Raw genomic sequence first — 144,179 nt, forward strand, 5'->3', positions numbered from 1 at the left:
TTTAGTTAACATAGCATGTTCCTGAACAGAGAGATCCCTCTTTGTATTGTACGAAGGGTCTAACAGGGGTCATACAGTGGTGTTTAGTACCCATCGGAAGAGTATTTAAATAGCAATATTCCGGTGTTGGTTTGGAGCGGATTAATCGCTCGTGCGAATAGTTATGGACATAAGAAGTTTATGTCCATTTACTATTATTTGTTCTTATTTAGTCATGCGGCGGGAAACTCAGTATCCCACCCACCTGAACAGTTGGAAGCAGTCACAGCCCACCTGTATGAATCAACCTATGACCTTTTGTTATAATGCGAAGCCGAATTCCTGTGTCCAATGAACAATGAGATTGTAGGGACCATTGAATTGTATTGTGTGGGGGGCATAAATAGGCAGGCCGACCATATCCAGTTCACTCTCTTCAACGGTTCTCATTGCTGATAATCGGGAGCTGGATATCGAGGCGCATGCGATCGTTTCCCCTTGTGCGTAAGTGTTTCTCCGCAACTATATTGATCTTCTTGTTATTGTGGGCCAATTTCTCTCTCTCTCTCTCTCTCTCTCTCTCTCTCTCTCTCCTCCTCTTTTTCTCTTATTTTCCCTTAGATAGTAATTGTATTATATTTCCTGTGTAGTTATCTGGTTAGGCAGTCTATGTTATATTGTAGTGTATGATTTGTATTTGTATTAATTCCTTTGCAAGTTTATCATTCAAAATATATACATATTAGGCGTTGGACCCTAAGCCCAGGTATCTGTGTATTTCTTATAGTGTCTAGTATTCTCAGAGCGTCGGTGATGCTCAAACAGCTTTTAAGTTAATAAGGTTACACTAGGTTGCATCTACACCCTATCTCTACACAAAGGTTTTACAGCATATTACATTGTTTATGGTTTAGATACAAAGGTTTAACATTGTGAGCGTCAGCGCCGCTGGTGATCTCCTCGTGGTCCCGAGCGTCCGCTACGCTATAGCGAATCATTAAGTTAGTCAACAGCCAATAGCGTGCCTGCCCGTGATCTCTTGGCCGTGAGCGAACGTGACGCTTGAGCGTCTCGACTACGGCTAAGCGATTGTTACGCAGCGAGCGTACCCTTACGGTACTTCATACGTAGATAGCGTACAGTGTTCTTAGACCTCATAAAGGGTATTATATAAGATAAATATTTAGCTTTATCAATTGCGGGCTCATCCTGTCCTTCACACATCTGCACTAGGTAATTTCAGCAGACATTATCCAGCAGCAAAGGGCGGGAGATCATATTCCTCGCAGTGCTGTTTGGATAAGCGTCTGCTTCTCTTAGTAAAGGGTGCTGAAGGAATCCGGGACCGGAGGTAAGAACAAAACGATAGTCTCATTTAAAACTGTTTATTTTTCTATCTTGCGTACACACGCACGCACATATATATCTGCATTTCTTTTTCATTTGTGTATTTTCGTATATCACTCTTCTGTTTGCCAGTTTTATAATTGATAAACGTGCTGAGAGAGATTTGCCGCTATTTTAATAGTTTAAGAGAAAAAAGGTAATATAGTTAAAGTATAGACAAACACACAGCTGTGCCTGAGAGACAAGGTGAAGTCAGTGTGGTGCGTGGTAGATGATAAAGGATCATCTACATTGATAAACGTATAAATTGTGTTACGGTGGATCTTTGCTTTGCGTACACGTGTCTCTAACAAAGGACTGAGATTTGTGTACGCAATCCAAGGGCCGACGCACGCAGCGTATATTACGCAACGGAGCGTACGGGTACGCCCACGTAACTCAAATCACAAGCGCTAAAAAAAAATTTCAACGCGATAAATAGCGCAACGCGGTAAATAACGCAAGGCGATAAATCGCGCAAATCTATTTTAACATTCAAATTTTAAATTAATAGATCCTTCTCCTAATTTGTAACACATCTGGTCTAAAGAAAATTTCTGCGCAGAAATAGAAATAGAAACAAAAGTGTATATGTGGTGAGTGAGTGTTTGTTTTTACAATTTTTGAGGTTGAACCACAAGAAAAGTCGAGTTCTCGTGAGGTACATGCGTGTAAGTGACGTACATGGTGGCTAGGGAGGCATCCCTGGTTAAAACATACAATTTGAGCATTAGAGTGTAGCAGACCAGGAGGTCATACTGTAACAGACCAGGAGGTCATAGCAGACCAGCAGGTTCAGGTACAGCAGACAAGGAAGTCCGCTATACAGTCCACAGGCACAACACCAAGAAAGGGTTGGTGCAACACCCATATAGGCCATACAAGCTCTGGCTGAAGGAATTCGCAGCCGCAATTTTCGATTCCACTGGTCGCTCCGTACATAAGATTAGTTGCTTATGTGCTGAACGATTGTACCGCACGTAATTGTGTGCATTAGTAAACCTGACCGGTACTATTTGTGTACGAAGGTCATAAACGCTATTTGTACATTCTAACGTGATTTGTGTAATTTTTTTTATTTTAAGGGAGGTTCGCTGCTCACTCAGGAACTATCCAACAACCAATAGTTACTGGAAAGAGTAAGTGTTCTTCGGATCACCCTCACAGGTTCCAGTAAATAGAGGTTCAGGTCGCAGGGGCCCTAGGTCGAGTACGCCAGCACCATATCGGTGTGATCAGGTCGTATTGGTCGGCGTGGGCGAGTGAGTGGGGTACTCGGTAAACCGCCACCGTCAGCCTATTTTGAACATTTTGGTTTGCGTAAGGGTTGGTTGAATAAAGCAACACCTTCGAACTATGGGGGCCACTTGTTCAGGTAGGGGGCGATCAACCTCGGTTCGGGTTGATTCAGTGAACCGACCAGTCGGGTCGGCAAGATACGTAATGTGTGAGAAATACGGAAGTCACACAGAAGCTTTATGTGATGAATGGGAGAGAATGACGGTACATGACGGGGAGAAATTCCCAAGAGTAGGTAGCTTCAGCACAGAAGTGTTAACGAATTTAAGGAGAAGGATATGTCTCATTAAATCAGCCAAGAGACGAATCAAACATTATGATTATTTACAGTTGTGGCAACAGGAGGGTGACATACAGAGAGGATTGGCTCAGGCGGCGGGATCTGGCTCGATCAGAAAACTGATAGCCACGGCCCCACCACCACCATATATATCAGGAGAGAAATTGGTTGCGGAGAATGACGCATTAAGGTGTAACAAACAAACACTTAGCAACTGTGTAAATGTTAAAGATAATGTTAACCAATTAACCAATGCAAGTATTAACCCGTGCAAGTTGTACCCTGTTTTGAACTTTTCCCAGGAGTGTGATCAAGAGGACGAATCGGCAACAATTTCAGCGCTCTCTCTAGCAGCCACCATAGCAGAGACCACTGTAGGCACAGCTCAACCCCCGAGATTAGTAACGAAAGCCCCTAGCGGAGGGATAGGTGAGGTCGTATCAACGGGTAAGTACGGCACCATACACTATGCTGAAACTATTTCACCACAGCCTGTAGAATCTACACAGGATGAGGTTGTTAGAGTTAATCCTGTTAAGGTAATAGTAGTTCCAAATGGGAAAACAGACACGTCAGGAGTCACTCCTGTTAGGAACATTGCCATGTACAGCCCATTTTCCCGAATGGAATTAAGGACCATAGTGTCTGAATTCCCTGACCCTAGAAAAGACTTAGTTGCCAGCCAAAAATGCATCAGAGACCTAGGTAACACTGTAGAGCCCAACAATAAAGACTGGCAGATATTGCTGAGAGCATGTTTACCCTCCAATGTTGACGCAGCTCAATTTTTAGCTGACTGTGGATTAGATCAGGATGTACCTCTTACAGATGTGTACAACAAAGACAATGTAAAAAGAATAAGCTTACAGTTAAAAGAGTATTTCCCAGCCGTAGTTAAATGGAACAAAATATTCTCCATTAAACAGAAGGAGTCAGAAACAGCTGCAGAGTATTTTCACAGAGCATTATCAGAAATGGCAAAATACACAGGCATAGAGGACATTAAAACAAACATAAACCATCGAGAAGTAGCAGTATCGGTACTGATGGATGGTTTAAAAGAGTCATTGAAGACTAGGGTACAGACCACACAACCATGTTGGCGAGGTCTGTCTGTGGCTACTTTGAGAGAGGCTGCTATTGATCACGATAGGAACATCACCAGACACAGGGAACAACAAGGTGATAAGTTAATGGCAGTAAGTATACAGGCCCTGACCACAAGGCAGCCTTTGTTTATATCACCAAACCCTGTGGGTAAGTCAAATGTGGTTACTTGTTATTCTTGTCATAAACAGGGACACATGGCACGAGACTGTAGAGCGAAAAATTCGCAAAGATCATACCAACCCCCTAGACAACGACACGACACACGACATTGGGAGCAGGGTCCGCAGAAACGGAGTTATGAGCCACATGCAGGGGAAACAAAAAGATACCCCCCAAACAGAGACTGGCAAGATTCTGGTAGCTCCCAATTAACTCCATCACAAGTAGTTGCTGCCAGCGGGATTCAGGGAGGTCACCATACCCAATAGGGGTGTGGCCATACCTGTAATCTGCAGCCAGTAAAATTGATTGCAAGCCTTGAAAGCGAACCAGAAATTGCAATCAATGTAGCTGGTAAATCATTAAACTTTCTTGTAGACACAGGGGCAGCCAAATCAGTGATAAATTCGACAATGGGCATGAGAACCACTGGTAAGACAATTCCAGCCATAGGGGTAACGGGAGTAGTCCAGCACTACCCTGTTAGCAAACCAGCCGAGATTACAGTAGGGCCTTTACATACCAAGCATTCCTTTTTGCTGGCTGCATCGGCACCGACTAATCTCCTGGGAAGAGACTTACTGTGTAAAATGGGGTGCGTCATTTATTGTACTCCTGAAGGTGTATTCTTGGACATACCTGAGAATCACGCTCAGGAAGTGCGAGACATGTTAGACTCCCCGTCAAAATTAATGTCACATACCAATATGACAAATAGGACTCCCTCCCAAGTAGAAGAAATGACATCTCAGATACCAGAGTCACTTTGGACTAAAGATGGACAGGACACTGGATTAATGGCAAACGTAGCTCCGGTAGTTGTACAAGTAAAAGATGGTAGGATAGCTCCAAAAATCCCACAGTACCCTCTGAAGCCAGAGGTGGAGTTAGGAGTGTATCCCGTAATAGAGCGCTTGCTACAACAGGGCATTCTGGTAAGAACGTCCAGCACTGCCAATAGTCCCATCTTCCCTGTTAAAAAAAGTGGGGGGAGGGGTTACCGGCTAGTGCAGGATCTAAGGGGGATTAACAAAATAGTTGAGAGTCAGTTCCCCGTAGTGCCAAATCCAGCTGTCATCCTAATGCAAATCCCTCCCACTGCGAAATTTTTCACTGTTATTGACCTCTGCTCCGCTTTCTTTTCGGTACCTCTGCACCCTGACAGTCAATATTTGTTTGCATTTACATACAGAGGAGTCCAATACACATGGACTCGATTACCACAAGGATTCATAGATAGCCCAAGTATATTTTCTCAGGCTTTGCATGATTGTTTACAGTCTTTCCAACCAGTGAGTGGATCAGTATTAATACAGTACGTCGATGATCTACTACTGTGTTCTGATTCATTGGAAGCATCCCTGAAGGATACGAAACAGCTCCTGTTTCATCTTTCAGACACAGGACACAAGGTTTCCAAAGACAAGTTGCAATTATGCCAAACTAAGGTAAAATATTTGGGACACTGTTTAACACAAGGACTGAGACACCTGACCGCTGATAGAATTCAAGCAATTAGAGACATGACTCTGCCACAAACCCAGCAACAGATCAGAACATTTTTAGGAATGTGTGGGTATTGCCGTAACTGGATCCCAGGGTTTTCCATCCTAGCGTTACCCTTGCAGGAGATGGTCTCCTCAAACAAACCTGATCGGATTTCGCATACAGACAAGTCTGAGACAGCATTTGAGAGACTTAAACAGTGCCTAACGCAGGCACCAGCATTAGGTATGCCTGACTATGGGAAACCCTTTGAACTATACGGAACAGAAAGTGCTGGTTGCGCGGCAGGCGTACTAACCCAAAAGCACGGTGATGCCAGCAGGCCGGTAGCATATTACAGCGCTCAGCTAGATACGGTAGCGCGATCCCTCCCCACATGCTTGCGAAGCGTTGCTGCGATAGCATTGCTAGTAACAAAAAGCGAAGACGTCGTGCTAGGTCACAACCTCACAATTCATACACCACATGCAGTGTCAGCCTTGTTGAATTCTGCCCAAACCAGACACGTCTCATCAGCGCGGTTTACAAGATGGGAATTGGCACTAATGGCCCCCGTAAACATCACCATAAGGAGATGCAGTGCATTAAATCCTGCAACATATCTCCCAGGTGTGCCTGGACAGGCACAAAGGGTGGAGGATGAGAGTGGTGGGGAAGGAGAATTTAACACAAAGGAAGACACTCATGATTGTATGGAATATTTGACCCAAAATTTTACCGCAAGGCCTGACATCAGTGACAACCCACTGGAAGACGTAGAACTTACGTTCTACACGGACGGTAGTTGTCATAGACAGTCAGACTCGGGAGACTTGTGTACTGGATACGCAGTCGTAGATGACCAAGGCACCATAGAAGCGGAACCGCTAGGCCCACCTCACTCAGCCCAGGTTGCTGAACTGGTCGCCCTAACCAGAGCATGTGAATTGGCTAAGGGCAAATCAGCCAATATCTACACCGACTCTAGATACGCATTCGGGGTAGTCCATGATTTCGGAGCCCTATGGCGCCTCAGAAATTTCATGACGGCAGCTGGTACACCGGTAGCGCATGCAGCTCATATAAAAAGGCTTCTAACAGCGATACAGGAACCCGACAGAGTGGCTGTTATCAAATGTAAAGCACACACATATAGCCAAGACCCAGTATCACTTGGTAACAGCCGAGCAGACGAAGCTGCTAAATTAGCAGCTGCTACCCCCAGACAGACAGACACCACACAATTGATGGTATTTAATACCATCAACACACAGAAGTTGTGTGAGATGCAAAATTTGTGTTCCACACAGGAAAAGGCAGTCTGGAAGGCAAAGGGATATGGTCAGGAGTCCTCAGGACTCTGGACGGATGGACACGGTAAACCAGTGGCCCCCAAAGCATACCTTCCATGCTTAGCTGAGGCAGCTCACGGGCTGACTCATCTGGGCAAGGAAGGGATGTGCAAGTTGGTAAGAGCATATTGGTGTGCCCCAGGATTTTCTTCTCATGCGAGTAAAAGGGCAATGTCATGCCTTACCTGTCTGAGAAAGAACATCGGAAAGGCAATACCTACAGAACCATTTCATATCCCACCTGCCGGCGGCCCTTTCCAGGTAATACAGATTGACTTTATTCAATTACCCCCTTGTCGAAATTTGAAATATGTACTTGTTTGTATAGATGTTTTCTCAAATTGGGTCGAAGCATTTCCGGCGGCCACAAATACCGCTATGTTTACTGCTAAGAAAATTGTGCAGGAATTTGTATGTAGATATGGTATCCCTAGAATTATCGAAAGTGATAGGGGTACCCATTTTACAGGTGATGTCTTTCAAGGAATGTGTAAATTGATGGGAATTGATAGCAAGCTGCACACTCCATACCGTCCACAGGCGAGTGCGAAAGTGGAAAGAGTGAACAGCACTATTAAAAATAAACTGAGTAAAGTGATGGCAGAGACAGGATTGACAAGGCCAGAAGCTTTACCCATTGTACTGTACAGCATCAGAACCACTCCCAGGTCCCCTCTTAATCTGTCTCCCTTTGAAATCTTGTTTGGTCGACAACCGCATGTCATGATTAACCCTCAGGATGATTTGAAGTGTAACAATGAAGTGACTGTAAAATACTTGATTAACATGAGTAAACAGTTAAGGAATCAAAATGATAATCTGAAGTTAGTGATTCCTGATTTACCAGATAGTAATTGTCATGACATTGAACCTGGGGATTATGTAATGATACGGAATTTTCTACGCTCAGGTTGCCTTATTGACAGATGGGAAGGACCATACCAGGTCTTATTGACTAGCACTACAGCATTGAAGGTTGCTGAGAGAGAGACTTGGGTTCATTCGTCCCACTGTAAAAAGGTTGCTGATCCAGAGAGGTCCTGTGATAAGGAACAGACGGTAGAGGTTGTATCACTGGAGTGTCTGTTCCAGGAGGATTGAGGCGGCACCTGAGCATTGAAAATCACAAGACCAAAAGCAGTTGTCGATCCCCTGTTCCCTTTTATTGTTTTTCTCCAACTTCCCATCCCCTCTCCCTCAAATTATTTTTTTTTTCCCCTTCTCATTCTTCTCCGTTTCCTCCTACAAGATGGACTTGCCTCCAAGAGACTGTGATCCGGATTTTCCTGTTGACCATGATGTTGACCAGAGCAGTCTGTTCCGGCGAGAGTACCATGGAGGTCGAGAGAGGTTCTGGAATGGGTTCTGATGACAGAGATGGAGGCGTAGTTTTCCAAGAACAACATAATCAACAAGCAAAGGCGAGTATCAGAAAACGATCCGATAGCATTGACCATAGAAGGAATTGTGAAGGATTGTTAGCTGAAGAAAACTGTATATGTCGGCTCTGTAACAATGTCATTGAGGATGGGTGCATAAAGAAATGCCAATCCAGTTTTAATATCCATATGGACCGGCATCCATTGAGTGACTATCACTCCTTAGTGGGTAGTGTGTTAAATAAAACAGATTGTTGGGTATGCTCTCAAGTACCTCAAGGTCATAGCAAATCAGGGCTAGTACCATTTCCTTTAACGTTAGGGGAGGTACTTGAGTTAAGTGGTGGGAGACCGGTGGACAGGAGGTTTAATATCTCCAGCCCTCCTAGTTTGAAGCTCCACCAATACCATGTGGATAGGTCCCTATTATGTTTTAACATCTCCAATCCCCGAAAGCCGGGAAATTGGGAAGTGTCATGGAGTAATCAAACCATGACCTTTTCACATAGAGCAGATAGAATGCCTACAGATACAGAGCTTATACGCCACATAGCCAGTAGAGGAAAATCTTTCCGGTATAGGTATACCTTAGGAAATAGGATTACGAGAGTTGGAGAGGTATCACCAGGATACTGTGCACATATCGTACAACCTGATACGTGTACTAAGCAGATGGAAGAATTAGGGTTAGGAGATTTCACATGGAAGGTGTGTAATATGGTTATGTCCTACTCCGTCCCATATGTTCTCCCCGATGATGCATATTTCATATGCGGGAGAAAGGCGTATAAGTGGCTTGCCCCAAACTCTGAAGGATTGTGTTATATTGGAAAAGTACTGCCTGAAGTAATGACTGTATCACATGACAAAATGAAAGACATACACCGTGTTGCCCAAACTCCTTATACTCACACCCATTACGAGCACGTAGTTAAACGGCACCTGATAGAAAGAACAGAGCATCCGGCCTCTGACATGATCCATGAATCCACCGGGATTCAGTTTCTAATCGCGTTAGACATCACTCGCACCGCCAGAGGAGTGTTGAATTATAAATACATATCTGCGCTCGCCAATTTGTTAGATAATATCACTGAAATGTATGATGACACGTTTAGGTATACTGGAAGAGAACTTCAGGCTTATAAAACAGAACTGGTACAGCATAGAATGGTTCTTAATTACCTCACAGCAGTGACAGGCGGATATTGTGTCACACTGGCAACACAATACGGCGTGAAATGTTGCACATATATTACGAATAGCACCGAGGACCCGGTCGAGGTCATAGACCAAAAGATGGACGATATTCTCCAACTGAAGTGGGAATTTCGCAGGAGACACAATCTCACTCTTGCTGCTGTAGGTAATGAGCTGACTGGTTGGGTGTCATGGTTGAACCCGCGAAATTGGTTCTCTGGTTTAGGAGACTGGGCTCAAGGAGTCATAATGGATGTTGGGAAGTTTCTCCTATGTATCTTAGGTGTTATCATAACGATCGGTTTGATATTTAGATGCGGTCAGGCTATAATGAGGTGCAATCGTCGTACTAGGGTAATGAGTTTAAGGAGTGAGGAAACTGTAATTCCAATGGACTTGATTTATGACCCAAATGTAGAAACAATGATGTGATGAAAATGCGATTTCTACGGTCCGTTTCTTTCACCTGTTTTTCCGTTTCCTCCAAGGTAAAAAGACCCACTTGGACGAGGAATTTGATGAGCCGATATACAGACAACAGAGGGATTAAAGAAGAAGTTTTGACAACCTGATACACAGATTTTTGATGAACTATGCCATGGATCCCCAGTTTCCCTAGAAATTTTAAAATTACGCTAGCCCAACACTTTTGTAAATCTATGGACATTGACAGCTTTTGCTCGCACCTTATGGGCAAAAGCACAAAGAAGACTGCATTCAACAGACACCAAACAAGACCTCAATCGACGAATGTACATTTACCTGACATAGAATACCACCGCATTTACCGTAATTATGTCTTTTCTTCATTTCTACAACCCTCAGGTAATGACACACATAGTCGATAGGGAATACAGGCACAGATATCAGCAATCACATATCTCCCCCATTCATGTATCATCAACTAAAATGTGCTCCCCCATTTTGTTACAACCAAAGCCGAACAGAGCTCGGTAAAGTTTGACAGCCCATCCACAGACCCGTACCACGGGATAAGAAGAAATTCAAATGTATACTTCGCAATACCTCGAAGCTTGAGTTAAAACACGTACGGCACGATGATACATGACCCCCAAGCACAGATTCATACACACATGCTTCTGCTATCTCACTAGGTCATACCCTTTTCCTACCTTCTCCTCTCCTCCCCTACCCAACCATGTAAATGTATTAACCCCTGACATATATTTTTCTCTTTTGAAATGTTTTAGAAGGTGGCAGTTATTATTGACTGCCAAAGGACTGTCAAAGTCAGAAAAATATCTCTGTGCACACTACCATATTTGCACCTCACACAGGTCCGTGCTGCGCATGCGTGCGCTCTCCCGTACGTGCGCATACTCACAGTCGCGGGCACCCGCAGGCGCACGGTATGCGTATTTACGGTAGAGTTTATGTGATCGTAGCGTGCGACTCAATCATTACATATTTTCACTATATAATGTATTTTGTAGATCATGGTCCCTTTGATAGATTCTGAAAGTTTAGTTAACATAGCATGTTCCTGAACAGAGAGATCCCTCTTTGTATTGTACGAAGGGTCTAACAGGGGTCATACAGTGGTGTTTAGTACCCATCGGAAGAGTATTTAAATAGCAATATTCCGGTGTTGGTTTGGAGCGGATTAATCGCTCGTGCGAATAGTTATGGACATAAGAAGTTTATGTCCATTTACTATTATTTGTTCTTATTTAGTCATGCAGCGGGAAACTCAGTATCCCACCCACCTGAACAGTTGGAAGCAGTCACAGCCCACCTGTATGAATCAACCTATGACCTTTTGTTATAATGCGAAGCCGAATTCCTGTGTCCAATGAACAATGAGATTGTAGGGACCATTGAATTGTATTGTGTGTGGGGCATAAATAGGCAGGCCAACCATATCCAGTTCACTCTCTTCAACGGTTCTCATTGCTGATAATCGGGAGCTGGATATCGAGGTGCATGCGATCGTTTCCCCTTGTGCGTAAGTGTTTCTCCGCAACTATATTGATCTTCTTGTTATTGTGGGCCAATTTCTCTCTCTCTCTCTCTCTCTCTCTCTCTCTCTCTCTCTCTCTCTCTCTCTCCTCCTCTTTTTCTCTTATTTTCCCTTAGATAGTAATTGTATTATATTTCCTGTGTAGTTATCTGGTTAGGCAGTCTATGTTATATTGTAGTGTATGATTTGTATTTGTATTAATTCCTTTGCAAGTTTATCATTCAAAATATATACATATTAGGCGTTGGACCCTAAGCCCAGGTATCTGTGTATTTCTTATAGTGTCTAGTATTCTCAGAGCGTCGGTGATGCTCAAACAGCTTTTAAGTTAATAAGGTTACACTAGGTTGCATCTACACCCTATCTCTACACAAAGGTTTTACAGCATATTACATTGTTTATGGTTTGGATACAAAGGTTTAACATTGTGAGCGTCAGCGCCGCTGGTGATCTCCTCGTGGTCCCGAGCGTCCGCTACGCTATAGCGAATCATTAAGTTAGTCAACAGCCAATAGCGTGCCTGCCCGTGATCTCTTGGCCGTGAGCGAACGTGACGCTTGAGCGTCTCGACTACGGCTAAGCGATTGTTACGCAGCGAGCGTACCCTTACGGTACTTCATACGTAGATAGCGTACAGTGTTCTTAGACCTCATAAAGGGTATTATATAAGATAAATATTTAGCTTTATCACCCCCTCCCCCCTCCATGGTGTGTGTGGTCAGTGCTGCAACTCGAGGCAGCAGCAGCCGCCGCCACTCAGAATTATAAACATGGCAACCGCTATCACAAAGATTTCAGCTTAAAGTATGCTAACTGGACTAAAGCTAGGCTGACCATACCATCCCTTTAAACAAGGATGCTCATGAATTACACAGGTTCTGTGGCTGATTTAAACCAGGTGAAATGCAGGCTTGGAGTCAGCCAGCCACAGAACCTGCGTAATTCATGAGTGTCCCGATTTAAAGGGACAGTATGGTAAGCCTATTTAAAGTTCACCTGCCCACTGGCTTTTGAAGGGGTTGCAAGCCTAAATGTATTGATCAATATATGAACCAAAACACCATTGTTTATTATGGTGAGTGCAGAGCCTCTTGGATTTTTATTTAAACAATAAATGTTTATATGTTTTAAACCCACCCCTCATCATGATGTTATGTGTGGTCAGCGCTGCAGCCCAGAGGCAGCAGCTGCCACTCCTCAGAATTATAAACATGGCAACTGCTATCATATCAGAAATCAGAATAAAGTTTTGGGTATGCTAAGTGGCTTTTAATGGTGAGCAAGGGATTGCAAACTTAAATGTATTGATCAATATATCAACCAAAACCCCATTGTTTATTATGGTGAGTGCAGAGCCTCTTGGATTTTATTTAAACAATGTAGTCACATACCATATTGCATCCCAGATCTAAAAATGGGGAGTGCAGTGGATCAATGCCTCTTGTTTATTTGATTAATTTTTTAAAATTATTCTTTTGTGATCACAAACTGTGCAAGTTAATGTAATCTAACTTGTGTCAGCTGTTTTCCTAGGTGTTTTAGAACAAGTACTGTATGCTTGGAGACTGTCTCAGCTTTTAAAAGCCAGTGGCTAGGTGAGCTTAAACCAGGTAGCATACCTTAAGCTTAATTCTGATGTGATAGCCACCGCCATGTCTATAATTCTGAGTGATAGAGCAGGTCTTGCAGAATAATGTTGTCCCTTGACGATGGCTGCAAGCTTAAATGTACTGATCAATGTATGTATATATATATATAATAGTGATGTGCACCGGAAATTTTTCGGGTTTTGTGTTTTGGTTTTGGCAAAACCTCCCTGAAAATTTTTTGTCGGATTCGGGTGTGTTTTGGATTCGGATGTTTTTGTTTTCAAAAAACCCTCAAAAACAGCTTAAATCATAGAATTTGGGGGTCATTTTGATCCCATAGTATTATTAACCTCAATAACCATAATTTCCACTCATTTCCAGTCTATTCTGAACACCTCACACCTCACAATATTATTTTTAGTCCTAAAATTTGCACCGAGGTCGCTGGATGACTAAGCTAAGCGACCCAAGTGGCCGGAACAAACACCTGGCCCATCTAGGAGTGGCACTGCAGTGTCAGACAGGATGGCACTTAAAAAAATAGTCCCCAAATAGCATATGATGCAAAGAAAAAAAGAGGTGCACCAAGGTCGCTGGATGGCTAAGTTAAGCGACCCAAGTGGCCGACACAAACACCTGGCCCATCTAGGAGTGGCACTGCAGTGTCAGACAGGATGGCACTTAAAAAAATAGTCCCCAAACAGCACATGATGCAAAGAAAAAAAGAGGTGCACCGAGGTCGCTGGATGACTAAGCTAAGCGACCCAAGTGGCCGGCACAAACACCTGGCCCATCTAGGAGTGGCACTGAAGTGTCAGACAGGATGGCACTTCAAAAAATAGTCCACAAACAGCACATGATGCAAAGAAAAAAAGAGGTGCACCAAGGTCGCTGCATGGCTAAGCTAAGCGACCCAAGTGGCCGACACAAACACCTGGCCCATCTAGGGGTGGCACTGCAGTGTCAGACAGGATGGCACTTAAAAAGTAGTCCCCAAACAGCACATGATGCAAAGAAAAAAAGAGGTGCACCGAGGTCGTTGGATGACTAAGCTAAGCGACCCAAGTGGCCGGCACAAACACCTGGCCCATCTAGGAGTGGCACTCCAGTGTCAGACAGGATGGCACTTAAAAAACAATTGGCCCCAAACATCACATGATGCAAAGATAAATTAAAGAAAAAAGAGGAGCAAGATCGAATTGTCCTTGGGCCCTCCCACCCACCCTTATGTTGTATAAACAGGACATGCACAATTTAACAAACCCATCATTTCAGCGACAGGGTCTGCCACACGACTGTGACTGAAATGACTGGTTGGTTTGGGCCCCCACCAAAAAAGAAGCAATCAATCTCTCCTTGCACAAACTGGCTCTACAGAGGCAAGATGTCCACCTCCTCCTCATCATCCGATTGCTCACCCCTTTCACTGTGTACATCCCCCTCCTCACAGATTATTAATTCGTCCCCACTGGAATCCACCATCTCAGGTCCCTGTGTACTTTCTGGAGGCAATTGCTGGTGAATGTCTCCACGGAGGAATTGATTATAATTCATTTTGATGAACATCATCTTCTCCACATTTTCTGGTAGTAACCTCGTACGCCGATTGCTGACAAGGTGAGCGGCTGCACTAAACACTCTTTCGGAGTACACACTGGAGGGGGGGCAACTTAGGTAAAATAAAGCCAGTTTGTGCAAGGGCCTCCAAATTGCCTTTTTTTCCTGCCAGTATACGTACGGACTGTCTGACGTGCCTACTTGGATGCGGTCACTCATATAATCCTCCACCATTCTTTCAATGGTGACAGAATCATATGCAGTGACAGTAGACGACATTGCACAAAATGGAAAGCTGCTCAATCAGATTGTAATGTCACTCAGGTGCTAAAAGGGAGGGGTAATTCTGTGTGGGAAAAACAATATGTTCCCTAATGCACACCGAGTGAAAAATATTACTACATAATAGTCAGATAATACAGAGATCTTAGTTGCGTATATCTGCAGATATAGGGTTAAGCCCCCAGGCCAATCGACAAGGCTTCTCCGTCACTGGGGGTCCCTAATACTAGGTATGGGTCCGGGGTGCAGGGCCCCATGATGTCGGCACAGGCCGGCCACCCCAGGTCAGCACACAGGTGAGAATTAATAAGGGTTAATAAGAAGCACAGAAGTGCTATGTAAGTGGTGTGATTAAAATAATATATACAAAGTGATAGGGAAAATCATAAGTGTTAATAAAGTGTTAGGGTGTGCCGACCTGAAGCAGCCCAGCCACACCGACACAGGGGCCACCGCACCCCACACCCACCCCATAAATGATTACAAATATGTCTGGGTTAAATTCCCAGTGTAAGACCACATGGTAATGGCTCCTACAGCATCTGAGAGCCAGCTTACCTGGAGATACCCCTGGCTTCCCCTATGGCACTCTGGAGTCAGCAATCCTAGAACATATTGTTTTTCCTACACAGTAGACGACATGTCAGTAATCGTTGGCAGGTTCTTCAGTCCGGACCAGATGTCAGCACTCGCTCCAGACTGCCCTGCATCACCGCCAGCGGGTGAGCTCGGAATTCTTAGCCCTTTCCTCGCAGCCACAGTTGCGGGAGAATGTGAAGGAGGAGCTGTTGACGGGTCACGTTCCGCTTGACTTGTCAAGTGTCTCACCAGCAGGGCTTTGCACCTCTGCAGACTTGTGTCTGCCGGAAAAAGAGATACAACGTAGGCTTTAAACCTAGGATCGAGCACGGTGGCCAAAATGTAGTGCTCTGATTTCAACAGATTGACCACCCGTGAATCCTGGTTAAGCGAATTAAGGGCTCCATCCACAAGTACCACATGCCTAGTGGGATCGCTCCATTTTAGCTCCTCCTTCAATCTCTCCAGCTGCTTCTGCAAAAGCCTGATGAGGGGAATGACCCGACTCAGGCTGGCAGTGTCTGAACTGACTTCACGTGTGGCAAGTTCAAAGGGTTGCAGAACCTTGCACAACGTTGAAATCATTCTCCACTGCACTTGAGTCAGGGCCATTCCCCCTCCTTTGCCTATATTGTAGGCAGATGTATAGGCTTGAATGGCCTTTTGCTGCTCCTCCATCCTCTGAAGCATATAGAGGGTTGAATTCCACCTCGTTACCACCTCTTGCTTCAGATGATGGCGGGACAGGTTCAGGAGTGTTTGCTGGTGCTCCAGTCTTCGGCACGCAGTGGCTGAATGCCGAAAGTGGCCCGCAATTCTTTGGGCCACCGACAGCATCTCTTGCACACCCCTGTCGTTTTTTTTTTAATTCTGCACCACCAAATTCAATGTATGTGCAAAACATGGTACGTGCTGTAATTTGCCCACATGTAATGCACGCACAATATTGGTGGTGTTGTCCGATGTCACAAATCCCCAGGAGAGTCCAATTGGGGTAAGTCATTCTGCAATGATGTTCCTCAGTTTCCGTAAGAGGTTGTCAGCTGTGTGCCTCTTATGGAAAGCAGTGATACAAAGCGTAGCCTGCCTAGGAACGAGTTGGCGTTTGCGAGATGCTGCTACTGGTGCCGCAGCTGCTGTTCTTGCTGCGGGAGGCAATACATCTACCAAGTGGGCTGTCACAGTCATATAGTCCTGAGTCTGCCCTGCTCCACTTGTCCACATGTCCGTGGTTAAGTGGACATTGGGTACAACTGCATTTTTAGGACACTGGTGACTCTTTTTCTGAGGTCTGTATACATTCTCGGTATCGCCTGCCTAGAGAAATGGAACCTAGATGGTATTTGGTACCGGGGACACAGTACCTCAATCAATTCTCTAATTCCCTGTGAACTAACGGTGGATACCGGACACACGTTTAACACCACCGCAGCTGCCAAGACCTGAGTTATCGCAAAGGACTGTTGGACAGTCAATTGCTTACTGGAAGTAGTACAAGTGGTCTTCCGACTTCCCTCTGGGATGACGATCGACTCCCAGCTGCAACAACAGCAGCGTCAGCAGCAGTAGGCATTACACTCAAGGATCCATCGGAGGAATCCCAGGCAGGAGAGGACTCGTCTGACTTGCCAGTGACATGGCCTGCAGGACTATTGGCGTTCCTGTCTAAGGAGGAAATTGACACTGAGGGAGTTGGTAGTGTGGTTCGCAGGAGCTTGGTTACAAGAGGAAGGGATTTAGTTGTCAGTGGACTGCTTCCGCTGTCACCCAAAGTTTTTGAATTTGTCAATGTCTTCTGATGAATGCGCTCCAGGTGACGTTTAAGGGAGGATGTTACTAGGTGGTTAACGTCCTTACCCCTACTTATTACAGCTTGACAAAGGCAACACACGGCTTGACACCTGTTGTCCGCATTTCTGTTAAAATAATTCCACACCGAAGAGGTGATTTTTTTTGTAATTTGACCAGGCATGTCAATGGCCATATTCGTCCCACGGACAACAGGTGTCTCCCTGGGTGCCTGACTTAAACAAACCACCTCACCATCAGAATCCTCCTTGTCAATTTCCTCCTCAGCGCCAGCAACACCCATATCCTCATCCTGGTGTACTTCAACAGTGACATCTTCAATTTGACTATCAGGAACTGAACTGCGGGTGCTTCTTCCAGCACTTGCTGGGGGCGTGCAAATGGTGGAAGGCGCCACCTCTTCCCATCCAGTGTTGGGAAGGTCAGGCATCGCAACCGACACAATTGGACTCTCCTTAGGGATTTGTGATTTAGAAGAACGTACAGTTCTTTGCTGAGCTTTTGCCAGCTTAAGTCTTTTCATTTTTCTAGCTGAACCACTAGCCATGAACATAGGCCAGGGCCTCAGCCGTTCCTTGCCACTCCGTGTCGTAAATGGCATATTGGCAAGTTTACGCTTTTCATCAGATGCTTTTAATTTTGATTTTTGGGTCATTTTAATGAACTTTTGTTTTTTTTGGATTTTACATGCTCTCTACTATGACATTGGGCATTGGCCTTGGCAGACGATGTTGATGGCATTTCATTGACTTGGCCATGACTAGTGGCAGCAGCTTCAGCACGAGGTGGAAGTGGATCTTGATCTTTCCCTATTTTACCCTCCACTTTTTGTTCTCCATTTTTTAATGTGTGGAATTATATGCCAGTAATATATCAATAGCAATGGCCTACTGTACCGTACTGCTATATATATACTGGTGGTCAGCAAAATTCTGCACTGTCCTCCTACTATATACTGCGCACAACTACAATGCAACACAGGTATGGATGGATAGTAGACTTGACGACACAGAGGTAGAGCAATGGACTACTGTACCTTACTGCTATATATATACTGGTGGTCAGCAAAATTCTGCACTGTCCTCCTACTATATACTGCGCACAACTACAATGCAGCACAGATATGGATTGTATACTTGACGACACTGAGGTAGAGCAATGGACTACTGTACCGTACTGCTATATATATACTGGTGGTCAGCAAAATTCTGCACTGTCCTCCTACTATATACTGCGCACAACTACAATGCAGCACAGGTATGGATTGATAGTATACTTGACGACACAGAGGTAGAGCAATGGCCTACTGTACCGTACTGCTATATATATACTGGTGGTCAGCAAATTCTGAACTGTCCTACTATATACTGTGCACAACTACAATGCAGCACATGTATGGATGGATAGTATACTTGACGACACAGAGGTAGAGCAATGGACTACTGTACCGTACTGCTATATATATACTGGTGGTCAGCAAAATTCTGCACTGTCCTACTACTATATACTGCGCACAACTACAATGCAGCACAGGTATGGATGGATAGTATACTTGACGACACAGAGGAAGAGCAATGGCCTACTGTACCGTACTGCTATATATATACTGGTGGTCAGCAAAATTCTGCACTGTCCTCCTACTATATACTGCGCACAACTCCAATGCAGCACAGGTATGGATGGATAGTATACTTGACAACACAGAGGTAGAACAATGGCCTACTGTATCGTACTGCTATATATATATATATATATACTGGTGGTCAGCAAAATTCTACACTGTCCTCCTACTATATACTGCGCACAACTACAATGCAGCACAGGTGTGGATGGATAGTATACTTGACGACACAGAGGTAGAGCAATGGCCTATTGTACCGTACTGCTATATATATACTGGTGGTCAGCAAAATGCTGCACTGTCCTCCTACTATATACTACGTGCAACTACAATGCAGCACAGGTATGGATGGATAGTATACTTGACGACACAGAGGTAAAGCAATGGCCTATTGTACTGTACTGCTATATATATACTGGTGGTCAGCAAAATTCTGCACTGTCCTCCTACAATAGACTGCGCACAACTACAATGCAGCACAGGTATGGATGGATAGTATACTTGACGACACAGAGGTAGAGCAATGGCCTACTGTACCGTACTGCTATATATATATACTGGTGGTCAGCAAAATTCTGCACTTTCCTGCCACTATATACTGCGCACAACTACAATGCAGCACAGATATGGATTGTATACTTGACGACACAGAGGTAGAGCAATGGCCTACTGTACCGTACTGCTATATATGTACTGGTGGTCAGCAAAATTCTGCACTTTCCTCCTACTTTATACTGCGCACTACTACAATGCAGGACAGGTATGGATGGATAGTATACTTGACGACACAAAGGTAGAGCAATGGCCTACTGTACCGTACTGCTATATATATACTGGTGGTCAGCAAAATTCTGCAATGTCCTCCTACTATATACTGCGTACAACTACAATGCAGCACAGGTATGGATGGATAGTATACTTGACGACACAGAGGTAGAGCAATGGCCTACTGTGCCGTACTGCTATATATATACTGGTGGTCAGCAAAATTCTGCACTGTCCTCCTACTATATACTGCGCACGACTACAATGCAGCACAGGTATGGATTGATAGTATACTTGACGACACAGAGGTAGAGCAATGGCCTACTGTACCGTACTGCTATATATATACTGGTGGTCAGCAAATTCTGAACTGTCCTACTATATACTGTGCACAACTACAATGCAGCACATGTATGGATGGATAGTATACTTGACGACACAGAGGTAGAGCAATGGACTACTGTACCGTACTGCTATATATATACTGGTGGTCAGCAAAATTCTGCACTGTCCTACTACTATATACTGCGCACAACTACAATGCAGCACAGGTATGGATGGATAGTATACTTGACGACACAGAGGAAGAGCAATGGCCTACTGTACCGTACTGCTATATATATACTGGTGGTCAGCAAAATTCTGCACTGTCCTCCTACTATATACTGCGCACAACTCCAATGCAGCACAGGTATGGATGGATAGTATACTTGACAACACAGAGGTAGAACAATGGCCTACTGTATCGTACTGCTATATATATATATATATATACTGGTGGTCAGCAAAATTCTACACTGTCCTCCTACTATATACTGCGCACAACTACAATGCAGCACAGGTGTGGATGGATAGTATACTTGACGACACAGAGGTAGAGCAATGGCCTATTGTACCGTACTGCTATATATATACTGGTGGTCAGCAAAATGCTGCACTGTCCTCCTACTATATACTACGTGCAACTACAATGCAGCACAGGTATGGATGGATAGTATACTTGACGACACAGAGGTAAAGCAATGGCCTATTGTACTGTACTGCTATATATATACTGGTGGTCAGCAAAATTCTGCACTGTCCTCCTACAATAGACTGCGCACAACTACAATGCAGCACAGGTATGGATGGATAGTATACTTGACGACACAGAGGTAGAGCAATGGCCTACTGTACCGTACTGCTATATATATATACTGGTGGTCAGCAAAATTCTGCACTTTCCTGCCACTATATACTGCGCACAACTACAATGCAGCACAGATATGGATTGTATACTTGACGACACAGAGGTAGAGCAATGGCCTACTGTACCGTACTGCTATATATGTACTGGTGGTCAGCAAAATTCTGCACTTTCCTCCTACTTTATACTGCGCACTACTACAATGCAGGACAGGTATGGATGGATAGTATACTTGACGACACAAAGGTAGAGCAATGGCCTACTGTACCGTACTGCTATATATATACTGGTGGTCAGCAAAATTCTGCAATGTCCTCCTACTATATACTGCGTACAACTACAATGCAGCACAGGTATGGATGGATAGTATACTTGACGACACAGAGGTAGAGCAATGGCCTACTGTGCCGTACTGCTATATATATACTGGTGGTCAGCAAAATTCTGCACTGTCCTCCTACTATATACTGCGCACGACTACAATGCAGCACAGGTATGGATGGATAGTATACTTGACGACACAGAGGTAGAGCATTGGACTACTGTACCGTACTGCTATATATATACTGGTGGTCAGCAAAATTCTGCACTGTCCTCCTACTATATACTGCGCACAACTACAATGCAGCACAGGTATGGATGGATAGTATACTTGACGACACAGAGGTAGAGCAATGGCCTACTGTAACGTACTGCTATATATATATACTGGTGGTCAGCAAAATTCTGCACTGTCCTCCTACTATATACTGCGCACAACTACAATGCAGCACAGGTATGGATGGATAGTATACTTGACGACACAGAGGTAGAGCAATGGCCTACTGTACCTTACTGCTATAGATATATATATACTGATGGTCAGCAAAATTCTGCACTGTCCTCCTACTATTTACTGCGCACAACTACAATGCAGCACAGATATGGATTGTATACTTGACGACACAGAGGTAGAGCAATGGCCTACTGTACCGTAATGCTATATATATACTGGTGGTCAGCAAAATTCTGCACTTTCCTCCTACTATATACTGAGCACTACTACAATGCAGCACACGTATGGATGGATAGTATACTTGACGACACAGCGGTAGAGCAATGGCCTACTGTACCATTCTGCTATATATATACTGGTGGTCAGCAAAATTCTGCACTGTCCTCCTACTATATACTGCTCACAACTACAATGCAGCACAGATATGGATTGTATATTTGATGACACAGAGGTAGAGCAATGGACTACTGTACCGTACTGCTATATATATACTGGTGGTCAGCAAAATTCTACACTGTCCTCCTACTATATACTACAATGCAGCACAGATATGGAGCGTTTTCAGGCAGAGAATGTAGATATTTGCAGCACACTGAGCACAGATATTTGACGCACACTGATCACAGATATTTGCAGCACACTGAGCACAGATATTTGCAGCACACTGAACACAGAAACTGAGAGAACGCAGCCACGTCCTCTCGCTATCATCTCCAATGCACGAGTGAAAATGGCGGCGACGCGCGGCTCTTTATATGCAATACGAATCTCGCGAGAATACGACAGTGGGATGATGACGTTCGGGCGCGCTCAGGTTAACCGAGCAAGGCGGGAAGATCCGAGGCTGCCTCGGAACCATGTAAAATAGGTGAAGTTCGGGGGGGTTCGGATCTCAACGAACCGAACCCGCTCATCTCTAATACACACACAAACACACACACACACACACACACACACACACACACACACACACACACACCCATACATGCATTTGTATATATATATATATATAAATCCCCAATCTCCTCCAACCCGAGCATCAAAACCTTTGCTTTGTACGCCTAGTTGAGCATGACATTGCTTTATTTAAACCCAGTAAGCATTATGATAATCTGTCTAAAGCCGAAATGGAGGCTCTTGGTACACTTAATCAGGACAACTCTATTGTCATCAGACCTGCTGACAAGAGTGGTGCAATAGTCGTGCAAGATTGGGCTGACTACAATAGCGGGATCCTAGGACAACTGGCTGATGATATGACATACACTAGTCAAAACACCAATCCCATTCCAATTCCCAACTTCAAAAGTCTGGTCAACTACGTGTTGAACAGTGGCCTAAAAACTGGGCTAATAGACAAGAACACATTTGAATATTTGTCTGTTGCACACCCGGTGTGCCCTATCATATATACCTTACCCAAAATTCACAAAACCCTCTCTCACCCACCTGGGTGACCCATCATTTCAGCCAGAAACTCACTATTGCAACCACTGGCAGTCTATGTTGACACTGTTGTACAACCCATAGTGCACCAGAGCGGTAGCTACATACCGGACACTTCTAATTTTTTACAGAAACTCTCCAATCTTAACCATTCTTTGGACAATATACTGCTTGCCACTATTAACTTTGGCTCTCTATACACTGTCATCCCACATGAACAGGGTTTCCAAGTCTAGAGACTGCATTGAACAAACATCCCCCTGCTGGACTGTCTATTGGATTCGTATCGGAACTAGCTGAACTTGTCTTAAAATGCAACCATTTTTCATATCAGGACACCTATTATATACAAAGATCTGGTACGTCCATGGGGTCGAATTTGGTACTCTCCTATGCCAATATTTACATGACCGTGTATGAGCAGACACACATCCTTCCCACCTACGGCACACAGATCGTGTTCTACAAGCAGCTCATCAATGATGTCTTCCTATTGTGGAAAGGCACCATTGACTCATTCAATCTGATGGTTTATGAATTTAATGCATTGGAACAACCAATCAAATTCACAGACCAAATCAATGAGTGACAGATCAACTTCCTTGATATTGCACTTACGCTTGAGGACAACACCAACTGTACCAAGCTCTTTAGGAAACCCACCGACAGAAATACTCTGCTATTATCAAGCAGCCAGCACCCACCAGCACTCAAGAGTAACCTTCCCATATCACAATTCTTGATGGTTATGTGCAGCAACTCCAACAGTGACACGATGGAGGCCCAACTGCAGGACATGGTAGTGAGATTTAATGACTGCGGATACACCATGAAAACAATACAGCAATGCCTTAAGAAAGCACAAACAAAATTCCATCGTTGCAGCAGACACCACTGCTGTGACGGAATCAGCATGAATGGTATTTACCACCACCTATGACAACCAGTCAAACAACCTGTGCAGCACCCTGCATATGCATTGGCCAATCATTTCAACAGACCAACACCTCAAGATGAAGCACCACCGTCCACCTATGATGGCCTATCATAAGGCACCAAACCTAAAACAACATCTATTAAGACCCACCATCACACCCACTAAAACTTCAACCTGGTTATATGAAAGAAGACCTGGATGTTTCAAGAACACCAGCTGTACCACCTGTAGGAGTCTCCTCACTGGTACAATATTCTCACATCCCCACTCCGGATGACAAGTAAGGATCCAATACAAACTTCACTGCATGATGGATCACGTCATATATATTCTCACCTGCCCTTGTGGCCTGTACTATGTGGGGATGACCACCAGGAGATTTAGAGACAGGATGGCAAACCATTGCACCACAATTCACCAAGCCATTGAGAACGGTACAGCTGAACAACCGGTATCCCACCACTTTTTTGAAAATTGCCACTAAGTGTACAATTTACGTTGCAAGTTGATAGACTGGGTCCCTCCTCCTGCACGCGGTGGTGATTGAGCACTATTGCTGAGAAAGAGAGAAAGCTACTGGATTCATCGGTTGGACACAATTGCACCATGGGGAATTAATGAAAATAATCCTTTATCCGCTTTCCTCAGATGACAATATTTACCAGGACACTATATGGGACCATACCGCACCCAGCTCAAACAAAACTGTTTTTTACTTTTTTTAATCAGTTTTTCCTTTTATCTTCATATTTTCTATTTTTATTTTATTAATTTTTCTGCATTTTTTTATTAATTTTTTCTAATGTATTTTTCTAATTTTCATCTTTATTTTATTTTTATTTTAAATTTTTTATATATAATACATTTTTTATTTATTTATTATGTGTACATGTAGGAAGTGAGCATGACACAACCATTTTTACTATGTGTCTCTCGTTCCTCAAACTTACATCCATACACGAACATTCAATCATCTTTCTACATATCTCCCCCCTTTTCCCCCGTGATTTGACCTCTTCTCCATAACCATTTTCTATTATTCTCCACACCATCCGCATCTCCATATGTGAATATACTGTACGGTGATTATACTCACCTTGAATTCTACCGTCTGCGGGGATCCATCTGCGGGGATCCTCATACACAGATTTGGTTTCTCTGTCCACCTATAATCACGTCCTTACTATGTCTTTTGGTCTCACTTTCTTGCATGATGGATCAGTCGGATTACCATACTGATATACATCTGAGTCTCCAGTTAACTGTCTGTCCATACTGGGGATATGCACCCATATACTTGAGACTTTTTGACTTTTCTTGTCTTTATAGTACATGACTTTCTCCATTTCCTTCACTTATACCGACTTAATATGAGCCCAGCACCTCTTGTATCTCCTATTGGCCGCCGAGTAGCAGTAGATTTCTGCCTATCCATAATGCATATACACAGTTTACACACACATAATTTTTCATATGGACTCATACATTTTTTCAGCTGTTTTTTCATATTTTTAATTGTATTTTTATATTTTTTTCAAATGTTTAATGTTATGTTATGTTTCTTTCATATCTCATTTGTTTACAGTTGGGACAGATCATGCGCTCTAAGCGTGCTGTACTTGTGATTTTTTTTCCAGCACTTATCTTTTTCCTTCCCCTCTGTTCTCCCTCTTGCTTTCTCCTTTTACTTATTGATCTCAGTAAATTTACTCTTCACACATGGTGTAGTCAAGCCGCACTCTGGCTGCTATGTCTAATATTCTCTGTGCTAACATATCCTCATGCTATGTCAGCACCTTATTTTGTTCTTATGGAAGCAGTTTATGCACTATTTACATCTGTTAAAGACGGGGTGGGGGGGAAGGGGGGCAGAGCCTCCAATGTAGGAGAAACTTCAGGTGTGCCCACGTCGCCATGGCATCGTTTGAGTCATGCTCGTGCCGAGTATCACAGCATTCATATCCTCCCTGCTAGCCGCCTCCTATGTTTACATTTCAACAGCAGCACATGGAGACACAGCCCCATGTGGCTGCAGTCAGCGTCAGCTCTGTCTATCCGCCCGCGACTCACTTCCGGTATCGTTACAGCTGAATGGAACGCATGTCCGAGAGGAGCGGCTTAGCACCCAATTCCTTTATTGACACTGGTATAATTAAGGGGCCTGGGAGGCAGGACACATTAAACTTTGTTTCCACAGCTTGCCTTTTTACTTTTGCTTTGTCTTTGATGTCCCAGTAACCACATTGTTCACCTTGAGAAAGGTCCCGGATGGGGACCGAAACGTTGGTAGTAGCTTACTGAACTGGTATGTGAAAAATTGCCTTTTTTGTTTTAATAAATATTTTTTTTTGCATGGTTTAACAAGACTGTGGGTGCTATCATTCCCACCTAGTGGGGTACTCTGTACTATATTTATATACATATATATATTAGTGATGAGCGGGTTCGGTACCTCGGAATCCGAACCCGCCCGAACTTCACCTTTTTTTTACACGGGTCCGAGCGACTCGGATCCTCCCGCCTTGCTCGGTTAACCCGAGCGCGCCCGAACGTCATCATCCCGCTGTCGGATTCTCGCGAGACTCGGATTCTATATAAGGAGCCGCGCGTCGCCGCCATTTTTCACACGTGCATTGAGATTGATAGGGAGAGGACATGGCTGGCGTCCTCTCCGTTGTATTAGAAAAAAAAAAAAACTAAGTGACTTAGTTTTAATTGTGGGAGGATTGGGGACGGGGAGCAGCTGTTAGGGAGTACAGTGCAGGGTTTTGAGTTTAATCCGTTGTTTCTCTGCCTGAAAAAAAACGCTCCACCATATCTGTGCTCACTCAGTGTGCTGCACTGCTGCATGATATATCTGTGCTGAGTGCACTGCTCACACTGCCTAATTGTGGGGACTGGGGAGCAGTTATAGCAGGAGTACAGTGCACAGTTTTGCTGACAGTGACCACCAGTCCAGTATACGTTTGTCTGCCTGAAAAACACTGTGGTGGTTTTTTTTTCTTTCTTCATGCTAGTTTGTTAATAGCAGTCTGCTGACAGTGTCCACCAGGTCCGACCGTTATACAGTATATTATATATATAATTAAGCACTAAGCAGCAGTACGGTAGGCCACGGCTGTACCTACCTCTGTGTCGTCAGTGCACTTGTCGTCCATAAGTATAAGTAATACTATACTATCCATCCATCTACATTGTATACCTGTGGTGGTTTTTTTTTCTTTCTTCATACTAGTTTAGCAGTCTGCTGACACTGTCCACCAGGTCCGTTATACAGTACATTATATTTATATATAAGCACTAAGCAGCAGTACGGTAGGCCACGGCTGTACCTACCTCTGTGTCGTCAGTGCACTCGTCGTCCATAAGTATAAGTAATACTATACTATCCATCCATCTACATTGTATACCTGTGGTGTTTTTTTTTTCTTTCTTCATACTAGTTTGTTTAGCAGTCTGCTGACACTGTCCACCAGGTCCGTTATACAGTATATCATATATATAAGCACTAAGCAGCAGTACGGTAGGCCATGGCTGTACCTACCTCTGTGTCGTCAGTGCACTCGTCGTCCATAAGTATAAGTAATACTATACTATCCATCCATCTACATTGTATACCTGTGGTGTTTTTTTTTTTTTCTTCATACTAGTTTGTTTAGCAGTCTGCTGACACTGTCCACCAGGTCCGTTATACAGTATATTATATTTATATATAAGCACTAAGCAGCAGTATGGTAGGCCACGGCTGTACCTACCTCTGTGTCGTCAGTGCACTCGTCGTCCATGAGTATAAGTAATACTATACTATCCATCCATCTACATTGTATACCTGTGGTGGCTTTTAGTTGTGCGCAAAATATGGAGAACAAAAATGTGGAGGTTAAAAAAATAGGGAAAGATCAAGATCCACTTCCACCTCGTGCTGAAGCTGCTGCCACTAGTCATGGCCGAGACGATGAAATGCCATCAACGTCGTCTGCCAAGGCCGATGCCCAATGTCATAGTACAGAGCATGTAAAATCCAAAACACAAAAGATCAGTAAAAAATGACCCAAAAATCAAAATTAAAAGCGTCTGAGGAGAAGCGTAAACTTGCCAATATGCCATTTACGACACGGAGTGGCAAGGAACGGCTGAGGCCCTGGCCTATGTTCATGGCTAGAGGTTCAGCTTCACATGAGGATGGAAGCACTCATCCTCTCGCTAGAAAAAAGAAAAGACTTGCGGCAAAAGCACAGCAAAGAACTGTGCATTCTTCGAAATCCCAAATCCCAAAGGAGAGTCCAATTGTGTCGGTTGCGATGCCTGACCTTCCCAACACTGGACGGGAAGAGCTTGCGCCTTCCACCATTTGCACGCCCCCTGCAAGTGTTGAAAGGAGCACCCGCAGTCCAGTTCCTGATAGTCAAATTGAAGATGTCAGTGTTGAAGTACACCAGGATGAGGATATGGGTGTTGCTGGCGCTGGGGAGGAAATTGACAAGGAGGATTCTGATGGTGAGGTGGTTTGTTTAAGTCAGGCACCCGGGGAGACACCTGTTGTCCGTGGGAGGAATATGGCCATTGACATGCCTGGTGAAAATACCAAAAAAATCAGCTCTTCAGTGTGGAAGTATTTCAACAGAAATGCGGACAACAGGTGTCAAGCCGTGTGTTGCCTTTGTCAAGCTGTAATAAGTAGGGGTAAGGACGTTAACCACCTCGGAACATCCTCCCTTATACGTCACCTGCAGCGCATTCATAATAAGTCAGTGACAAGTTCAAAAACTTTGGGCGACAGCGGAAGCAGTCCACTGACCAGTAAATCCCTTCCTCTTGTAACCAAGCTCGCGCAAACCACACCACCAACTCCCTCAGTGTCAATTTCCTCCTTACCCAGGAAAGCCAATAGTACTGTAGGCCATGTCACTGGCAAGTCTGACGAGTCCTCTCCTGCCTGGGATTCCTCTGATGCATCCTTGAGTGTAACGCCTACTGCTGCTGGCGCTGCTGTTGTTGCTGCTGGGAGTCGATCGTCATCCCATAGGGGAAGTCGGAAGACCACTTGTACTACTTCCAGTAAGCAATTGACTGTCCAACAGTCCTTTGCGAGGAAGATGAAATATCACAGCAGTCATCCTGTTGCAAAGCGGATAACTGAGGCCTTGACAACTATGTTGGTGTTAGACGTGCGTCCGGTATCCGCCGTTAGTTCACAGGGAACTAGACAATTTCATGAGGTAGTGTGCACCCGTTACCAAATACCATCTAGGTTCCACTTCTCTAGGCAGGCGATACCGAGAATGTACACGAACGTCAGAAAAAGACTCCACAGTGTCCTAAAAAATGCAGTTGTACCCAATGTCCACTTAACCACGGACATGTGGACAAGTGGAGCAGGGCAGACTCAGGACTACATGACTGTGACAGCCCACTGGGTAGATGTATTGCCTCCCGCTGCAAGAACAGCAGCGGCGGCACCAGTAGCAGCATCTCGCAAACGCCAACTCGTTCCTAGGCAGGCTACGCTTTGTATCACCGCTTTCCAGAATACGCACACAGCTGAAAACCTCTTACGGCAACTGAGGAAGATCATCGCAGAATGGCTTACCCCAATTGGACTCTCCTGGGGATTTGTGGCATCGGACAACGCCAGCAATATTGTGCGCGCATTACATCTGGGCAAATTCCAGCACGTCCCATGTTTTGCACATACCTTGAATTTGGTGGTGCAGAATTATTTAAAAAATGACAGGGGCGTGCAAGAGATGCTGTCGGTGGCCAGAAGAATTGTGGGCCACTTTCGGCGTGCAGGCACCGCGTACAGAAGACTGGAGCACCACCAAAAAAACCTGAACCTGCCCTGCCATCATCTGAAGCAAGAGGTGGTAACGAGGTGGAATTCAACCCTCTATATGCTTCAGAGGATGGAGGAGCAGCAAAAGGCCATTCAAGCCTATACATCTGGCCACGATATAGGCAAAGGAGGTAGAATGCACCTGTCTCAAGCGCAGTGGAGAATGATTTCAACGTTGTGCAAGGTTCTGCTGCCCTTTGAACTTGCCACACGTGAAGTCAGTTCAGACACTGCCAGCCTGAGTCAGGTCATTCCCCTCATCAGGCTTTTGCAGAAGAAGCTGGAGGCATTGAAGGAGGAGCTAAAACAGAGCGATTCCGCTAGGCATGTGGGACTTGTGGATGGAGCCCTTCATTCGCTTAACCAGGATTCACGTGTGGTCAACCTGTTGAAATCAGAGCACTACATTTTGGCCACCGTGCTCGATCCTAGATTTAAAACCTACGTTGGATCTCTCTTTCCGGCAGACACAAGTCTGCAGGGGTTCAAAGAACTGCTGGTGAGAAAATTGTCAAGTCAAGCGGAACGCGACCTGTCAACATCTCCTCCTTCACATTCTCCCGCAACTAGGGGTGCGAGGAAAAGGCTACGAATTCCGAGCCCACCCGCTGGCAGTGATGCAGGGCAGTCTGGAGCGACTGCTGATGCTGACATCTGGTCCGGACTGAAGGACCTGCCAACGATTACTGACATGTCATCTACTGTCACTGCATATGATTCTCTCACCATTGAAAGAATGGTGGAGGATTATATGAGTGACCGCATCCAAGTAGGCACGTCAGACAGTCCGTACGTATACTGGCAGGGAAAAGAGGCAATTTGGAGGTCCTTGCACAAACTGGCTTTATTCTACCTAAGTTGCCCTCCCTCCAGTGTGTACTCCGAAAGAGTGTTTAGTGCCGCCGCTCACCTTGTCAGCAATCGGCGTACGAGGCTACACCCAGAAAATGTGGAGAAGATGATGTTCATTAAAATGAATTATAATCAATTACTCCATGGAGACATTCACCAGCAGCAATTGCCTCCAGAAAGTACACAGGGATCTGAGATGGTGGATTCCAGTGGGAACGAATTAATAATCTGTGAGGAGGGGGATGTACACAGTGAAAGGGGTGATGAATCGGACGATGATGATGAGGTGGACATCTTGCCTCTGTAGAGCCAGTTTGTGCAAGGAGAGATTGATTGCTTCTTTTTTGGTGGGGGCCCAAACCAACCAGTCATTTCAGTCACAGTCGTGTGGCAGACCCTGACGCTGAAATGATGGGTTGGTTAAAGTGTGCATGTCCTGTTTATACAACATAAGGGTGGGTGGGAGGGCCCAAGGACAATTCCATCTTGCACCTCTTTTTTCTTTCATTTTTCTTTGCGTCATGTGCTGTTTGGGGAGTATTTTTTAGAAGGGCCATCCTGCCTGACACTGCAGTGCCACTCCTAGATGGGCCAGGTGTTTGTGTCGGCCACTTGGGTCGCTTATCTTAGTCACACAGCTACCTCATTGCGCCTCTCTTTTTTCTTCTTTGTGTCATGTGCTGTTTGGGGAGTAGTTTTTGGAAGGGCCATCCTGCCTGACACTGCAGTGCCACTCCTAGATGGGCCAGGTGTTTGTGTCGGCCACTTGGGTCGCTTATCTTACTCACACAGCTACCTCATTGCGCCTCTCTTTTTTCTTCTTTGTGTCATGTGCTGTTTGGGGAGTAGTTTTTGGAAGGGCCATCCTGCCTGACACTGCAGTGCCACTCCTATATGGGCCAGGTGTTTGTGTCGGCCACTTGGGTCGCTTATCTTACTCACACAGCTACCTCATTGCGCCTCTTTTTTTTCTTCTTTGCGTCATGTGCTGTTTGGGGAGTATTTTTTGGAAGGGCCATCCTGCCTGACACTGCAGTGCCACTCCTAGATGGGCCAGGTGTTTGTGTCGGCCACTTGGGTCGCTTATCTTACTCACACAGCTACCTTATTGCGCCTCTTTTTTTTCTTCTTTGCGTCATGTGCTGTTTGGGGAGTATTTTTTGGAAGGGCCATCCTGCCTGACACTGCAGTGCCACTCCTAGATGGGCCAGGTGTTTGTGTCGGCCACTTGTGTCGCTTAGCTTAGCCATCCAGCGACCTCGGTGCAAATTTTAGGACTAAAAATAATATTGTGAGGTGTGATGTGTTCAGAATAGACTGAAAATGAGTGGAAATTATGGTTAATGAGGTTAATAATACTATGGGATCAAAATGACCCCCAAATTCTATGATTTAAGCTGTTTTTTAGGGTTTTTTGTAAAAAACACCCGAATCCAAAACACACCCGAATCCGACAAAAAAAAATTCGGTGAGGTTTTGCCAAAACGCGTTCGAACCCAAAACACGGCCACGGAACCGAACCCAAAACCAAAACACAAAACCCGAAAAATTTCAGGTGCACATCCCTAATATATATATATATATATATATATATATATATATATACAGTGCATCCAGAAAGTATTCACAGTGCTTCACTTTTTCCATATTTTGCTATGTTACAGCCTTATTCCAAAATGGAATAAATTAATTTTTTCACTCCAAATTCTACACACAATGGGGGTTATTCCGAGTTGTTCGCTAGCTGCTTTCATCCACTGCGCAGCGATCAGGCAAAAAAAAAAGCACTTCTGCACATGCGTACGCGGCGCAATGCGCACGCGCGTCGTACTATTACAACAAATGATGTAGTTTCACACAAGGTCCAGCGAAGCTTTTCAGTCGCACTGCTGGCCGCAGAGTTATTGACAGGATGAGGGCTTTTCTGAGTGTCAACTGACCGTTTTCAGGAAGTGTTCGAAAAAACGCAGGCGTGCCAGGAAAAATGCAGGCGTGGCTGGGCGAATGCAGGACATGTTCGTGACGTCAAAACAGGAACTGAACAGTCTGAAGTGATCGCAAGCTCTGAGTAGGTCTGAAGCTACTCTGAAACTGCACAAAATTATTTTATAGCCGCTCTGCAATCCTTTCATTCGCACTTCTGCTTAGCTAAAATACACTCCCAGTGGGAGGCGGCATAACGTTTGCATGGCTGCTAAAAACTGCTAGCGAGCGAACAACTCGGAATGACCACCTATACCCCATAATGACAACATGAAAGAAGTAAAAATATAAAACTAATACATCACATGTAAATAAGTATTCACAGCTTGACAGTGCATGTCTGAGCACAAACTAAGCATGAAGTCAAAGGAATTGTTTGTAGACCTGTACAGAAAAATATCTGCTGCTTTGAAGTTCCCAATGAGCACAGTGGCCTCCATCATCCGTAAATGAAAGAAGTTCGGAACCACCAGGACTCTTCCTGGAGCTGACCAACCGTCTAAACTGAGAGATCGGGGGAGAAGGGCCCTAGTCAGGGAGCTGACCAAGAACCCGATGGTCACTCTGTCAGAGCTACAGCATTCCTCTGTGGAGAGAGGAGAACCTATCAGAAGGACAACCATCTCTGCAGCAACCCACCAATCAGGCCTGTATGGTAGATCGGTCAGATGGAAGCCACTCCTTAGTAAAAAGCACATGGCAGCCTGCCTGGAGTTTGCCAAAATGCACCTGAAGGACTCTCAGACCATGAGAAACAAAATTCTCTGGTCTTATGAGACAAAGATTGAACTCTTTGGCGTGAATGCCAGGAGTTATGTTTGGAGGAAACCAGGCACTGCTCATCACCAGGCTAATAGCATCCCAACAGTGAAGCATGGTGGTGGCCGCATCATGCTTTGGGGATGTTTTTCAGCGGCAGGAACTGGGAGACTAGTCAGGATAGAGAGAAAGATGAATGCAGCAATGTACAGAGACATCCTGGATGAAAACCTGCTTCAGAGCGCTCTTGACCTCAGACTGGGGTGACAGTTCATCTTTCAGCAGGACTACGACCCTAAGCACACAGCCAAGATATCAAAGGAGTAGCTTCAGGATAACTCTGTGAATGTCCTTGAGTGGCCCAGCCAGAGCTTGAATCCGATTGAACATCTCTGGAGAGATCTGGCTGTGCACCAATTCTTCCCATCCAACCTGATGGAGCTTGAGAGGTGCTGCAAAGAGGAATGGGCAAAACCGCCCAAAGATAGGTGTGCCAAACTTGTGGCATCATATTCAAAAGGACTTGAGGCTGTAATTGCTGCCAAAGGTGCATCAACAAAGTATTAAACAAAGGCTGTGAATACTTATGTACATGTGATTTCTAAGTTTTTTATTTTTAATAAATTAGCAAAAATCTCATAAACCCTTTTTCATGCTGTCATTATGGTGTATTGTGTGTAAATTTTGAGGGAATCCGGATGCACTGTATATATATATATATATATATATATATACATATATATATATATATACATATATATATCACCACCAAATGAATCAGAGGGCGCTTAGTAGCTTTCTAGAAGACCAGCATTCCATACAGAAAGTCAATATCTCTCAAAAGATATTTTAATAAAAATGTGCTCAGTTTAACACAGATAGACCAGCAAACCCTTTTTCACATAGATATAATCTTGAACATAATTTTATGTCAGAAGATAGTAAAAGTGGGGTATTGCTCTTCACAACCCTGACGCGTTTCATCCTAAAAGGACTTCTTCAGAGGGGTGATCTGTAAAGCAACTTTGGGCGAACATCTAACAGTCACTAATTTAAGTGTTTACACTCCTGTGTAGTGATGTGTCTGTCGCCTGGACACGAATGGGACGCGCGTGCGTTGTAGACAAACGCGCCCCAGTCAAAGTGAATGGGAGCTTCTCTGTGTGCTTGGCGGTGTGCATGGGCGCGTGGCTCCATCTATCTCTCTCTCTCTATATATATATATATATGTATATATGGTACACACTCACACACACACTCCTATGTTGTCCGTTTACTGAGTCTGCAAGCAATTCTAGCCTACTAACTTATACTTGAATAAGCAAATTAACATGTTCTATTTTCATTTATTTCTGTAGGTTTAAAGAACTTGAAGTTAAAGGGCTTGTGGAAATAAGTGCAGCAAACATTGCTTATTGCTTTAATATTTATATAAAACGTTGATGTGCATAAAACAAATATCCCTCAAATGGCATATAGCTCCCTGGGACATCTTTTACCTCTAGCCATCCAGGGGTTAAGGCAGAAAGACGGGATTCTAGAAAGATAAGAATTAAAGTCGGAAAAACAGAATGTCTGAGTATGATGGAACCTGTGATCTAAAATCAATAAGCCATTTTATGTGGTGTTATTGCTGGCAGTGATCTGTCTGCAGTTTTGCTGCCTGATGGTTTGGAAATATAACATAACAGATAAGCAGGAGTGAAGGACAGGGCTGTGGATTTAGTACCCTTATCAAACCAAGGCCCTCATTCCGAGTTGATCGGTCGCAAGGCAAATTTAGCAGAGTTACACACGCTAAGCCGCCGCCTACTGGGAGTGAATCTTAGCTTCTTAAAATTGCGACCGATGTATTCGCAATATTGCGATTACTAACTACTTAGCAGTTTCAGAGTAGCTCCAGACTTACTCTGCCTGTGCGATCAGTTCAGTGCTTGTCGTTCCTGGTTGACGTCACAAACACACCCAGCGTTCGCCCAGGCACTCCCACCGTTTCTCCGGCCACTCCTGCGTTTTTTCCGGAAACGGTAGCGTTTTCAGCCACACGCCCCTGAAACGCCGTGTTTCCGCCCAGTAACACCCATTTCCTGTCAATCACATTACGATCGCCGGAGCGAAGAAAAAGCCGTGAGTAAAAATACTTTCTTCATAGAAAAGTTACTTGGCGCAGTCGCAGTGCGAACTTTGCGCATGCGTACTAAGCGGATTTTCACTGCGATGCGATGAAAAAGAACGAGCGAACAACTCGGAATGAGGGCCCAAGAGCAATGTGGCAAAGAGGGAACTGGCCGAGGGTATGATATGTGACCTCTGCCCTGCTAATTCATTTTGCAGTTAGCAAATGAAATGACTGTGGCTCTGATTACATTTCAGAACATGCCTCCAAGGGTTGTTATTTGGTAAGATAGCCTATTAAAAAGCATTTATAATAAACTTGCATTAATAAACATTGAAAAAGAGCAGCGCTATGTAAATCAGAATGTATGGCCCCACTGTTGAGTGTCACACTAGTAATTATACATAAAAGATTATCCAAAATACAACCAAACGTGAGGAACAAATGAAAAGTATTCTCATACAAGTAAACAAATAATAGATAATAATAAAGTTACATTATACAGAGGCTGATAGACTCCTTTGCAGATCACCATTTTTACATTGGCTTGGCCTTTGTGCACCAATACTGTGAATATTGCAGAACACTGTCTTATCCTAAATATAGTACCCCCTGACAGAAACATATCCAGCATGGCAATGTATCACAGTTAGGCCTCATTTGTGTCTTGAGTAAGTCTTGAGAGTGACAGTGTCATCAGGACTGACTACATTATGGCACCACTGTACACTTGATTATTTGTGTTAAATTGATATTTATGCGCATAACAATGCACTTTTTCATATAAATTGCACCTGAAAGTGCACAATTGGTTTCTGAATTATATTGATAGATCTATGGGACTTTTATGGAAATACTCATGAAAATGGCTAGCTCTTGGAGCTCATTAAATATCTCAAGTGGGTACATTCTGAAGCACTACTGCACATCAAGCCTGATTCAGAGAAGCAAATCCGAGTTTTATGCAGTTGAGCGATTATCAGCTGTGTGTGCGTCTAAGGTGCACTGTGTATGTGCCGCCATGGTTTGTAATGTTGGTCGCAGGAAGGATTTATTCACAGACTAATTGACAGTCAGGAACCATTTGGGGGCAGTAACAGGTAGTGGCAGTAAAGACAGGCTCGTCTTGGTCAATTTCGGGGAATGTCTCGATCCGGACGCAGCTGCAGTGGCTCCAGCATCGTACTTCTCAGATGTTTGATAATCCACTGATCTGCGCCTGACGCTGATTCATTGTAAATAGCCGCTGGGTTTTGCAAAGCTGCCAGTGGGTGTCTCAATACAAATATAGGCAGCTGCGGTATTTGCAAACTTTTGCATGGTCGCTGCACAAACATTTGCAGCTGCGGCAGCCTTAGAGTACCTTTCTGAATCAGGCTCATAGTAATCAATTAGCCGATCTAATTTTTTAACCAATTTCTCTTATCATAAGATGTAAAGGTCTCCACCTCCTGCATCAGCTGCAGTTCTGACGCACATAAAGGATGGAATGAATCTATTGCATCACTGTGCTTACTTTTACTCTTTCTGACCCTGTGGAGAAAAATGATGATGCAGTCATTGCAGTCGCCTTCAAATAACAGAGACATTTCATAGAAGGTGCAAATCAGCAAATGGCAATATTCGCAGATCATCATATTTCATAGCATTTGTTAAGCCTGGTAAGCACCCAGTCAGCAAGGTGCAGTTTATTCCTTTACTCAGTAATAGCCAGACACACTTCAGGAACAGCACGGGTGGACTGTGGGGGTAATTCAGATCTGATCGTAGATTTAGCACATCTAAAAAAAACATAGAAACATAGAATTTGACAGCAAATAAGAACCACTTAGCCCATCTAGTCTGCCCCTTTTTTTACCCGCCGCGTCCCGGGTCACAGCAGCTGCGTGTGACGTCACACCCCCGCAATGGTCCAGACACGCCTGCGTTGTCCGTACCGTGCCCCGCCAACGGCATTCTAACACCATTGGCACTCCCCCTCCTGCCCTGCGACTGCCACAGACTGACAATCAGGCAGAGACAATCGTGGCACAGAGATCCAGTCTTATTTACCCCCTCTAACCTATAAGCTCCACATATTACCCTTAAGTTTGTTTCACACTATAAGATCTATCGTCCTATATATCGTCATAGCGGTTTGGAATATGTACACCCAATCCCTTGCTTTCACCCGTCGTCCCATCTGATGTGCTCATAGGTGGGGGAGGCTCACCCCCCATCCCCCCAAAAAAACATTTGAGAGGCGCCATTCAATGTACTGTGTCGCGGGGCACCAGTCAATACAGGGACAGACGTGACACACAGGTTTTATTATTTGATAAAGTTAGGAAAGCAGCTCGTTTTGTGCTGCATAATGGTCTCTGTAGTGCTAGAGCGAAGCTCAGTGCATGTAGCAATAAGCTTCTAAGCCTATGCCAAACTTAAACTCCCGGCATCATGCAGATGACCATCCGCCTCTCTCCTGACGCTGGTTGGATAACTTGTCTGTACAGAGACGCGCTATTGGCTGTATGTGTTCCTGGATCTGTATGGTAGCGTTGTGTCAGTGCTGAGTCTGTGAGTGAGGAGACTGGGAGAGAGCAGTGATATCCGCATACAGAGGCCAAATCAACAGAAGCAAAGACCCCACAGGCTTACTGATCTCTGTCATCAGGTAGGTGGTGTTGCAGGTGACTCCAGCGACATTCAGCAATTTAGGGGTGCCAAAATGAAATTATATCTCGGCCCCCAAAAATAAAAAGTTCAGATGCCTCTAAAAGTGCTACACATCCCATGAGCTGATGGAATGCACATCATGTAGGGTGTACGCACAACTGCACATACTGTATGGCTAACACAATGAATTGATCACAGTCCTCAGACATGATACCTGTACAGATGGAGCCGCGCTCATCTGAGGCGGTTCCATCATAGGCGTGCACTCCCGCGTGACTAGGCGATCCGTCCACCTAGTCACGCCAGGAGTGCACAGAGACGCTCCCATTCTAGTGAATGGGGTGCGTCTCCGTCCGGGAACGCGCGCACGCCAGGATGGAGACGCTCTCCCACTCTAATGAATGGGGTGCCTCTCCATCGCTGGCGCACAGGCACAGACGGAGCCATGACTAGCGTGGCTCCATCAGTATATTATGTCATTCAGAAGATTGCATAGTGTGTACGCTCTATAATGTGTGATAAGAGATTTAGTGAAATCGAAACAACTGTCGCATGATTTGTTACATCATATTGGGGCAAATGTAATAGATTGAGAGTTTCAGAAAGTGAGAGATTTGGTAAGGTTTTTCAGTTTTTTTTTTAAAGTGGCAATCATTTACATTGCAAAACCAGGCTGATCTTGCTGTGTAAATGATTGTCACTTTAAAAAAACTGCAAAACCTTACCAAATCTCTAACTTTCTGAAACTCTCACTCTATTACATTTGGCCCATAGTGTATACCCAGCTTTAATCTCAGTAATGTTAAAACAATATATTTAGCCAAAGCAGAGCCAGTTCAAGGGTGGTATTCAGTTTGCCGGCTGTTGGGATCCCTGCGCACAGTATACCGGTGCCGGAATCCCGACACCCGGCATACCAACAACTTTTCTCCCTGTTGGGGGTGCACGACCCCCCCGGAGGGAGTATAAATAGCGTGGTGCGCATAGCGTGCCACCGTGCCCGCAGCGTGGCGAGCGCAGCGAGCCCACAAGAGGCTCATTTGCGCTTGTCCAGCTGTCGGTATGCTGGCAGTCGGGATCCCGGCGCCGGTATGCTGATTGCTGGGAGCCCGGCCACTGGCATACCATACTACATCCCTCCAACAGCATATGTTACAGCAGTTCAGGTTCATATCAGCTCATAGTAGCACAGGAACACATCAACATATCAGTTTAGCAGCACAGGATCCTGGCTGACAACTAATTGAGGCAACACCTGGACTGGATCCTTCAGTCCTGCTGCTGTTCTGCTAAACATGGAATATCTGAATATTCCGTGTCCGGACATCGCCAGCTTGCGGGAGGGAACCAGAGCCGGGAAACCACCAGTGAACCGCGGTCAGCGGCTCACGGAAGGTAGGGAAAGTAGGGACAGTTATATTTGGACTCAAATGGAAAGAAGAATCTCCATCTAAACCGGACATAAAAACGGAACCCTCAGCACTCTGAAATATACAACATACCTCCAAGTACCTCACTAAAGACATTTTAAATAACATAATTTTTATTACAGGTATGAGCGGTCAACATTAATAACAAGCGCTTCATTTCAAAACATAAAATTGAGGTGCTGTATCCACGGACGATTCTGCACCTCAAATTTAAATATCTGCAAAGCGAAAAACCAGTGGGTAACACGAGTATTCACTTCCTAGTTCATGTGCATGCACTGTAAAGGGGCATGGTCTGTAACCAATAAGAACTCCTGCCCTAACAAATAATATTTTAACAAGTCTACTGCCTACTTGATTGCCAAGCCCTCTTGCTCTACAGTTAATGTTCATGTTGAACCCTATAATTAACAGGGTACCACTGCTTCTAAAACTTCATAATGGCCTCGTCATTGAGTATATAATTTACTATTCAACCAATACCTTGTCTCCCTGTTTAAAAGACCGGCTGAACACGGTCACGTCATAATTAAGTTTTTGCCACTATTGGGCCCTATGCATGAGCTTGATTAGGAGTGGCGCAATTTGCCTTAACCGGCCATACAATTGGGACACAAACTGAACGATGTTAGTGTAGACAGAGTGTTCTGGTCTATCTGGTGCAGTGACATCAGTCCACACACTTTGTGACTTAAATAGTAATGTAAGTTTATTTAGTGAACACAGGTGATTCAGATGTAACACTGTTAATGGTAATCAGGAGCCCATATATCACACAAGGTAATACCATTAGGTAGCGGTACTAATCAGTAGATGGCTGTGGTGATGAAGCCTGGAGGACTGCACAGCCGTGCAGTCTGACTCCCACTGTAGAGAAGATGATTCATGCACTGGAACACTGCGAGTCTCTGTAGCTGAGATCTGCTCCCGGTCTCAGCTCTGCACACTTGCACACCAGGACTCTGTCTCTCAGTCTCTGTGTGTCACACTCTCCTCACTCTTCCAATGAATTGGAGGAACAGTTACTTACATCATATAACTCCGCCTCTGAGTGACTCCTGGCACTAGAAGTCTGACACTAGGGGATGCACGCATAGACTGATGCATAGAAGGAGGCAGGTACAGAGCACATCATATCCTAACAGTTAGGTTCTTGGCATGGCTGTTGTTCTCACCCTTCTCTCAACAGATCCAAAATCTCTCTAGGTTGCCTCCCATAGAGGAGTTCAAAAGGACTAAACCCCATAGAGGACTGGGGCACCTCTTGTACTGAGAACATTAAATAACGTAGGAGTAAGTCCCAATCCCGCTTTTTCTCAGACACCGCTCCTTTTATCATCTGTTTAAGGGTCTGGTTAAAGCATTCTACCAGGCCATCCATTTGTGGGCGGTAAACTGAGGTAGTTTTCCAATCCACCTTTAACAGTCAGCACAAATTTTTCATTAGATTAGAGACAAAAGGGGTACCTTGGTCCGTTAAGACTTCTTTCGGTATTCCTAGGCAGGTGTACAGTGTCAATAATTTCCGGGCAATGGTGCTAGATTTCATATTCCGTAGTAGCAATACTTCCAGGTATCTGGTGGTATAATCCACTACTACTAGTATGTATTAATGAGGGGAAGCAGGGTTGCTCTAAACCCTGTTTGGGGTCCTGTCTTCTGACACACTGGACATTTATGACAATATCTTTTTACTGCAACATGAATGCCAGACCAAAAGAATCTTAACTGTAGGGCTAATTCAGACCTGATCGGTGCTGTGCGCTTTCACAAAGCGGGCGTTCAGGTCTGAACTGCGCATGCGCAGGTGCCACAGTTCACCGGTGCATGCCAAAGATGCAATCGGCATCTCAGCCCAGCGATTGACTCTGTCCGATTGACAGGCAGAGGCATTCGCAGGGGGTGAGGGGGCAGGCCAGCGGCGTTGGGCAGCCATTTTGGGGGCGCTGTCCGGGCAACACAGGCATGCCTGAACCATGTGGGGGGTGGGCCGCTATGGCTGTGTGACATCACACGCAGTTGCTGTAACCCGGATGCGATGGGTAGCTCCCTGCCAGCGCGCAGGAGCTGCGCTGGTAGGGAGCTACTCTTCAGGTGCAAAAGGATCACCGCCGTGCGATGCTTTTGTACCTGTCAGAGGGGGGCAGAGCCAGACATGTGGGGTAGACTAGCCCTGTGCTGGGCATCCACCCGCATGTCTGTGAAAGTGTTCGTAGATGTGCGAAATTTAGCACATCTACGATCAAGTCTGAATTACCCCCTGTGTGCGCTGGAGAGTCTTCTCCCTCAAATGGCCACCCCAGCGATGCATGTGTGCTGCCCCCAATATCAACTGCTCATGTTTTCAGGGAACTAATAACTAGTATACCCTTATACCCTGCAAAGAGGTTACATGGTACAACAAATCATTTTTCAAAATAAAGTGTGGTACACCTTCAAGTGGCAAAGAAACACTTTACCATTAACTTCTACCACATTTTCAAAGGCATTAACCAGATTTCTATCATCCTGTTGGTTTAAGCCAAAGTCCCTTAAAGACACTTGCTCACCAACTGGGGACAAATGGGCATCAGTCTCTGTCTCCTCCAGTAGTTCACTGACTAAGGAAGCTTTCACGATCGCTAAATTCTGCTCACCCATGGTTCTGGGCACCTGGGATGCCTCAGCTGCTGATTATTTGTTGCTATCATACCACAAAACCACCTCCTGCAGCAACGGGAAATTATGGCCCAGAATCAGCGGATAAGGTGGTCTGGATGTCACTGTGGCTACCAGTTTCAATAGCTGCCCTTTTATTATTAGTAATAGATGCACAAATGTGCACACCTTGACATCCCCATGGATACACAATACTTTGACAAGGGGAAAAACCTGGTCAGTCCCTGGAGGTATCCGGTAAGCAGTGACAATGGTGAGGGCACTGCCAGCATCAACTAATGCCCAGACCTCCCATCTATCCAACTCCAAGTCTGGTTAGCTTGGCCAGCTGAACACTTGGAGGCTCAGACAGGTTCAACCACTAATTATGGAACTCCCAGGCTTTACTGTGGCCCGTCAGCCCAACACTGCTGAGTATGGCCTCCTTTACATGAGGGGATGAGCTAGCTTCTGCTACCATCAGGTCAGTATAAGCTCACTGTTATTCCCCAGTAAGACAGGAAAGCCCATTCCTCCTCTGGCCACTTTAAACATGTGGCAGTAAGTTCAAAAGTACACAAAAAAGTCTCAATATCACCTCAGGCTGTAAGTTTTTGCAAAACCTAATGGCCCTGCCCACCTTTCCTTAATTGCTTCAACTCTTCATGCAGTAGCTGGATCTTTGTTTAATGCCCCTGTATCAGATCTTGCTGCCTCTGAATTTGAACTTACTGCTTGGCAGCCAGATTTTGTTGGCCAGCAGCCAGATTTTGTTGACTAGCAACCAAACTATGTAGGCCAGCAACCTGTAGCCAATTGAGCAAACATCTTTAAAACTTCCTCCATTTTATTCTATTGCTTATACACAAATTTTGCAGGCCTAATTAGCTGACCTGGGTAAGCCAGTTTCACAGCACACTATCCCAGCTGAATATCCTCTTTACACTGCATATCATTCCCCGGGCTCAAAGCCCTTTACGCAGGAATTAGCAACTGCTGTATAGAGTGCACACTCACCAAACTGCCAGACTCTGCTTTCTCTTGGGTCCTTTGCTATGTAGTTGCATCCAATAAGGGTCCTTGTTCGGGTGCCAAATGTGACAAGAAATCACATATATGGGATAAAAGTTCAACACTCTTTATTACTAGCACAGATAGGTTACAGCTTCAAACATCAGGTCAGAATATTAGGCATCTCTCCTAAAGTATACATTACAGAAATACAGGTTTATATCAGCTCATAGCAGCACAGGATCACATCAGCATAGCAGCTCAGGATCATATCACAGGAACAGTGGCCCTGACACCGGATCAGTATGAGATCACAGAATATGGTATCCCGGCGAGCAATACCGACACTGGGATACCGGAGATTAAAAGACCAAAAGGGGGGAGTTAAGGGTGTTCTACCCTCTCCCCTTTCCCCTAACCCTCCCTACCCGCAGCCTAACCCTAACCTCCCCCCTTTGTGCCTAAACCTAACCACCCCCCGGAGGTGTTTAAACCTAACCTCCATCCCTGCTGCCTAAACCTAACCCTCCCACTCTGTAGCCTAACCCTAACCCTAACCCCCCCACCCCACTGCCTAACCCTCTCGGAACAGAGCCTAACCCTAACCCCCCCCCCCCCATGCAGCCTAAACCTAAGCTCCTCCCCTCACGGCTTACCTCGGTAGCGGCGCGGTGCCTCCTCATTTAGGATCCCGTCTGCCGGAATTCCGTTGCCAGGATGTTGCTCCCTTTCTGAATGCTGGTGTCAGCATTCAGCCTAGTATCAGGATCCCGGCGTCGGTGTTCGGACTGCTAGATTCCCAACAGCCGGGATCCTGCTTCCCCTGACCCCCCTTCCTTCTGGGTGGTAATCACCATCAGAAGCCCCATTCTGTGCTCTGAAGACATTCTTAGAGGCTGATAACAGCAGGAGTTTAATTCATTAGCCTAAAATATCAGCAGGAATTTAAAACAAGTGTTAATGCAATAAAAAGCAAAGCTTACAATAACACAGCCCAAGCAGTTGCCAGTGCATCGGACACTAGGGGTCATTCCGAGTTGGTTGCTCACTAGCAACTTTTTGCAGCACTGCGATCAGGTTAAATCTCTGCAAAACTGTGCATGCATATGCATCGCAATGCGCAGGCGCGTCATACGGGTACAAAGAGGATCGGTGCTGGGCGATGGATTTAATGAAGAATCCATTCGCACAGTCGATCGCAAGGTGATTGACAGAAAGAGGGCAATTGTGGGTGTCAACTGACCGTTTTCTGGGAGTGTTTGCAAAAACGCAGGCGTGTCCAAGCGTTTGCAGGTTGGGTGTCTGACTTCAATTCCGAGACCAAAGAGACTGAAGTGATTGCAGCGGCTGAGTAAGTCCAGACCTACTCAGAAACTGCAAAAAACTTTTTTGTGCCATCAGCTGCAAAAGCGTTCTCACACTTGCAAAGCGAAAATACACTCCCCCGTAGGCGACGACTATCTGATCGCAGCGCTGCAAAAAGTTGCTAGCGAGCGATCAACTTGGAATGACCCCCACTGACAGTTGACAGTTGAGCAGTTTGTGTTGTCTATTGTGTATTTCTTATTTCTTTCTTCTATTTAAAAAAAAAAAAGCCAATCAAGCAAAACAGATGTCATATTCAAAATCAGTATCACAAACTTACCCCAAAAATCGCTCTAATATGATTGGCAATAAATGAGTATTGATCAGTTTAATGTAAGAAGGAGCTACTGTAGATGCCTCAGCTGATGGATAGAAAAACCATAATTAACCCTATTGCCAAGTGCCAACATGTTGCCCATCACTGCCCTGATTCAGTTTTGTGTATTCAAAAGCCTGATGCTTTGTCTATACTGTTTCCTGTTGACTCCCTATAAGTAACACAGGCATCATCCTCTCTGAATGCAATTTTCTCAGAGAAATTCACAAAAGATCTTAAAAAGTATGCAAGGCATTCCTGACTCTTTCATGCTGCAGATGATTTGCTCCTAACCTTTCAGTATACTCTATGGAGTTATAACACTGTCTGTATGTCCAATAAAAAGTAAGGCTACAACTGTTGAACACAATTCCAGAATAACCAGATCTAACATGATTCAGAAGTTGCAAGAACTAATGTACTTTTTCTTTTGGTGCCCACAGATCCAGCACTACTATTTGGCATGATTGTCTGGTGTGATAATGGCTAGGGGCATCTAAAACACTGAATGTGTGCCGTAACGAAACTCATCCGGTTTTCCTAATGTCTCCACAGTTGGTGTTGGGCTGGGAGAATAAAATGAGCTATGGTGTCGTAGCCCAGATTCACACTCCCAAACTGAAGACAGTGGGTAGAATTCTGACTACTGTACATGTAGATTTTGATGATGAAGTCTCAGAACATGGGATGCTTAGTTTTATTTCACATTTAATGTCAATGTCAACTTATCTTCATTTTACATTTAATTCCCAGGCCACATTGATTTCAACATCCAGGCTATGCAGCAATACCTCAAAGTACTATATTTCCCATCTGCAGGATGTTGGATCGGTGTGCTTTCAATGGCTTTGTTCTACTGCAATGTCTAGCATGCTTCTATTATTAAAGCTATTATTATCCATTATTTACAGTATATGGTGCCACAAGGGTACTGCAGCACTAAGCAAAGGGCCTAATTCATGTTTATACGCAAATGCATATACAACTGTGTTTGTCTATGTTACTGACCTGCTAATCATTGCAAGTGAAGCTTCCATCCAAGATAGATTTAGATGCCCACTGGAGCCATTGCAAAGTCCTCCGCAATTGCGTGCTCATACACAGCACCGTCGCAATAGTGAGGAGCATCGACTTCTAGGGTTGACCTATGACTATGCAGACTGGCCGCGGCAGTAGCGACACTGGTGCCATGTTTCTCTATGTACATGAATACAGCTGAAGGCAGATACACTCCCCAAAAATGACCATGACATTCCTATGTTTTTCTGCCACTCTCGAGCATTGTGCCAGAGTCTACTGCGCATGCGCAGGTCTCCGGAAACATGGCACCCGCCATGATCCGGAGACCAATTTGGCTACCGTGCATGCACGGCGGCAATTTTGGTGGCGATTTCTGGCGCGATCGCAGTAGCCAACGTTTGACCCTGGAAAGGTAAGTATTTAAAATGGGTGCAGTGTGTGCAGTGTGGGCCCCCCTGGACCCAGGGGCCCTTGTGCACTGCACACATTGCACCCATTATAGAAATGCCAATGATTCCAATGGATAAGTTACTGAGAAGAAGACATATTACTTCCCAAGTCTCTCATTTGCCCAGGATTAATAGATGCAATCAAGTTAGAAAAATGATTAAATGATACTTCTAAGAGTCTATGGCCTATGGATCAATCGGACCTTGATCTAAATCTTAAACATAATAACCTTGTGTCATGCTATTCCCATGGTACAGTAGATACAGAGGGGCAGATGTATTAAGCCTGGAGAAGGGATAAAGAAGAGATAAAGCAGTGAAAAGTGGAAGTGATAACGCACCAGCCAGTCAGCTCCTAACTAATTTTTTCAAATCCGTAATGATTGGCTGGTACGTTATCGCCTTGCACTTATCACTGCTTTATCACTTCTTTATCCCTTCTTCAGATTAATACATCTGCCCCAGTATTTGAGAGTTATATTAGTAGAAACGGATGTCACAAACTTAAATTCTTTCAAAGTAAAAAATGGATGTTTTAAATGCACCAGTTCTGGCTAGAGATGAGCGGGTTCGGTTCGTCGAGATCCGAACCCCCCCCGAACTTCACGTGTTTTTCACGGGTCTGAGGCAGCCTCAGATCTTCCCGCCTTGCTTGGTTAACCCGAACGAGGCCGAACGTCATCATCCCGCTGTCGGATTCTCGCGAGATTCGTATTTCATATAAAGAGCCGCGCGTCGCCGCCATTTTCACTCGTGCATTGGGGATTGAGCGGAGAGGATGTGGCTGCGTTCTCTGCCTGAAAAGCTAAATATCTGTGCTCTGTGTGCTGCAAAAATCTGTGCTCAGTGTGCTGCATTGTGGTGACCACCAGTATATTATAGTAGTACAGTACAGTAGGCCATTGCTGTATCTTGCAGCTCCGTGTCAGACTCAGTTCTAGACAGTATCCTGATGATCAGTGCTCAATATCTGCTGCATTGTTGTGTGACCAGTATATACTATATAGCAGTACAGTGCAGCATTTTGGTGACCACCAGAATAGAGTATTACAGTACAGTGGGCCATTGCTGTATCTTGCAGCTCTGTGTCACTTCAAGTATCCATATCTGTGCTGCATTGTTGTGAGCAGTATAAGGTAGTACAGTGCAGCATTTTGGTGACCAACAGTATATAGTTGTACAGTACAGTAGGCCATTGCTGTATCTTGCAGCTCTGTGTCACTGCAAGTATCCATTCCATATCTGTGCTGCATTATTGTGAGCAGTATATAGTAGGACAGTGCAGCATTTTGGTGACCAACAGTATATAGTTGTACAGTACATTAGGCCATTGTTGTAGTATCTTGCAGCTCTGTGTCACTGCAAATATCCATATCTGTGCTGCATTGTTGTGAGCAGTATATAGTAGTACAGTGCAACATTTTGGTGACCACCAGTATATATAGTAGTACAGTAGAGTAGGCCATTGCTGTACCTTGCAGCTCCGTGTCACTTCAAGTATCCATATCTGTGCTGCATTGTTGTGAGCAGTATATAGTAGTATAGTGCAGCATTTTGGTGACCACCAGTATATATAGTAGTACAGTACAGTAGGCCATTGCTGTATCTTGCAGCTCCGTGTCACTTCAAGTTTCCATATCTGTGTTGCATTGTTGTGAGCAGTGTATAGTAGTACAGTGCAGCATTTTGGTGACCACTGTCAAAGTCGAAAAAATATCATGCTACACGTTGCCATATATTCACCCCATGCGCTTGCCCGCTGCACGTGCACATTCTCTCCCGTGCGTGCGCATATTCGCAGTTGCGTGACGGCGCCTCCTCGGCCATGCGCTCGAGCGCGTGGTATGTGCATTTATGGTAGAGTTTGTGTGCGTCTAGCGGGCAACTCAATCGTTATATAGTATGTCCAAATAGTATGTTTTATAGGTAATGTTCCCCTTAATAATAACTGTAAGTTTGTTTATTGTAATTTGTAACTGGTCGCTGGACAGAGGAATTCCTCTTTGCATGATACGAAGGGTCAGACAGGGTTTGAGCAGTGGTGTTAGGTATCTAACTAAAGAACATTTTATTAGAAACAATCCGGTGCTGGTTGGGTAAAGATTAATCGCTCCTGCGTGTAGTTATGTCTATTAGTAGTTTCTGGACATTTACTATATTTGCGGTTCATTATCCATGCGGCGGGAATCCTGAGATTCCCTCCCACCTGAGCAGTTCGATATAGTCACAGCCCACCTGTTCAAACTAACCTATGACCTTTTCTATAATGCGAGGAGACATTCCTGTGTCCAATGAACAATGAGATTATAGGTCCCTTTGTAGTGTACTGTACGCAGTGTATATAAGGACAGCCAGCCTGGCCAGCTCAGTCTCTCTCCACAACGGTTTTCATCATTGACTAACTAGAGAGCTGGTACCAGGACTGCGCAGCGATCATTCCCAGTGTGTAAGTTATTCTCTGTAACCAACTTGTTCTCTGTTTGTATTTTGCCACGTTCCCTCTTTTACTCTTTTCTCATTGTATATTTATGTGTAGTTATTCTGCTTAGATATTGATGTTAGTCTGTAGTGTATGAACTGTTAACTGTTTTCCCCTTTTTACATAGCTAGATATTGTTAGTAAAGGTGTTGGAACCTTAGCAAGGTATTGTGTGTTTATTACATTACTGAGGGTATTCGGAGCGTCTCAATCGCTCAAGCAGCTTTTGTATTAACAAGGTTAAGCAGCGTTATATCGCTACAGTATTTCAGTAGTAAGATTTACAGTACAAACTCAATCTTTCAGTGTGTTGCATACAAGGTTTACTGAGTGTCATCCCGTGAGCGTCTGCACCGCTCGTGTTCCCCTCGTGGTCTCGAGCGTCCGCTACGCTGGTAGCGTAGCATTACGGTAGTCGGCTGCCTATAGCGTGCTCGACACCAAGCGTTAAGCTGTGAGCGAGAGCGTGCCGCATGTGCGTCTCGGCCACGGCTAAGCGTCTGCTACACCAAGTGCGTACCCTTACGGTACCCCATACGCCAATTGCGTACTGAGTCTCTTACCCACATATAGTGAATGTTATAAGATAAATATTTAGCTTTATCAATTGGCGGCTCGTCCATCCTCCACATATCCGCACTAGCGAACACAGACTTTATCTGTCAGCAAGGGCGGGAAGGCAGTATCCCTTCGTATCCGTATTGGTGGTGAGGGATACAGTAGTGCTGACTAGATAAGCGTCTGCATCGCTACGCTGTAGGAGTGCTGGTGGAATCCGGAACCGGAAGGTAAGAACAAAACGCTATTGTCTTTTAAAACTGTTTATCTCTGTTTTGCGTACGCAACACACGCACACACCTGCATTTCTTTTTATTTGTGTATTTTCATATCTCACCTTCCTGCTTGCCATTTATAATTGATAACGTGCTGAGAAAGATTTGTTGCTATTGGTAGTTAAAAGTAATATTAATACGTTAAGGAGTAAATTGTAAAACACGCAGACGGCTTTACCTAAAGATACAAGGAAAGATCTGTGTGGTGCTCGGTAGATGATTACAGTTAAAGATCATCTACATTGATATAAACGTGTTAGTTGTATTTCTGTGGATATACCTGGCTTGCGTACACGTGTCTCTAACAAAGGGCGGGACTAGCGTACGCGACGCAAGGGCCGACGCACGGAGCGTATATTATGCAACGGAGCGTCTGGGTACGCCCACATAATACAAATCACACGGTAGTAATGTTTTAGTAGGCGATACGGAGGCAACGCGATAATAGCGCAAATCAATCTCAGTGTCCAAAATTTTAAGCTAATAGATCCTTCTCTAGTTGCAACTCCTCTGGATTAGCCTGCGATACTGAATGAAAGGGATTTCTGCGCAGAAACGAAAGTAAAGAGTATATGAGGTGAAAGTGTGTGTATACATATATATAAGTTTCTAATTTTTGGGTGGAACCACAGGAAATCATCGAGTTCTCGTGAAGTACATACGTGTAAGTGACAGCACGGTGGCTTGGGAGGCATCCCTTGTTAAACATATTAAAAGAAGAGCATTAGAGTATAGCAGACCAGGAGGTCTACTGTAGCACAGACCAGGAGGTCCAGGTACAGCAGACTAGGAAGTCCGCTATAGATAAAGAGTAAAGAAGCACAACACCAGGAAGGGTTGGTGCGGTACCCATATAGGCCATTAAGCTCTGGCTGAAGGAATTCGCAGCCACAATTTTCGATTCCACTGGTCGTTCCGCACATAAGATTAGTTGCTTATGTGCAGAACGATTGTACCGCATGTAATTGTGTGCATTAGTTAGTAACTTGACCCAGTACCATTTGCGTACGCAAGAGTGGTCATAAACGCTATTTGTACATTCTAACGTGATTTGTGTAATTTTTTTTATTTTAAGGGAGGTTCGCTGGTCACTCGGGAATTCTCTAACAACCAATAGTTACTGGGAAGGGTTAAGTGCTCTTCGGATCACACCCACATGTTCCAGTAAATAGAGGTTCAGGTCGCAGGGGCCCTAGGTTAAGAACGTCCAGCACTGCCAATAGTCCCATCTTCCCTGTTAAAAAGAGTGGGGGGAGGGGTTACAGATTAGTGCAGGATCTAAGAGGGATCAACAAAATAGTTGAGAGTCAATTCCCCGTAGTGCCAAATCCAGCTGTCATCCTTATGCAAATCCCTCCCACTGCCAAATTTTTCACTGTGATTGACCTCTGCTCCGCCTTCTTCTCGGTACCTCTGCACCGTGACAGTCAATACTTATTCGCATTTACATACAGAGGAGTTCAGTACACCTGGACTCGCTTACCACAAGGTTTCATTGACAGTCCAAGTATTTTCTCTCAGGCCTTGTATGATTGTTTACAGTCTTTCCAACCTGAGAGTGGATCAGTATTAATACAGTACGTGGATGATTTACTGCTGTGTTCTGATTCACTAGAAGCGTCCCTGAGAGATACGAAACAACTCCTGTTTCATCTTTCAGACACAGGACACAAGGTTTCCAAAGATAAGTTACAATTATGCCAGACCAGGGTGAAGTATTTGGGACACTGCCTAACACAAGGACTGAGACACCTTACCGCTGATAGAATTCAAGCAATTCGTGACATGACCCTGCCACAAACCCAGCAACAGATTAGAACGTTTTTAGGAATGTGTGGGTATTGCCGTAACTGGATCCCAGGTTTTTCCATACTGGCCTTGCCTTTACAGGAGATGGTCTCCTCAAACAAACCTGACCGGATTTCGCACACAGACGAGTCTGAGATGGCATTTGAGAGACTTAAAGAGTGCCTAACGCAGGCACCAGCATTAGGTATGCCAGATTATGGAAAACCCTTTGAACTGTACGGAACAGAGAGTGCTGGGTGCGCAGCAGGTGTCTTAACCCAGAAGCATGGTGATGCCAGCAGGCCGGTAGCCTACTATAGCGCTCAGCTAGACACGGTAGCGCGATCCCTCCCCACATGCTTGCGAAGTGTTGCAGCAATAGCATTGCTAGTAAGTAAAAGCGAAGATGTAGTGCTAGGACACAACCTCACAATTCATACACCACATGCAGTGTCAGCTTTACTGAATTCTGCCCAAACCAGACACGTCTCATCAGCGCGGTTTACAAGATGGGAATTGGCATTGATGGCCCCGGTAAACATTACTATAAAGAGATGCAGTGCACTAAATCCTGCAACATATCTCCCAGGTGTGCCTGGACAGCCACAAAGGGTGGAGGATGAGAGTGATGGTGAAGGAGGATTTAGTAAGGACAGCGACACACAAGATTGTATGGAATATTTGACCCAAAATTTCACGGCAAGGCCTGACATCAGTGACAACCCACTGGAAGATGTAGATTTTACTTTCTACACTGACGGTAGTTGTCACAGACAGACGGACTCGGGAGACTTGTGTACTGGATACGCAGTCGTAGATGACCAAGGTACCATAGAAGCGGAACCCCTAGGCCCACCACACTCAGCACAAGTTGCTGAACTGGTTGCCCTAACCAGAGCATGTGAATTGGCTAAAGGCAAGTCAGCCAATATCTATGCAGATTCTAGGTACGCCTTCGGAGTAGTCCATGATTTCGGGGGCCCTATGGCGCCTCAGAAATTTCATGACGGCAGCTGGCACACCAGTAACGCATGCAGCCCACATCAAAAGACTTCTAACAGCGATACAGGAACCCGACAGAGTGGCTGTTATCAAGTGTAAAGCTCACACGTATAGCCAAGACCCGGTATCACTTGGTAACAGCCGAGCAGACGAAGCTGCTAAATCAGCAGCCGGTAACCCCATACAAACAGACAGTACACAACTGATGGTATTTGATACTGTAAACACACAGAAATTATATGAAATGCAAAATTTGTGTTCACCACAAGAAAAGGCAGTTTGGAGGTCAAAAGGATATGGCCAGGAGTCCTCAGGACTCTGGACAGATGGACAGGGTAAGCCAGTGGCACCCAGAGCATACCTTCCAAGTCTAGCGGAAGCGGCACATGGGCTGACTCATCTAGGCAAAGAAGGAATGTGTAAGTTGGTAAGAGCTTATTGGTGCGCCCCAGGATTTTCTTCCCATGCAGGTAAAAGAGCGATGACATGTCTCACCTGCTTGAGGAAGAATATCGGAAAGGCAATACCGACAGAGCCATCCCATATCCCTCCGACAGATGGCCCTTTTCAGGTAATACAAATTGATTTCATACAATTGCCACCTTGTAGAAATGTAAAGTATGTATTGGTCTGTATTGATGTGTTCTCAAATTGTGTTGAAGCATTTCCCGCAGCCACAAATACCGCTGTGTTTACTGCAAAGAAAATTGTGCAGGAATTTGTGTGCAGGTATGGTATCCCTAGAATCATTGAGAGTGATAGGGGTACCCATTTTACAGGTGAAGTCTTTCAAACAATGTGTAAGTTGATGGGAATTAATAGTAAGCTGCACACTCCGTACCACCCCCCAGGCGAGTGCGAAGGTGGAAAGAGTAAACAGCACTATTAAAAACAAATTAAGCAAGGTAATGGCTGAAACAGGATTGTTGTGGCCCGAAGCTTTGCCGATCGTATTATACAGCATCAGAACCACTCCCAGGTCCCCCCTTAATCTGTCTCCTTTTGAAATTCTGTTTGGTCGACAACCCCATGTTATGATTAACCCCCAGGATGATTTGAAGTGTAACAATGAAGTAACCGTAAAGTACTTGGTTAAGATGAGTAAGCAATTGAGGAATCAGAATGATAATCTAAAGTTGGTGATTCCTGATTTGCCAGACAGTAATTGTCATGACATTGAACCTGGGGATTATGTAATGATACGGAATTTTCTACGCTCGGGTTGCCTTATTGACAGATGGGAAGGACCATATCAAGTCTTATTGACCAGCACAATTGCATTGAAGGTTGCCGAGAGGGTGACTTGGGTCCATTCGTCTCATTGTAAAAAGGTTGCTGACCCAGAGAGGTCCCGTGATAAAGAACAGATGGTAGAGGTTGTATCACTAGAGTGTCTGTTCAGGGAAGATTGAGACGACACCTGAGCGCTGAGAATAATAAGGTCGGAGGCGTTTGTCGAGCCAGATTTCTTTTCCCCATTTGTTATTTTCTCCAGTTCCCATCTCCCTCCTATTTCCCTTCCCCCTTCTTATTTTTCTCCTTTTACTCCTCTAAGATGGACTTGCCCCAAGAGACTGTGATCCGGATTTTCCTGTTGACCATGATGTTGACCAGAACAGTCTGTTTCGGTGAGAGTACCATGGAGGTCGAGGAAGGATCGGGAATGGGTTCTGATGACCAGGATGGAGGCGTAAATTTCCAAGAGCGATATAATCTCTGAGTAAAGGCGAGTATCAGAAAATGATCTGGTAGCATTGACAATAGAAGGAATTGTGAAGGATTGTTAGCTGAAGAGAACTGCATCTGTAGGCATTGTGACAATATAGTTGAGGATGGGTGCATCAAGAAATGTCAGTCCAGTTTTAATGTCCACATGGACCGGCATCCATTGAGTGACTATCACTCCCTAGTGGGTAAAGTGTTAAACCAGACAGACTGTTGGGTATGCTCTCAAGTACCTCAAGGTCATAGCAAATCAGGACTAGTACCATTCCCTTTAACTGTAGGAGAGGTACTTGAGTTAAGTGGTGGGAGGCCGGTGGACAAGAGGTTTAATATCTCTAGTCCTCCTAGTTTGAAGCTCCACCAGTATCACGTGGATAAGTCCTTAGTATGCTTTAACATTTCCAATCCCCGAAAGCCGGGAAATTGGGAAGTGTCATGGAGTAATCAAACCATGACATTTTCATATAGAGCCGATAGAATGCCCATAGACACAGAACTTATACGCCAGATAGCCGACCATGGAAGATTTTTCCGGTATAGGTACACTCTAGGAAGTAGGACCATGCGGGTTGGAGAAGTATCACCAGGATACTGTGCACATATCGTACAACCTGATACGTGTACTAGACAGATGGGAGAGTTAGGGTTAGGAGATTTCACATGGAAAATTTGTAACATGGTAATGTCATACTCTGTCCCATATGTTCTCCCCGATGATGCATATTTCATATGCGGGAGAAAGGCGTATAAGTGGCTTGCCCCAAACTCAGAGGGATTGTGTTACATTGGAAAAGTACTGCCTGAAGTAATGACTGTATCCCATAACAAAATGAAAGATATTCACCGCAGTGCCCAAGCTCCTTATACTCACACTCATTATGAGCACATCGTTAAATGGCACCTGATAGAGAGGACAGAGCACTCGGCCTCTGATCTGATCCATGAATCCACCGGGATTCAATTCCTACTCGCGTTAGATATCACTCGTACCGCCAGAGGAGTGATAAATTATAAATACATATCCGCGCTTGCAAATTTGTTAGACAATATCACCGAAATGTATGACGACACGTTCAGGTACACTAGGAAAGAGTTACAAGCCTACAAAACAGAACTGGTTCAGCATAGGATGATTCTCGATTACCTCACAGCTGTGACAGGCGGGTATTGTGTTACCCTAGCAACTCAATATGGAATAAAGTGCTGCACGTACATTACAAACAGCACGGAGGACCCAGCCGAGGTCATAGACCAAAAGATGGATGACATTTTACAATTAAAGTGGGAGTTTCGAAGGAAACACAATCTCACACTCGCTGCTGTGGGTAATGAGCTGACCAGTTGGGTGTCATGGTTGAACCCACGAAATTGATTCTCTGGTTTAGGAGAATGGACCCAAGGTATTATAATGGATGTAGGAAAATTTCTCTTGTGTATTCTGGGAGTCGTCATATTGGTTGGCCTGATATTTAGATGCGTTCGGACTTTAACGAAGTGTAAAGGTAGTACTAGAGTGATGAGTCTGAGGATCGAAGACACTGTAATAACAACAACTAATTTGATTTATGACCCAACAATAGAGACAATGTTGTGATGAAAATGTGATTCCACGGTCCGTTTCTTTCACCCGTTTCTCCTTTGTTTTCCTCCAAGGTACAAAGACATCCGCTTGGAAGAAGAATTTGACAACCTCTTGTATACAGACCATTGATGGACTATGCCACAGACCCCCAATATCCCTAGTGACTTTAACTTTTACGATAGCCCAATACTTTAGAAACTGTAATTTTATGGACAATGGAACAACTTTTGCTCGCTACTTATAGCAAAAGCACCGAGAGACATCAGACAACATGTACATCAAGACAAGACATCAGACAAGACCTCAATCGGCGAATGCATATTAAACTCACATAGTTTATGACTGCATTTATAATGATTGTTTCTTATCTTCATTTCTACAACCTTCAGGTAATGACACACATAGTCGATAGGGAATACAGACACAGATATCAGCACTCACATATCCCCCCATTCATGTATCATCAACTAAATGTGCTCCCCCATTTGTTGCAACCAAAATCCGAAAAGAGCTCGGTAAAGTTTGACAGCCCATCCACAGACCCTTAATACGGGATAAGAAGGATTCAAATGTATACTTCGCAATACCTCGAAGCTTGATTTAAAACACGTACGGCACGATGATACATGACCCCCCAAACATGAATTTCATACACACATGCTTTTGCTATCTCACTAGGTGATACTTCTCCTACCTTCTCCTCTCCTCCCTTTACCCAATCATAAAAAGGTATTTACGTTATGACATATATTTTTCTTTTTTTTGAACTGTTTTAGGAAGTGGCAGTTATTGATGACTGCCAAAGGGTGGACTGTCAAAGTCGAAAAAATATCATGCTACACGTTGCCATATATTCACCCCATGCGCTTGCCCGCTGCACGTGCACATTCTCTCCCGTGCGTACGCATATTCGCAGTTGCGTGACGGCGCCTCCTCGGCCATGCGCTCGAGCGCGTGGTATGTGCATTTACGGTAGAGTTTGTGTGCGTCTAGCGGGCGACTCAGTCGTTATATAGTATGTCCAAATAGTATGTTTTATAGGTAATGTTCCCCTTAATAATAACTGTAAGTTTGTTGATTGTAACTGGTCGCTGGACAGAGGAATTCCTCTTTGCATGATACGAAGGGTCAGACAGGGTTTGAGCAGTGGTGTTAGGTACCTAACTAAAGAACATTTTATTAGAAACAATCCGGTGCTGGTTGGGTAAAGATTAATCGCTCCTGCGTGTAGTTATGTCTATTAGTAGTTTCTGGACATTTACTATATTTGCGGTTCATTATCCATGCGGCGGGAATCCTGAGATTCCCTCCCACCTGAGCAGTTCGATATAGTCACAGCCCACCTGTTCAAACTAACCTATGACCTTTTGTTATAATGCGAGGAGACATTCCTGTGTCCAATGAACAATGAGATTATAGGTCCCTTTGTAGTGTACTGTACGCAGTGTATATAAGGACAGCCAGCCTGGCCAGCTCAGTCTCTCTCCACAACGGTTTTCATCATTGACTAACTAGAGAGCTGGTACCAGGACTGCGCAGCGATCGTTCCCAGTGTGTAAGTTATTCTCTTTAACCAACTTGTTCTCTGTTTGTATTTTGCCACGTTCCCTCTTTTACTCTTTTCTCATTGTATATTTATGTGTAGTTATTCTGCTTAGATATTGATGTTAGTCTGTAGTGTATGAACTGTTAACTGTTTTCCCCTTTTTACATAGCTAGATATTGTTAGTAAAGGTGTTGGAACCTTAGCAAGGTATTGTGTGTTTATTACATTACTGAGGGTATTCGGAGCGTCTCAATCGCTCAAGCAGCTTTTGTATTAACAAGGTTAAGCAGCGTTATATCGCTACAGTATTTCAGTAGTAAGATTTACAGTACAAACTCAATCTTTCAGTGTGTTGCATACAAGGTTTACTGAGTGTCATCCCGTAAGCGTCTGCGCCGCTCGTGTTCCCCTCGTGGTCTCGAGCGTGCGCTACGCTGGTAACATAGCATTACGGTAGTCGGCCGCCTATAGCGTGCTCGACACCAAGCGTTAAGCTGTGAGCGAGCGTGCCGCATGTGCGTCTCGGCCACGGCTAAGCGTCTGCTACACTAAGTGCGTACCCTTACGGTACCCCATACGCCAATTGCGTACTGAGTCTCTTACCCACATATAGTGAATGTTATAAGATAAATATTTAGCTTTATCACCACCAGTATATAGTTGTACAGTACAATAGGCCATTGCTGTATCTTGCAGCTCCGTGTCACTTCAAGTATCCATATCTGTGCTGCATTGTTGTGAGCAGTATATAGTAGTACAGTGCAGCATTTTGGTGACCACCAGTATATATATAGTAGTACAGTACAGTAGGCCATTGCTGTACCTTGCAGCTCCGTGTCACTTCAGGTATCCATATCTGTGCTGCATTGTTGTGAGCAGTATATAGTAGTACAGTGCAGCATTTTGGTGACCACCAGTATATATAGTAGTACAGTAGAGTAGGCCATTGCTGTACCTTGCAGCTCCGTGTCACTTCAAGTATCCATATCTGTGCTGCATTGTTGTGAGCAGTATATAGTAGTACAGTGCAGCATTTTGGTGACCACCAGTATATATAGTAGTACAGTAGAGTAGGCCATTGCTGTACCTTGCAGCTCCGTGTCACTTCAAGTATCCATATCTGTGCTGCATTGTTGTGAGCAGTATATAGTAGTACAGTGCAGCATTTTGATGACCACCAGTATATATAGTAGTACAGTACAGTAGGCCATTGCTATTGATATATTACTGGCATATAATTCCACACATTAAAAAATGGAGAACAAAAATGTGTACGTTAAAATAAGGAAAGATCAAGATCCACTTCCACCTAGTGCTGAAGCTGCTGCCACTAGTCATGGCAGAGACGATTCAATGCCATCAACGTCGTCTGCGAAGGCCGATGCCCAATGTCATAGTAGAGAGCATGTAAAATCCAAAAAACAAAAGTTCAGTAAAATGACGCAAAAATCTAAATTAAAAGCATCTGAGGAGAAGCGTAAACTTGCCAATATGCCATTTACGACACGGAGTGGCAAGGAATGGCTGAGGCCCTGGCCTATGTTCATGGCTAGTGGTTCAGCGTCACATGAGGATGGAAGCACTCATCCTCCCGCTAGAAAAATGAAAAGAGTTCAGCTGGCAAAAGCCCAGCAAAGAACTGTGCGTTCTTCTAAATCACAAATCCCCAAGAAGAGTCCAATTGTGTCGGTTGCGATGCCTGACCTTCCCAACACTGGACGGGAAGAGGTGGCTCCTTCCACCATATGCATGCCCCCTGCAAGTGCTGGAAGGAGCACCCACAGTCCAGTTCCTGATAGTCAAATTGAAGATGTCACTGTTGAAGTACACCAGGATGAGGATATGGGTGTTGCTGGCGCTGAGGAGGAAATTGACCAGGAGGATTCTGATGGTGAGGTGTTTAGTTTAAGTCAGGCACCCAGGGAGACACCTGTTGTCCGTGGGTTGATTATGGCCATTGACATGCCTGGTCAAAATACCAAAAAAATCACCTCTTCGGTGTGGAATTATTTTAACAGAAATGCGGACAACAGGTGTCAAGCCGTGTGTTGCCTTTGTCAAGCTGTAATAAGTAGGGGTAAGGACGTTAACCACCTAGGAACATCCTCCCTTATACGTCACCTGGAGCGCATTCATCAGAAGTTCTAAAACTTTGGGTGACAGCGAAAGGAGTCCACTGACAACTAAATCCCTACTTCCTCTTGTACCCAAGCTCCCAGTGCACTGCAAACCACACCACCAACTCCCTCAGTGTCAATTTCCTCTTTAGACAGGAATGCCAATAGTCCTGCAGGCCATGTCACTGGCAAGTCTGACGAGTCCTCTCCCGACTGGGATTCCTCAGATGGATCCTTGAGTGTAACGCCTACTGCTGCTGGCGCTGCTGTTGTTGCTGCTGGGAGTCGATCGTAATCCCAGAGGGGAAGTCGGAAGACCACTTGTACTACTTCCAGTAAGCAATTGACTGTCTAACAGTCCTTTGCGAGGAAGATGAAATATCACAGCAGTCATCCTGTTGCAAAGCGGATAACTCAGGCTTTGGCAGCTGTGTTGGTGTTAGACATGCGTTCGGTATCCGCCGTTAGTTCACAGGGACTTAGAGAATTTCTTGAGGAAGTGTGTCCCCGGTACCTAATGCCATCTAGGTTCCACTTCCCTAGGCAGGCGATACTGAGAATGTACACAGACGGAGAATGCAGTTGTACCCAATGTCCACTTAACCACGGACATGTGGAAAAGTGGAGCAGGGCAGACTCAGGACTATATGACTGTGACAGCCCGCTGGGTAGATGTATTGCCTCCCGCAGCAACAACAGCAGCGGCGGCACCAGTAGCAGCATCTTGCAAACGCCAACTCGTTCCTAGGCAGGCTACGCTTTGTATACCCGCTTTCCATAAGAGGCACACAGCTGACAACCTCTTACGGAAACTGAGGGACATCATCGCAGATTGGCTTATGCCAATTGGACTCTCCTGGGGATTTGTGACATCGGACAGTGCCACCAATATCGTGCGTGCATTACATCTAGGCAAATTCCAGCACGTCCCATGTTTTGAACATACAAAGAATTTGGTGGTGCAGAATTTTTTTTAAAAACGACAGGGGCGTGCAAGAGATACTGTCGGTGGCCCGAAGGATTGCGGGCCACTTTCGGCATTCAGCCACCGCGTGCCGAAGACTGGAGCACCACCAAACATTCCTGAACCTGCCCCGCCATCAGCTGAATCAAAAGGTGGTAACGAGGTGGAATTCAACCCTCTATATGCTTCAGAGGATGGAGGAGCAGCAAAAGGCTATTCAAGCCTATACATCTGCCTACGATATAGGCAAAGGAGGGGGCAAATACGATCTGCCTACGATATAGGCAAATGACTCAAGAGCTGTGGAGAATGATTTCAACGTTGTGCAAGGTTCTGCAACCCTTTGAACTTGCCACACGTGAAGTCAGTTCAGACACTGCCAGCCTTAGTCAGGTCATTCCCCTCATCAGGCTTTTGCAGAAGCAGCTGGAGAGATTGAAGGAGGAGCTAAAATGGACCGATTCCGCTAGGCATGTGGGACTTGTGGATGGAGCCCTTAATTCGCTTAACCAGGATTAACGGGTGGTCAATCTGTTGAAATCAGAGCACTACATTTTGGCCACCGTGCTCGATCCTAGGTTTAAAGCCTACATTGTATCTCTCTTTCCGGCAGACACAAGTCTGCAGATGTTCAAAGACCTGCTGGTGAGACACTTGTCAAGTCAAGCAGAACGTGACCTGCCAACAGCTCCTCCTTCATTTTCTCCCGCCACTGGAGATGCCAGAAAAAGGATCAGATTTCCAAAACCACCCGCTGGCGGTGATGCAGGGCAGTCAGGAGCGAAAACTGACATCTGGTCCGGACTGAAGGACCTGCCAATGATTACTGACATGTTGTCTACTGTCACTGCATATTATTCTGTCACCATTCAAAGAATGGTGGAGGATTATATGAGTGACAGCATCCAAGTAGGCACGTCAGACAGTCCGTACGTATACTGGCAGAAAAAAGAGGCAATTTGGAGGCCCTTGCACAAACTGGCTTTATTTTACCTAAGTTGCCCCCCCTCCAGTGTGTACTCCGAAAGAGTGTTTAGTGCAGACGGTCACCTTGTCAGCAATCGGCGTACGAGGTTACTTCCACAAAATGTGGAAAAGATGATGTTCATCAAAATGAATTATAATCAATTCCTCCGTGGAGACAGTTACCAGCAATTGCCTCCAGAAAGTACACAGGGACCTGAGATGGTGGATTCGTGTGGGGACGAATTAATACTCTGTGAGGAGGGGGATGTACACAGTGAAAAGTGTGAGGAATCGGAGGATGATGATGAGGTCGACATCGTGCCTCTGTAGAGCCAGTTTGTGCAAGGAGAGATTGATTGCTTCTTTTTTGGTGGAGGCCCAAACCAACCAGTCATTTCAGCCACAGTCGTGTGGCAGACCCTGTTGCTGAAATGATGGGTTTGTTAAAGTGTGCATGTCCTGTTTATACAACATAAAGGTGGGTGGGAGGGCCCAAGGACAATTCCATCTTGCACCTCTTTTTTATTTATTTATCTATGCATCATATGATGTTTGGGGCCAATTTTTTTAAGTGCCATCCTGTCTGACAGTGCAGTGCCACTCCTAGATGGGCCAGGTGTTTGTTCCGGCCACTTGGGTTGCTTAGCTTACTCAGCCAGCGACCTCGGTGCAAATTTTAGGACTAAAAATAATATTGTGAGGTGTTCAGAATAGACTGGAAATGAGTGGAAATTATGGTTATTGAGGGTTATAATACTATGGGATCAAAATACCCCAAAATTCTATGATATAAGCTGTTTTTGAGGGGTTTTTGAAAAAAACCCTCCCGAATCCGACATAAAAAATTTCAGGGAGGTTTTGCCAAAACGCGTCCGAATCCAAAACATGGCCGCGGAACCGAATCCAAAACCAAAACACAAAACCCTAAAAATTTCCAGTGCACATCTATAGTTCTGGCACATTTTGTTATTTTCTTATGGGTAATGAGTATTACTTACAATCATCTGTATTCAGGTAAGACTTTTCATAGTCAACATAATTTCACACATGCTCTAATTCTAAATTCTGAGACTACATGATCATTTGCCCATGTGGGCACATGTACTGTACTGTATATGGAAAAACTGACCAGCAGTTCAAGGAGTGAACAGTCCAATAGGTTGTCCATCGTTTAATTGGCAGCAGTCAGCAACCATTTGCTAGACATTTCTGTAAAATTCCTCACAGTCTAGCCACTTTGGGATATAGAATTACTGACCAGGTACCTCCTACAGATAAGTTTGGCAATAGGTCTGAAAAGGATTTATAACATGACTCCTTTTATCCACTAGTTAGATGCTCTTGCACCCCATGGACTCAAAGAATCACTGGGTTAGCACTTATTATAAGAACAAATATTATAGAGACCACTGCGCACTCTGAAGCAGCAACAATAGATATTATCTACAATCTGTCACAAACAGGGCCGGTTCTACACCTTGTGGCGCCCAATGCGAACGTTTCCACTGGTGGCGCCCCCCCCCCACGCGGCATAACAGTTTGTGCGCGCCTGAGGCGCCCGGCAAAAATAGGGCGTGGCTTCATAGGGGAGGGGCGTGGCTACAGTTATGCCCCCAGATTTGCCCCAAGTAGTTGTGCCTCCCAGTTGATTTGCCCCCTGTAGCTATGCCCCCAGTAGCTCTGCCCCTGTAGCTGGGCCCCATGTAGCTGTGCCCTGTCGCTGTGCCCCCTGTTGCTTTGCCCAGTAGTTGTGCCCCCTGTTGCTTTGTCCCCAGTAGTTGTGCCCTCTGTTGCTGTGCCCCCTGTTGCTTTGCCCCCAGTAGATTTGCCCCAGTAGTTGTGCCCCCAGTAGATTTGCCCCAGTAGTTGTGCCCCGTTGCTGTGGCCCCAGTAGTTGTGCCCCCAGTAGTTGCGCCCTCTGCTGCTGTGCCCCCAGTAGTTGTGCCCTCTGCTGCTGTGCCCCCTGTGCTGTCAAACACACACACACACACACACACAAAAAAATACTTACCACTGCCCCGCTCCTGCTTTCCGAGTCCCGACCGCTGCTGCTGCTCCGTCTGGCCGCGGCGGCTCCTCCCTATGGGAGAGATGTCATGAGGTCTCTCCCATAGCAGCGCCGCAGAGACACTAGAGGTCAATAATGACCTCTAGTGTCTGTCAGTGGAGCCGGCTGCAGCGGACGCCCACACAGGCCACGGTGTCTGCTGCAGCCGGGGAGCGGGGTGCGGGTAGGCGGCGGTGCATGCCTGCTTGCCCGCACCAAGAACCGCTCCTGGTCACAAATATGCATTTTAAAGAAACAAGAGTGGATAAAGGGCCCGATTCAGCATGGAAGGCATCTAGGATGCGTTTTCATGCTGAAGCCCTTTTGCTGTCTGCGCATGCGCAGAAGCCGCACTGCGCACGTTCACACACTATTGTTTATGTTGGCAGATGGCACAAGTCTCGGATAATGATGATGTCACTCATTTGTGATGAAGGTCTGGCAGGACGTCCCGTGGCTGCCTTTTATCTATGTAGTACATATGAGTGCATAAGGTAATCTGCTTTATATATTTTATTGTATCCCTGATGACAGTGTATAACAATAACATTTCTGAAACTATTACCTGTGTTTATGTAATTTCATTCCTTGCTGATGCTAGTTAATCATAAATCTATATACAGTAAACATTCTTTAAAAAAATGTAAAGTCACTATGAATTTTTGTCCATATCCATATTGTAGCACAGGGCTAACACTATTCATTATAATGGGAAGCATTCGATATTCCAGCTGTCGGGATCCCGCACTCAGCATACCGGCGTCGGGATACCGAAAACTATTCTCCCTCTTGGGGTGTCTCCCTCTTGGGGTGTCCATGCCCGTAGAGTGGCGAGTGCAGCGAGCCCGCAAGGGACACTTTTAAACTCGCCCCACTGCTTGCATTCTGGAGATCGGGATCCCGGCGCCGGTATGCTGGGTGCCGGGATCCCGACAGCCAGGATATCGTAGTAGACCCATAATAATTTATAGTCAGAAGAGGATCATTTCATCAAATACACACGTTTTACCAATGCTTACTGAAATAATACAACAGTGTCCACTAGTAATACTGACAATAGAAATCATTGTTTATACTGTGTGTATGTATATATATATATATATATATATATATATATTACAATTATATGTGTAGTATTAGCATATTACATGCTTTAGAGGTGGTCAATGACCTGAGACCTCATCAGTACTTCTGGTTAGCATTAGAGATGAGTGGGTTCAGTCCTCAGAGAACCGAACCCTTCCGGACTTCACCATTCGAGCCCAACTCCGAGTCAGGCGCGGGTTTTCCCGCCTGACTCGGAAAACCCGAACGCAGCAAAACGTCATCATCCTGCTGTCGGATCCTCGCGGGATTTGGATTCCATATAAGGAGCCGCGCGTCGCGGCCATTTTCACTCAAGTCTCGGAGAGTGTATTGAGAGGACGTGTCCTCAGTGTTCAGTGTCTGTGTGGGGGCGGGAAAGTGGGGTGGCGAGTGTTGTGCTACTCAGTCCAGTCCAGTGTAGTCAGTGTATTGTGCTACATCAGTACAAAAGGGTTTTGTTCTCTTATACAGCGCCTATTGGATTAGCAGCTGGTCTTTCCCTCGTGGTGTACACCTGCACCAGTAATCAACATATACCAACAAATGAGGTTAAGCTCACAGCGCTGATCCCAGCAATGGAAATATATAAAAATCACAAACACCGTGTTCAGGAGTTGTTTCAGGGGTTTCCCATAAGTGTCTTTTTCCTCTCTTATAGACTGACACTTACTTTTTAACCCCTTGTAGCGTTCATCAAAAGGTTTCTTTTTAGGTGTCCCTGATTCCTTCAATCCCGTTCCCACTATTCAGACCCGACTCAGCGCATCAGCAGTGATACAGACACCATAGGGATATAAAATGGGAAAATTTCCCAGCAGGGATATTTAATGTATAAACAATATAAGATGTGTCAAGATAATACGTCCTATTAATGTGACAGATGGAGAGGATCGTACCCGCTGACGGTTGAGGCTGTGCGCTTCCGCTGAGAGGATCCGGAGTATCTCAGCGTGCTGTTCTGGCAACAGCCTCAGACATGCAAACGGGCTGTATTCTCCTCACGTCCTTACGTCACAGTCCAAGTCCTGCAGAATCAACGCCTTATGTCAGTCTATAAGAGAGGAAAAAGACACTTATGGGAAACCCCTGAAACAACTCCTGAACACGGTGTTTGTGATTTTTATATATTTCCATTGCTGGGATCAGCGCTGTGAGCTTAACCTCATTTGTTGGTATATATTGTGCTACATCAGTCCAGCCAGTCACAGTGTTGGTGTTCTCTGCTGCCATATATCCAGTGTAGCTGTTTAAAGTGGTGCTGTGTTGTGCAGACCAGTGGTAGTGTCCTGTCTCATCAGTCATTCCAGTGACGATATACACTGCTGCTATATGTCCACTGCTGCAGTATAATAATTATAACAACAATCTGTTGTGCTTAGTGATGAGCGGGTTCGGATCCTCGGGGTCCAAACCCGCCCGAACTTCACCTTTTTTTTCACAGGTCCGAGCAACTCGGATCCTCCCGCCTTGCTCGGTTAACCCGAGTGCGCCCGAACGTCATCATCCCGCGGTCGGATTCTCGCGAGATTCGTATTCTATATAAGGAGCCGCGCGTCGCCGCCATTTTTAACTTGTGCATTGGAGATGATCGTGAGAGGACGTGGCTGGCGTCCTCTCAGTTTCTATGTTCAGTGGGCTGCAAATTGTGCTGCAAATATCTGTGCTCAGTGTGCTGCAAATATCTGTGCTCAGTGTGCTGCAAGTGCAAATATCTACGTTCTCTGCCTGAAAAACGCTCCATATCTGTGCTCAGTGTGCTGCAAATATCTGTGCTCAGTGTGCTAATTGCTTTATTGTGGGGACTGGGGAGCAGCAGTATTATATAGTAGGAGGAGAGTGCAGAGTTTTGCTGACCAGTGACCACCAGTATTATACGTTCTCTGCCTGAAAAATGCTCCATATCTGTGCTTCATTGTAGTATATAGTAGGAGGACAGTGCAGAATTTTGCTGACCACCAGTATAACTATATATATAGCAGTACGGTACAGTAGTCCACTGCTCTACCTACCTCTGTGTCGTCAAGTATACTATCCATCCATACCTGTGGTGCATTTCAGTTTTGCACAGTTTGCTGACCACCAGTATATACTATATAGCAGTACGGTACAGAAGGCCACTGCTCTACCTACCTCTGTGTCGTCAAGTATACTATCCATCCATACCTGTGGTGCATTTCAGTTTTGCACAGTTTGCTGACCACCAGTATATAATATATAGCAGTACGGTACAGAAGGCCACTGCTCTACCTACCTCTGTGTCGTCAAGTATACTATCCATCCATACCTGTGGTGCATTTCAGTTTTGCACAGTTTGCTGTCCACCAGTATATACTATATAGCAGTATGGTACAGTAGGCCACTGCTCTACCTACCTCTGTGTCGTCAAGTATACTATCCATCCATACCTGTGGTGCATTTCAGTTTTGCACAGTTTGCTGCCCACCAGTATATAATATATAGCAGTACGGTAAAGTAGGCCACTGCTCTACCTACCTCTGTGTCGTCAAGTATACTATCCATCCATACCTGTGGTGCATTTCAGTTTTGCACAGTTTGCTGTCCACCAGTATATACTATATAGCAGTACAGTACAGTAGGCCACTGCTCTACCTACCTCTGTGTCGTCAAGTATACTATCCATCCATACCTGTGGTGCATTTCAGTTTTGCACAGTTTGCTGCCCACCAGTATATAATATATAGCAGTACGGTAAAGTAGGCCACTGCTCTACCTACCTCTGTGTCGTCAAGTATACTATCCATCCATACCTGTGGTGCATTTCAGTTTTGCACAGTTTGCTGTCCACCAGTATATACTATATAGCAGTATGGTACAGTAGGCAACTGCTCTACCTACCTCTGTGTCGTCAAGTATACTATCCATCCATACCTGTGGTGCATTTCAGTTTTGCACAGTTTGCTTTCCACCAGTATATAATATATAGCAGTAAGTACATTAGGCCACTGCTCTACCTACCTCTGTGTCGTCAAGTATACTATCCATCCATACCTGTGGTGCATTTCAGTTTTGCACAGTTTGCTGTCCACCAGTATATAATATATAGCAGTACGGTAAAGTAGGCCATTGCTCTACCTACCTCTGTGTCGTCAAGTATACTATCCATCCATACCTGTGGTGCATTTCAGTTTTGCACAGTTTGCTGACCACCAGTATATACTATATAGCAGTACGGTACAGTAGGCCACTGCTCTACCTACCTCTGTGTCATCAAGTATACTATCCATCCATACCTGTGGTGCATTTCAGTTTTGCACCGTTTGCTGTCCATCAGTATATAATATATAGCAGTACGGTACAGTAGGCCACTGCTCTACCTACCTCTGTGTCGTCAAGTATACTATCATCCATACCTGTGGTGCATTTCAGTTTTGCACAGTTTGCTGACCACCAGTATATAATATATAGCAGTACGGTACAGTAGGCCACTGCTCTACCTACCTCTGTGTCGTCAAGTATACTATCCATCCATACCTGTGGTGCATTTCAGTTTTGCACAGTTTGCTGACCACCAGTATATACTATATAGCAGTACGGTACAGTAGGCCACTGCTCTACCTACCTCTGTGTCATCAAGTATACTATCCATCCATACCTGTGGTGCATTTCAGTTTTGCACCGTTTGCTGTCCATCAGTATATAATATATAGCAGTACGGTACAGTAGGCCACTGCTCTACCTACCTCTGTGTCGTCAAGTATACTATCCATCCATACCTGTGGTGCATTTCAGTTTTGCACAGTTTGCTGTCCACCAGTATATAATATATAGCAGTACGGTACAGTAGGCCACTGCTCTACCTACCTCTGTGTCGTCAAGTATACTATCCATCCATACCTGTGGTGCATTTCAGTTTTGCACAGTTTGCTGACCACCAGTATATACTATATAGCAGTACGGTACAGTAGGCCACTGCTCTACCTACCTCTGTGTCGTCAAGTATACTATCCATCCATACCTGTGGTGCATTTCAGTTTTGCACAGTTTGCTGACCACCAGTATATACTATATAGCAGTACGGTACAGTAGGCCACTGCTCTACCTACCTCTGTGTCGTCAAGTATACTATCCATCCATACCTGTGGTGCATTTCAGTTTTGCACAGTTTGCTGACCACCAGTATATACTATATAGCAGTACGGTACAGTAGGCCACTGCTCTACCTACATCTGTGTCATCAAGTATACTATCCATCCATACCTGTGGTGCATTTCAGTTTTGCACAGTTTGCTGACCACCATTATATACTATATAGCAGTACGGTACAGTAGGCCACTGCTCTACCTACCTCTGTGTCGTCAAGTATACTATCCATCCATACCTGTGTTGCATTTCAGTTTTGCACAGTTTGCTGTCCACCAGTATATAATATATAGCAGTACGGTAAAGTAGGCCATTGCTCTATCTACCTCTGTGTCGTCAAGTATACTATCCATCCATACCTGTGGTGCATTTCAGTTTTGCACAGTTTGCTGACCACCAGTATATACTATATAGCAGTACGGTACAGTAGGCCACTGCTCTACCTACCTCTGTGTCATCAAGTATACTATCCATCCATACCTGTGGTGCATTTCAGTTTTGCACCGTTTGCTGTCCATCAGTATATAATATATAGCAGTACGGTACAGTAGGCCACTGCTCTACCTACCTCTGTGTCGTCAAGTATACTATCATCCATACCTGTGGTGCATTTCAGTTTTGCACAGTTTGCTGACCACCAGTATATAATATATAGCAGTACGGTACAGTAGGCCACTGCTCTACCTACCTCTGTGTCGTCAAATATACTATCCATCCATACCTGTGGTGCATTTCAGTTTTGCACAGTTTGCTGACCACCAGTATATACTATATAGCAGTACGGTACAGTAGGCCACTGCTCTACCTACCTCTGTGTCATCAAGTATACTATCCATCCATACCTGTGGTGCATTTCAGTTTTGCACCGTTTGCTGTCCATCAGTATATAATATATAGCAGTACGGTACAGTAGGCCACTGCTCTACCTACCTCTGTGTCGTCAAGTATACTATCCATCCATACCTGTGGTGCATTTCAGTTTTGCACAGTTTGCTGTCCACCAGTATATAATATATAGCAGTACGGTACAGTAGGCCACTGCTCTACCTACCTCTGTGTCGTCAAGTATACTATCCATCTATACCTGTGGTGCATTTCAGTTTTGCACAGTTTGCTGACCACCAGTATATACTATATAGCAGTACGGTACAGTAGGCCACTGCTCTACCTACCTCTGTGTCGTCAAGTATACTATCCATCCATACCTGTGGTGCATTTCAGTTTTGCACAGTTTGCTGACCACCAGTATATACTATATAGCAGTACGGTACAGTAGGCCACTGCTCTACCTACCTCTGTGTCGTCAAGTATACTATCCATCCATACCTGTGGTGCATTTCAGTTTTGCACAGTTTGCTGACCACCAGTATATACTATATAGCAGTACGGTACAGTAGGCCACTGCTCTACCTACCTCTGTGTCATCAAGTATACTATCCATCCATACCTGTGGTGCATTTCAGTTTTGCACAGTTTGCTGACCACCATTATATACTATATAGCAGTACGGTACAGTAGGCCACTGCTCTACCTACCTCTGTGTCGTCAAGTATACTATCCATCCATACCTGTGGTGCATTTCAGTTTTGCACAGTTTGCTGACCACCAGTATATACTATATAGCAGTACGGTACAGTAGGCCACTGCTCTAACTACCTCTGTGTCATCAAGTATACTATCCATCCATACCTGTGGTGCATTTCAGTTTTGCATAGTTTGCTGACTACCAGTATATACTATATAGCAGTACGGTACAGTAGGCCACTGCTCTACCTACCTCTGTGTCGTCAAGTATACTATCCATCCATACCTGTGGTGCATTTCAGTTGTGCGCAGTATATATAGTAGTAGGCCATTGCTATTGATATATTGCTGGCATATAATTCCACACATTAAAAAATGGAGAACAAAAATGTGGAGGGTAAAATAGGGAAAGATCAAGATCCACTTCCACCTAGTGCTGAAGCTGCTGCCACTAGTCATGGCCGAGACGATGAAATGCCATCAACGTCGTCTGCCAAGGCTGATGCCCAATGTCATAGTAGAGAGCATGTAAAATCCAAAAAACAAAAGTTCAGTAAAATGACCCAAAAATCTAAATCAAAATCGTCTGAGGAGAAGCGTAAACTTGCCAATGTGCCATTTACGACACGGAGTGGCAAGGAACGGCTGAGGCCCTGGCCTATGTTCAAGGCTAGTGGTTCAGCTTCACCTGAGGATGGAAGCACTCATCCTCAAGCTAGAAAACTTAAGAGTTAAGATGGCAAAAGCACAGCAAAGAACTGTGTGTTCTTCTAAACCACAAATCCCCAAGGAGAGTCCAATTGTGTTGGTTGCGATGCCTGACCTTCCCAACACTGGACGGGAAGAGGTTGCACCTTCCACCATTTGCACGCCCCCTGCAAGTGCTGGAAGGAGCACCCGCAGTCCAGTCCCTGATAGTCAAATTGAAGATGTCGCTGTTGAAGTACACCAGGATGAGGATATGGGTGTTGCTGGCGCTGGGGAGGAAATTGACAAGGAGGATTCTGATGGTGAGGTGGTTTGTTTAAGTCAGGCACCCGGGGAGACATCTGTTGTCCGTGGGACGAATATGGCCATTGACATGCCTGGTCAAAATACAAAAAAAATCACCTCTTCGGTGTGGAATTATTTCAACAGAAATGCGGACAACTGGTGTCAAGCCGTGTGTAGCCTTTGTCAAGCTGTAATAAGTAGGGGTAAGGACGTTAACCACCTAGGAACATCCTTCCTTATACGTCACCTGGACCGCATTCATCAGAAGTCAGTGACAAGTTCAAAAACTTTGGATGACAGCGGAAGCAGTCGACTGACCACTAAATCCCTTCCTCTTGTAACCAAGCTCCTGCAAACCACACCACCAACTCCCTCCAATTTCCTCCTTAGACAGGAAAGCCAATAGTCCTGCAGCCCATGTCACTGTCAAGTCTGACGAGTCCTCTCCTGCCTGGGATTCCTCCGATGCATCCTTGAGTGTAACGCCTACTGCTGCTGGCACTGCTGTTGTTGCTGCTGGGAGTCGATCGTCATCCCAGAGGGGAAGTCGGAAGACCACTTGTACTACTTCCAGTAAGCAATTGACTGTCCAACAGTCCTTTGCGAGGAAGATGAAATATCACAGCAGTCATCCTGCTGCAAAGCGGATAACTCAGGCCTTGGCAGCCTGGGTGGTGAGAAACGTGTTTCCGGTATCCACCGTTAATTCACAGGGAACTAGAGACTTGATTGAGGTACTGTGTCCCCGGTACCAAATACCATCTAGGTTCCATTTCTCTAGGCAGGCGATACCGAAAATGTACACAGACGTCAGAAAAAGAGTCACCAGTGTCCTAAAAAATGCAGTTGTACCCAATGTCCACTTAACCACGGACATGTGGACAAGTGGAGCAGGGCAGACTCAGGACTATATGACTGTGACAGCCCACTGGGTAGATGTATTGCCTCCCGCAGCAAGAACAGCATCGGCGGCACCAGTAGCAGCATCTCGCAAATGCCAACTCGTTCCTAGGCAGGCTACGCTTTGTATCACCGCTTTCCATAAGAGGCACACAGCTGACAACCTCTTACGGAAACTGAGGAACATCATTACAGAATGGCTTGCCCCAATTGGACTCTCCTGGGGATTTGTGACATCGGACAACGCCACCAATATTGTGCATGCATTACATGTGGGCAAATTCCAACACGTCCCATGTTTTGCACATACATTGAATTTGGTGGTGCAGAATTATTTAAAAAACGACAGGGGCGTGCAAGAGATGCTGTCGGTGGCCCGAAGAATTACGGGCCACTTTCGGCATTCAGTCACCGCGTGCCGAAGACTGGAGCCCCAGCAAACAGTCCTGAACCTGCCCTGCCATCATCTGAAGCAAGAGGTGGTAACGAGGTGGAATTCAACCCTCTATATGCTTCAGAGGATGGAGGAGCAGCAAAAGGCCATTCAAGCCTATACATCTGCCTACGATATAGGCAAAGGAGGGGGAATGCACTTGACTCAAGCGCAGTGGAGAATGATTTTAACGTTGTGCTAGGTTCTGCAACCCTTTGAACTTGCCACACGTGAAGTCAGTTCAGACACTGCCAGCCTGAGTCAGGTCATTCCCCTCATAGGCGTGTGCACAGGGGGTGCCTGGTGCGCACAGGCACCCCCTAATGTCCGCCACCCCCGTCACAGACCAGACGCCTGCTGCTGCAGTAATCGTCGAGCGGTCAATTCCTGCACACCCGTCCCGCGCTCGGCGCTCAGCGTCAGGTGCCCGGCCATCAACTGCAACCACCGAGTCCCGGCTCTGCCTCCTTGTACTGCGCAATGATGTCACACCGCGCGTCACCCGTACGTCTGCACGCGGGCCGCCAGCCTGTTTCCGATTACCTTCCTGCCGCGAATAGCCTAAGTTGGCTGCTCAGTGGGGTGGGAATTCCTGTGTGAGCAGGTCAGCTGTCCCCCCCCCCCCCATTCTCTCTCTCTGCCTCTCCCTCCTCCGTCTATCTTGCAGTCAGTGCCCCTCTCTCCCCCCTGGTGTCTCTCTCTTGGGATCTAATTAGTGCTGTGTAACCTACAGAATGCCCAGCAGCACTGGAAAAAGGTTTAAAACCTGCAAAATCCCTGTCTCCACTGCAGCTGCCCTATTAGTGGGATCCACCACTTTGTTTTTTGTTTTTATGTACTGTAAGTATAATCTATTTTATTCCGTTTCACCTGAGCGGTGGGTCCTTCACGTGGAAGGGTATGCTCACAGCTGCAGGTGGGTCGCTATATATAATGTGGCAAAAGCAGAGAATGTAGGGCCCAGTGGCATTACCACTGCGGAGGCTTGGAGGCGCACGGCTGCGGGGGGCGCCGCCACTGATTCAGAGCAGATTTACATGTGGACTAGTCGTCCGCATGTCAATATGCTAAATGTCTCTTCCAAAATGGCCGCCGCCATGGAAAAGACAAGCTAGAGGTCATACGACTGGCGGAACCCTGCAGCCCTGCCACCCAGGCTCGGCAGCAGCAACGGGGGGATTGGGCAGTGGTGCCAGCACACTTTATAGCGGGGAGAGGTTTGGGCTGCATTACTCCCCATGACACCCAGTGCATGAAATCCCTGACAACGAGCATTACCCCCTTTGCAACGAGCTTGACACCCAGCGCATAAAACCCCTGGCAACAAGCATGACACCCTGAGCATGAAAACCCCTGGCACCGTGCATGGAACCAAGATCATGAAACCCCTGGCAACGAGCATGGAACCAAGATCATGAAACCCTTGGCAACGATCAGGTAATTTAAAAGTAATTAGAAGCCTTACTGTAGGACTTAATGTGTAATGGGCATTGCGGTGTGTGTCATAATGTGTCACAGGCATGACAGTGTGTGATGTACTGTATCACGGGCATTGTATGTGGCATAGTATCTTAGGGGCATTGCTGTGTGTGGTATAATGTATAACGGGTATTGCGGTGTGTGTCATAATGTGTCACAGACATGACGGTGTGTGGTGTACTATATCACGGGCATTGTATGTGGCATAGTATCCTAGGAGCATTGCAGTGTGTGGTATAATGTATAATGGGTATTGCGGTTTGTGTCATAATATGTCACAAACATGACGGTGTGTGGTGTACTGTTTTACGGGCATTGTATGTGGCATAATGTCTTAGGGGCATTGCTGTGTGTGGTATAATGTATAACGGGCACTGCTGTGTGTGTCATAATGTGTCACAGACATGGCGGTGTGTGGTGTACTGGATCACGGGCATTGTATGTGGCATAATGTCTTAGGGGTATTGCAGTGTGTGGTATAATGTATAATGGCCATTGCGGTGTGTGTCATAATGTGTCACAGGCATGATGGTGTGTGGTAAACTGTATCACGGGCATTGTATGTGGTATAATATCTCAGGGGCATTGTAGTGTGTAAGATAATGTAAAACGGGCATTGTGATGCGTGGCGTAATGTGTCACAGGCATTACAGTGTGTGTCATAATGTGTCACAGGCATTATGGTGTGTGGTATAATGTCTCAGGGACACTGTAGTGTGTGGCATAACTTATAACGGCATTGCGGTGTGGCATAATGTCTACGGGCCATTGCAGTATGTGGCATAATGTATACTGGACATTACTATAAGGAGGAATAATGACAAATAATGTAAGGGGCATGAATCCAGATTATTTTTTCTTCCTGTGGTCGCCAATGTCTCGGCATACAGGTTGCAAAACAGGGATATAAGGTAGTCTTTTCCTGCAACACCACTTTCAGCGAAGTCACACCCCGTTTTTGGCGTGCGTAAATCCTTCACTTTGCTAGTGCCAATTATGAGGCTGGAGGGGGGCATCACAGAATTTTTTTGGCTTGGAAAATAATTTTTTTTAGTTACGCCACTGGTAGAGCCATAGGCCTTGATTTAGGATGTCTACTTTGCCAGTGTAGCTGTTGTGTGGCTATTACTGCTTGTGTAACTACTGATTCTTCTATTGTGTCACATAATACTGTAGAAGGCTTGGGCCCCACATAGCTTGGCAGGAAGGAGCGCTTTGGGATCACACATATGCGGCATCACCGTATGCTGCAGAACAGGATCCGGACAGTGGGCCTAATTCTGAGTTGATCGCAGCAGCAAATTTGTTAGCAGTTGGGCAAAACCATGGGGGTAGCTCCAAGTTGATCGCAGCAGGAATTTGGTTAGCAGTTGGGCAAAACCATGGAGGTAATTCCAAGTTGATCGCAGCAGGAATTTTTTTAGCAGTTGGGCAAAAACCATGGTGGTCATTCCGAGTTGTTCGCTCGCAAGCTGCTTTTAGCAGCTTTGCACACGCTAAGCCGCCGCCTACTGGGAGTGAATCTTAGCTTATCAAAATTGCGAACGAAAAATTCGCAATATTGCGAAAATACTTCTCTGTGCAGTTTCTGAATAGCTCGAGACTTACTCTGCCAGTGCGATCAGTTCAGTGCTTGTCGTTCCTGGTTTGACGTCACAAACACACCCAGCGTTCGGCCAGACACTCCTCCGTTTCTCCAGCCACTCCCGCGTTTTTCCCAGAAACGGTAGCGTTTTTTCACACACTCCCATAAAACGTCCAGTTTCCGCCCAGAAACACCCACTTCCTGTCAATCACATTACGATCACCAGAACGAAGAAAAAACCACGTAATGCCGTGAGTAAAATTCCTAACTGCATAGCAAATTTACTTGGCGCAGTCGCACTGCGGACATTGCGCATGCTCATTAGCGACTAATCGCTCCGTTGCGACAAAAAAATAACGAGCGAACAACTCGGAATGACCCCCTATGTGCACTGCAGGGGAGGCAGATTTAACATGTGCAGAGAAAGTTTGATTTGGGTGTGGTGTGTTCAATCTGCAATCTAATTTGCAGTGTAAAAATAAAGCAGCCAGTAATTACCCTGCACAGAAACAAAATAACCCACCCAAATCTATCTCTCTCTGCACATGTTATATCTGCCTCCCCTGCAGTGCACATGGTTTTGCCCAACTGATAAAAAAATGTCCTGCTGCGATCAACTTGGAATTACCCCCCATGTGCACTGCAGGGGGGACAGATAAAACATGTGCAGAGAGACTTAGATTTGGGTGGGGTGTATTCAAACTGAAATCTAAATTGCAGTGTAAAAATAAAGCAGCCAGTATTTACCCTGCACAGAAACGAAATAACCCACCCAAATCTAACTCTCTCTGCAAATGTTATATCTGCCCCCCCGGCAGTGCACATTGTTTTGCCCAATTGCTAACAAACTTGCTGCTGCGATCAACTCAGAATTACCCCCTGTGCCACAACGGGATTTCAAGTAGAACACACAGAGCCACCCTGTGTGAACACATACATTAAGATGTATGTGTTTTACTTGAAATCCAGCCGTCCAGTTATCCTGCTGAACCGCAGCAAGCTGCGGTTGAATCCGGTGGCTGCGGTACCACTGCATATGTGCATAGGAGTCCATGTGCAGGCTCCTTCCTGCCAAGCGGGTCCCACTGAACGGGACCTGCTAAAACGCTTTGTGCGGCCCAATCCTTAGCTGTTCTTCTTGCTTTGGTGCCTGCTTGGCCTCACTGACGTTGTCCACCGGCTCACACAGTCATAAAGGTGAGGGCAGTTACCAGTGAATGGGAGCACGCTGAAAGACACATAGTGAATGGGGTTTGGAGGTTGAAAGGTACAGAGTGAAGGGGGGCAGGCTGAGAGGCACAGAATGAAGGATAGACAAGGATACACAAACGGGCATCTTCCGGACTATGTGATATCCTACATGAATAGTGAATACCGACTGAAGAGGCCGTCTGGCCAGGGAGAATACACTTCTTCAGAGGTTCCCCGTTGTGGGAAACCATCATATAGGTAAGTTGCATATGAAGTAGAAAGGAATGCCAATAGGCGGTGCTAGACACGCCCAAAAGGCGGTGCTGGCCACGCCCTCCGACGGTGCACCCCCTAATAAAATGTGCTGCGCACGCCTGTGATTTCCCTCATCAGGCTTTTGCAGAAGAAGCTGGAGACATTGAAGGAGGAGCTAAAACGGAGCGATTCCGCTAGGCATGTGGGACTTGTGGATAGAGCCCTTAATTCGCTTAACCAGGATTCACGGGTGGTCAATCTGTTGAAATCAGAGCACTACATTTTGGCCACCGTACTCGATCCTAGACTTAAAACCTACGTTGTATCTCTCTTTCCGGCAGACACAAGTCTGCAGAGGTTCAAAGACCTGCTGGTAAGAAAATTGTCAAGTCAAGCGGAACATGACCCGTCAACAGCTCCTCCTTCACATTCTCCCGCAACTGGGTCTGCGAGGACAAGATTAAGAATTCCGAGCCCACCCGCTGGCGGTGATGCAGGGCAGTCTGGAGCGAGTGCTGACATCTGGTCCGGACTGAAGGACCTGCCAACGATTACTGACATGTCGTCTACTGTCACTGCATATGATTCTGTCACCATTGAAAGAATGGTGGAGGATTATATGAGTGACCGCATCCAAGTAGGCACGTCAGACAGTCCGTACGTATACTGGCCCTCATTCCGAGTTGTTCGCTCGCAAGCTGTTTTTAGCAGCATTGCACACGCTAAGCCGCCGCCTACTGGGAGTGAATCTTAGCTTAGCAAAATTGCAAACGAAAGATTCTCAAAATTGCGAAAAGAAATTTCTAAGCAGTTTCTGAGTAGCTCGACACTTACTCTGCCACTGCGATCAGTTCAGTCAGTTTCGTTCCTGGTTTGACGTCACAAACACACACAGCGTTCGCCCAGATACTCCCGCGTTTCTCCAGACACTCCGGCGTTTTTCCCAGAAACGGCAGCGTTTTTTCACACACTTTCATAAAACTGCCAGTTTCCGCCCAGAAACACCCACTTCCTGTCAATCACACTACGATCACCAGAACGAAGAAAAAACCTCGTAATGCCGTGAGTAAAATACCAAACTTCTTAGCAAATTTACTTGGCGCAGTCGCAGTGCGAACATTGCGCATGCGCAGTTTGCGGAAAATCACTGCGATGCGATGAAAAAGAACGAGCGAACAACTCGGAATGAGGGCCACTGGCAGGAAAAAGAGGCAATTTGGAGGCCCTTGCACAAACTGGCTTTATTTTACCTAAGTTGCCCCCCCTCCAGTGTGTACTCTGAAAGAGTGTTTAGTGCAGCCGCTCACCTTGTCAGCAATCGGCGTACGAGGTTACTTCCAGAAAATGTGGAGAAGATGATGTTCATCAAAATGAATTATAATCAATTCCTCCGTGGAGACATTCACCAGCAATTGCCTCCAGAAAGTACATAGAGACCTGAGATGGTGGATTCCAGTGGGGACAAAATAATAATCTGTGAGGAGGGGGATGTACACAGTGAAAGGGGTGAGGAATCGGACGATGAGGAGGAGGTGGACATTTTGCCTCTGTAGAGCCAGTTTGTGCAAGGAGAGATTGATTGCTTCTTTTTTGGTGGGGGCCCAAACCAACCAGTCATTTCAGTCACAGTCGTGTGGCAGACCCTGTCGCTGAAATGATGGGTTCACTAAAGTGTGCATGTCCTGTTTATACAACATAAGGGTGGGTGGGAGGGCCCAAGGACAATTCCATCTTGCACCTCTATTTTCTTTTATTTTTCTTTGCATCATGTGCTGTTTGGGGACTATTTGAAGTGCCATCCTGCCTGACACTGCAGTGCCACTCCTAGATGGGCCAGGTGTTTGTGTCGGCCACTTGTGTCGCTTAGCTTAGCCATCCAGCGACCTTGGTGCACCTCTTTTTTTCTTTGCATCATGTGCTGTTTGGGGACTATTTTTTAAATCTGACATCCTGTCTGACACTGCAGTGCCACTCCTAGATGGGCCAGGTTTTTGTGTTGGCCACTTGGGTCGCTTAGCTTAGTCACACAGCTACCTCATTGCGCCTCTTCTTTTCTTTGCATCATGTGCTGTTTGGGGACTATTTTTTTGAAGTGCCATCCTGTCTGACACTGCAGTGCCACTCCTAGATGGGCCAGGTGTTTGTGTCGGCCACTTGTGTCGCTTAGCTTAGCCATCCAGCGACCTTGGTGCACCTCTTTTTTTCTTTGCATCATGTGCTGTTTGGGGACTATTTTTTAAATCTGACATCCTGTCTGACACTGCAGTGCCACTCCTAGATGGGCCAGGTGTTTGTGTCGGCCACTTGGGTCACTTAGCTTAGTCACACAGCTACCTCATTGCGCCTCTTTTTTTCTTTGCATCATGTGCTGTTTGGGGACTATTTTTTTGAAGTGCCATCCTGTGTGACACTGCAGTGCCACTCCTAGATGGGCCAGGTGTTTGTGTCGGCCACTTGTGTCACTTAGCTTAGCCATCCAGCGACCTTGGTGCACCTCTTTTTTTTTCTTTGCATCATGTGCTGTTTGGGGACTATTTTTTAAATCTGACATCCTGTCTGACACTGCAGTGCCACTCCTAGATGGGCCAGGTGTTTGTGTCGGCCACTTGGGTCGCTTAGCTTAGTCATCCAGCGACCTCTGTGCAAATTTTAGGACTAAAAATAATATTGTGAGGTGTGAGGGGTTCAGAATAGACTGAAAATGAGTGGAAATTGTGGTTATTGAGGTTAATAATACTATGGGATCAAAATGACCCCCAAATTCTATGATTTAAGCTGTTTTTGAGGGTTTTTTGTAAAAAAAAACACCCGAATCCAAAACACACCCGAATCCGACAAAAAATTTTCAGGGAGGTTTTGCCAAAACGCATTCGTATCCAAAACACGGCCTCGGAACCGAATCCAAAACCAAAACACAAAACCCGAAAAATTTCCGGTGCACATCTCTAGTTGTGCTGCATCAGACCAGTGGTAGTGTCCTGTGTCATCAGTCGTTCCAGTGACGATATACGCTTCTGCTATATGTCCACTGCTGCAGTATAATAATTATAACAACAACCTGTTGTGCTGCATCAGACCAGTGGTAGTGTCCTGTCTCATCAGCCGTTCCAGTGACGATATACGCTGCTGCTATATGTCCACTGCTGCAGTATAATAATTATAACAACAACCTGTTGTGCTGCATCAGACCAGTGGTAGTGTCCTGTCTCATTAGTCATTCCAGTGACGAGATATGCTGCTGCTATATGTCCACTGCTGCCGTATAATAATTATAACAACAACCACAAGTCTCTTAAAGTATTATTGTGTTGTTCTGCATTAGACCAGTGGTAGTGTCCTGTCTCATCAATCATTCCAGTCATTCCTGTGCCGCATATTGTCTCATATAACTCCCAAAAAATAATGGAGAACAAAAATTTTGAGCATAAAATAGGGAAAGATCAAGAAGAACCACTTCCTCCTAGTGCTGAAGCTGCTGCCACTAGCCCTGACATACAGGTAGACGATGAAATACCATCAACGTCGTCTGCCAAGGCTGATGCCCAATGTGATAGTAGAGTGCATGTAAAATCCAAAAAGACAAAGTTCAGTAAAAAGAACCAAAAAAAGAAATTTAAATCGTCTGAGGAGAAACGTAAACTTGCCAATATGCCATTTACGACACGGAGTGGCAAGGAACGGCTGAGGCCCTGACCTATGTTCATGACTAGTGGTTCAGCTTCACATGACGATGGAAGCCCTCATAACTGAGGCCTTGACACTTATTTTGGTGTTAGACGTGCGTCTGGTATCCGCCATTAGTGTATTGGGATTTAGACAATTGATGGAGGTATTGTGTACCCGGTAACAAATCCCATCTAGATTCCACTTCACTAGGCTGGCGATAGCAAGATTTTGCCATTTAATTCCAGTGATTTGGATGTATTACAGTGATTTTGCCAATTAATTTCAGTGATTTACAATTATTAATTACAGTGATCTTGCCAATTAATTCCAGTGATTTATAATTATTAATTACACAGTGATCTTGCCATTTAATTCCAGTGATTTGGACGCATAATTGCAGTGATTTTGCCAATTAATTTCAGTGATTTATAATTATTAATTACAGTGATCTTGCCAATTAATTCCAGTGATTTGGATGTATAATTCCAGTTGGAATTGTTTGTGTCGCTTGGCTTAGTCATACAGCTACCTCATGGCACCTCTTTGACATCTTTGCATGTGGTGCTGTTTGGGGCCTAGTTTTTGAAAAATTCCATCCTGTCTGACACTGCTGTATGAGTCCAGGGGTACTGCTGTATTAGTCCTGGGGTACTGCCGTATAAGTCCACCAATTGCAGATTTTTTTTTAAAGTGACTGGAGCGTGCTGGAGATGCTGTCAGTGGACCGAACAATTGCGGCCCACTCTCGACATTCAGCCACTGCATGACACTACTAGATGGGCCAGGTGGTTGTGTCGCTTAGCTTAGGCCTACAGCAACCTCGGTGCACCTTTTTTTCTTCTTTGCATGATGTGCTATTTGGGGCCTTTTTTTTTTATATCTGCCCTCCTGTCTGCCACTGCAGTGCAATGCCTAGATGGGCCAATTGTTTGTGTCACTTGGCTTAGTCATACAACTGCCTCATTGCAATTCTTTTTCTTCTTTGCATGATGTGCTGTTTGGAGCCTTTTTTTATATCTGCCCTCCTGTCTGATACTGCAGTGCCACTCCTAGATGGGCCAGGTGTTTGTGTTGTCCACTTGTGTCGCTTAGCTTAGTCATCCAGCAACCTCGGTGCAACCTTTTGGCCTAAAAACAATATTGTGAGCGGTGAGGTGTTCAGAATAGGCTGGAAATGAGTGGAAATGATTGTTATTGAGGTTAATAATACCGTAGGAGCAAAATTAACCCCACATTCTGTGATTTTAGCTGTTTTTATGGGGGGGTTTTCCCCAAAAATCATCCAGATCCAAAACCAGAACACGAAAGGGTGGTTTTGGCAAAACCAAGCCAAAACCAAAACACAAAAGTGGAATTAGAACCAAAACACAAAACACGAAAAATGCCCGCCGCACATCTCTAGTTAGCATCTAAAATAGTACACAAGTTATAGTAGTAAGTATCTATATTGTAAATAAGTGTTATATTTAACCCTTACCAATATCATTAATCTTAGAAAAAAGAACTAGTTACAGCCGGATATGCACACAGACTATAGGCATATGATTTTAATCAGCAGAGTCTGCTTGTGCATCATATTCACTTAGCAATGTGAATAAGATGCATTTTCAGCAAAAAAAGATGCCTGACGCTAACAGAGTTGCACTGCATCTGTCAGCTCACACACGCCAGGCACCTCCCACTGCGTGGTGTATTGAGGCAAGATGTATGAGGACACATCTGTAAATGCACTTACTGCATTCACTGCCTTGGTGGTTTTACATGGACTACCTGTCCTTTCTGTTCCTGAGGATTTTGCTATTCTATGTTTAAGTTCTCATCCGACTGAAGTCTGCCTGCATCTATTCAGTGCGCTTCTCTTGCCTTCTGAACTGTCCTGCTGAATATGCTGTCTGTATTGTTTTTCCTGTTTGTGACCCCAAAGCTTCGAGTCTCCCAGACACATCCTCACTCTTAGGCTATAACAACTATGCACTACTGAGATCAAGTCTAGGTAGTAGCTAAATACTAGTGAACAGTGTGGTTCCATGAAAGGCAACTGTTATTGCTGAAAAATCTTGCACTATCGTTCTTCATAGGGATCAACAGCCGCTGAGAGTAAGGTACATAACAAATCCGCAGTCTGTCAGAGTCAGCATGGCAATAACACTGGCTAGTGCCACAGTTATGTCTTCTTCAGTAACCTATCCATTATGTAGAAAAGATGTTGCAGATAATAACACATCTTGGGGGCTCACAGTGGGAATGGGAGTTATCTTAGAATGGAACACTGCGCACAATAGCTGCACATGGCTGAAGATGTTGCAACATGTGTCCAGCAGCTGTTAAACATGAGGGCATTGTTGTATCTCCACTTGAAGGGGAATAATACATTAGTAACCTGTTAGGAATGGGATGAAGTCACAATGTAGTTTACAAACATGCCGCAAACATTGATGTGAAATAGGCAGGCCGATCTGTCATTACAAATTTGTAAATACTGTAGGCTACAGAACATGGAATATATAATGTTGATGATCAGTATTAATAAAATGATTTACATTTTTAATGACTATTTCCTATGGTTATGCAATATTAGCAATACTTCAGTGACAGTTGTAGAGAGTTTTCTGGCAATTATAACAGCATACAGATGGAGTCTCGCTCATTTGTGCTGTCTATGGCGTTAGTCCCGATCACGGAGTCACATCGTGCCTGGGTGCAAGGCGGCGTGCCTAGTCGTAGGGAGGCTCACAGAACTTAGCAAGGCATTTAGTGTTACCGCTGAGTGTAATACCTGCGATCATCCACCAGATGTCACTTTTTTAAAATCACCATTGCGCATGCGTGTGGTCTCCATTGAAATACCCTGTAGTGCAAGAACTACTTTACTGTACACTGTATTGGCAATCCTGTATGAGCATCTCATTACACTATTTAAATTACACTGCGGCAATGAGGTCCCATAGACAAACCAATAAATAAAAATTGAGTATACAGACGCAAACAAACTTGTTAAAGCTATGGTTCATTGACATTAGGGTTATGGGAGCGTCCAAGTCCCGCAGACAAACCAATAAATAAAAATAGTGCACTGTATACAGATGCAAACGAACATGTTAAAGCTATGGTCCATTGAGCCTAATTCAGACCTGATTGCTAGAGTGTGTTTTTTACATCCCTGCAATCAGGTAGTCGCTGCCTACAGGGGAAGGGGGAAATCGCTGTGCAGGGGTGCGATCGCTTGTGCAGGAGAGCTGCACAAACAGAAGTTTATGCAGTCTCTGCACAGACCAGGACTTACTCTTCCAGTGTGATGATCAGGGCCGGAGCTGATGTCAGGAACCCTCCCTCCAAATGCCTGGTCCCTCCTGTTTTTCTAAGAACACTCCTTAAAAACGGTCAGTTGCCACCCACAAATGGCCTCTTCCTGTCAGTCACCTTGCAATTGCCCGTGCGATTGCTTTTCTCGCACCATCCTGGTGCTCCCCGGCGCTGTGGACCAAAACGCCTGCACATTGAGGTGCATACACATGCGCAGTTCAGACCTGATCGCAGACTGTACAAAAATGCAGCCTAGCAATCAGGTCTGAATTAGGCCCATTGATGTTAGGGTTAAGTGAGCTTCCAAGTCCCGTAGCCATGCTGTATTGGCTACGGGACTTGGACGCTCACATATTCCTAACATCAATGGACCATAGCTTTAACACATTAGTTGCATCTGTATACACTTTTTTGGGGGTTCATACTGAGAATGAATATTTTCTACAGTGTCCCTGAAGCCCAGCATTCACACAGTATTGTAGACAAACTACACACTCTCCTGGTTAACCCCCCCTCCCCCCACCCCCTTCCCTGGGAGACAGCTCATTTCACAAACAGGGATTGACAACACAGTATGTAAATGAAGGGCTGATACCATTGTTGCTTTGGTTGGGGAAGGGGACTATGGAGGCCCTGTAAGTGCTTTCTGTATAACATATGAAGTACTGTAGAGTACTGTGCTTTGGATTTTGCGCAGCAGAAGCTCAGACAGTTAGTTATGGAAGCTAGTCTATTCCTGTGCGCAGAATTCTATTGAATGTAAGGTTAATAAATGTATGAATGTTATAAAAAAAAATTTTTTATAAAATGTCAACAACAAAAAAACATTCCCACTTTGGGAATCGAACCTGGGATTCTGAGCATGGGGCGCTGCACACCTCACTGTTATGCTATGATGCCTGGTGACAGAGACACATGTTCATGTGTAAATGTACATTAAGCAGTGATCTCTTCCCATTGGTTTTGCTTATGCTGTATTGGCTATGGGACTTGGACACTCACATATCTCTAATGTCAGTGGACCATAGCTTTAACACATTCATTTGTATCTGTATACACTATTTTTATTTATTGGTTTATCTACGGGACTATGTACCTGTACTGTACATTGCCCAGAACTCACTTATCCCCATAGCCGCTGTTTATTTGAAATAGCGTAATGTGACACTCCTACAGAATTGCCCTGATTCATACAAAACTTATGCCGCCGCTTGCTCCATAGCTGTGGGTTTCCACAAGGTGCTGGGTCACGAGCAGCAGCCATTTTGTGAACTCGTTCTGTGATCGAGTCTGGCCTGCTATGTGCCACACGGTGCCCACAGCTTGCTTATCCCCATAGCCACTGTGTATTTTAAATAGCATAATAAGACGTCATAGAGGATGCAGGGGACACTTCAAGAACCATGGGGTTTATACCAAAGCTCTAGAACGGGCGGGAGAGTGCGGATGACTCTGCAGCACCGAATGACCAAACATGAGGTCATCATCAGCCAGGGTATCAAACTTGTAAAATTTCGCAAAAGTGTTTGAACGCGACGAAGTAGCTGCACGGCAGAGTTGTAATGCCGATACTCCATGGGCAGCCGCCCAGGAAGAGCCCACTTTCCTGGTAGAGTGGGCCTTTACTGATTTCGGTAATGGCAATCCAGCCGTTGAATGAGCATGCTGAATCGTATTACAGATCCAGCGTGCAACAGTCTGCTTGGAAGCAGGCGTTCCAATCTTTTTGGCAGCATACAGCCTCTGTTTTCCTAAGTTGAGCCGTTCTGGTGACATAAATCTTCAAGGCCCTGACAACATCAAGGGATTTCGACTCCGCTAAGGCGTCAGTAGCCACTGGTACCACAATAGGCTGGTTCATGTGGAACGATGAAACCACCTTCGGCAGAAATTGTTGACGAGTCCTCAACTCCACTTTATCTTCATGGAAGATTAAATAAGGACTCTTGTGAGACAAAGCCGCTAACTCAGACACCCACCTTGCGGATGCCAAGGCCAACAGCATGACCACTTTCCACGTGAGAAATTTCAACTCAACCTTCTGTAAAGGTTCAAACCAGTGGGATTGAAGAAAATACAACACCACGTTAAGATCCCATGGTGCCACTGGGGGCACAAATGGAGGTTGGATGTGCAAAACTCCTTTCACAAAAGTCTGAACTTCTGGAAGGGAGGCCAATTGTTTTTGAAAGAAAACCGATAAGGCCAAAATTTGTACTTTAATCGATCCTAACTTTAGGCCCGCATCCACACCTGCTTGCAGGAAATGGAGAAAACGCCCTAGCTGAAATTCTTCCGTAGGAGCCTTCTTGGATTCACACCAAGACACATATTTCCTCCAAATACGGTGCTAATGTTTAGACGTCACTCCTTTCCTAGCCTGAAGAAGTGTGGGAATAACTTCCTTGGGAATACCCTTTCGGGCTAGGATTTGCCGTTCAACCGCCAAGCCGTCAAAAGTAGCTGCGGTAAGTCGTGGTACACGCACGGCCCCTGTTGTAACAGATCCCCTCGAAGAGGAAGAGGCAATTCATGAAGATCTGGATACCAAGTCCTACTTGGTCAGTCTGGAGCAATGAGGATCACTTGAACCTTTGTTCTTCTTATGATCTTTAGCACCTTTGGAATGAGTGGAAGTGGAGGAAACACGTACACCGACTGAAACACCCATGGTGTTACCAGCGCATCCACCGCTATTGCTTGAGGATCCCTCGACCTGGAACAATATCTCTGAAGTTTCTTGTTGATGCGAGACGCCATCATGTCTATTTGAGGAATTCCCCAAAGACTTGTCACTTCTGTGAAGACCTCTTGATAAAGACTCCACTCTCCTGGACGGAGATCATGTCTGCTGAGGAAGTCTGCTTCCCAGTTGCCACTGCTGGAATGAAGACTGCCGACAGAACGCTTGTATGTCTTTCCGCCTAGCGGAGAACTTTTGTGGCCTCTGCCATTGCCGCCCTGCTCTTTGTTCTGCCCTGGCAGTTTATGTGCGCTACTGCTGTTATATTGTTCGATTGTATTAGGACGGGCAGGTTGTGAAGAAGACGTTCCGCTTGAAGAAGGCCATTGTAAATGGCCCTTAACTCCAGAACGTTTATGTGTAGACGAACTTCCTGGCTTGACCATCTTCCCTGGAAAGTTTCCCCCTGTGTGACTGCTCCCCAACCTCGGAGACTCGCATCTCCGTGGTTACTAGGATCCAGTCCTGGATCCCGAACCTGCATCCTTCTAGGAGGTGAGAACCATGCAGCCACCACAGGAGCGAGATTCTGGTCTTGGAGGATAGGACTATTATCTGGTGCATGTGCAGATGAGATCCGGACCACTTGTCCAATAGGTCCCACTGAAACACTCTGGCATGGAATCTGCCAAATTGAATGGCCTCATAGGCCGCCACCATCTTGCCCAGCAACTGAGTGCATTGATGAATTGATACTCTCGCTGGTTTCAGAATTTGTTTTACCAAACTCTGAATTTCCAGAGCCTTCTCTTCTGGAAGAAAAACTCTCTGTAATTCCGTGTCCAGAATCATCCCAAAAAACAACAGCCGCTTCGTCGGATTCAACTGTGACTTCGGTAGGTTCAGGAGCCAACCATGTTGTTGCAGCACTGTCAGGGAGAGTGCAATGTCCTGCTCCAGCTTGTCTTTGGATCTCGCCTTTATCAGGAGATCGTCCAGGTACGGGATAATCATGATTCCCTGCCTGCGAAGGAGGACCATCATTTCCACCATTACCTTGGTGAAAATCCTCGGAGCCGTCTGAAATTGGTAATGACAATCTTGAGTAGCAAACCTCAGGTAAGCCTGATGCGGAGGATATATGGGGATGTGTAAGAAGGCATTCTTTATGTCAACCGACACCATGATGTCCCCTTCCTCGAGACTGGAGATCACTGCTCGAAGAGATTCCATCATGAATTTGAAGTTTTTCAGGTAAAGATTGAGGGACTTTAGGTTCAGAATTGGTCTGACCGAGCCGCCCGGCTTCAGGACCACAAACAGGCTTGAATAAAAGCCTTCTCCCTGTTGTGCCGGGGGAACCCTGACAATGACTTGATTTAGATACAACTTTTGTATTGCATCGCATACTAAATCCCTGTTTGGAAGAGAAGCTGGTAAGGCTGATTTGAAAAAACGTCGAGGGGGAACGTCTTGAAGCTCCAGTTTGTACCCCTGGGACACTATTTCTAAAATCCACGGGTCTAGGGCCGAACGAACCCAGAAATGACTGAAGAGCTTGAGATGTGCCCCCACCAGTGCGGACTCCCGCAGAGGAGCCCCAGCATCATGCGGTGGATTTGGCAGAAGCCGGGGAGGACTTCTGCTCCTGAGAACTTGCCACAGCCGGAGATCTTTTACCTCTGCCTCTTCCTCTATTAGCAAGGAAGGAATAACCTCTGCCTTTTTTGTATTTATTCGGCCAAAAGGACTGCATCTGCAAGTGGTGCGCTTTCTTTTGTTGTGGAGGAACATAAGGTAAAAAAGACGACTTACCCGCGGTAGCCGTAGATACCAGCTCAGCTAGGCCTTTACCAAACAATACACCACCTTTATACGGTAGAGACTCCATAGCTTTCTTAGAGTCAGCATTAGCATTCCATTGATGAATCCACAATGCTCTCCTAGCTGAGACTGCCATGGCATTGGCCCTTGATCCCAAGAGACCAATATCTCTCGCCGCTTCCTTTAGGTAGGCTGCCGCGTCCCTTATATAACCCAGCGTTAAAAGGATGGCATCCCTGTCCAGGGTATCTATATCAGATGACAAGTTATCTGCCCATTTTTCGATAGCACTACTCACCCATGCAGATGCAATAGCTGGTCTGAGTAGTGTACCTGTGGTGACGTAAATGGATTTCAGCGTATTTTCTTGTCTACGATCCGCAGGATCCTTAAGGGCTGCCGTGTCAGGAGACGGTAAAACCACCTTTTTAGACAACCTTGATAACGCCTTGTCCACCATGGGAGGTGACTCCCACTTTTCTCTATCCCCAGAGGGGAATGGATATGCCATTTGAATCCTTTTGGGAATCAGAAACTTTTTGTCAGGTTTTTCCCACATTTTTTCAAAAAGGGCATTCAGTTCATGAGAGGGAGTAAACGTTACCTCAGGTTTATTTCCCTTATACATATAGACCCTACTATCAGGAACCGCAGGGTCCACGGAGATATGCAACACGTCTTTTATTGCCACAATCATGTACTGAATGCTCTTTGCCAATTTTGGGTCTAATCTGGTATCACTATATTCGACATTGGAGTCAGTGTCCGTGTTGGTATCTGTGTCTGCTAATTGTGCAAACAAACGTTTTTGTGACCCCGAGGGGGTCTGGACCTGTGATAACACATCCTCCACAGACTTTTTCCATACCTGGTTCTGAGACTCAGATTTATCTAATCTCTTATTAATAAGAGCCACATTAGCATTCAAAGCATTCAACATATTTACCCAGTCAGGAGTCAGCGGTGCCGACAGGGTCACTCCCACAGCCGTTTCTGCCCCTAACACAGTCTACTCCTGGGAAGAGCACTCCGCCTCAGACATGCCGACACACCTGTACCGACACCCACAGACACACTGGGCCAAAAGGGGGATAGACCCACAGTAAAGCCTTTCAGAGAAACACAGAGGGAGATTGCCAGCTCACAACCCAGCACCTGTCCCAGTTCTGAAGCCCTAATATATAATGCCTCAGACCCTGCAGCGCTTTATAAACATTCAATTTAGCACCAAATTTGCTGTGCCCCCCCCCCCCCCCCGTTTTGCACCCTGCTACTTGTCTATAGCAGTGGTGAGGAAGGACCAGCATCTCTGCAGCTCTGGAGAGAAAATGGCGCTGAGGAGAGCTGTGAGGGCTAAGCCACGCCCCCTACAAGGCGCACTTCAGCCCGCTCTTTTATGAAACTAAAAATTGCTGGCGGGGAGGAATTTAGTGCCAAGGCACTCTAATTACACATTGCCAGCCAGAAAAGAGGATTTAATGCTGCCCAGGGCGCCCCCCCCCCCCCCCCGCGCGCCCTGCACCCTGCAGTGCCACTGTGTGTGTGGGAGCATGGCACGCAGCGCGATCACTGTGCGGTACCTCAGAAGCCATCACTGAAGTCTTCTATCTTCTTCTACTCACCTGTCTTCTGACTTCTGGCTCTGCAAGGGGGGTGACGGCGGGCTCTGGGAGTGAACCCCTAGGCGTACCTAGTGTTCCAAAACCTCAGGAGCTAATGGTGTCCTGTATTCAAGAAGCAGAGCCTTTAAACTCACTAGAAGTAGGTCTGACTTCTCTCCCCTAAGTCCCACGATGCAGGGAGATTGTTGCCAGCAGTCTCCCTGAAAATAAAAAACCTAACATAAAGTCTTTTCCGAGAAACTCAGGAGAGCTCCTCAGTGTGCATCCAGTCTGCCTGGGCACAGATTCTAAACTAGAGTTTGGAGGAGTGGCATAGAGGGAGGAGCCAGTTCACACCCCTTAAAACTCTTAAAGTGCCCATGTCTCCTGGGGATCCCGTCTATACCCCATGGTTCTTGAAGTGTCCCCAGCATCCTCTATGACGTATGAGAAATAGGCATTTGCACTTTGGGAATCGAACCCGGGACTCTGAGCATGGGGCGCGGCACACCTCACTGCTTGGCCACAATGCCTGGTGGCAGATACACAAGCTCATGTGTAAATGTGAGCAGTGATCCCTTCCCATTGGTTTTGCTTATGCTCTATTGGCTACGGAACTTGGATGCTCACATAACCCTAACATCTATGAACCATTGCTTTAACACGTTTGTTTGCATCTGAATACAGTACACTATTTTTATTTATTGGGTTCTTTACGGGACTTGGATGCTCACATATCCCTAATGTCAATGAACCATGCTGTAATTTTGACACGTTTGTTTGTGTCTGTATACACTATTTTTATTTATTGGTTTGTTTACAGTACTTGGACGCTCACATACAGTAACACATCAATGGACCATAGCTTTAACACATTCATTTGCATATGTATACATTATTTTTATTGATTGATTTATTGTTTTGTTTTTTTATTGACTCTCTCCGTCTGACCATTGGTCTGTGTGTACAGTATACAGTAACATGGCACTGACCATTTGCCAGAGTTTGTAGATCAATCCGCCGTTATTCACTCTACTGTACTGGATTAGTGGAGCATTAGTCACACAGTGGTAGAGATGTGTATTGCATGCTGTGTATGTTGTCGTGCACCTAATCTATTGCTTAGGTGTGACTAATCCTATGTTTAGGCGGAGAAACTGCAACAATGAGGGAGGCTCCATCTGTACTTTTGTAGTAATATAATACATAGGACCAGATCTATTAAGTCTTGGATAGTGATAAAGTGGGGAGAGATAAAGTACCAACCAATCAGCTCCTAACATTTTTCAAACACAGCCTGTAACATGCCAGTTAGGAGCTGATTGGCTGGTACTTTATCTCTCTCCACTTTGTCGCACTACAAGGTTTAGTACATCTCCCACATAGTTTTTAGAATAGCAAAAACAATGGTCCAAAATGCTCAGATAATACAGGATTAACCCAAAGATTGTGCAATTTGTAAAGTTCATATTAACCCAACATATCTCTCTATAGATAAGTGTAAGAACTATATTCCCATGAGGTACATACCACTTTGCATGCTGTTAAGAAGGATGCACCACCCACTAACTGAAACATACCGCCTTTCAACCGAAAAAAACAAACAAAGAAGTATTGGAAAGTAGACTCTTTTTTGGGAGCACTCTAATTCAGAGGTTAAAATTGTAACATATCACTGGTAAAATCATTTTTATTAGATAAATATTTAAGTTGAATTTGAGGAGTATAAATATTTGTGTGAAATAAATTATTAATCATAAGTGATCACAATATCACAATTTGCGAATTGCCGGAAGTTAATAGCTATAGTACCAGGAGTAAATCAACATTGCACATTATTTCTCATGTAGAATGTGACCATCATTTATTCTGCATGTATCCATTATGGATCATTTGGGCCGCAGAGAATTAAATCATTGGTCATATGAAACCGAGTACCTCGTGGCATTTGTCTAGGTGACAGTCGATTAGGGAGCCAATTTATTGCAGTACGAGGGTGTTCAGATGTGGTCTCCCATCCTATTACTAACCCGGCCTTTCACTGCTTAGCTTCCAAGGTCAGAAGAGATTGGGCATCTCCAGTGAGGTATGACCGCAATTATTGAGCTCGCCTTCTTTGGTCACCTATGTGTTTGTAGTGTAATCACTGTATATCCACATTGGTAAATTTTATAGACATATATGGCACAAATGCCAAAAAGCGTATGAGAATAGATGCAATCACCTGACTTAGTCACTACGTGACACGTCAGGCACAATGATAAAGGTACACAGATGAGTAGAAAACCTACTGTGCGGGAAAATTATTCAAAACCACACAGCATCCACACATAGGATTTGCTTTTTACTCATAGAGAAAACTTAGGAGACACCAATATGACCGTATCAGAATACACTATGTATAAGTGCTGAGTGTAATTACTCCACACAAGCTGCACATATAGCAGTAAAATTACACAGTAGTATATGAGCTACAATATTCAAAAAAATTGAATTTATTAGCACCTTGGCACTAAAGTAAAAAAATGCCAAGATATAGTGCTTGCACCCGAACCTGTAGTCAGAGAACTGTGTGCATGTTCAGCAACATTGTATACGATTAGGATGAACACTTGTATCATAATACCAGCTACTTTGTTTCCTTCCGTATATGTTTAGGAGCAATCCTTCAATTATTCTTTTAAATCAGCAACAGCAGAAGGACATACTTGTTTCTTTCCTAAACAATCAAGAGGAGCATAGTGCCGGGTCAAATCCACAATGCTATGATTAACAACAGCAAGCTATAATATCAATCTAGCATCGAGCACAAAACTCTCCTCCCCCCCTTGTTTTCGTATACCAGCGCAGTGTCAGCGCTACAGGTTCGGGTGCAAGCACTATATCTTGGCATTTTTTTTTACTTTAGTGCCAAGGTGCTAATAAATTCATTTTTTTTGAATATTGTAGCTCATATACTACGGTGTAATTTTACTGCTATATGTGCAGCTTGTGTGGAGTAATTACACTCAGCACTTATACATAGTGTATTCTGATACAGTCATATTGGTGTCTCCTAAGTTTTCTCTATGAGTAAAAAGCAAATCCTATGTGTGGATGCTGTGTGGTTTTGAATAATTTTCCCGCACAGTAGGTTTTCTACTCATCTGTGTACCTTTATCATTGTGCCTGACGTGTCACGTAGTGACTAAGTCAGGTGATTGCATCTATTCTCATACGTTTTTTGGCATTTGTGCCATATATGTCTATAAAATTTACCAATGTGGATATACAGTGATTACACTACAAACACATAGGCGACCAAAAAATGCGAGCTCAATAATTGCGGTCATACCTCACTGGAGATGCCCAATCTCTTCTGACCTTGGAAGCTAAGCAGTGAAAGGCCGGGTTAGTAATAGGATGGGAGACCACCTCTGAACACCCTCGTACTGCAATAAATTGGCTCCCTAATCGACTGTCACCTAGACAAATGCCACGAGGTACTCGGTTTCATATGACCAATGATTTAATTATCTGCCCCAAATGATCCATAATGGATACATGCAGAATAAATGATGGTCACATTCTACATGAGAAATAATGTGCAATGTTGATTTACTCCTGGTACTATAGCTATTAACTTCCGGCAATTTGCAAATTGTGATATTGTGATCACTTATGATTAATAATTTATTTTCATATGTTCGCGAGGCTATTTCACACAAAATTTATACTCCTCAAATTCAACTTAAATATTTATCTAATAAAAATGATTTTACCAGTGATATGTTACAATTTTAACCTCTGAATTAGAGTGCTCCCAAAAAAGAGTCTACTTTCCAATACTTTTTTGTTTGTTTTTTTCGGTTGATAACTTTTTTGACTCAAGGGAGCACCACTGAAAGCAACAAGTATATGTACAAGGACTAATTTTCCATTTATATATGGTTGCTACATTGAGAAGCAATTCAGGAATAATTCAGTTTTTCAGAGGTCACTACCAGCTTAAATTTTTTTTAACTTGTGCGGTTCCCATTACCCTTTTCTTTCAAAACTTTACATACCGGCTTTCACCAGGATAAGTGAGTCGTATTCGTTGATTATGTTTACAGTTAGGCATAGGGACTCAAAACTCAAGGCTTAAAATCTTATGTACGGCAATTAGCCATATGATGAGTTTCTTCCGATGCTTTGGATTGATCTGCAAAAAAAAAAAAAAAAAAAAAAAAAATATATATATATATATATATATATATACAGTAGAGGACTCCAAAAGATTTGGAAGGTGCACTCGCACTCATAAAGGAATAGCAGATACTTCTTCTTAAAATCACTGCAGCTTTTATTGTCGACGTTTCGGTCTGATGACAGGCCTTTTTCAAGACAGGTGATGTATCATCCTCATCATTTCATCATCATAGACAACAAATACATAATCTGCAAATACACAGTAATACACAATCACAAGCAATATGCCTCACCGGCCCCTATGGGCACCCGACAGTGACAATAATGGACCCGTCACCAAAAAACACCCATTAGAAATGTGCCTAAAGGATATAACCATCCTAATCAGATTACCTGGGATACATAGAAGAATCCACACCAGGTATCTCCTATGTCAGGACACTCAGACATAATCAAATACTAAAAATCATGCAGAGCTACTTCCATCTGTCAAATAGATACATAAACAGGTTTATCATAGATCTTTATACTCTCCACCAAAAATACCTCACATCCAAGGTGATGTCAGTGTATAGTCTCATACCTTATCGGAGTAGCCAGAGAGCTAATGCAGCAATGATGCAGGAGGCATAGGCTTAAAAAGATCCAACCTACCAACACCAGAAAGAAACAATATCCTCACTGAATACTAATAGACATATCATCACAGAACCAATAGTGTGAAATGAAATCAGTAGTATAGAGTAAGACATCAGTACTCACATCAGCCCAGGGACACCACAGGCATTGCTGCATGCTGTCCCTACAAACAAATGGGCTATTTAAACCGCACTGGCCGGAAGTGACGTTCAACCCGGAAGTCCCCCTTATAAACCTAGTAAACTCATAAAAAGACACTTCCCGCTATTCAATCATGCCCTAAAGCATGCTGTGAGCAAGGCTCCTCACCTGCGGACCCAGCCGCTTAGCCGCTCGAACCTCCGCGCTGGCTTCAGCCAGACGCCGTCATTCGAGTTACAACCCGCCGGAAACGCGTCATCATGCGTTCCAACGGTACTTCCGTGCGGTTCAGCAACCGGAAGTGTACATTCGAGTGTCCTAGCCGCAAATGCATAATACTGACACGTCCCAGCTCAGAATCAATGATGCCCAGTCACTGAATAATATAGTAATCATACCTCCACACTACCCAGCAGCCGAGAGTGTACTAAAAGACCATTCAATCCCTGTTGCTAAGTAACCTGGGCACAACAAACCCGTGCCCCAGTTCAGAACTACATGAACATCTTTTATAATAAAATACAAGGATGGAAATTCATGTCACTAAATGGCACTGTTCACAGGTGCACTCTGTGCAACCACCATCAAATTCTACAGATAAACAAATATACTACTGGAGAGTGTAATTTAGCTCCATAACTAGATGGGCCAAACTGGCCAAACAGTTTTATATATCACCTGGATAATAACATCATACATCCAACCCAATGTGCCTATGTCCGCGCGCATTAAGCCCGCGCATACTATACACACTGTTAGGATAACAAACTAAATGGGTCCAGATGCCTATCAGCAACCCACGAGGCCGGTGAGTCATTCACATAGCAATGATCCTACATTAAGAAGATACAAACAAAAACATACTACATAACAATGCAAAGACAGGCGACCTGAATTGACACACAGGCTTCAATAAGAGAAGAAGCCTATCTGTCAAGACGACACACCTACCATATACCATAAAAACGTCCAACCACACGGTCGGTGATATAGCTACTAAAGAAAGGGATGTAATGAATTTGCTTCATTAAGGCCCCTAGGGGCTACGGTGTCCAAAGTATATATCCAATAACACTCTCGTTGTTTAAGAGCCAAAGAACGGTCCCCTCCCATTGGATTTGGGGGAATCCAATCAATGATTTTACATTTAAGGCTCGCCACTTGGTGTCTAGCATCCAAAAAGTGGCGAGCTACTGGCTTATCAGTCTTGCCCGTAAGTATGGCCGTATGGATGGAGGACCTGTGATTGGCCATTCGATCACGGAACATACGCGTAGTGAGACCAACATAATACAACCCACATGGGCACTTCAAGGTATATATAATGAAATCAAGACGGCAATGTAAATGGTACTTTAATCGGATGGTTTTCCCAGTATGCGGGTGATTAAATGTCGGTCCTGTAATCATGGACTGACACGTAGTGCAACTACCGCATGAAAAACATACCGGTTTAGACTGCATCAAAGCAGTCCTTGGGGTTTTGATGGGATCTTCTTCAGGAAATGATCTTGGTTTCATGAGAAGCTGTTTGAGATTAGCTCCCCTCCTATAAGCCATCATTGGTACCCCTGTTTTCGTTAAGGGTAAGGATTCATCTGATTTAATAATTGGCCAATGATGGTGTAGTGCCTTTTTCAACCTCGCAGCATTCCCATCAAACTGTGTAGGGAAGATCAAACGATCTTGTGTTTTCCTTTTAGGCTTAGTGCCAGTAATTGTCTGTTCAGCTTTATGTCTGCACCCCCGTAACAATTTTGGAGAATAACCACGTTCTAGAAACCGTGTAGTGATCTCATTACACTGGTCATTTCTGCGTATAGGATCGGAATTCAACCTCATTACTCTCAAGTACTGTGAGGTCGGTAGACTCTCTTTTAAAGCTGAGGGATGATGACTAGTTGCTAATAGTAATTGATTGCGATCCGTAGGTTTACGGAAGAGAGTGTAGCTCAACTGTGTACCTGTATTCATGAGAGTCACACCCAAGAAGTTAATTTCCAAATAAGAGCTAGTTTGTGTAAATTTAATCGGGCTAGGCAGTGAGTTCAACTCCTCCACCATCTTAATAAATTCCTCCTGCGTCCCTTTCCACAATAAGAAGACATCATCGATGAATCTACGAAAGAAAATGATTAGATGCCCATATTTGGGGAATATATGTGTACTCTCGTACCATGCCATAAATAAATTAGCATATGCAGGTGCCAGATTAGACCCCATTGCTGTATAAATATATATATATATATATATATTCACAATTAAGCATTGAATGAAGCACATAACATAATTTGTTTTGTTTTTATTTTTTTAACTTAACCTTATATTGTGTTTTATGTCAAGCAGTCTTCCAATACTCAAGATGGCACAAAAAACAACAACAACAGTGAACATATCCTATGTATGAGACAGGAACTCCACAACTGTATTTGGTTTTGTCAATCCAGTGGCAGACTACAAATCTGTCCTGCTACATTTTTGCGGCCGAGCCGCTGCTTAATGTTCTGAGTAACATCATGCTGTAATAACGTACTAAAGGCGCTGGAAAAGCCAGAATGTGTTATACAACTTTCTGTCCACCCTATGTAGCTTTTCCTAAACTGTACATGCGTTAAATAGCCAACAAGCTTCTGTAGCACCTTACACTGTCTGACAGAACCTGCCTTTCGTTACAGTATACAGTAGTACTGAACAGCGTTTTGCCATGAATCCAGAGCTGCAGTTGAGTTTATAATAAAGGATTAAATAGTTTTTTATGTTGTGCCACCCAGCTGCATTTTACCCTACACCGCTATACTCATTACAGTCCGTGGTACATGGTTTAAAGATGCTTGTTGTAAAGGCACACAGGCAGTTTTTCAAGGAGAGATCATTTCAGGTTTAATACTCTTGAAGTACTCTGCTCAACTTTCTGTATAGCTCCACATTCACCCCCTTCCTTCCTATCTATGTTATACCACCCAGCTGTATAAGACTTTAAACCGCTACTGGCATTGTGTATACTATAGCATGTTTGTATTGTTTCCACAAGTACAGTCTGGATGATTTGCAAAATATTTTTTTAGTTACAGTATATATATATTGTTAGGGTCTCCTGCTCTGTGCTGCCACGTCGTCATGGCAACCGGGAGACAAGTGCTAGCGGAGTAACCTGAGCATAGCTGATACTCCGGTTCGGGTCTTTTGCTGTGCAGTGGTTACAGGCTCTGTGCACGGCAGGGGATCCGGTGCTGGTTTTTGTGCTCACAGTCTGTGAGGTCTGAGTGGGGAGTGGACAGCACCTGCTATATAAACCCTCTTCTCAGGTTAGGCAGATGCTGCTGAATCTTTGTTGGTTAGTCAGTTCCTGAAAGCTAGCTAGTACTGTGTAAACTTTGTATTTGTTTGTTGCTTACTGCAAATAGGCCTTGGGATTTGGTATTACACTCTGCCAATCCAGACCTAGCAGTAAGACTGGAGTCAGTCGTTTAACCTGCTGGGGTTCTTTTGCTACTCTGTGAACCTAGCAAGTTTGCGGCTGTATTCTCAGACTTGCCTGCCAAAATCCTTTCTCACTGTGCAAGGTGTTCAGGTGTCAGTTTAGTGGCAGTAAGCTGAACCAGTGCACTGCAAGTGAGGACTAGGATTGTGGAGACTCTCCTTGTGTCTATTATTCCATCTCTGACCAAGGAGTTTACTGCCACACCCGTTGGTAACCCTTTAGGGTTTTGCTGTTGCCCTTAGCAACAGCATTTCGGGTTCTCTACGTATTAAATCACTACATCTTGCTTCTTTCCATCTGAGCATTCCTAATACTAGGGAGACACCCAGTTTCTTAGCCTTTGGGCTTCTCTGTTCACTTTGTGTTATTTTGTTAACCTATCACCTTCTGTGTATGTAATGTCATATTCCCCAGTCTGTCTGTGAGTTCATTTGTTTTGCATCCCTCACCGTTCAGACACCAGTACATTCCTGCTGGCACTGGTGTGCATAACATATTCAGCAGCCTAATACTCCTGTTGAAATTTTGTGGGAATATGGAGCATACCCCTCAAAATACTTTGCAACAGGTGGTCGATCAGGTGCAGGTCCTGACTCGACAATTTAATGATTTGTCCATTAAAATGCACACCTCGCAGGCCGCTGGCGGAGCTCCCGCAGCAGCAGTACCTTCAGGGGTTAAGGAGCCGAAAGTAAATCTCCCGGATCGTTTTTCTGGAGATCGCTCGCAGTTCTTTTGTTTCAAGGAGAGCTGCAAGCTATATTTCCAGCTTAGGCCTCAGTCTTCTGGGTCGGAGATTCAGCGGGTGGGCATAGTGATTTCCTTGCTACAAGGAGACCCACAGGTCTGGGCATATGGGTTGCAGCCTGAATGTCCGTCGCTTAAAAGTGTTGATGCTTTTTTTACGGCACTGGGCATGTTGTATGATGACCCTGACAAGACGGCCTCAGCCGAGGCTCAGATTTCGATCCTTAAGCAAGGGCGAAGGCCAGTTGAGGTTTATTGTACGGAGTTTCGGAGGTTGGCCCATGATACCCAGTGGAATGACCCAGCCCTGAGACACCAGTACCGAAGAGGTCTTTCTAACCAGTTAAAAGACCAACTGGTACAATATCCCTTGCCTGATAGCTTGGATCAGCTCATGCAGTTATCCATTCGGGTGGATAGACGGCTGAGAGAGCGCAGGCTTGAAAGGGAGACCAAGGTTTCCTTCTTTCCCAAGGGAACCTCAGACTCTGAGGAATTTTCCGAGGAGCCTATGCAGATTGGGGCTACCCGCCTCTCCTCGCGTGAGAAGACGCGGAGGAGACAGCAGGGGTTATGTTTGTACTGTGGGAATAAAGGTCATGTGGTAGTATCATGCCCAGAAAAGCCGGAAAACTTCAGGGCCTGAGGGTGATGGGAAATATCCTGTCAGGCCAGAAGTCAGAATTTCCCAAGAAGACTTTTATCATTCCGGTGACCTTGAAGATCCTCGGTCAAACTGTCAAGACTGAGGCCTTTGTGGACAGTGGGGCCGACGGTGTTTTTATGGACCGCCAATTTGCCCTGAAACACTCTGTTCCCTTAGTACCCTTGGCATCGGAAATTGAGATTTGTGGGTTAAACGGGGAACCATTATCCCAGGGTAAAATTACCTCTTGCACTAGCCAGATTTCTTTGTTTATTGGAGCCACACACTCTGAAAAATTGTCCTTTTATGTGACTGTCTGTACTTTTGCCCCATTGGTGTTGGGGTTACCCTGGTTAAGGGCCCACAATCCTCAATTTGACTGGGTCTCTGGGGAGATTCTTAGTTGGGGTACTGATTGTTTCAGGAGTTGCTTGAGCCTTCCAGTCAGGCTTTCGCAGCTAAGTTTGCCAGGCTTGCCAGGATGTTATGCAGATTTTGCGGACGTGTTCTCCAAAAGAGTTGCAGAGGTACTACCTCCCCATCGCCCCTATGACTGTGCCATTGATTTGTTGCCGAATGCTAAGCTTCCCAAGAGCAGGTTGTACTCCCTGTCACGTCCTGAGACTCAGGCTATGGCAGAGTACATTCAGGAGAACTTGGCTAAGGGATTTATCAGACCTTCACAGTCTCCAGTTGGGTCGGGGTTCTTCTTCGTGGGTAAAAAGGACGGTTCATTGCGACCTTGCATCGACTTCAGGGAATTGAACCGTATCACGATTAAAAACTCATACCCACTGCCTCTCATTTCGGTCTTGTTTGACCAGCTTTGTACTGCCACCATTTTTTCTAAGATTGACCTACGCGGTGCGTACAGTCTAATCCGAATAAGAGAGGGGGATGAATGGAAGACTGCCTTTAATACCCACTCAGGGCATTATGAATATTTGGTGATGCCTTTTGGGCTCTGTAATGCCCCGGCAGTCTTCCAGGACTTCATGAACGATGTGCTCAGGGAATATTTGGATAGATTCTTAGTTGTATACTTAGATGACATCCTAATCTTCTCCTATTCCCTGGAGGAACATCGGAAGCATGTACGCTTAGTCCTCCAGAAACTCAGAGACCACCGGCTTGGGGCGAAGCTGGAGAAGTGCGAATTTGAAGTTCAGCAAATCGCATTTCTAGGATATATTATCTCCCCAGAAGGTTTCCAAATGGAGGGTTCCAAGGTACAGGCAGTCCTGGATTGGGTGCAGCCCACTAGTTTGTAGGCGCTTCAGCGTTTTCTGGGCTTTGCAAATTTTTATAGACGATTTATCGCTGGATTTTCGTCTATAGTGGTGCCCTTGGTGGCACTCACTAAGAAAGGGGCGGATGTTGCTCACTGGTCTTGTGAGGCCAAAGCGGCTTTTGCCCGTCTTAAAAGGGCATTTGTCTTGGCCAAGGTGCTGCGACACCCAGATCCAGAGCGTCCTTTTGTGGTGGAGGTGGATGCCTCTGAGATGGGTATTGGGGCAGTGCTCTCTCAGATGGGGGTGTCTGATAATCGCCTTCATCCCTGTGCTTACTTTTCCCGTAAATTTTCGCCTGCCGAGATGAATTATGACGTGGGTAACCGGGAATTGTTGGCTATTAAGGATGCACTCGAGGAGTGGAGACACTGGCTTGAGGGGGCTAAGTTTGTGGTCTCAATTCTCACCGACCATAAGAATTTGGCATATTTAGAGTCAGCGAAGCGCCTCAATGCCAGGCAGGCACGATGGGCTTTGTTTTTTGCTCGCTTTAATTTTTTTATAACATATCGCCCTGGGTCAAAAAACATCAAGGCTGATGCGCTCTCGCAGAGTTTTGCTCCAATCCAGGAGACCACCGAGGAGCCATTGCCCATTGTGTCCCCATCATGTATTAAAGTGGGCATTACCCAGGACCTCTTGTCATTAGTCCTTAGAGCACAGGAGCAGGCTCCTCCAGACCTTCCGGTAGGTCTTTTGTTTGTGCCTCCTAGGTTAAGACAGCGAGTGTTCCTGGAATTCCATGCCAAGAAGTCGGCAGGTCACCCGGGTATTGCCAGAACTCGGGAGTTGCTATCTAGGGCGGTGTGGTGGCCCTCGGTGGCTAGGGATGTGGATCAGTGGGTTCGGGCATGTGACATCTGTGCCCGAAATAAGACTCCTAGAGGGGTTCCTGTTGGCCCATTACATCCACTCTCTATTCCATCTAAGCCATGGACCCACATTTCAATGGATTTTGTGGTGGACTTGCCCAAATCCTCGGGGATGACAGCCATCTGGGTTGTCGTTGACAGGTTTTCGAAGATGGCGCACTTCGTTCCATTGGTTGGGCTGCCATCGGCCAGACGCCTGTCTGAATTATTTATGCTGCATGTTGTGCGCCTCCACGGGTTGCCACTTGATGTGGTCTCTGACCGCGGATCCCAGTTTGTGGCCAAATTCTGGAGGGCATTTTGTTCCGATCTCCAGATTTCTGTCAGCTTGTCGTCAGGCTACCATCCGCAGTCTAATGGGCAGACTGAAAGGCTGAACCAGTCCTTGGAGCAGTTCCTCAGGTGTTATGTCTCCAAGTGTCAGACTGACTGGGTTGCTCATCTGTCCATGGCTGAGTTTGCCTATAACAACGCGGCTCACACTGCTACAGGGATCTCTCCCTTCCTTTGTGTGTATGGGCATCATCCTAAGGCCAATTCTTTTGACCCCTGGACTCCACGCCTGGTGGTTCCTCTGTGGTTTCGGTCCTTAGAGGTATTTGGAGGAAAGTGAAGAAAGCCCTTGTGTCTGTGTCATTAGTGACCAAAAGGGTTTTTGATAAGCGGAAAAGACCCTGCAGCTTAAAATTAGGAGACCTTGTCTGGTTGTCTACCAAGAATTTGAAGTTGAGACAGCCATCTCATAAGTTAGGCCCCCGGTTCATCGGTCCTTATAAGATCACTAGGGTTATCAATCCGGTGGCATTTCAGTTAGATCTACCCCGTTCTTTGGGTATCAATAAAACATTTCATTGTTCCCTTTTAAAACGGGCGATTAGTAATCCTTCTTCCAGTGGAAGACCTTCCCCTCTTCTGATACGTGGCCAGAGGGAGTTTGTTGTTGAAAGGATTCTTGACTCCAAGATGGTTCGGGGTCGGCTGTCATTTTTGGTGCACTGGAAGGGGTATGGCCCTGAGGAGCGGTCGTGGGTGCGCAGTTGTGATCTTCATGCCCCCAGACTGTTACGCTCTTTCTTCTCGCAGTTCCCCGATAAACCCGGTGGTAGGGGTTCTTTGACCCCTCGTCAGAGGGGGGGTACTGTTAGGGGCTCCTGCTCTGTGCTGCCACGTCGTCATGGCAACCGGGAGACAAGTGCTAGTGGAGTAACCTGAGCGTAGCTGATACTCCGGTTCGGGTCTTTTGCTGTGCAGTGGTTACAGGCTCTGTGCACGGCAGGGGATCCGGTGCTGGTTTTTGTGCTCACAGTCTGTGAGGTCTGAGTGGGGCGTGGACAGCATCTGCTATATAAACCCTCTTCTCAGGTTAGGCAGATGCTGCTGAATCTTTGTTGGTTAGTCAGTTCCTGAAAGCTAGCTAGTACTGTGTAAACTTTGTATTTGTTTGTTGCTTACTGCAAATAGGCCTTGGGATTTGGTATTACACTCTGCCAATCCAGACCTAGCAGTAAGACTGGAGTCAGTCGTTTAACCTGCTGGGGTTCTTTTGCTACTCTGTGAACCTAGCAAGTTTGCGGCTGTATTCTCAGACTTGCCTTCCAAAATCCTTTCTCACTGTGCAAGGTGTTCAGGTGTCAGTTTAGTGGCAGTAAGCTGAACCAGTGCACTGCAAGTGAGGACTAGGATTGTGGAGACTCTCCTTGTGTCTATTATTCCATCTCTGACCAAGGAGTTTACTGCAACACCCGTTGGTAACCCTTTAGGGTTTTGCTGTTGCCCTTAGCAACAGCATTTCGGGTTCTCTACGTATTAAATCACTACATCTTGCTTCTTTCCATCTGAGCATTCCTAATACTAGGGAGACACCCGGTTTCTTAGCCTTTGGGCTTCTCTGTTCACTTTGTGTTATTTTGTTACCCTATCACCTTCTGTGTATGTAATGTCATATTCCCCAGTCTGTCTGTGAGTTCATTTGTTTTGCATCCCTCACCGTTCAGACACCAGTACATTCCTGCTGGCACTGGTGTGCATAACATATATATATATATATGTGAAACTTTATGAGAATATATATTAAAAGTATTTTTATAAATTTTATAATTTTTTTGGCTTCTAATTTTAAGCTTTTAAAAACATAGTTTTTAGCCACACTTGTCGCCAGCACCCCTATCTCCATCCCGTTATATATATATATATATATATATATATATATATATATTAAGGAAATTAAGCAATTTCTAGCATTCTGCCCTGTCTTTTAAAACTTAAAAGCAATATTATGCAACACATGTTTGTGACAAGGAATGTATGCTCGTGAACAGAACTTGCCTACTTCGCTAAGTCATCCTAGCCTTGCTGATTTGTGTACGTCATGTGCCCAAGCCAGAACCAGATGGTGTTCGATAAGGAGGAATGGGCCTCAAGGCCTGCTATAATTGGTTCAAGCCTGGGTGGAGAATTTTTGTAATGTGCAATAGTAATGGCCTTTGTCTGTCATGTTCTGGGCAGACTAGGCGCTCTTGTAATTTTACTTGTAAGTGCATGCTGACTGTCATCTTGCTCTGCCATTATCAATATAAAAGATTAATTTGATAACAGCTGTTCACATTGTTTTTTATCCACAACTATATATATATATATATATATATATCTATCGTGATTATAGTGATAAGTCATTATTGTATCCTTACATCCCTATCTTACCGCATTTAACACATAGATTTTGTTGTTGTTGTTCTATACTGATTACACTGAAGCCCCATACATCTGTGTCACATTTCCCAGATTCCCAATCCAGTCTACTGTTCAGACATGCAGATCGATGATCATCAATTATCAATGATCTGTCAGGGAATTTCTGCATGATAAAAATCCCTAATTTTACGATACCTATCATTTTATCCAACATGTTAGAATTTCCCGGTGTCAGTGATCTGGCAATTGCCCTAATTTATCCAGATTCCTGAGACATTATTTTTCCCAGACATACTTACATTGCGACATACAAGGTTGAGCACTGTACTTATGCTATATATAAATAAAATAAGTTGTTTCACACATGGCAGCAAATATCAAGAACAAGGTTACGAAGGCATGGGGTTGCATCCCAATAAGTTGTGGCTATTGCAGTGCTAAAAAACAAATTAATTTAATTGCAGGAATGGACTGAGGCGAAAAAGGTAAAAGGGGGTTTGGCAATGCCCTTCTGGCATTTGCCAGAATTGCCAGAGGGGCATTCTGACCATGTCCAATACCATAATAAGATGGAGATTCATGTAAAACTTTAAAGGAATGCAAACATTTAAACATCAGCAATATTGTTTTTTTTATTTTTGTTTGTTGTTTATTGTCTTTTTTGGGAAATTCATTTAAACTTATTGGAACAAACTGCAATCTGCAGTGCAATAGATCCTGATACATTTTTATTTTTCGTTTTAATTAAGTTCAATTATTTACTTATTATTATTACTTATTATTTACTTATTATTAAGTTAAATTATTTATTTATTATTTGTTTACTATGGCTTTTAATTCTTATTTTAAAAAAATCACATCAAAATAAACAAAAATAAACTCCACTCCATATATCATAATTGTTTCACTGCCTCAATTAATATGCTTGGTAATTAATTGGTGACTTATGCATTAATGTTATTAGTTTACTAGTAAAGTAATTTTAATATAAAACATGTTGCAAAGACACAAACCAGATTATGTTTTAGGACAGATTTCGGTTCATCTCTAAGAAAGTGTCAGGAGATTAAAGGATTTACGTTCATATCACCTGTGACCTTTTATACATGATGATTGCAGATTGATTTGTCATTCTGCTTCCTTAAGGCTAGTTTTTCAAGGTAGGTCTCAGCACAGTGAGTGAAAGGTCACCCTCAGCTGAGTATTAAGCAGACACACTCTGCTTAAGCTCTTTTCACTATTGTCAGACCTTGCTGATAAGTTCAAATTTAATCAGCAGAGCCTTAGTGCAACATAATGTCATTATTTAGCCATTTGATACCTGAAGGAAATATGATTTCTGTGTCAACTACCGTGACTGACCCGCGGGAAGTGTGTAGACATATGCACTTTGCCTTTCATCTTTAATTTTGCTAATATTACACTCTCAAAAAATGGCTTAAGAGCCCAGAGGAGCCTAGCAAGCAACAATTCTTCTTGTCTTTGAAAAGGGATTTATCCTTGATGAGAAAATCCATGTTGCGAAAGCTACTCAATGCAATCTACTTTGTCTTTCTAAACTATAGCCTACAATTACACAGGTAGCAGTGCTCGGTGCACACCTCAGTGGGTGGCAATCCATTATTTGTTCTGACAGAAGAGGTTGCAGAACTGTGAATAAGTAAAGGTACAGTATTTGCATTCACATAGGTATCATTTATTAAACATTCTATAACTTTATCATTAAAAAAAACAATTGATTCAGTAGATCAGCTTGAGAAAAGGCCATATGAGCCTGAGATTCTGCCGCCTTGCACAAGAAACACACCTTGCTTAGTGCAACTTATTATGTGCATATATAGAACAGTGTCTGTTAATTTTAATCCTTTTAATATATAGACTACTGTATTGCAGAGTTTCACATTTTGTTAATAGTAGTGCTTGTGATTGTGAACAAACACAATAATAAATCAATCAATCTGGGTATTAAAAGACAGAGTGTATGAGGGCATGGCTCTATAAATAATGCTAATAATAGGTCAATGAACACAAGTCCAGTGTAATTGCTCCCACATTGCATACACAAAACTCAATGCGTATACTGAACCCTGATAAAACAGAGCTCCTTATGATAGATCACAGGACAAGACTGCAGCATAGCTAACCAACAGGACTAACACTTGGGGGTTCAGAACTACAAAATACTGAACAATTGCAGAATCTTGGTTTTGTCCTGAATAGTAGCTCAACACTTAAATATCAGGTATTAACCACAACCAAATCCTCATTCCTTCATCTGAGTAACATAGGGGGTAATTCAGACCTGATCGCTGGGCAGCGATTTTTACAGCCCTTTGATCGGATAGACGCCGCCTACATGGGGAGTGTATTTTAGCTGTGCACATGTGCGATCGCATGTGTAGCAGAGCTGCACGAACTGATTTTGTGCAGTTTCTACGCAGCCCAGGACTTACTCAGCTGCTGCGATCACTTCAGCCTGTCTGGGACCGGATTTGACGTCAGACACCCTCCCTTCCAATGCTTGGACACGCCTGCGTGATCCCCGTTGCTGCGGTCCGTCACGCCTGCTCATTGCGGTACTTACGCATGCACAGTTCAGATCTGATCGCAGGCTGTGAGAAAACGCAGCTTAGTGATCAGGTCTGAATCAGCCCCATAGCCAGAATCAAGCACTTAATTCAATCAGAAGAGCTGCCTACAGTCATATATGCATTTGTATCATCACAACTAGACTACTGCAATGCCCTCTACCCTGGTCTCCCGGCAAAAGAATTGCACCGCTTGTATATGGGACACAATGCAGCTGCCAGACTATTAACACGCCCCATTCCAGTCACATAACACTCATTCTCCACTCCCTTCTCTGGCTGCCTTTAAGATGGCATATAGCTTTCAAGATTGGCTTACTCAATTTCAAAGCCCTACAAGACCAGGGCCCAGCGGCGGATTGGCACGCCGGGACGCTAGACCAGATTCTGTTTGGCTGGTCTGGACATCCCCTCAGTAGCCGCCGTCATCCCCCATGCTGGCCGCTGCCACGATCGGAGTGTTAGTTAAAGCTAAATAAAAGATGGCCACCGGCGGAGCTGCTGCGCATGTGCAGCCGCAGCAGCCCCCCATAAGCCTCTGTAGGGCCGGGCCGTCAGTCACCACTGACGGCTTCGCCTCCAGGACTGCCTCCAGCCCTGAGTCTTCCTCCGGCCTCAGCCAGCCACAGTTTCCTCCAGAGACCAGTCAGCAGCAGCTGCCAGGCAATTCTTAATTTCTTAGTAAGTAAAAGCCACACTGTGTCCAACATGATGTGCCTGACTGCTGTATATATATATAAGTATATATACAGAGCCGGCCCTAACCAATATGATGCCCTAGGCAAGATTTTGGCTGGTGCCCCCTAGCACCGGTGCTTATTCCGCCTCTGACCCTGCACCCCTTTCCCAGCACCATCACCCCTCACCCATAGCAGTCCTCATTTTGGTGCTCCTAAACCCCTATATTTAAAATAGGAACAGTGTGCACATTTGGTGCACAGCCCAAACAAGGGGTGTGTTCTTGATGGGAAGGGGCATGGCCACACAATAGTACCACCAATTGAAATGACGCCACACAGTAATGAAACTTTATTCACATGTTATCATGTAATAGTGTCCCTAATTCACACTACATCACACAGTAGTACCACTTTACCTTATATATGTTACTAATCACAGTAGTGCCCCTTATTCACATTATATCACACTGAATTGCTCCTTATTCACATTACACCATACCATATTGCTTTTTATTCACATTAGTCCACACAGTAGTGTCCTTTCTATACGTTACACCACACAGTAGAGCACCTTATACACATAATGCCACACATTAGTAATGCATTTATACACATAATACCACACAGTAATGGCCCTTACACGTATGACACACATTATTAATGTCCTTATAAACCTAATGCACCTTACACATTATGCCAACCTTTATTAATGCCCTTATACACATAATGTCCCTTACACATATGCTGCACATTATTAGTGAAATCATACACGTAATGACACACATAGTGCACCTTACACATATGCCGCACATTATTAATGCCATTATACACCTAATGACATACATAATGTCCCTTTCACGTATGTTGCACATTATTAATGCATTTAAACACATGACACACATAATGCCCCAAACACATATGCCGAACACTACTGCACAACCAATCCACCCACGCACAGCACTCATATGGCTGCTAATGCTGTGACCTCTGCTTCTGCTTGGATACAGATGTGTCCACATACATCTTGCCTCAATACGCCATGCAGCAGGAGTCACCTGGCAGCTCTGCTAACGTCGGGCAACCTTTTTGGATGAAAATGCCTCTTATTTGCATTACTATGTGAATAGGACACACAAGCAGCTTCTGCTGATTCAAATGATATGCGGCATGCCTATATTCTGTGTGTAGCTGTGGTTGTATCTGCATACAAAATGCTACATTACAGTGTTTTCCAGGAATACACTGTAACACAGCATTTTGTATGCAGATACAGTCGAAGACACACACAGCATACAGGCATGCCGCAAATCATTTTAATCAGCAGAAGCTGATTGTGCCCCTAGGTATACCGAATGCCCTAGGCATTTGCCTAGTTTGTCTATGCCTAGGGCCGGCTCCGTGTATATATATATATATATATATATATATATATATATATAATACCTCCAAGTGCGGCACTCCTAGATACAGCATTGTGGGCTAGCGATGAAGGCTCCCGCCTCCCATGCTGAAAGTCCCGGGTTCGATTTCCAAAGTGTCAATCTTTTAAAGATTCAGCTGATCGCATGTTGAAGGCTGCACACCAGTGTTATTCACACTGTTAATCTTGCTAAAAATGTCACAGAGTGTTGAAACACGTTGATACAGTGTGTTTTTGGTGTCCAATCAGTGTAATCCATAGAGGTGAATACATGACATATTGATACCCGGGTCATATTGTGTCAGCTGATTTTCATAATTGTATCTGCTATGATATTGCTGGTTGTTAATCCATTTTTTTATTTTAAATAAAAGGGTTTTCTTGCCCTAATTGGCTCCCTTTTTGGTTTCTTTACATTAACTATATGAGGGATATCCATCTTCCCTATACGGGGTGAAGAGTCACCAGAGGTCTCAAAGAAACCTTTATGCACTCCTGGATACTAGAAATGATTATCTAGTGTCCAGGAGTGCCGCATTTGGAGGATACACAGGACTAAACCTCGAAACGTTAGTACTGTGCTGGTGGTAGTGCAGTATCTTTATTTGTATGTATAAGTCCGGTGGTTGCCGCCTCTAGCAAATTGCCTGTCTAACTTCTCTAGGATGGCACTGCAGCCGTTGTAACATCTATCAGGAGTGCCGGGCTCTGCTGCGTATAATGTGCTCTGCCTGGCGCAAAGTGTATAACGTGCTCTACCTGGTGCAGTGTGTATAATGTGCTTTACCTGGTGCAATGTGTATAATGTGCTCTGCCTGGCGCAAAGTGTATAACGTGCTCTACCTGGTGCAGTGTGTATAATGTGCTTTACCTGGTGCAATGTGTATAATATGCTCTGCCTGGCGCAAAGTGTATAATGTGCTGCACCTGGTGCAATGTGTATAACGTGCTCTGCCTGGTGCAAACTGTATAACATGCTCTGCCTGACGCAAAGTGTATAATGTGCTATACCTGGTTCAGTGTGTATGATGTGCTTTACCTGGTGCAATGTGTATAATGTGCTCTGCCTGACGCAAACTGTATAACGTGCTCTACCTGGTGCAATGTGTATAACGTCCTCTACCTGGTGCAATGTGTATAACGTCCTCTACCTGGTGCAATGTGTATAACGTGCTCTACCTGGTGCAATATGTATAATGTGCTCTACCTGGCGCAATGTGTATAATGTGTTCTGCCTGGCGCAAAGTGTATAATGTGCTCTTTCTGGTGCAAAGTGTAGAACGTGCTCTATCTGGCGGAATATGTATAATGTGCTCTACCTGGCGAAGTGTGTATAGGAGGTTCTACCTGGTGCAATGTGTATAAGCGGCGCTACTGTGTGGTGTAATGTGAATTGGCACTATTGTGTGGCCATGCCCCTTCCACATGAAGCCACGCCCCTAAATTTTTGCAGCGAACCTGTGGCGCACACTTTCCTTACAAGCATTTACTCAGGCCTTCTGAGCAGTAATCCCTCCTACTTCACAGACTCCACCCCCTCAACAGACCCCCACCTCTATTAGGGCTGCTTCCATAAATTTCCCCGGCTGGTTTTTGATCCCAATCCGCCCCTGCCAGGGCCCAATGTACTAGAAGTAGTTTCTGGTTCTTTACTGTTCCACTGGATTACTGTAGATGAAGGACTTTTACTAGTGCCTACAATCTCCCTGAATTCATCTGGTTGTTGAGCTTTCAGCTTTGTGGCTCCAACTATGGAATTCTCTTCCCTGCACAGTTCAGCTAGAATCCTTCGAAAACGGACTTAAGGCAAATTTAAAGCACTGTGAGGCCTATTAGGAAAAATGTGCTATATAAATTACATTATTATTATTATTATTATTATTATAATTATTATTCATCCATTTCTCTGTGGTCAGGCTTGCACCTGTAAAGTGGTCTACATGCAAATCACCACAGGACTCTGAAGAGATGTAGAGCTCTGTCTTTACTACCTGCAACTCATACTGAACAATTGCTGCACTTCCTGTATACCTAAACTTCCTGTGTAACAAACACTTCATGTATGACAAGTGGATAGCAAAGGTGCAATACACATACAGCATACATCTACAGCACCAGCCCTGTCCTAGATCCATATAAAACAGATGTAGTTATATGCAAATTGCTTTATAGCTTACAATTTTGGCAATTTGTTCTTGTTAAACCTAGCCTGTGTGCTAATGCCCCATTTCCACCCTATTCAGCAGTCAGTGGAGATGATACTTAGTTGCATACAGCTGTGTATCACCCCTACTTACATATATTCGCCTCTGGATCATATGCAATAAGAAAGCATGCTACAGTAGATCCAACCACAAAACTGCCCAAATTGAGCATATACTGTATACTATATTCCCTAGCACACGCATGAAGGAGACAATTAAGCTATCACTATATATTTAGAGTGTGTGAGGAAACTGTAACACCTGGGGGACTCTCATGGCAGAATGTTCAAACTATACACAAAATTGAACTCATGCATACTGTATGTCACTTTGACAAAGCAATGCGAACCATTGTGCCATTATACTGCTTTATACTGTATCATGTACCCATTCCTGTGTGTACTTTTTTCTAAAGAGTTATCATACATTTTTAAGGGGTGTATTTATTAATTATCGTGTTTTAGACACAATACTTATCATTTCTTATTGTTGTTTTTACAAATATAAGGCTCACCCAGATGTTTTAAATAACATACCCAGCACTGGTTGCTTGTCCCTGCAATGTGCAAAAGTAAAGTGTAGCATTGGCTAATAGTTTGATATACAGGTACCCATGTATATAGATGTGATTGCATATTTATTTAATGTATATGTTTTAAGATATGAGAAGGGAGGCATTTGTTTAATAGGATACCATTGAATGATTACCACTTTGTGGATGGAGGATAATTAAAAAAGAAGAGAGTGCCAGGCTCAGCGCTGTGCGTGAAGCAAGGGAGACTGCTAGATTGTCCCTGCCGCCAGTTAGAGAAGGGCCATGTGCAAAGGAGAGGTCAGGGGCCACCCGATGAGATAAAATGGTGCTCCCTGCCAGCAGTTGGGGAGAGTAATGGATCCCCCTGATCACGGATACAGGAGAGAGGCATCAGCACTGCTACGGGAGCTGTAAGCGAGGCAGAGGTGTCTGAAAATCAGGCTGAGTCACAGGCAGGGTTTGTCAGCGACAGCGAGGAGAGATGGTGGATGCAGGGGAGGGAAGCAGGCACGTCACATACCTGTAGCCGGCAACGCTGTCCACCGGGTAGTGGTGATAAGGGAGCTCTGGAGCTGGAAATGGCTACGCAGAAGGAAGAGCTGCCCTGATCGCTATGGAAACCTTCCCAGTGCTTCTTATGAGAGGGAGGCGGAATCGCAGCCTATGACAGTGGCCTAGTTGATCAGCAAAATAGGAGGAGGAGTTGGGGGAGTGTTGCTCGACTGCACTGAAGCCACAGGAGGTGTAAGTGGAAGTTAACCATAACACTACACCCACAGCAGTACCTGTTGATGCTCACTGTACATATAGCAAATAGCAGACTACCGGGGTCAGTATTAATAAAGTGCATAAAATCCGACCATACATTACATGACAGCAATGGTTACCATCCTGTATTATCTACAGATTATACTGTCAACAGCAGTAGATATAGCAGTGGCTGGAAGCATATGGATGGACAACACCATATAGCTACATAAACGGAGGTGACAGCAGAGATTAATGCTTAGGAGTAAAGGAAGTGGTTGATTCATAGAGACAGCTACTGTGTAGGAGAAAGAAGTAAGGTGGCAGATGAGGAGAGAGAGAAAAGAAGTATACAGTGACATCCAATAGGGACTGCAAGTGATATATTTCCACTTGACTAAATTGATAGAATAAAGTGCGGTAATTATATAAAGGTTACAGGGGTCATTTTCATGGAGATGTAAGGGTTCTCCATTGTATTACAAAGACTAACAAAGGCAAAAAGCCTTAGCCACCAGATAGTACAACCTTGAATCCTAATAGCAACAAAACTGTGAAATAAGGAGCTTGTTAGGGCCGATAAACTTGAGAGACAAACTGATTAGGAAGATCTCATTGCACAACAACTTTCTACTCACTTTACTATTGACTATATTAATAAGCCTTGCCAAGTGAACAATTACATTGTTGCAAGTTTAGAAACCCTCCAAAGTCAGTGAATCCTAGGAAAGTTTTGTAATACAAGTGTGGAGAGGTTTGAAATAGCCATCAGCCAGGAGCAAGTTTAGTACTCTAAGAGACAAGAGACATATTAACAGACAGACGATTGTGAGCGAGTCTCCTTTCAAGCTCTTTATGATAAACAAGCCATTAGAGACTGATACAGGGAGTTTAATCGTTGCTACAGAATTCAGTTCATATGTCAAGCTCCATCAGCTCATAAGAGCAACCCCATACACATGAGGATAGAGAATCCGGAATCTAGGGATCGTGATTAGTTCTGTGTTGCTTAAGAGGAGCTACAACTGCAAAAGAGTTAGTACATTGTTTTAACTGGACTCACTCAAATTTAGCTACTATATTGTAGTAATGGGCCCCAACTGCACAATTGTTTTTCTTTGTCTCAAAAGAGTACCTGGGTAACTCACTATTTCTATTGTGGTCAAGTGGAGGAAAGTTATTGTATTGCATGCACAATTGATGTATAGGTCAACAAAGGGAAATAGAGGGGTTTAATGTGTTACTGTGTTTCATGCATTTAGATTGTTTAGGAAATGCTTACTTTGTGTATGATCATATTGGATTAAAATATACTTACCTGCTATGTTGTCTATCTGACTGGCGAGTCAAGCTGAAAGAAAGAAGTACAGGTATATAAATATATGTGTTTTAGTATAAGGAAATAACGAGTGATACATTACATTTATATCTAACTCAACACCGGCTTATCCAAGCAAGCCGAGCTACAATAGATAGCTTGGGTAGAGGCACACTTAACTAGTAATAGCCCAACAACTTAGAGTTGAGGGGAAAGTAGTGCTCAAACTCAAAGGGGGGGGGGGGGCTACAAAGTGGAGGCACTGCTGAGACCCTAATTCCAGTTAGGTGTTATAAGTCCCGACAAATCATCCTCAGACTATGGAGACCTTAAAAGGGAAGAAATTTATACCTGGTGTCAGAGGAAAGAGAGAGACCCTAAAAAATGCCTAGGTGTGGTGGCAGATCTGTCAGATTTTTCAGATGAAGAGGTGATAGGGAAAGTAGGTACACTGTATGGTGTGATTCGACCCAAGGTAGTAGATAAGTGAAGTGGGGAATTAGGAAAGCAAGTTGCTGCCTTGATCGAAACAGAGAGGGAACTGGATGTCAATTTAATCCTACTTATGTTGATGGATGATGAAAAGACGGGGAGGAAATGGTCTACCATTGGGCCTAGTATGAGAGACAAAGAGGCCATTAGTGCCCACAACTCATCCATCCTGTCAGGCACTCCAGAAAGAGGTGATGCTAATGATGCTAATAGAGGTGATGCCAACGTGAGTGGAGGACAGTTTGAGACTATGGTAGATAGGGTAGTCTTTCAATTGGAGCAATGGCATTATGAGGGGAATTATCGGAGGTTATGGATATTCTCAGGTGTTGTGCCTGTACCCACAGGAGAGGAAATGTACGAGGCCTGGTAGGAGGCCACAGTCCAACAGGCTGAGGAGTGGCAATGTCCTGACAAGATAAAGCGACAACGGGTTGTGGAGAGTCTGCGAGGGCCCGCTATAAGAATAATACAAGTGGCAAGACAAAGCAATCCTAATGCTTTTTTATAAACATACCTTGAAGCTTTTAATTATGTGTATGGCACCTTAGAGGATGTGGAAGATCTCAGGTACCGACTACATCATACCTTTCAAGAACCCGGGGAGAAATTGAGTTCATATATAATAAGAATAGACAAGCTAATGTAAAAAACTGTGGATAAGGGTGGAATATCAAGAGGTGACATAGATCTCAAGCTCCCCTTACCACACAAACGATGCTAAAGATGTTCTCAGCATTCCGCTCCGATATCTTATCTGGTGTGGATTCCTCCATTCAAACGCTCCGAGCTGATCTGAGTGGCAAAGCAGGGCGTACCGATCATCTCGAAGAAAAAATGCAGGAGTTGGTGACTTCGCATAATGATCTTCTTACATCACACTCTGAATTACAGAATGATGTCATCTCGTTGCGGGAGAAAGTCGCGGATCTGGAGGACAGATCGAGGAGAAACAACCTTAAAGTTAGAGGTGTGACACCAAATTATTCCAGACTATTCTTCCAACTGCACCTTCTCACGATTTACTTCTGGATCGTGTCCATCGCTTGCCTAAGCCGAGGGGTGGCTACTCTTCCAGCTTTCCAAGAGATGTTTTGTCAAGGGTTCACTTTTTTCATATCAAAGAGGATATTCTCAGAGCTGCCAGACAGGCGGAGGATTCTGATGTTCTGGGCGGTCTGCAAATTTACCGTGATCTTTCCCAATACACCTTGGATAAACGCCGGGCACTGTGCCCGATTACAGCCGCCCTACGAGATAATGACATCCAATATAAGTAGAGCTTCCCGGTCAAATTGATTATTACCTATGAGTCTTCCTCCTATATCATCTCTACGATTGAAGCTGGTGTGAAGTTATTGGATGACTGGGACATTCAAATCTCACAATCAAAAGCTGTTGCCCCGGCACCGGTGTCCGATACCTGAGCATCAGGAGTCGTTGGCGCGACTGTATTACTTTATTTCTCCTTGGATGCGCTTCTGAAGGTCCGGTTGACCGATATAGTGATCCTGGACCCTTTAGATCCTAGGGCTATTGCCTTCACTCTGGTTTAATCTCTCATGCTTTTGTCTTGTATGTTATGTATGTTAATCCATGTCCTGATAAACTGCTGTTATGACATAAGATATAACATTTATTAGTATGTGCCTGGCCGTTGGTCCGGACTGGTGCGCTATGTTATTGATGTTATTGATGTTATTATTGATTCCCTTATCTCAGTTTAAAGCTCCTTTTATGTTGAGCTCTTTCATGGATTATGTGAGACCCATTTGAACCTATTCCCCCGATGGTTTTTGTTTTGCCACTACGGTTTTTTTGTGGCAAACACTGTGGCCCTGAAGTCAGGGCTTTTTCTGTTTTCTCTTTGCTGACATTCTTTCTCTCCCTCTTTTCCCCCCAACTCTCTTTGCTCCCCCTGTTTTTACTCCCTTTGTTGAAGTCCCCTTTTCTAAATGACGAGATAGAATCTGCATGGGTACTCCTTACACCCCCTAATGGTTACGTTTTTTCATTAAATGCCAATGGCTTGAACTCCCCCTGTAAAAGGTGCCAGGCTTTAGATACCTTTTATAAGGAAAAGGCTAGAGTTGTTGCTCTCCAGGAGATGCATTTCATAGCCTCTGTCCCGCCAGTCCTCCACAACTCTCGTTATCCGACCGCCTATTTTGCGAATGGTCCAGCAAAAAAAAAATGGTGTTGCTCTCCTTTTTCATAACTCTATCCAATTTGATCTCGATTCTCAATTGTCAGACTACGTTGGCCCGTTTATTAGTGGAATTTGATTTATATGACGTATGGCGTGTACATTCCCCTACGGTTAAATACTATACTTTTTTTTCTCATGTCCATAACACATACTCTCGCATAGATCTGATATTGGTTGACAAATGGTCCTTGCAACTTACGTATAGATCACATATTTTTATGGCCCCCTGGTCTGACCATGCGGCAGTGACGTGGTCGTGGAAGAATACCCCCTCTCAATTTTTGCATAGGATGTGGCGACTGCCAGAATATATTTTGCAGTCCCCGGAGGCGTCCTCTGCTATCGCTGACTCTTTGTCCGCGTATTTAGCTACGAACTCCCCTACAGATACGTCTATTCCTACGCATTGGTGTGCACTGAAGGCAGTGTTACGGGGGACAGTCATTCAAGCGGGGGCCAAGTTGAAACGGCAGTTCATGAATCTCCAAGAAACTTTAGAAACGCAATTGCTACAGGCGGAGTCTTTTAATAGAGCCCAACCCTCCCGACTTTTGAAACGGGAGATAGTCTCACTCAGGAACTAGCTCCAAAAGTTGTTCTTGAATCGTATGCAGCGGGCCTACGCTAAACTTCAACAGAAGTTTTACTCCTTAGGCAATAAATCAGGTACATTTTTGGCCCATAAATTGAGACTACGCCAAACTAGGAATCAAATTAAATGTATCCAAACATCCACTGGACAGAAGTTGTTGAATCCTACTGCCATAGCCAACGCTTTTGCTACCTTTTATAATAATCTCTATAATTTAGCCTCAGACCCTGCTGTTATTCAGCCAACCCCCGCTATGATATCTTCCTTTTTGGCAGATTTACAATTTCCTCAGTTGACCTCGGACCAGTTAGATCCCCTTAATGCTCCCCGGTCCTCAGCGGAAATAATATCGGTTATTAAGTCTTTACCATTGGAGAAGGCCCCTGGTCTGGATGATTTTACTAATTCCTTTTATAGAAAATATGTGTCAGAACTTGAGCCCTTACTTACTACCCTATATAATCATGCTACTATTAGCAGTTCTTTTCCAGAAGAAATGTTACAGGCCCGTATTGTTACGATACATAAACCTGGCAAAGACCCTTCTTATAGAGAATTATAGGCCAATAGCGCTGTTAAACATGGATTTAAAAATCTTTTCCAAACTTATTGCCAATAGACTATCTCCCCTTATTCCTACGTTGATTTATCAGGACCAGGCAGGTTTTGTGACCGGCCACCAGGCGTCGGATAACACAAGGAGAGTTTTTGATTTAGCTGAATATGTCTCCAATAAGAGGTGACCTGCACTTTTCCTCTCTCTCGATGCCGAGAAAGCCTTTGACAGGCTGCATTGGGGCTTTCTATATGATATTTTAGATAAATTTGGGCTTCGTGGTCCCATTCTCTCTTCTATCTCAGCACTCTACAGCTCCCCCAATGCTGTAGTCTTTAGTAATAGCTTTCGTCTCCCCCTTATGTATGTACTGGCTATTGAACCTCTTGCTATGGCAATTCGCCAATCCCCTGCTTTTTGTGGTATAGAAGTGGGAACGTCTACCCACAAGATTAGCTTATTTGCTGATGATGTGCTCCTCTTTATTACCAAACCCGTCTCTTCTCTCCCAGTTTTACACAAGATCATTGACCGATTTAGTGCAGCCTCATTCTACAAGCTGAATACATCTAAAACCGAGGCTTTGTCATTTAATTTAGTGCCAGAGGAGCTCCTGGCACTTGAACTTGTATATAATTATAATTGGAAGAAGGAGTCTCTCATTTATCTTGGTATCGCTATTCCCAACTCCCTGTCTACTACGTCGGAAATTAATTATGGTCCGATGCTCGATTACATAGATTCCCTATGTAAATCTTGGTTTGGTTTAGAGATATCTTGGCTGGGTAGAATAGCTGCGTTTAAAATGTCGATCCTCCCCAGGCTGATGTATCTTTTTAGAGCAATCCCTTATATTGCTCCCTTACGTATTATAGGCCACATACACTCGCTAATATTGAAATATATTTGGAGGAGGAAACCCCCCCCCCCCGTATAGCATATAAACAGCTGACTAAGCCAAAGCGTTTCGGAGGTCTGGCAGTTCCGGACCTCAGGAAGTATCAATATGCCTGCCTAGTAGCCCAGCTATGCGATTGGTCCTTGCCGGCCGGTCAGAAGCGATGGGTGGACCTGGAGAGAGGGTTGTATGCTTGTACTTCTTTGTTAGATTTGTTGTGGATTCCGATCCAACAGAGACCCTCTTACGCTACACCTTTCCGTACTATTACAGACTCCCTCACAGCGTGGGACTCCTTAGTGGTTTCAACAAAAATAATCTCTCTCCCTTCCCACAAATTGTCCCTGTTTGCCCTTTCCAAACTGATTCCAGATTTAAGCCTTACTAAGTGGATCTCTTGTGGCATTGAGTCAATCTCACCATTGGTTGATGGTATGGTGATCACTCCGTTTAGTACTTTACAAAGTCAATTACATCTTCCTGCGGAAGAATTGTTTACATATACTCGTATTGCTCACTGGTTAATGTGTTCGCTTCGATCCTTGGGTCCAATGCTTTTGCCTCCTCCTAATTTATTAACTAAATTGTCAGTGGGTAATTGCAGGGGAGCGATTCACTTTTGGTATTCTGTTGTGCAAGAAAATCAGAGAGGGGAAAAATCTTCTGCCCACACTAAATTGGAATAGAACTTATCCTGTTCTCTTTCCCTGCAGCAATGGGAGTCGATACTTCTCTCAGCTCATAAGATATCCAAATGTACAAACCACATAGAGATGCACTTTTGTTATGCACACCAGTGCCAGCAGGAATGTACTGGTGTCTGAACGGAGAGGGATGCAAAACAAATGAACTCACAGACAGACTGGGGAATATGACATTACATACACAGAAGGTGATAGGGTAACAAAATAAACACAAAGTGAACAGAGAAGCCCAAAGGCTAAGAAACTGGGTGTCTCCCTAGTATTAGGAATGCTCAGATGGAAAGAAGCGAGATGTTGTGATTTAATACGTAGAGAACCCGAAATGCTGTTGCTAAGGGCAACAGCAAAACCCTAAAGGGTTACCAATGGGTGTGGCAGTAAACTCCTTGGTCAGAGATGGAATAATAGACACAAGGAGAGTCTCCACAATCCAAGTCCTCACTTGCAGTGCACTGGTTCAGCTTACTGCCACTAAACTGACACCTGAACACCTTGCACAGTGAGAAAGGATTTTGGCAGGCAAGTCTGAGAATACAGCCGCAAACTTGCTAGGTTCACAGAATAGCAAAAGAACCCCAGCAGGTTAAACAACTGACTCCAGTCTTACTGCTAGGTCTGGATTGGCAGAGTGTAATACCAAATCCCAAGGCCTATTTGCAGTAAGCAACAAACAAATAGAAAGTTTACACAGTACTAGCTAGCTTTCAGGAACTGACTAACCAACAAAGATTCAGCAGCATCTGCCTAACCTGAGAAGAGGGTTTATTAGCAGGTGCTGTCCACGCCCCACTCAGACCTCACAGACTGTGAGCACAAAAACCAGCACCGGATCCCCTGCCGTGCACAGAGCCTGTAACCACTGCACAGCAAAAGACCCGAACCGGAGTATCAGCTACGCTCAGGTTACTCCGCTAGCACTTGTCTCCTGGTTGCCATGACGATGTGGCAGCACAGAGCAGGAGACCCTAACAACTTTAAATTAATAAACAATATTTATTACACCCCTGTCAAGTTACATAGAATCTGGCCTATGGTCTCTGATTTATGCTGGACAAATTGTTTGGAGAGAGCCGATACTCTACATGTATTTTGGTCATGTCCAAAATTACGTCAGCTGTGGAGTGAGGTATTTGCTCTAGCTTTTACTGTTCTACATACCCCCTCCAGATGTCCCCTTCGTTAGTGTTATTGCATATCTACCCTACCGAATTACCCAGTAGAGAGCGATATGTTCTCAACCACATCTTTTATGCCACTAGAGCAGCAATAGCACAAGACTGGAAAAAGCCCTCCCAGCCCTCAGTCCTTAGAATCGTACGGAAAATATATCATTCTTTTCAGATGGAAACCATGGGTATGCCTCCCTTTTCGGGGCTAACCCCTCGTTGATTAGGTGGGCTTGGTGGCAGGAATACTTGACCTCAAGAGATGGGGTGACTTTGCTATTTGATTCGGAATAATTATACTCTCTGATTTTCTTTTTTTCTTTCTCTGTTTTGCTGTTGTATACTGTATTGTGTGATATTCAGTGTGACTATGTCTCACTGTTTTGCATATGTGGACTTGAATCCTTCCCCTGTACCCCTCCCCACTTTCCCTCTTTTCTTTTCTGTACCCTCTTCCCTTTCCGAGTTTGAATGCAACAAAACTTCTAATTTAAATTAACAATTTAAAAAAAAGAGGTGACAGAGATAAAATTTGAATGAAACAAGTGTTAAGAGATGCGTTGACCACTGACTCTGTGGCCCAGAAGTTGAGGTGCTCCGGAACCAGGGAACCTCCCCCTGGGTTTAATGAGTTGCTTAAAGAGGTAAAACAAGAGGAAGTGCTGATTGAGATGAGGGAAAGAATCATAAAGAAGGTCAAAGTGGTACAATCGATGGTCGAAACCCACCCGTACCCAATACCAGGGGGTGCTTTAAGTGCAGGAGGATTGGCCACAGGGCTTTTGAGTGTAATTTTGGGCATAATTTCAACCAAATGACCAACAACCCCTCCAATAACCCCAATAACGAAACTCAGAGTCAGGGAAATGGATGAAGGAGGCCAATTGACCCCACACAGGCCTCCTAGAGGTTGGACACTGCACAATGGGGAGCACGTGGGTAAACAGGGTTCTGCCTGAAGGGCTGATGGGACCTGCCCCAATAATGGCTGCCATGATAAATGGACATCGTTGTGAAGTACTGATTGACAGTGGTTCCCAGGTCTCAATTGTCTTCGAAAGTTGGTTCAGATGACACCTTCCCATCCAGCCTCTATCAGGCCTGGTAATTTGGGGATTGAGCATGGATAAATACCCCTATCTGGGATACATAAACATTGAGCTAGAAATCTGTCGAGGGGATGACGAGATGAAAAAACTACAGGTGCCCCTAATTGCGCTAGTCTGCCCCGAAGTTCTGGAGGGAATAGAGGAACCCCCTATTATCGGGACCAATACAAGTTCTATTCTATGTTTACCGACTGGTTAAAAAAGAGGAATGACCAAATTGAAGCACATTCCTATTCCAATCGAGTATCCCCTGAAGTAGAGACCCCTAAACAAGAAAATAAGTTTGATGTCTATTTCTTAGGGAGCGGACTCACGTCTGAAGAGAAGTCTTGTCTGATTGTGGAATTAGAATCTCAAGAACAGGTCTTTTCCACTGGAGAGTGGGATTTGGGAAACGCCAAAGGGGTAGAACATCATATAAGACTCACCGATGACACCCCTTTCCGGGAGCATTCACTAAGAATATCACCGGCGGATTTTGAGGATGTGAGGGAACATCTAATAGGATTATTGGAGAATCAAGTGATAATAGAATCTAAGAGCTCATATGCCTCTCCGATAGTTATTGCTTGAAAGAAAAATGGGACTATTCGAATGTGCATCGATTACAGGACATTAAACCAGACAGCAATAACTGATCAATATACCGTGCCTAAGATAGATTAGGCCTTAGATTGCTTGCAAGGAAGTGTTCTATTTTCCGTGTTAGATTTAGGAAGCGGGTACTATCAGATACCAATGTATCTAGAAGACTGGGAAAAGACCGCCTTTATATGCCCGTTGTTTTTTTTTTTTTTAGTTCCTACAGATGCCTCAGGGAGTGAAAGGAGCACCAGCCACTTTTCAGCGGACGATAGAAAAGGTCGTGGGAGATATGAATTATTGGGAGGTCATCGTCTACTTAGATGACATAATTGTTTTCGGAGCTACAGTAGAAGAACATAACAAATGTCTCATTAAGGTTCTTGACAGATTAATCAAAGGCAGACTGAAGCTGTCACTGGACAAATGTCATCTATGCCAAATAAGTGTTAAGTATCTGGGGCATATCGTTAGCAGAGAAGGAGTGGCCACGGACCCAGAGAAAATGGGGGCTGTGAAGAATTGGCCACGGCCTACCAAGTTGAAAGAGTTAAGATCATTCCTAGGGTTCTGTGGATATTACTGCTGATTCATCCCAAGTTATTCTGCACTTGCTAAACTGTTGACTGATCTCACAAAGGGATATCCTTCTGTAAATGAGAAGAGGAAATTGAAGACCACTCCCGCAGTGAAATATTATAAGCCAGGCGAACCATTCGGAGAAAGATGGACTAGCCAGTGTGAGGAAGCATTTGATTCATTGAAGGAGAGCATAATGAATGTTCCTGTTCTAGCTTACATCGATCCTAAGTTGCCGTATGTTCTCCATATCGATGCTTCTCAAGGTGGACTTGGAGGAGTGTTGTACCAGAGACATCCAAATGAACTGAGACCAGTCTCTTTTGCCAGTAAGGGTGTATCAGGTAGTGAGAGGAAATACCCAGCGCATAAGTTGGAGTTTTTAGCTCTAAAGTGGTGTGTAGTCGATAAGTTTCACGACTATCTCTATGGGGTGAGATTTGAGGTGCACACTGATAACAATCCCCTGACCTTTGTACAGACAACTGCTAAGCTGGACGCGATAGGGCACCGATGGCTGGCGGCATTGGTATTGTACGATTTCTCTTTGAAATATCGACCAGGAGTGAGTAATGTGGATGCCGATTCCCTCTCCAGAATACCGGGACAGACAGTGGAAGGAAAGGAGAGTGAAAATTGGATTGAAATACCAGCTGGAGAGATCAAGGGAATGTTCTGCAGTATATTGGGACACAATGACAACAAGAGTAAATCCTTAAGTGCATTAGGAGTGATTTCAAAAGCTTTACCCATTTCATATTGTTGGATTAGACAGATGGAGTTGGAGGGGTTGCCCAAGATAAAGAAGCATCAAATTAGATGAGAACAGCTCCAAGATCCCTGCATAAGCGGGGTGATTCCAGGAGGAAGGAGACAACACAATCTTCTGTGTTCACCTGATTTGAAAGAAGAGGTCAGGCTATTAAAGAGACAGATGTGACATCTGGTAGTGAAAGATGGAGTGTTGTGCAGATGTACCAGGCGGAGTAATGGCAGCGAGAAATATCAGTTAGTACTGCCAGAAAAGCATCGCTCTAGGGTTATGCAATCCTTGCATGATGAGCACGGTCATTTAGGATAAAAAAAACCCTGACACTTGTAACTGACCAATTCTACTGGCCGGGGGTAAAGGATATAGAAAACCACTGTCAGAATTGTGGGAATTGCATCGTAAGAAAAACATTGCTGGCGAAGGTGGCCCCTCTGGTGATGATCAAAAGCAATGGCCCAATGGACTTAGGGGTATATGCATTTGCGGTCGAATTTCCGAAATTGTCGAATTTCGGGACTTTTTCGCCAAAAAAAAAATTCGTCAATGCAATTCAGTACTTTCCGTCAAAAAAACGGACTTTCAAAATTCGACTTTTTGAAATTCGACTTTTGTCAAATTCGACTTTTCTGCAATGATACAAGTGCTGCAATTCGACCAAAGTATATTCAATTGAAGTTTGTAAATTCGACAACAGTGCTTTTAGACAGTAAATTCGACATTTTCAATCCGCCACACTTTGGTGGGTGAAACTAATAAAAAAAATTTAAAACATGGTTTTTTTTGTGTTTTTTTTATTGATAATAGCATATCTATTTATATTAGAAGGGATTAGGTACTTGGTTTGTCTTTTTTGGAGGCACAAGTATTATTTATATATTTAAATATTTTTTTTTTTTTAGATGGAATGGTAAAATTCAGAAAAAAAATGGCGTGGGGTCCCCCCTCCAAAGCATAACCAGCCTCGGGCTCTTCGAGCTGGTCCTGGTTCTAAAAATGCGGGGAAAAAATTGACAGGGGATCCCCCGTATTTTTAAAACCAGCACCGGGCTCTGCGCCTGGTGCTGGTGCAAAAAATACGGGGGACAAAAAGAGTAGGGGTCCCCCCGTATTTTATACACCAGCATCAGGCTCCACTAGCTGGACAGATAATGCCACAGCCGGGCGTCACTTTTATACAGTGCCTTGCGGCCGTGGCATTAAATATCCAACTAGTCACCCCTGGCCGGGGTACCCTGGGGGAGTGGGGACCCCTTCAATCAAGGGGTCCCCCCCAGCCACCCAAGGGCCAGGGGTGAAGCCCGAGGCTGTCCCCCCATCCAAGGGCTGCAGATGGGGGGCTGATAGCCTTGTCAAAATTGAAAGAATATTGTTTTTTCCAGTAGCACTACAAGTCCCAGCAAGCCTCCCCGCAAGCTGGTACTTGGAGAACCACAAGTACCAGCATGCGGGCTAAAAACGGGCCCGCTGGTACCTGTAGTACTACTGTGGAAAAAATCCCCAAATAAAAACAGGAGACACACACCGTGACAAGTACAACTTTATTACACACTGCCGACACACACATACTTACCTATGTTGACACGAAGCAGTCGGTCCTCATCTCCAAGTAGAATCCACGGGTACCTGAAAATAAAAGATAATTATACTCACCTGATCCAGGGTCCAGAGATAAATCCACGTACTTGTCAAAACAACAAAACGAACACCCGACCAGCGGACTAAAAGGGGTCCCATGTTGACACATGAGACCCCTTTCCACGAATGCAGACACCCCCGTGACAGCTGTCACAGAAGTGTCTCTTCAGCCAATCAACGAGTGCAACGTCCTTGCACTCTGCTGATTTGCTCTGTGTGCATCTGAGCTCAGACAGCGCATCGCAAAGCCTCTCCATTATATTCAATGGTGGGAACTTTGCGTCAGCGGTGAGGTCACCGGGTAACCCCACCGCTACCCGCAAAGTTCTCACCATTGAAAGTAATGGAGAGGCTTTGCGATGCGCTGTCTGAGGTCACACGCGCACAGCCAATCAGGTGAGCGCCACGGAAGTAGCGCTTCCTGATTGGGTGAAGGGACCTCAGTGACAGGAGTCACGTGGTGTCCCGGCATTCGGGGAAAGGGGTCTGATGTGTAAACATGGGACCCCTTTCAGTCCGGCATGGTCGGGTGTTCGTTTTCTTTTTTTAACAAGTACGTGGATTATCTCCCGGACACTGGATTGAGGTGAGTCTAATTTTTTTCACAGGTACCCCGGATCGTCGGAGACTGTGGCAGTCGGCGGGTCAACATACAGTAGGTAAGTATGTGTGTGTCGGCAGTGTGTAATAAAGTTGTACTTGTCACGGTGTGTGTCTCCTGTTTTTATTTGGGTATTTTTTTCCAGTAAAACTATAGGTACCAGCGGACCCGTTTTTCTCCCGCATGCTGGTACTTGTGGTTCTCCAAGTACCAGCTTTCGGGGGAGGATTGCTGGGACTTGTAGTACTACAGGAAAAAACAATATTCTTTACATTTTCACAAGGCTATCAGCCTCCCATCCGCAGCCCTTGGATGGGGGGGACAGCCTCAAGCTTCACCCCTGGCCCTTGGGTGGCTGGGGGGGGACCCCTTGATTGAAGGGGTCCCCACTCCTCCAGGGTACCCCGGCCAGGGGTGACTAGTTGGATATTTAATGCCACGGCCGCAGGGCACTGTATAAAAGTGACCCCCGGCTGTGGCATTATCTGTCCAGCTAGTGGAGCCCGATGGTGGTGTAAAAAATACGGGGGACCCCTACTCTTTTTGTCCCCCGTATGTTTTGCACCAGCATCAGGCGCAGAGCCCGGTGCTGGTTTTAAAAATACGGGGGATCCCCTGTCAATTTTTACCCCGCATTTTTAGAACCAGGACCAGCTCGAAGAGCCCGAGGCTGGTTATGCTTTGGAGGGGGGGACCCCCACGCCATTTTTTTTTCGTGTTTTTCCCGTTTTCCCCCGTTTTTTTAAATCGCGGCAAAATCCGGTAAATCGCCCGTTTTTCGCCCGCGGGACTATCGAATCCGTTTTCCATTGAATATGGTGAATTTCGGCAACCACTTGCCGAAATTGGATGGTCGAATTGTGTCGAATTAAAAAACGGCGATAATTTGCCGCGATTCGCCGCTAATTGCATATACCCCTTAGTGTGTATGGACTTTCTGGCACTAGAAGTGGATTCGGGGAAGAAGTGTAACATATTGGTAATAACGGATCATTTTACCTGATATGTTCAGGCGTATGTAACACCTAACCAGAAAGCAGCCACAGTTGCGAACACATTGTGGGACAAATTTTTCATCCATTATGGCCTACCGAACAGACTACATTCAGATCAGGGCAGGGACTTCGAAAGTAAGCTAATTAAGGAACTTTGGGGCAGATGTATTAACCTGGAGAAGGCATAAGGAATTGATAATCCAGTGATATGTGAAAGGTGATAAAGGCAGCAGCCAATCAGATCCTAACTGGTAATTTACATATTGGAGCTGATTGTCTGGTGCCTTTATCACCTTGCACATATCACTGGTTTATCACTTCCTTATGCCTTCTCCAGGTTAATACATCTGCCCCTTTGTGTGATGTGTGGGATCTTGAAATCTAGAACTACGCCGTACCATACTCAAGGCGACCCGCAGCCCGAACTATTCAAGAGGACCCTGTTAAATATGTTGGGAACCTTAACTCCCCTGAATAAGAGCCATTGGAAAAAGTATGTCAACCAATTAGTGCATGCTTACAATTGCTCACAGAACGAAGCTACAGGATACTCACCATACTCTAATGTTTGGGAGAGAGGCCAAACTCCCAATAGATGTGAGTATGGGAGTTTCTTCGGGGGTAAGTACCTACGCTTCACATATAAAATCTGTAAGAAACCTGAGAGAAGAACTAAAGAGAGCATATGATTTAGCCAAGCAGACTGCTCGCAAACTTGGAGAAAAGAATAAAACCCAATACGACCGGAAAGTGCGTGATCATGTCTTGGCCCAAGAGGACCAAGTATTGATCTGGCAGTTGAGGACCCCAAGAAAATTTAAAATTGCAAATAGGTGGAAAGAACACCCATATGTAGTGGTGGAAAAGTTTGCAAACTTACCAGTATACAAGATAATGCCGGAAGGTGGACAGGGGGCAATTTTGACTTATCATAGACAACATCTACTCCCTATTGGAAAGGAGGTACGGTTAGAACACCTTGATGGACAGGATCATGTCGGATTGACTGGAATGGAGTCAGTGAGGAGAACAATGACCCAATCAGAACCTAATGATATCGACGAAGGTGTGGCAGAGGACGGCCAAGGGGGTTATTATAGGGATCCATGCCAGTGCGAGGAAATTACTGACAAGTAAGATATTGGGAGTTCCTCCATAGAACCCTCAGAATATAACCAGGAAGTTACCTATGAGGATTTTGTAGGTTTTTACAGTAACCTTTTGAATACCGATGGTATGCAGGGACATCTTGATGGTCATCTATCCTACAGTAAAGGGAGCAGGGAGAGTGTGGGTATGAGTAGACCTACTAGGCAGACATGCCCTCCGTTATTGCTCACTTGCGATCAATTAGGGTGCCCACAGACGGTCCCTAGGGTCACACACCCCAATATTATACTCAACTGGCCCTATTTTGAAAGTCAAGTGGTTAGTAATTAAATAAGAGAGCATAAAGGTATGTACGTGGCGACCTAATGCAAATGAATTTGTTTAGATCACCAGGGAAAGAATGTAGCATTGGCTAATAATTTGATATACAAGTACCCATGTATATAGATGTGAATGCAAATTTATTTAGAGTACATGTTTTAAGATATGAGAAGGGAGGCATTTGTTTAGTAGGATACCATTGAATGATTACCACTTTGTGGATGGAGGATAATTAAAAAGTTTAGAAGCGGGTGCCAGGCTCAGCGCTGCGCATGAAGCAAGGGAGACTGCTAGTTTGTCCCTGCAGCCAGTTAGAGAAAGGTTGTGTGCAGAGGAGAGGTCAGGGGCCACCTGAGGAGATAAAATGGTGCTCCCTGCCGGCAGTTGGGGAAAGTAATGGATCCCCCTGATTGCGGGTATAGGAGAGAGGCATCAGCGCTGCTTAGGGAAGCTGTAAGCGAGGCAGAGGTGTCTGAAAATTAGGCTGAGTCACAGGCAGTGCTTGTCAGCGACAGCGAGGAGAGATGGTGGATGCAGGGAAGAGAAGCAGGCACGTCACATACCTGTAGCCGGCGACGCTGTCCACCGGGTAGTGGTGGTAAGGGAGCTCTGGAGCTGGAAATGGCTACGCAGAAGGAAGAGCTGCCCTGATCACTATGGAAACCTTCCCAGCCTTCTTATGTGAGAGAGGCGGAGTCGCAGCCTATGACAGTGGCCTAGTTGATCAGCAGAATAGGAGGAGGAGTAGGGGGAGTGTTGCTCGACTGCACTGAAGCCACAGGAGGTGTAAGTGGAAGTTAACCATAACACTACACCCACAGCTTTACCTGTTGACGCCCACTGTACACACAGCAATTAGCAGACTACCGGGGTCAGTGTTAATAAAGTGCATAAAATCCGACCATACATTACAGGACAGCAGCGGTTACCATCCTCTATTATCTAAGGATTATACTGTCAGCAGCAGTAGCTATAGCAGCGGCTGGGGGATACAGTCGTTAGGTCGACACCACTTAGGTCAACAGTCATTAGGTCAACCACTATAGGCCGACATGCATTAAGTCGACAGGTTCACTAGGTCAACATGGTCATTAGGTCTACATGTACTAGGTCGACAGGTCAAAAGGTCGACATGAGTTTTTCACTATTTTTTCTTCAATATTTGGACTTTTTCGTACTTTACGATCCATGTGTACTACAATTGGGAACGGTAACCTGTGCCGTGCACAGTGGTAGCAGAGCGAGGCACCTTGCCCGAAGCATGGCGAGCAAAGTGAGCCATGCGAGGGGACATGGTGCACTAATTGGGGTTCCCCATCAATTTACGAAGAAAACGACACCAAAAAAGTTTAAAAAACTCATATTGACCTTTTGCCCTGTCAACCTAGCACATGTCGACCTAATGACCATGTCGACCTAATGACCCTCTCAACCTAATGCATGTCGACCAATAGTGTTGACCCAACGACCCATACTTGCGGCTGGAAGCATATGGATGGGGAACACCATATAGCTACATAAACGGAGGTGACAGCAGAGATAAATGCTTAGGAGTAAAGAGAGTGGTTGCTTCAAAGAGACAGCTACGGTGTAGGAGAAAGAAGTAAGTTGGCAGATGTGGAGAGAGAGAAAAGAAGTATACAGTGACAGTCAATATGGACTGCAAGTGATATATTGCCACTTGACTAAATTGGTATAATAAAGTGCGGTAATCATATAAAGGTTACAGGGGTTATTTCCATTGAGATGTAAGGGTTCTCCATTGTATTACAGAGACTAACAAAGACAAAAAGCCTTAGCCGCCAGATAGTACACCCTTGAAGACTAATAGCAACAAAACTATGAAATAAGGAGCCTGTTAGGGCCGATAAACTAGAGAGACAAACTGATTAGAAAGATTCCATTGCACAACAACTTTCTACTCACTTTACTATTGACTATATTAATAAGCCTAGCCAAGTGAACAATTACATTGTTTCAAGTTTAGAAACCCTCCAAAGTCAGTGAATCCTAGGAAAGTTTTGTAATACAAGTGTGGAGAGGTTTGAAATAGCCATCAGAGAGGAGCAAGTTTAGTACTCTAAGGGGGACATTTACTAAGCAGTGATAAGAGCGGAGAAGTGAGCCAGTGGAGAAGAACCAATCAACACTGAAGTAACATCTATAATTTGCATACTAGAAAATTATACAGAGCTGCTGATTGGTTGATGGCGCAACTTATCCACTGGCTCACTACTCCACTCTTATCACTGCTTAGTAAATGTCCCCCTAAGAGACATATTAACAGACAGACGATTGTGAGCGAGTCTTCTTTCAAGCTCTTTATGATAAACAAGCCATTAGAGACTGATACAGGGAGTTTAATCGTCGCTACAGAATTCAGTTCATATGTCAAGCTCCATCAGTTCATAAGAGCAACCCCATACACATGAGGATAGGGGATCCGGAATCTAGGGATCGTGATCAGTTCTGTGTTGCTTAAGAGGATCTACAGCTGCAAAAGAGTTAGTACATTGGCCCTCATTCTGAGTTGATCGCACCAAGCAACTTTTTGCTGCTGGTGCGATCAACTAATCTCCGCCTATGGGGGAGTGTATTTTAGCATAGCAGGGCTGCGAACGCTTGTGCAGCTCTGCTATGCTAAAAAAAGTTTCACATAAAACAAGACTATCCCTAGACCTACTTATCCTGTGCGACGGATCCAGCGATACAGGTCCCAGCTTTGACGTCAGACATCCGCCCTCTGTTCGCCTGGACACGCCTGCGTTTTTCTTGCCACTCCCGGAAAACGGCTGGAAATGGTGAGTATCCACCCCGGAACGCCTCCCACCTGTCCATCTTCTTGCTATCGCCGCTGCTATCACAGTTGTTGCTGGCGGCAGCGTTACCCGGCAACAATCGTCACCAGGCAATGACGCACATGCGCAATGCATCCACCGTGCATGCGCATTTCAGTCACGTTCGCACCGCAGCGAAGAATTGCTGCATGCAAATGGGTCGGAATGACCCCCATTGTTTTAACTGGACTCACTCAAATTTAGCTACTATATAGTAGTAATGGGCCCCAACTGCGCATTGTTTTTTCTTTGTCTCAAAAGAGTACCCGGGTAACTCACTATTTCTATTGTGGTCAAGTGGAGGAAAGTTTTCGTATTGCATACACAATTGATGTATAGGTCAACAAAGGGGATTAGAGGGGTTTAATGTGTTACTGTGTTTCATGCATTTAGTTTGTTTAGGAAATGTTTACTTTGTGTATGATCATAGTGGATTAAAAGATACTTACCTGCTATATCGTCTATCTGACTGGCGAGTAAAGCTGAAGGAAAAAAAAAACAGGTTTGTAAATATACCGGTATGTATTTTATTATAAGGAAATAACTAGAGATGAGCGGGTTCGGTTTCTCTGAATCCGAACCCGCCAGAACTTCATGTTTTTTTTCACGGGTCCGAGCGACTCGGATCTTCCCGCCTTGCTCGGTTAACCCGAGCGCGCCCGAACGTCATCATGACGCTGTCGGATTCTCGCGAGGCTCGGATTCTATCGCGAGACTCGGATTCTATATAAGGAGCCGCGCGTCGCCGCCATTTTCACACGTGCATTGAGATTGATAGGGAGAGGACGTGGCTGGCGTCCTCTCCATTTAGATTATAAGAGACTGAGAGAGATTTACTGGAGCTGACTAGGAGGAGTACTGTTACTGTAGAAGTGTAGAGACTGAGTGGAGAGAGTTTACTAGTGAGGACAGTGCAGTTTACTTTATAATCCGTTCTCTGCCTGAAAAAAGCGATACACAGCACACAGTGACTCAGTCACATACCATATCTGTGTGCACTGCTCAGGCTCAGGCCAGTGTGCTGCATCATCTATTATCTATATATAATATTATATATATCTGTCTGACTGCTCAGCTCACACAGCTTATAATTGTGGGGGAGACTGGGGAGCACTACTGCAGTGCCAGTTATAGGTTATAGCAGGAGCCAGGAGTACATAATATATTATATAGTGAGTGACCACCAGACACACAGTGCAGTTTATTTAATATATCCGTTCTCTGCCTGAAAAAAGCGATACACACAGTGACTCAGTCAGTCACATACCATATCTGTGTGCACTGCTCAGGCTCAGGCCAGTGTGCTGCATCATCTATTATCTATATATAATATTATATATATCTGTCTGACTGCTCAGCTCACACAGCTTATAATTGTGGGGGAGACTGGGGAGCACTACTGCAGTGCCAGTTATAGGTTATAGCAGGAGCCAGGAGTACATAATATATTATATAGTGAGTGACCACCAGACACACAGTGCAGTTTATTTAATATATCCGTTCTCTGCCTGAAAAAAGCGATACACACAGTGACTCAGTCAGTCACATACCATATCTGTGTGCACTGCTCAGACTCAGGCCAGTGTGCTGCATCATCTATTATCTATATATAATATTATATATATCTGTCTGACTGCTCAGCTCACACAGCTTATAATTGTGGGGGAGACTGGGGAGCACTACTGCAGTGCCAGTTATAGGTTATAGCAGGAGCCAGGAGTACATAATATATTATATAGTGAGTGACCACCAGACACACAGTGCAGTTTATTTAATATATCCGTTCTCTGCCTGAAAAAAGCGATACACACAGTGACTCAGTCAGTCACATACCATATCTGTGTGCACTGCTCAGGCTCAGGCCAGTGTGCTGCATCATCTATTATCTATATATAATATTATATATATCTGTCTGACTGCTCAGCTCACACAGCTTATAATTGTGGGGGAGACTGGGGAGCACTACTGCAGTGCCAGTTATAGGTTATAGCAGGAGCCAGGAGTACATAATATATTATATAGTGAGTGACCACCAGACACACAGTGCAGTTTATTTAATATATCCGTTCTCTGCCTGAAAAAAGCGATACACACAGTGACTCAGTCAGTCACATACCATATCTGTGTGCACTGCTCAGACTCAGGCCAGTGTGCTGCATCATCTATTATCTATATATAATATTATATATATCTGTCTGACTGCTCAGCTCACACAGCTTATAATTGTGGGGGAGACTGGGGAGCACTACTGCAGTGCCAGTTATAGGTTATAGCAGGAGCCAGGAGTACATAATATATTATATAGTGAGTGACCACCAGACACACAGTGCAGTTTATTTAATATATCCGTTCTCTGCCTGAAAAAAGCGATACACACAGTGACTCAGTCAGTCACATACCATATCTGTGTGCACTGCTCAGGCTCAGGCCAGTGTGCTGCATCATCTATTATCTATATATAATATTATATATATCTGTCTGACTGCTCAGCTCACACAGCTTATAATTGTGGGGGAGACTGGGGAGCACTACTGCAGTGCCAGTTATAGGTTATAGCAGGAGCCAGGAGTACATAATATATTATATAGTGAGTGACCACCAGACACACAGTGCAGTTTATTTAATATATCCGTTCTCTGCCTGAAAAAAGCGATACACACAGTGACTCAGTCAGTCACATACCATATCTGTGTGCACTGCTCAGGCTCAGGCCAGTGTGCTGCATCATCTATTATCTATATATAATATTATATATATCTGTCTGACTGCTCAGCTCACACAGCTTATAATTGTGGGGGAGACTGGGGAGCACTACTGCAGTGCCAGTTATAGGTTATAGCAGGAGCCAGGAGTACATAATATATTATATAGTGAGTGACCACCAGACACACAGTGCAGTTTATTTAATATATCCGTTCTCTGCCTGAAAAAAGCGATACACACAGTGACTCAGTCAGTCACATACCATATCTGTGTGCACTGCTCAGGCTCAGGCCAGTGTGCTGCATCATCTATTATCTATATATAATATTATATATATCTGTCTGACTGCTCAGCTCACACAGCTTATAATTGTGGGGGAGACTGGGGAGCACTACTGCAGTGCCAGTTATAGGTTATAGCAGGAGCCAGGAGTACATAATATATTATATAGTGAGTGACCACCAGACACACAGTGCAGTTTATTTAATATATCCGTTCTCTGCCTGAAAAAAGCGATACACACAGTGACTCAGTCAGTCACATACCATATCTGTGTGCACTGCTCAGGCTCAGGCCAGTGTGCTGCATCATCTATTATCTATATATAATATTATATATATCTGTCTGACTGCTCAGCTCACACAGCTTATAATTGTGGGGGAGACTGGGGAGCACTACTGCAGTGCCAGTTATAGGTTATAGCAGGAGCCAGGAGTACATAATATATTATATAGTGAGTGACCACCAGACACACAGTGCAGTTTATTTAATATATCCGTTCTCTGCCTGAAAAAAGCGATACACACAGTGACTCAGTCAGTCACATACCATATCTGTGTGCACTGCTCAGGCTCAGGCCAGTGTGCTGCATCATCTATTATCTATATATAATATTATATATATCTGTCTGACTGCTCAGCTCACACAGCTTATAATTGTGGGGGAGACTGGGGAGCACTACTGCAGTGCCAGTTATAGGTTATAGCAGGAGCCAGGAGTACATAATATATTATATAGTGAGTGACCACCAGACACACAGTGCAGTTTATTTAATATATCCGTTCTCTGCCTGAAAAAAGCGATACACACAGTGACTCAGTCAGTCACATACCATATCTGTGTGCACTGCTCAGGCTCAGGCCAGTGTGCTGCATCATCTATTATCTATATATAATATTATATATATCTGTCTGACTGCTCAGCTCACACAGCTTATAATTGTGGGGGAGACTGGGGAGCACTACTGCAGTGCCAGTTATAGGTTATAGCAGGAGCCAGGAGTACATAATATATTATATAGTGAGTGACCACCAGACACACAGTGCAGTTTATTTAATATATCCGTTCTCTGCCTGAAAAAAGCGATACACACAGTGACTCAGTCAGTCACATACCATATCTGTGTGCACTGCTCAGGCTCAGGCCAGTGTGCTGCATCATCTATTATCTATATATAATATTATATATATCTGTCTGACTGCTCAGCTCACACAGCTTATAATTGTGGGGGAGACTGGGGAGCACTACTGCAGTGCCAGTTATAGGTTATAGCAGGAGCCAGGAGTACATAATATATTATATAGTGAGTGACCACCAGACACACAGTGCAGTTTATTTAATATATCCGTTCTCTGCCTGAAAAAAGCGATACACACAGTGACTCAGTCAGTCACATACCATATCTGTGTGCACTGCTCAGGCTCAGGCCAGTGTGCTGCATCATCTATTATCTATATATAATATTATATATATCTGTCTGACTGCTCAGCTCACACAGCTTATAATTGTGGGGGAGACTGGGGAGCACTACTGCAGTGCCAGTTATAGGTTATAGCAGGAGCCAGGAGTACATAATATATTATATAGTGAGTGACCACCAGACACACAGTGCAGTTTATTTAATATATCCGTTCTCTGCCTGAAAAAAGCGATACACACAGTGACTCAGTCAGTCACATACCATATCTGTGTGCACTGCTCAGGCTCAGGCCAGTGTGCTGCATCATCTATTATCTATATATAATATTATATATATCTGTCTGACTGCTCAGCTCACACAGCTTATAATTGTGGGGGAGACTGGGGAGCACTACTGCAGTGCCAGTTATAGGTTATAGCAGGAGCCAGGAGTACATAATATATTATATAGTGAGTGACCACCAGACACACAGTGCAGTTTATTTAATATATCCGTTCTCTGCCTGAAAAAAGCGATACACACAGTGACTCAGTCAGTCACATACCATATCTGTGTGCACTGCTCAGGCTCAGGCCAGTGTGCTGCATCATCTATATATATTATATATCTGTCTGACTGCTCAGCTCACACAGCTTATAATTGTGGGGGAGACTGGGGAGCACTACTGCAGTGCCAGTTATAGGTTATAGCAGGAGCCAGGAGTACATATTATATTAAAATTAAACAGTGCACACTTTTGCTGCAGGAGTGCCACTGCCAGTGTGACTGACCAGTGACCTGACCACACTGACCACCAGTATAGTTAGTAGTATACTTATATTGTGATTGCCTGAAAAAGTTAAACACTCGTCGTGTGACTTCACTTGTGTGTTTTTTTTTTTTTTATTCTATAAAAATAAAACTCATTCTGCTGACAGACAGTGTCCAGCAGGTCCGTCATTATATAATATATAATATATACCTGTCCGGCTGCAGTAGTGATATATATATATTTTTTATATCATTTATCATCCAGTCGCAGCAGACACAGTACGGTAGTTCACGGCTGTGGCTACCTCTGTGTCTCTGCACTCGGCAGGCAGTCCGTCCATAATTGTAATACCACCTAACCGTGGATTTTTTTCATTCTTCTTTATACATACATAGTTACATAGACATCTTCTCTTTATCAACCAGTCTATATTAGCTGCAGACACAGTACAGTACGGTAGTTCACGGCTGTGGCTACCTCTGTGTCTGCACTCGGCAGGCAGTCCGTCCATAATTGTATACCACCTAACCGTGGTTTTTTTTCATTCTTCTTTATACATACATAGTTACATAGACATCTTCTCTTTATCAACCAGTCTATATTAGCTGCAGACACAGTACAGTACGGTAGTTCACGGCTGTGGCTACCTCTGTGTCTGCACTCGGCAGGCAGTCCGTCCATAATTGTATACCACCTAACCGTGGATTTTTTTCAGTCTTCTTTATACATACATAGTTACATAGACATCTTCTCTTTATCAACCAGTCTATATTAGCTGCAGACACAGTACAGTACGGTAGTTCACGGCTGTGGCTACCTCTGTGTCTGCAGTCGGCAGGCAGTCCATAATTGTATACTAGTATCCATCTCCATTGTTTACCTGAGGTGCCTTTTAGTTGTGCCTATTAAAATATGGAGAACAAAAATGTTGAGGTTCCAAAATTAGGGAAAGATCAAGATCCACTTCCACCTCGTGCTGAAGCTGCTGCCACTAGTCATGGCCGAGACGATGAAATGCCAGCAACGTCGTCTGCCAAGGCCGATGCCCAATGTCATAGTACAGAGCATGTCAAATCCAAAACACCAAATATCAGAAAAAAAAGGACTCCAAAACCTAAAATAAAATTGTCGGAGGAGAAGCGTAAACTTGCCAATATGCCATTTACCACACGGAGTGGCAAGGAATGGCTGAGGCCCTGGCCTATGTTCATGGCTAGTGGTTCAGCTTCACATGAGGATGGAAGCACTCAGCCTCTCGCTAGAAAAATGAAAAGACTCAAGCTGGCAAAAGCAGCACAGCAAAGAACTGTGCATTCTTCGAAATCCCAAATCCACAAGGAGAGTCCAATTGTGTCGGTTGCGATGCCTGACCTTCCCAACACTGGACGTGAAGAGCATGCGCCTTCCACCATTTGCACGCCCCCTGCAAGTGCTGGAAGGAGCACCCGCAGTCCAGTTCCTGATAGTCAGATTGAAGATGTCAGTGTTGAAGTACACCAGGATGAGGAGGATATGGGTGTTGCTGGCACTGGGGAGGAAATTGACCAGGAGGATTCTGATGGTGAGGTGGTTTGTTTAAGTCAGGCACCCGGGGAGACACCTGTTGTCCGTGGGAGGAATATGGCCGTTGACATGCCAGGTGAAAATACCAAAAAAATCAGCTCTTCGGTGTGGAGGTATTTCACCAGAAATGCGGACAACAGGTGTCAAGCCGTGTGTTCCCTTTGTCAAGCTGTAATAAGTAGGGGTAAGGACGTTAACCACCTCGGAACATCCTCCCTTATACGTCACCTGCAGCGCATTCATAATAAGTCAGTGACAAGTTCAACAACTTTGGGTGACAGCGGAAGCAGTCCACTGACCAGTAAATCCCTTCCTCTTGTAACCAAGCTCACGCAAACCACCCCACCAACTCCCTCAGTGTCAATTTCCTCCTTCCCACGGAATGCCAATAGTCCTGCAGGCCATGTCACTGGCAATTCTGACGAGTCCTCTCCTGCCTGGGATTCCTCCGATGCATCCTTGCGTGTAACGCCTACTGCTGCTGGCGCTGCTGTTGTTGCCGCTGGGAGTCGATGGTCATCCCAGAGGGGAAGTCGTAAGCCCACTTGTACTACTTCCAGTAAGCAATTGACTGTTCAACAGTCCTTTGCGAGGAAGATGAAATATCACAGCAGTCATCCTACTGCAAAGCGGATAACTGAGGCCTTGACAACTATGTTGGTGTTAGACGTGCGTCCGGTATCCGCCGTTAGTTCACAGGGAACTAGACAATTTATTGAGGCAGTGTGCCCCCGTTACCAAATACCATCTAGGTTCCACTTCTCTAGGCAGGCGATACCGAGAATGTACACGGACGTCAGAAAAAGACTCACCAGTGTCCTAAAAAATGCAGTTGTACCCAATGTCCACTTAACCACGGACATGTGGACAAGTGGAGCAGGGCAGGGTCAGGACTATATGACTGTGACAGCCCACTGGGTAGATGTATGGACTCCCGCCGCAAGAACAGCAGCGGCGGCACCAGTAGCAGCATCTCGCAAACGCCAACTCTTTCCTAGGCAGGCTACGCTTTGTATCACCGCTTTCCAGAATACGCACACAGCTGAAAACCTCTTACGGCAACTGAGGAAGATCATCGCGGAATGGCTTACCCCAATTGGACTCTCCTGTGGATTTGTGGCATCGGACAACGCCAGCAATATTGTGTGTGCATTAAATATGGGCAAATTCCAGCACGTCCCATGTTTTGCACATACCTTGAATTTGGTGGTGCAGAATTTTTTTAAAAACGACAGGGGCGTGCAAGAGATGCTGTCGGTGGCCAGAAGAATTGCGGGACACTTTCGGCGTACAGGCACCACGTACAGAAGACTGGAGCACCACCAAAAACTACTGAACCTGCCCTGCCATCATCTGAAGCAAGAAGTGGTAACGAGGTGGAATTCAACCCTCTATATGCTTCAGAGGTTGGAGGAGCAGCAAAAGGCCATTCAAGCCTATACAATTGAGCACGATATAGGAGGTGGAATGCACCTGTCTCAAGTGCAGTGGAGAATGATTTCAACGTTGTGCAAGGTTCTGATGCCCTTTGAACTTGCCACACGTGAAGTCAGTTCAGACACTGCCAGCCTGAGTCAGGTCATTCCCCTCATCAGGCTTTTGCAGAAGAAGCTGGAGGCATTGAAGAAGGAGCTAAAAGGGAGCGATTCCGCTAGGCATGTGGGACTTGTGGATGCAGCCCTTAATTCGCTTAACAAGGATTCACGGGTGGTCAATCTGTTGAAATCAGAGCACTACATTTTGGCCACCGTGCTCGATCCTAGATTTAAAGCCTACCTTGGATCTCTCTTTCCGGCAGACACAAGTCTGCTGGGGTTGAAAGACCTGCTGGTGACAAAATTGTCAAGTCAAGCGGAACGCGACCTGTCAACATCTCCTCCTTCACATTCTCCCGCAACTGGGGGTGCGAGGAAAAGGCTCAGAATTCCGAGCCCACCCGCTGGCGGTGATGCAGGGCAGTCTGGAGCGACTGCTGATGCTGACATCTGGTCCGGACTGAAGGACCTGACAACGATTACGGACATGTCGTCTACTGTCACTGCATATGATTCTCTCAACATTGATAGAATGGTGGAGGATTATATGAGTGACCGCATCCAAGTAGGCACGTCACACAGTCCGTACTTATACTGGCAGGAAAAAGAGGCAATTTGGAGGCCCTTGCACAAACTGGCTTTATTCTACCTAAGTTGCCCTCCCACAAGTGTGTACTCCGACAGAGTGTTTAGTGCCGCCGCTCACCTTGTCAGCAATCGGCGTACGAGGTTACATCCAGAAAATGTGGAGAAGATGATGTTCATTAAAATGAATTATAATCAATTCCTCCGCGGAGACATTGACCAGCAGCAATTGCCTCCACAAAGTACACAGGGAGCTGAGATGGTGGATTCCAGTGGGGACGAATTGATAATCTGTGAGGAGGGGGATGTACACGGTGATATATCGGAGGGTGAAGATGAGGTGGACATCTTGCCTCTGTAGAGCCAGTTTGTGCAAGGAGAGATTAATTGCTTCTTTTTTGGGGGGGGTCCAAACCAACCCGTCATATCAGTCACAGTCGTGTGGCAGACCCTGTCACTGAAATGATGGGTTGGTTAAAGTGTGCATGTCCTGTTTTGTTTATACAACATAAGGGTGGGTGGGAGGGCCCAAGGACAATTCCATCTTGCACCTCTTTTTTCTTTTCTTTTTCTTTGCATCATGTGCTGACTGGGGAGGGTTTTTTGGAAGGGACATCCTGCGTGACACTGCAGTGCCACTCCTAGATGGGCCCGGTGTTTGTGTCGGCCACTAGGGTCGCTAATCTTACTCACACAGTCAGCTACCTCATTGCGCCTCTTTTTTTCTTTGCGTCATGTGCTGTTTGGGGAGGGTTTTTTGGAAGGGACATCCTGCGTGACACTGCAGTGCCACTCCTAGATGGGCCCGGTGTTTGTGTCGGCCACTAGGGTCGCTAATCTTACTCACACAGCTACCTCATTGCGCCTCTTTTTTTCTTTGCGTCATGTGCTGTTTGGGGAGGGTTTTTTGGAAGGGCCATCCTGCGTGACACTGCAGTGCCACTCCTAGATGGGCCCGGTGTTTGTGTCGGCCACTAGGGTCGCTAATCTTACTCACACAGCTACCTCATTGCGCCTCTTTTTTTCTTTGCGTCATGTGCTGTTTGGGGAGGGTTTTTTGGAAGGGCCATCCTGCGTGACACTGCAGTGCCACTCCTAGATGGGCCCGGTGTTTGTGTCGGCCACTAGGGTCGCTAATCTTACTCACACAGCTACCTCATTGCGCCTCTTTTTTTCTTTGCGTCATGTGCTGTTTGGGGAGGGTTTTTTGGAAGGGACATCCTGCGTGACACTGCAGTGCCACTCCTAGATGGGCCCGGTGTTTGTGTCGGCCACTAGGGTCGCTTATCTTACTCACACAGCGACCTCGGTGCAAATTTTAGGACTAAAAATAATATTGTGAGGTGTGAGGTATTCAGAATAGACTGAAAATGAGTGTAAATTATGGTTTTTGAGGTTAATAATACTTTGGGATCAAAATGACCCCCAAATTCTATGATTTAAGCTGTTTTTTAGTGTTTTTGGAAAAAAACACCCGAATCCAAAACACACCCGAATCCGACAAAAAAAATTCGGTGAGGTTTTGCCAAAACGCGTTCGAACCCAAAACACGGCCGCGGAACCGAACCCAAAACCAAAACACAAAACCCGAAAAATTTCAGGCGCTCATCTCTAGAAATAACGAGTGATACATTGCATTCATATCTAAAGGCCCATATAGACGGGCCGATGCGGGGAGAGATGTGTGCTGAGCGAACCGCTCAGTACACATCTCTCTTGCCGCTCAGCACAGCGCGATCTGTGCTGAGCGTGCGGGGGGAGACGGGGGGGGGGGGGGGGGCGCTCGCTTCACCCAGCGGGTGAAGTGAGCGACCCGCTAGATTGGCCTGCACGGCAAGCCAATCTAGCAGCAGCGATAGCGATGCGCAGGGCTGCGCATCGCTATCGCTGTAAGGGCTACACATGGAGCGATCAGGTTTATATTCTAAGCAATCTAGTCAGATTGCTTAGAATATCGCTCCGTGAGTACCCCCCTTAACTCAACACCGGCTTACCCAAGCAAGCCAAGCTATCTATAGCTTGGGTGGAGGCACACTTAACTAGTAATATCCCAACACCTTGGAGTTGAGGGGAAAGTAGTGCTCAACCTCAAAGGGGTGGGGGGGGTGGGGGGCTACAAAATTATTTTATTATTATTTATTTATTTACAGTTTCTTATATAGCGCAGCATATTCCGTTGCGCTTTACAATTAGAACAACAGTAATAGAACAAAACTGGGTAAAAACAGACAGACAGAGGTAGGAAGGCCCTGCTCGCAAGCTTACAATCTATAGGGAAATAGGCATAGATACACAAGGATTGATGCTAACTATTGCATAATGGTCCACCAGATTGCTAGGTTCTTAATGGGTTGTATGATGATACCCCACAAAGTTATCCAAGTGTCAGGAGGGTGTGAGACTAAAGAAAGACAAGATATGTGATGTTATGAATACTCTACAGAGGATGTAATTAGATAGGGAAGCACTGAAGGTTATGTGGGTGGGTCTGGAATTTGATAGGCTTGTCTGAAGAGGTGAGTTTTCAGGGAACATTTAAAGGTTTGGAGACTAGAGGCGAGTCTTACTGTGCGTGGGAGGGCATTCCACAGAGTGGGTGAAGCCCGGATAAAGTCCTGTAATTTTGAGTGTGAACAAGTAATGCGTGTGGATGAGAGACGTAGGTCTTGTGCAGAGCGGAGAGGTCGGGTAGGGAGATATTTTGAGATGAGTGAAGAGATGTATGTTGGTGCAGTTTGGTTAATAGCCTTGTATGTGAGTAAAAGTATTTTATATTTAATACGGTAGAATACCGGTAACCAATGGAGGGACTGACAGAGCGGATCTGCAGACGATGAACGTCTGGCAAGGAAGATTAGCCTCGCAGCTGCATTCAAAATGGATTGTAGTGGTGAGAGCTTATGTTTGGGAAGACCGGTCAGGAGACTATTACAATAATCAATGCGGGAGATAATGAGAGCATGGATTAGAGTTTTTGCTGTGTCTTGTGTAAGATAAGGGCGTATTTTGGATATGTTTCTTAGATGTATGTAACATGATCTTGAGACAGATTGAATGTGGGTAACAAAGGACAGTTCAGAGTCAAGAATGACACCTAGGCAGCGAGCTTGTGTGGTAGGGGTGATTGCAGAGTTCTCAACAGTGATAGAGATATCAGGTTGGAAACTACTATTGGCCGGTGGAAATATAATTAATTCTGTTTTGGAAATATTAAGTTTGAGGTGGCGAGATGTCATCCAAGATGAAATGGCAGAAAGGCATTCAGTGACACGGCCCAATACAGATGGTGACAAATCAGGGGAGGATAGGTAGATTTGAGTATCAGCCGCATACAGATGGTACTGAAATCCGAAAGAGTTGATTAGTTTGCCAAGAGATGTGGTATAGATAGAGAAAAGCAGAGGACCTAGGACCTAGGACAGAGCCAACTGAGAGAGGTAGCGAAGGAGAGGTGGAATCAGAGAAACGAACACTGAAGGAGCGATTAGATAGGTAGGATGAGAACCAAGAAAGGGCTGTGTCCTGAATACCTAGGGATTGTAGTGTTTGTATGAGAAGAGAGTGGTCAACAGTGTCAAAAGCAGCAGAGAGATCAAGGAGAATAAGTAGAGAGAAATGTCCTTTAGATTTAGCAGTGACCAAATCATTCACTACCTTAGTCAGTGCTGTCTCTGTGGAGTGTTGGGCACGAAATCCTGACTGAAGTGGGTCCAGTAGGCTGTGTGAGTTAAGAAAGTGTGTGAGGCGAGTGTAGGC

General features: G+C 44.8%; 2 pseudogenes; one reads left to right on the forward strand and one right to left on the reverse strand.

Moving 5' to 3' along the window:
* Window positions 1–92,238: 92,238 nt before the first annotated feature.
* On the reverse strand, window positions 92,239–92,358 carry LOC134949799 (5S ribosomal RNA; annotated as a pseudogene).
* Window positions 92,359–93,578: 1,220 nt separating this feature from the next.
* Window positions 93,579–93,698, forward strand: LOC134949405 (5S ribosomal RNA; annotated as a pseudogene).
* Window positions 93,699–144,179: the final 50,481 nt, after the last annotated feature.

Source organism: Pseudophryne corroboree, chromosome 1 (assembly GCF_028390025.1).
Source record: "Pseudophryne corroboree isolate aPseCor3 chromosome 1, aPseCor3.hap2, whole genome shotgun sequence".
NCBI classification, from domain to species: domain Eukaryota; kingdom Metazoa; phylum Chordata; class Amphibia; order Anura; family Myobatrachidae; genus Pseudophryne; species Pseudophryne corroboree.